Here is a 121,896-nt window from a genome sequence, read left to right as displayed (position 1 = left end):
TGTCAGTGGTGACAGCTCTTCTTATACCTCTTAAGTTACTTCTTAGGGCTTTACTATAGCAGAGAGCACAACTTTAATTAGAAGAAATTTTCCCTAAGTGTTCTACTATTTAAACCTTTTGTAAAAAGATGAGCAGGTTGATAATATGCTATTTGAGGCCATCCATCATTCCTGACTAGAGACATTTAAAAACTAACCATACACATTAACTGTAACATCATCAGAAGGAATTTTACTAAGCTTCTTTCTATGACCTAAAGACAAAGATTAAACAGCAATGGATACTCTGACATAATATCGTTATGAAGTACACTGTTTTTGGCTGTTATAACTGTAGTCCATTGGGTCTAGTGATAGAAATGGCAGTCCTGAAGCAGATCTTGGTAAATTTGCTTGACTACATTCTTTAGATAGTTGTTCTTCAGTGGCACTTTAGATAGAATTGCAGTGATTTCATCTTGGCTGGAAAGAACAAAAGGTTTATTAATTTTTCTGGGAATTTACTTATCTCCATTTCAGTGGAATTCATGTTTTTGGGTATGGGCTCTCAGCCTCTTAGGAAGCACAAATAGGCAATTCTAGAAAGTCTGTCCAAGTTGGAAATGAGATTCCAAAAACAAGACCTATGAGCAAATCTGTATAAACAGTGAAGTATCTTCACTTAGCTAAAAATCTAAACTGTTGGTGTTTGCTCATGGATTTGAGGTGGGTACATTCTAAATTCTGCAATCTTACAAACTGCTAGCAGTGTGTCTAAAAATTCACAAAATATATAGTAGGAATGAAATATTGTTATATCTGGTTAGAAAGACTAATTGAGAAAAGCATTATGACTGCACAGCTTTTTAAGTGATTAAGTGATTATCCTGTTTTTAAGGCCATAGAAGTTGTTTATATATGATCTGGGCTAAGTTTATATTCATTTTTTTCCTTCCTCATTCCTTGTTTTAGATAAGAGTATTGAAAAAGTAGAGCAAGTATAAAAGAAGAGACCAATGGTCTCCAGCATCCACTGGAGCTAGAAATAAAGGCCACTGACTTTAAAAGAATAAATTTTTCAAAATGAAGTCAGAGGGAAGCATCATTTGGCACTCACTATGGATTATCCATTAGTGGTATATCCAATAATGGTATATCCATTATTTCTGATCACTTTGAGAGATCTTTCAAATGATATGACAAAGGTAAAAAGGTAGTTAGGAGCCCTATCCTGCTGGCCCTTTACTTACCCAATGTTTCCAAGGTGCTTTTGAATGGAGAAAGGTAATGGAACAGTTGGAAAATGGACTGAGAGAGGCAAAGTTATCTCAAATTTTGCAAATGCTGCAGAGCTGGAGAATAAAAGCCTCAATCTATAAAAGACAAATCCTTAATTAAACATACAAAACAAAAACAGAATGAAACAAATACATTTTCCTTTTGTACTCATATGAAACTTAGGTGGCACATTATTTCTTGTCCTTATCAAATGGAAAGAGGGTAAAACATTTCGAACAAAGTAGTATTATGGTTGTTCATTTTCACTGTCATAAAACTCATTAAAATAAATCATTTTAATAATTTTTGAGTAATTACCTACTTTTATGAATTGAACTATGTCCCTCCCTGTCATCCACATATTCAAGCCCTAGCCTCCAGTAAGTCAGAATGTGACCTTATTTTGGAAGTAAGGTCATTGCAGACTTAATTAGTTAAGATGAGGTCCTACTGGAGTGGGATGGTACCCTAATCCAAAATGATTAGTGTCCTTACAAAAAGGGGACATTTGTATACAAACATGCACACAGGAAAAAAATCATGTGAAGATGAAAGTAGATACTGGGATTATATATTTATAAACCAAGGTATGCCAATGACTGCCAGTAAATCACTAGACATTATAACATAGGTATGGAATAAGATTCTCTTTCACAGCCCATCAGAAAGAACCAACCCTGCAAACATCTTAATCTCAGACTTTTAGCCTCTAGAGAACTGTGTGAAACAGTAAATTGCTATTGTTTAAGCCCCTGAGTCTGTAGTACTTTGTTATGGCAGCCCTGGGGAACTAATATACTTACTCAGTATTAGTCACATCTATGTTCATTAGGTTATAATTTGGTCCCCATCTCTTTAAAAACTCAATTTCCTCTCCAAGGAGTCTACAATGGCTCACTACCAATGAGATTTCTTGAAGCATCTAGGAAAAATTGGGGGGAAAAAAGAAATTATGAAAACATTTCACTTTTCAGTGGCTCTTTCATAAAGAATCCCCTAAAGTTAAATAATTTAATACATTTATAGTTTCAGGATCTAGTATTAAATATATACACTTTCAGTTATGCTTTCTGGGACAGGTAACATAACTTTCCTTCAAAATGCTTCAATCAGATTTACCTTGGGTATTTGATGCTGTGTTGTACATTTTTTCTTCCAGGATTCCTTTTCCTCAATGTACTGGAAAATAAGCTTATGAACTAAAAGGGAGGAAGGAGGAGCTTTATCCTCTGAGGAAGGAAAAAAAAAATCAAAACAGGGCATTACTTACTTTCAAATAGTTTTTATACATAAGCTAGAAATATTATATAAACTAGGAATACTTTCCAACTATTAGATGTCTAAGTATCTTCTCCATTTTTAAGCACATAAATCAACAAATATATAGTGAATATAGATATTCTTATAAAAATCCAAGCCTTTATCATACACAGAATAGAACTTGGTTAAAAGCATGGGCTTAAATATAACCTAAACCTGAGTTTAAATCCTGTCTTTCCTTACAACCTAAGTAATCCTGAATACACTTACTTTGAGTTATCCTTAATTTGTAAAAACACGTCAAACTGTTGATATAATTAATACAAAAGCCTGATATAGTATAAGTACTCAGAATAGTAGTTTTTCAATTGTAGAAATAGCTATTATTAATCTTTGCTTAAAATCTAGCAATAATCCTACCCAATATTCAGAACATTATCCAAGCAATTTTATGTCTAATACACATATTTAAGGACAAATTATTATTATTATTTATACTTAATTTCCTACGCAAAAAAGTTCTCAAGGAGCAAAATTAAATTTATAAATATTCAACAAATTTTTAGTGGATAAATGTTTGGACTTACCATCTAACCGAGATTGAAAATTCAAGTCAACAATCTTCCTACAAGCCTTGTCCAGGAAAGGGAGATCAACTAGGAAGAACCAGAATAAAAGTAGTACTTCTTTTTTTTTTTTTTATGATTTTATTTATTTGAGAGACAGAATGCAAGCGATGGGGGGAGGAGTAGAGGGAGAGGGACAAGCAAATGCCACGCTGAACACAAAGCCCAACATAAGGCTCGATCTCATGATCTGAGCTGAAATCATGCTGGGTGCTTAACCAATTGAGCCACCCAGGTGCCCCAGTAGTTCTTTTTATTATCTGATTTTAAGCCACATACAACCCTGTACTTTAGAATCCTATTCTTTCTAGGTAGCAGAGTATTTTATTTGGCAGTTAAAGATGTATCCTTGAATGGTATTTTTCTTTATGTACGTTAAAGGCTCCCCACTGAGACTATTGAACTACACTTACTGGTAAGTCTTTGAAGGCAATTTAAGGTATAGTACATTTATTATAAATATATCAAGGCCTCCTCTATTGACTCCTAACTTTTGTGCAAAGATAACTATTCTCAGGTACCATATAAAAAAAATGACTATGATCTCACACCTACATGTGAAATATATATCTATATATATCTATATATATATTTTATTCATGACAGACACAGAGAGAGGCAGAGACACAGGCAGAGGGAGAAGCAGGCTCCCTGCAGGGAAGCCCAATGGGGGACTTGATCCCAAGACCCTGGGATTATGACCTGAGCCAAAGGCAAACGCTCAACCACTAAGCCACCCAGGTGCCCCCTATCTTTTTATAAATACAGTGAAAATGATTTATGCTTTTAGCATTACAGTAATGAGCTTAAGGAAGCCAGGAGAGCTGCTTCCTCTTCCAAACTCTAGAGTTACCTTCTATCTCTTAAATTCAGATTCTTATTATTTTGTTGAATATCTTCTATGCTTCTAGTGTTAGGCACTAGGATATGATTGTGAGACAGACATGATCAATTTATATTCTCAAAAAGCTTACAGCTCAAGAAGATACACAGATTATTTACACTAATAAACATACTAAAAACTACAATCAGTGATAAGTGCTATTAAGGAAAACTTCAGGAAGCAATAAGAACATATATAATAGGAGGGTATTAGTAGAGGGAGTTGGTAAAAGGAAAGTCAGGGAAAACTTTTGTGCAAAAGTGATAACTGAGCTGAGCTCTTAAGGATTATTAACAGAAATCTATTTTAGTGAAGAGGGATGCTATGGTCTGAATGTGTCCCTCATCAAATTTATATATTGAAATCCTCATGCTCAATGTGATAGTATTAGAAGATGGACCTTTGGGAGGTATTTATTAAGGTCATGAGGGTAAAGCCCTCAAGAATGAGATTAATGCTCTTATAATAGAGACCCTAAACAGCTAGCTTGACCTTTCAGTATGTAAGTATACAATGAAAAGTCTGCAACCTGGAAGAAGGTTCTCACCTGACCATGCTGGCAGCCTGATCTTGGGACTTCCAGCTTCCGGAAATGTAAGAAATAAATTTCAGTTGTTTAATAAGCATTCTTATGGCTTTTCTTTTTTAAAGATTTATTTATTTATTCATGAGAGACACACAGAGGGAGAGAGGCAGAGACACAGGCAGAGGGAGAAGCGGGCTCCATGCAGGGAGCCTGATGCGGGACTGGATCCCAAGACTCCAGGACCATACCCCTGGGCTGAAGGCTGGAGTTAAACCACTAAGCCATCCAGGGATCCCTGGGGCTTTTCTTTTTTTTTAAAGATTTTATTTATTTACTTGAGAGAGAAAGCAAGAGACAGAGCATGAACAGAGAGGATGGGGATGAGGAAGAGGGAGAAGCAGACTCTCTGCTGAGCATGGAGCCCAATGCAGGGCTCGATCCTAGGACCCTGAGATCATGACCTATGCTGAAGCCAGACGCTTAACTGGCTGAACCACCCAGGTGCCCCAGTTTATGGTATTTTTGTTATAGCAGTCCAAATGGACAAAGATGAGGGAAAAAGGTTCTAGGCATAAAAAAAATCATTATGAAGGTCCCAAGGTAGGATGGAACATGATTGAGCATGAAAAGACCAGGATCTTTTTTTTTTTTTTTTTAAGATTTTATTTATTGAGAGAGAGAGAGAGAGAGATAGCAAGCACAAGCAGGGGACATGGCAGGCAAAGGGAGAGGGAGAAGCAGACCCTCCCCCTCCAAGGAGCAGGAACCCAAAGCAGGGTTTGATCCCAGGACTTTGGGATCATGAACTAAGCTGAAGGCAGACGTTTAACCACCTGAGCCACTCAGGCACCTCCTGACCAGGATCTTTTAAAGAAATGAAAGAGGGGGATCTGGCTGGCTCAGTTTGGAGACATGTGACTCTTGATCTCAGGGTCATGAGTTCAGGCCCCATATTAGGTGTAGAGCCTACTTAACAAAAAAAAAAAAAGAAAAAAAAAGAAAACAAATAAAAAAAAGAAAAGAAAATGGGAATGAAAGAAATCCACATGCCAAAGTGCAGAGAATAGTTTAAAATGAGGCAGGAAAAGGAAGAAAAATTCAATTCATGCAGAATGTTACAGGCCATAGCAAATGTTTTGATAATTAGTCTAAGAATATTAGGTGCATGATCAGATTTTCAACAATCACCATTGCTGCAGGAAGGAAGATGAAGTGGAGAGGAAAAGGAAAGGATCCAGAAAGGCCTGCTGGAATGTTATTGTAGTCATTTGATTAGAGATGACTATTGATAGGAAACCATGAAATGTGGATCAGTATCATGAAATTAAAATCAAGAAGTCTTATTGATAATTAGATACGCCTGGTAAGGGATAAAGAGGTAGAGAGTGATTTCTAAGTTTTCTTTTTTTCTTTTTTTCTTTTTAAGGTTTTATTTATTTATTCATGAGAGACACGGAGAGAGAGAGGCACAGACACAGGCAGAGGGAGAAAGCAGGCTCCATGCAGGGAGCCCGACGGGGACTCGATCCCAGGACTCCAGGATTGCACCCTGGGCCAAAGGCAGGCGCTAAACCGCTGAGCCACCCAGAGATCCCCTTATTATTTTTTTTTTTTTAAGATTTTTTCCATTTATTTATTTGAGAGAGAGATCTGAAACAGGAGGAGTAGCAGAGGGAGAGGTATAAGCAGACTCCATGCTGAGCACAGAGACTGATGCAGGGCTCAATCTCATGACCCCAAGATCATGACCTGAGCCAAAACCACGAGTTGAATACTCAACCAACTGAGCCACCCAAGCGCCCCAATGATATTCTATGAGAAAGGAACTTTTGGGCAGCCCTAGTGGCGCAGTGGCTTAGTGCCGCCTGCAGCCTGGGGTGTGATCCTGGAGACCCAGGATCAAGTCCCAGGTCAGGCTTCCTGCATGGAGCCTGCTTCTCCCTCTGTCTGTGTCTCTGACTCTCTCTCTCTCCTTCTCTCTCTCTTCCTGTGTCTCTATGAATAAATAAACAAAATCTTAAAAAAAAAAACAAAAAGAAAAAGGAACTTTTAAGGAGGATCATGTGTGGAGGTTGGGAGACTGTGAAGTTTGTTTGGCCATGCTGAAATTTTTTCAGAGAAAAGACCTGAAGATACTACCAGGAGATTCTCAACAAAACAGCTAGGACTCTGTCATCATACAATGATTCTACCTACTTTGATAAGCCTATCAATACATACAGAACTTCCAACTAACTTTTTAGGTTAACTTAGGTACCAAAAGAAAGTTAAATGTCACCAATCATTAGAGTAAATCCTCTATCACAAAACACAGATGGAATAAAGGAACTCAGAATAAATAGAGGCAAATAGCATGTTGATCCATTATTTGGATATATAAAATTTTTCTTTTTTTTTTTTAAGATTTTATTCATTTATTCATGAGAGACGTACACATAGAGAGGCAGAGACATAGGTAGAGGAAGAAGCAGGCTTCATGCAGGAAGCCCAATGTGAGACTTGATCCTGGGACTCCGGGATCACGCCCTGAGTCAAAGGCAGGCGTTCAACTGCTAAGCCACCCAGGCATCCCAGGACATATAAAATTTCTATCATCTTTTTTTTTTTTTTTAATTTTTATTTATTTATGATAGTCACAGAGAGAGAGAGAGAGAGAGGTAGAGACATAGGCTGAGGGAGAAGCAGGCTCCATGCACCAGGAGCCCGACGTGGGATTCGATCCCAGGTCTCCAGGATCGTGCCCTGGGCCAAAGGCAGGCGCCAAACCGCTGCGCCACCCAGGGATCCCAAAATTTCTATCATCTTAACGTAATTCAACAAAGGTCAACTTTCACTAGTTGAATTTTTTATTCTTTATCTAATAAAATTATATTATCACAAATTAAAGTGAATGCCTCTTCTAAGATTTTCAGCAGTGCTTTTGTTATGTCAATAGTTATTATTGTATTACAATAAAGATTGCATTCTTTAGTGAGTTTAGTCATACATTTTTTCTGCAAAGGAATTCTCTTTTTTTTGCTACTCACCTACTGTCTCTCCAAAGGTGATAGTAAGTTCTATTGTGTCATAAAGAAAGGTGAATACAGCTTGATCATCACTCCACTCAATGGCTTCCCACTCAGACGAGCTGGAGAGAAATAAAAAGACAAAAAAGTTTTTCTGAGGTAAAAGAGGAGAGTTAACTTCTGATAGCAGGCAAACATACCGGAAACAGTGGCTGAAGTTTCTCTACTGGCTTGGGGGACAATCAATATTTTGATTCAAATACTGTGAATGTACAAACATGTTTTTCAAAGAATTGACTCAATTTTGAATTGTGTATCAAAGAAAATCCAAGTTTAGGCAATATAAAGTGTTAAGTATTTTTAAAATTATAATTTCGTAGCTTTCCCACCTTGTATACCTTCTGCTTGATGGTACATTGACTCTTTGAGAATGTATTGTACTATAGGTTAAAATAGTGATAACAAATTACAAACACATGTCAACTGTGGTAATGGGATAAAACAAACTAATGATACCTGCTTTTCCTTACCTCAACTGATCCATTAGCTCTTCAGTTCTATCTGTTTGTTTTTGTACAAAGTCTATTTGAGCAAGGGTCTGCTCTTTCTGTACTTCCAGTTCTAAGAGATTTCTGCAAATCAAAGTAGGTAGTCATATAGAGATAATGTTGTTGTCAGAGAATTTGGACTCCATTAAAATAAAATGTTTATAACAAGAAGTCACATGATAGACATATCGTTCCCCACTGAAGTGAATGGCATCCATTTTTTTTTTTCTTAGGGTCTTTCTTTCTTTCTTTCTTTCTTTCTTTCTTTCTCTCTCTCTCTCTCTCTCTCTCTCTCTTTTGGATAAGCATTAATCAGAAATGTGGGTCTAATTAGGAAAGGCTTAAATCAATGGTCTCAAAATTAGGATCCATGAAGATTTGTATATTCTTTAAGATTATTAAAATTTACCTTTTATTTTGGTGATAAAATAAAAACATAATGTAGATCATAAGAATGCCCACCTTAAAACTGAGACATGCCATAATTTTGCTGCCAATGTTTGGTTTTGTTTAGTTTATTAGAGCTAAATAGAACTTATACCTTTTTAGTCAATTTAACTTTAGCTAAACATTATCACCTGTCAAATTAATGTCAGTTGGAATTTTATGGGTTTGTCATTATTTGTATTTGATTCCTTTTAGTCTTTTTTTTTTTTTTTTTAAGATTTTATTTATTCATTCATGAGACTGAGAGAGAGAGGCAAAAACATATGCAGAGGGAGAAGCAGGCTCGCTATGGGGAGCCCAAAGAAGGACTCAATCCCAGGACCCTAGGATCACTGCCTGAACCAAAGGCAGATACTCAACCGCTAAGCCATGCAGGTGCCCAATTCCTTTTAGTCTTATAGTTTAATAAGATCCATGACAGTAAGAAAACTATACCTCATTTTATTTTATTTATTTTTTTTTAATTTATTTTTTTATTGGTGTTCAATTTACTAACATACAGAATAAGATACCTCATTTTATACTTAGTAGAATATAAAAGTACAATATAGAAACAGCTTAATGCTAGGTTTATTTTCTTCAAAAGGATTCTACTATTCAAGCTTGAGAAATACTATCTTGGATTAATGCTTTGTAAATAGTAAGTGCTTAGAAAATTTTGTCAACTAAGATGGGTCAAATTCAAGGTGAAGCAGAAGTCCTGAGTCAGTCTCTTTTTTTTTTTTTTTCTTTTTTTTCCTGAGTCAGTCTTTTTTTTTTTTTTTTTTTTATGATAGTCACAGAGAGAGAGAGAGGCAGAGACACAGGCAGAGGGAGAAGCAGGCTCCATGCACCGGGAGCCCGATGTGGGATTCGATCCCGGGTCTCCAGGATCGCGCCCTGGGCCAAAGGCAGGCGCCAAACCGCTGCGCCACCCAGGGATCCCACTGAGTCAGTCTTAAGTCAATACTAATGTGCCAAATCGCCTCAGTTTTTGGAGGCAGGAAGTCATTTAGCCTTGTAAAGTTTAGCTTATTTTCTGAAGGCTGACCTTTGGAGCTCATCTTCTTCAGTTTTCAGCTGTTCTAGTTCTTTGGAAAAACAAAAACAAAAAAACAATTATATCAGAATGGACACATTAAAATGTTGCTACAAAAATCATCTGTTCTATTCTGTATCACTTAATCTCACCTAAATAAAGAATAGGTTGTTGATTTCCCATTTATCTCCTTAATTAATTCAGTTACCTTTCTCTGCGGCTCTCATTTCAGAATCCCATTCTTCCATAGGATTGTCTTTCTCTTCATCCAAATTCTTAGTTTCTAAGTAGGCAATATGAATTAGAATAACTCAGTCAAAAATAACCAGAGATGAGAAAAAAAGATGGACCCAAATGAAGTATTAACAATATTTCACAAACACTTATCATTCCCCACCTTTCCTCACTAATAAAGCACTAAACTCTAACTATAGTTTCATACAAAGACTTGCTTCTAGTGGCAGACAAAGTGATATGGCAATATTTGATCTCCAATAGCAACTTCTCAGGGATAACTCTGAGGTGTGAATTGTTTATATGTAATTTGCATACATCAATGTTATTGTTAGGCAATCCATGGGTAAGAAGCAGGAACACATACCCATACACAAATGCATACATGCACATTTAAAAAAATTTTTTTTGAGACCTTAAAACCTCATCCTTAAAAAAACCTCTTTCCCCTTCCACATCCAAACAAGTTTAGATTTTTACCTCAAAAACATAATTTGAGTCTACTTTTTTCTTCATCAACATAAGCCTCCCTTAATATAACCTACTGTCTTTTCTTTGTTAACCTTACCAGTCCAGTAAGTACTTAAATCATGTAAGAAAGGAAGATCTAAAAAGGACTGTAGGAAAAACTGATTGTAGAGAATGTTAAATGTCAAGCTCAGGTGTTTGGACTTTATTTTGTTCTAAATAGAAAGACAAGTTCTTCAAGGAAGTAACAATGAAAATTGTTTTTCATAATTAGTCTGGCAGCAATGTGCAGGCTGGACTGGAAGGAGACAGAATAAAGTTAGGAATGTATAAAGATTAAAGACTTGAAATAGCATGTCAGAATTGATAGCCTTAATGGGAATGGGAAAGAATACAAGAGATGCTGAAGTAGTAGATATGACAGGACTTGGTAAGAGAGACTCACAGTTTTTAGCTTTTTACAGTATATAATAATAGTGATGCCTTTCATAGAGGTAAGAAACATCATAGGGAGAGCAAGTTTTCAGATTTTATTTTGGAAATGGGAGAAAACAATAAATTCCACTTTATTCACAGAGAGTTTAAGGTACTTAAAGACATTTATTTTGCATAGTGGTTCAGCAGGAAGCTAGAAATGTTAAGTCTGGAACTCAGAGAGAGGAGGCTAAAGATGTCCTCACTCAGAATAATTATAAGCTACTCAAGGTCAAAATCTGTGTTTATAATACCTTTTTCTCTGCTGGTAAGCACAGCATCAGGCATGTAGTAGGTGTTCAACAAATGATGAATTTAAATGAATTTGGGAATCATTCATACAAAAACAAATGTTAAGGGCAGATGAAAGCATTAAGGGAGAGAATACAGAAATGAGTGGATGATAAAATCTTAATGCCTACACAGGAGGCTAGAGAGAAACCAATAGAAAGGCTAAAAGGAATAGTCAGAAAAAAGCATACGGTCATAGCAGTACAATATCACAGAGGTTTATTTTATTTATTCTTAAAAAGATTTTATTTATTTATTCACGAGAGACACAGAGAGAGAAAGGCAGAGACATAGACAGAGAGAGAAGCAGGCTCCATGTAGGGAGCCCCATGTGGGACTTGATCCCAGGACTCCAGGATCATGCCCTCGGCCGAAAAGACATTCAACTGCTGAGCCACCCAGGCATCCCTCACAGAGATTGAAATAGATGAAAGGTTCAGAAAGAAAATAATCATCTGCGTCAAATGTTGAAAGAGGTCAAGATGGCTAAGGACTAAAAGATTCCAAATTTGATAATTATGTGGAATTTTGTGTTCAAGAAAGCAGTTTCAGGACAAAAATACTAACAATTCAGGACTATGAGAGGTCAAAGGGAAAGGAGAGATAATTTTCAAAGAAAAAAATTCATCTATTTAAAAAATAAGATTATGATCTACGTTATGAAGAGCTTTCTTTTTTTTTTTTTTTATAAATTTTTATTTATTTATGATAGTCACACAGAGAGAGAGAGAGAGAGAGAGGCAGAGACACAGGCAGAGGGAGAAGCAGGCTCCATGCAGGGAGCCCGACGTGGGAGTCGATCCAGGGTCTCCAGGATCACGCCCTGGGCCAAAGGCGGGCGCCAAACCGCTGCGCCACCCGGGGATCCCAAGAGCTTTCTTTTTTTTTAAAGATTTTATTTATTTATTCATGAAAGACACAGAGAGAGAGAGAGAGAGAGAGAGAGAGAGAGAGAGAGAGGCGCAGAGATACAGGCAGAGGGAGAAGCAGGCTCCATGCTGGAAGCCTGACACAGGACTCAATCCGGGGTCTCCAGGATCAGGCTCTGGGCCAAAGGCAGGCGCCAAACCGCTGAGCCACCCAGGGATTCCGCCCACCCCCCCTTTTAAAGATATGAAGAGCTTTTTTTTTTTAATTTTTTTAATTTTTATTTATTTATTCATGAGAAAGAGAGAGGCAGAGACATAAGCAGAGGGAGAAGCAGGCTCCATGCAGAGAGCCTGACTGTGGGGCTTGATCCTGGGACTCCAGGATCACACCCTGGGCTGAAGGTGGCGCTAAACCACTGAGCCACCCGGGCCACCCCTATGAAGAGCTTTCTTTTTTTTTTTTTTTTTTTTTTCAAATTTTTTATTTATTTATGATAGTCACAGAGAGAGAGAGAGAGGCAGAGACACAGGCAGAGGGAGAAGCAGGCTCCATGCACCGGGAGCCCGACGTGGGATTCAATCCCGGGTCTCCAGGATCGCGCCCTGGGCCAAAGGCAGGCGCCAAACCGCTGCGCCACCCAGGGGTCCCCATCCCAAGAGCTTTCTAAAGAGATTTATTTATTATCTTGGGCATCTCTTGTTGATTAAGCTATGGATGACCACAGGAAAAGAGTTTTATTTTGCTCTAATTTAATGTCTCAAGTTGCTAATACCAGGCTTCAACATAAGTGATACTAGCAATCTGTACTGTAGGGAAGTATTTAGATAAATTTAAATTATCTTTTTGGAAAAGTATTCAAAATACTTTACCTATTTCAACTTCAGCGAGACAGTTCTCAATCTTCTTAAGTATGTTGTCCATCTCATCTATCCTTATCTGAAGTTTCTTCCTCTCATTCTAAACACACAATATTATATTGTCAAGTTAAACCTCTAAAACAAACTTCTAAACAAATATTTTAACATTTATAAATGGTTAAACTTGCTGACATATTGCTATATCATGAATTCACAAACCTTAAAATGAAGGTCAAAGCTTCACTCTGGGCTTAAAATGTTTTTAAAAAGCATACATAACATAAACTTATATTTTGTACTTTCTTTGATTCCAATATTTCCATGTAATATGAGATGTTAAATATATTACTGAAAACAAAATTCTATTTTTTTCCTCAAGATTTTATTTATTTAGGGATCCCTGGGTGGCGCAGTGGTTTGGCGCCTGCCTTTGGCCCAGCGCGCGATCCTGGAGACCCGGGATCAAATCCCACGTCGGGCTCCCAGTGCATGGAGCCTGCTTCTCCCTCTGCCTGTGTCTCTGCCTCTCTCTCTCTCTCTCTGTGACTATCATAAATAAATAAAAATTAAAAAAAAAAGATTTTATTTATTTATTCATGAGAGACACAGAGAAAGAGGCAGAGACATAGGCAGAGGGAGAAGCAGGCTTCATGCAGGGAGCCCGATGTGGGACTCGATCCCAAGACTCCAGGATCACCCCTGAGCTGAAGGCAGATGCTTAAACACTGAGCCACCCAGGCATCTCGAAAATTCTATTTTTTTTTAAAGATTTGGTTTTAAGTAATCTCTATACCCAACATCAGCTAAACCGCTGAGCCACCCGGACTGCCCCGAGATTTCCTACTTTTAATAAATAGAACCCCACATCTTTGTGAACCATGTTCCCTAGGAAGCACTCTTCATATTCTATAACTACTATAAAGTAATTTTAATAGATTTTTCTTTTTGTGCTTTTCACTGTCTCAAATTACCTGAGCTGACTGTACCAGCTTGGTATAGAGAGCCACTTTTCCTTGGTGAGTAAAAACTTTAGTCATCTTGGTAAAATGTGATTTTATTTTGTTCAGGTAAATTCCAAAGACCTTCAGCTGCAAGGGAAAATCAAAGGTTAGAGCATACTAAAACAAATGAGTTAGAAAAAGCAAATGGTCAAGGAAGGCTGGTTCAGCTGCTCTGTGCTAAGTTTTGCCCATGGTAGACTGATTCCTAAAGCCGGGCACTTCTCATTTGCAAATTTAATTACATTTAGTAGTTTAAGAACAGAACCAAAGATCTCAACTTTAATTCTTGCTTTTAATTCATTCATTCATATTGCAAACTAGAAAATGACAAGCTCTTAGTTAATAAAACTTTTAAAATATATTAGAGCACATATAAAATGAGTTGCTAATTATTTAACCAATTAAAGTAAATCTTTTCCCCATTTAAATCTTAGTGAAAAGTAAACAAGTAGGAGGAAATTCTAAATAAACTTCAAATATATTTCATATATTAAATTGATCATTTCAGGTTTGAAAGATTATATATTTTAAGTTACTCCCATATAATTAAATAAAATCCTTTGTAACATACTATACTTGAGAAGTTAAAGAACTCGTCACTAATTACCAAGTAACAATTACTTATTTCACAATAAACAGGTTCAAAATGTCTATACTGATTCCCATTCAGAAAATGAACTAAAAAAAAAAAAAAAAAAAAAAAAAGAAAATGAACTAAAAATACCTCTTCATCAGAGCAGTGTCTCATTTTTTCCCACAGGTTCCTATTTATGTCAGTCAACAATTTATCCTGGTTCAATGCAGAAAGCTTTAATCTAAAATATAGAAAAGTTAATAATTAGCACAGGGTTCAGAAGTCAGCTTGGATGAACCAACGGAGATTTACAGGCATACTTAATTTAATTATTCCTAGTTCTTTTGTATATTAAAAAAGGGGAATTCATTCAAGAACAGTGGTCAGCCTGATTATTTCAATACTTGTAGTACAGTTTAAGAATTTTATGCATCAAAAAAACTTCGCTCACAATCTTAATCAACTTGTTCCAGATGAAAACATGTTGCTATTAAAGAATCCTTAAGGCCTATCAATGCATAGTGATTTTGAATTTGTAACTGCTATTTTAAGTAAAAGTTCCCAATTCAGTCTTATCTCACCTTTACACAAAAGGATTTATAAAAGTAGCAAATTATATATTAGTTTCTTTTTATTAAGAAATTTCAAAAAAAAAATTTCTATCAGGGTTAGAATATACTAAATACAGAAACGTGTAAGTGTAAAATCAAACAGTAGAGCACATCTAAACAGACTGCATTGCATGTGAGATCCTACATTATTCAAAATAAAACATTCTAAAACAAATTTTGAGACACTCAACTCTTTTAAACATGAAAATAAAGAAAGTTTTCTGTCTTGTTCATGGATGAACCCCAGTACATAGTACTTAGTACTGGCACATAGTACCTGGCACATAGTAGGTGTCAATATACAGTTGAATGAAAAACCAGAATCAGACGAATCTGTAGTATTATAATTTAACAGCATCTTAAGTTTTTAGTTTTAAAACTACATAGTTCTTTAAAAATCATTTTATTTCTTTTCTGTTTGTTAGATTGGTACAAATTTAGTGGGATAGTTCTAAGTATGACATAAATATATTTTGGGTTGCAAGTCTAATTACCTGAGGAAGCTTAGATATAACTCATCTGTAAATTAGTATGCAGCATCTACATACACCAAAGCACTGAGCAATATAGTCTGAATAATACCATGTTCTTTCATACATCCAAATCAAGGGCAAATGTGATAAAATTATAAACCTAAAGGCAATCTTGATTTCAGGCACTATATTAAATTTCTAGAGGGTATTATCTTCTTTTGAAGATGTTCTTTTGTAATTAATTTATGGTATCATACCCTTATAACCATTTACTGGGGAGATATTTTTGCTATGAGTGGCATGAAAATGTTTTACACACACTATTTCTACTTCTCATTTCTACCTGCTGAGTAGGATTATTATGCCTTATTTATCGATGTTGAAATGAAAGTTAAATGATTTATATAGTTACACAGCTAGTGCTGTTGCCAGGATTGCACTTCAATCTTTTTGCCTACAAAACTGATTTTTTCCATATACCGTATCACACTGCCAACTAATGCCATGAACTTTTTCCTATGCCAGTGTTTTTCTAATTAAAACTTTACCACAAAGATTATACATCCATCCAACAAAGCACATGCAAAAATACTTTCGTACTCTTCAATCTTTTGGCAAAGAGCTTCACAATCTTCTCTATAAATCTGTATCTTGGGTCGGTAAACATACTGACTTAACATCAGGTCTTCCAGAGTAGGTGGTGTGTTTATAGTAAACTGGAAAAAAAAGAAAATCAGTTCCTCAATACTGGTAGTTTGAAGATAAAACCATGTTTAAGAGCGGTTTCAAATTTCAAAGTGCTTATTTTATAGTTCTACAAAGAAAAATGTGATTATTCTATGAAAATGATACATTGGTAAGCTACTAGTTGGAATGTGAATACAAATGTCTGACATCAAAGTCCATTTCCCACAGATGTGTAGTGGATGTTCCACTCACATGTGATTGACAGTAGTTTGAAAATGGTTATGTGTTGTTTTCAGAAAATCGGTACCTAAAAGTTCAAACTTACCAGGAACCCTTTCATTAAAAGAAAGAAAGATGCCAGTTTCCTAAGATAATTCTTTTCTATTCCCATTCTCTAGCTGATCCTTACTTCTATCCCAGTTTGAATTCAAACTTTTCTGACATATGTAAAATAAGGCAGTAAAAATTTGGTTATTTTATTTTAAAAAGATTTTATTTATTTATTCACGAGAGAGAGAGAGAGAGAGAGGCAGAGACACAGGCAGAGGGAGAAGCAGGCTCCATGCAGGGAGCCTGACGTGGGACTCAATCCAGGATCAGGCCCTGGGCTGAAGGTGGTGCTAAACCCCTGAGCCACCCGGGCTGCCCAAAAAATTTGGTTTATTTTAATTAATTAATTAATTTTAAATTTGGTTATTTTAAAAAACATTTTATACCTCTAATCCAATGACTTTTTTTTACAATTAAAAAATATTTTATTTATTTATTCATGAGAGAACCAGAGAGAGGCAGAGACACAGGCAGAGGGAGAAGCAGGTTCCTCGTGGGGAGCCTGATGTGGGACTTGATCCCAGGACTCCGGGATCACAACCTGAGCCAAAGGCAGATGCTCAATCTCTGAGCCCCACCTAGGTGCCCCCCCCCTTTTTTTTTAAAGATTTTAAGTAATCTCTACACTCAATATGGGGCTCAAACTCACAACCCCGAGACCAAGTCACATGCTCTTCTCACTGGATCAGCCAGGTGTCCAAAATCCAATGACTTTTTGATGTCCTTTATACAGTACTGAAAAAGCCAAATCAGCTCCTTATATCACATTACATATAAAAACCAAACAAAAATCGCACAACTGCCCATTATTCATAGCCAGTATGGTACAGAATAAGTCATTTTACGACTCCAAGATCTGGTCTCATCTATAAATTGGGCACGATATTGACCAGTCTTTTAAGGGTAAATTTTTTTTAGGTTACCAAGTCCAGGCCTGATAAATCTAATAAATGTTAGCTTCTTCTTACTCTCTTTTATTTAATAGATTAAAAGGAAGTAACTGAAGTTTTTTTTTTTTAAAGATTTTATTTATTCTTGAGAGAGAGAGAGAGAGAGAGGCAGAGACACAAGCAGAAGGAGGAGCAGCCTCCATGTAGGAGCCTGACGCGGGACTCGATCTTGGGTCTCCAGGATCATGCCTTGGGCCGAAGGCAGATGAGCCACCCAGACTCAAAAGTTTGAATTCAAACTTTTCTGACATATGTAAAATAAGGCAGTTAGCAGATGTGCTAATAAAGTATATAAAAGTGATAAAAACAATTATAACTGAAGTTGATTCTCTTTCTTAAAGGCATTTTAAAGGCTAGATTTGTAAGTAAAAATCAAAGCTTATTCACTGATTCAAAAAGAAATGGAAACATTAGAACTCAGATTGTGCTTTTTATTTATTTTTTCAAAGATTTTATTTATTTATTCATGAGAGACACAGAGGGAGGCAGGGACATAGGCAGAGAAAGAAGCAGGCTTGCTGTGGGGACCCTGATGTGGGACTCCATCCCAGGACCCTAGGATCACGTCCTGAATTGAAGGCAGATGCTCAACTGCTGAGCCACCCAGGAGTCCCATATTGGGGTTTTTTTTTTTTTTTAAAGATTTTATTTATTTACGCATGAGAGAGACAGAGAGAGAGAGGCAGAGACAGAGGCAGAGGGAGAAGCAGGCTCCATGCAGGGAGCCCAATGTGGGACTCGATCTCAGGACTCTGGGATCATGCCCTGAGCCAAAGGCAAATGCTCAACTGCTGAGCCACCCAGGCGTCCCCATATTGTGCTTTTAAAACATGGTTTTCTCACTCAAAGACATCAAGCCTCCTTGGGAAAATGGCTAAATGCCTTCATACGGGAGCCAAATGGTTAGCAAAGAAATATTTCTTTTTATAGAAGTATTTGGACAATAAATGAAAAATAAATGAATTAGTTTACAATTACTAATTTACAACTCCTAGTGAATGACTAGATCTAGATAATAATCATCAATGACTATCTGTGCATCATCACCAGACATTATTTCCTGATGGAAGCATGACTTAAAAAACAACCTCTGAATCTGATAAAGCCTATGCCAATCAGTAAAAAGTACAAAAGACAGAGAACAGGTTAAAATAAAATCTGGGGGGATCCCTGGGTGGCTCAGCAGTTTAGCGTCTGCCTTCAGCCCAGGTGTGATCCTGGAGTCCCAGGATCAAGTCCAACATTGGGCTCCCTGCATGAAGCCTGCTTCTCCCTCTGCCTGTGTCTCTGCCTCTCTTTCTCTCTCTCTGTTTCTCTCATGAATAAATAAGTAAAATCTTTAAAATAAATAATAAAATAACATAACATAAAATAAAATCTGGGTGTGCACAATTGACAAAATGCATATTTTGGTAAACTCTAAAGAAAAACCTGGTTTCTTCATTAAAAAGAAAAAAAAGGAGAGAGAGATGGAAGGGGACTTTACAGTTTAGAAGATGACTAAGAGATAGCAATCAATTAGAATATATTGACCTCATTTGGGTCTTAATGTAGTAAATGGGAAAATAATGCTTAAGACAATCAGGGAGGAGACCTGGATAGCTCAATAAATTGAGTGTCCAACCCTTGATTTCAATTTCAGCTCAGGTCATGATCTCAAGGGTTGTAAGATCGAGGCCTGAGTCAACTCCACACTGGCAGTGGTGCCTGCTTTAGATTCTCTCTCTCCTCTGGGGTGCCTGGGTGGCACAGTCAGTTAAGCCTCAGACTTTTGGTTTCAGCTCAGGTCTTGAACTCAGGGTCATGAGATGGGGCCCACATGGGTTTCACCTGGAGCCTGCTTAAGACTCTCTCCCCTTGTCTCCTACCCTTGCTCATGCTCTTTCTCTCTGGAAAAAAAAAAAAAAAGGAAAGACAATCTGGGAAATATAAATACTGACTGAATAGTCATTTTTTTTAAAAAAAGATTTTATTTATTTATTCATGAGAGACACAGAGAGAGAAAGAGAGAGAAAGAGAGGCAGAGGGAGAAGCAGGCACCATGCCAGGAGCTTGACGTGGGACTCGATCCTGGGGCTCTAGGACCAGGCCCTAGGCTGAAGGCAACACCAAACCTCTGAGCTACCCAGGCTGCCCTGAATAGTCATTTTAAGGTATGACTGTTATATCTGGATATGTTTTTAAAGTCAGTCTTCATCTTTTTATAGGGATACATACTGAAATGCAGATAAATTGATGATGCTTGGGATTTGCTTCAAAATAACAGGGGTGAGGAGTAGGGAAACGTAGAGATAAAACAAAAGTTGATGATGTTTGAGTTGAAAAAGAGTAGGTTCCCTCCCAGACTTTCATAACCACCAGTGAAACACAGGGCTGTGCTCCCAGAGATTCATCAGGACAGCAAGTGTCAATGAGTATCAGGCTTACATACTATGGGTACATACTGGCTGCATCCGCTTATACTGTATGCAATAGCTAGGTTAATTTGCTGAACCTTGAGCCCAGGGCGATGTACACAAGCAATCTTCCTCTCTTCACATATCTATTTTGATTAAGTACCCAATTTATGCACAATCAGTTCTTGGGTATTTCAGGCCTGGCAGGGGTACCTGCAATAAATATTTCTTTGACCTGATTGAGAAGGGTAAGAGTGTAAATTATAGTACTTCTGCCCAAGGCACTCCATGGGCATGTTGATGGTCTTGGGGTACCGCAATAACACCTTTTGCTTGTGATGCCTGCTGAGCTTCTATAACTGCAAATACATATGGGTGCTGTATATGCATCTGTAAGGGGTAGTACATACTTCTCCACTTGCCTCAAGAATACTTTCCCCAGGGGTACCTAGCTGGCTTGGTAAAACATGAGACTTTTTAACATATGACTCTTGATCTCAGGGGTTGTTGAGTTCAAGCCCAACACTGGGTAGAGAGCTTACTTAAAAAAAAAAAAAAAAAAAAAAAAAAAAAAGAATAAAAAGAATATTCTCCCCAGTTCCACCCTAAGAGACTCACAGTTATCCAAGTCCTGTATCAGATGTCCATAGCTGTGAACTTCATTTTCCATGATCCATATATAATCTATCTTTGGTCTTTCCCTACTTTAGGATCTTTAAATTTCTTTCCTAAGATAGCATAAACTATCTAGATGGGTTTGTTCCCAGATCTATTTCCCTAACACTGACCCTCCTGATCTCTGCAAGGCCTGAGAGCAAAGAAAAAGATTTAGACCCTTAAGTGTTAACTCCTGAGGTATTCTCTCCTTTTTCAACCCTCTCAGCAGCAACTCTCTGTTCCTATCTATCCCTTCTGTTTCTCCCTAGTCCCCTGGTACTTTTTCTGCTTTTCCTAAGGATGTAGACTCTGGATCCACACCTAGGCAGCTTTCCACTCCCCATATAGAGCTGAAGCAAGAAAATTCTGGTGAGAAGGGGCAATCCATGGTGATAAGAATAATGATGTTGGGGGACGCCTGGGTGGCCTAGTGGTTGGCCTAGTGCCTTTGGCTTGGGGCGTGATCCTGGGGTCCTGGGATCGAGTCCCACATTGGGCTCCCTGCATGGAGCCTGCTTCTCCTCTGCCTAGGTATCTGCCTCTCTCCCTCTCTGTGTCTCTCATGAACAAAAAAATAAAATCTTAAAAAAAAAAAAAAAAAAAGAATAATGAAGTTGGGGACCCAAAAGATGTGTCCCATTTTCCCATTTCCATCTTTGATTTACACTTCACATCTATTAATTTTTTTAAATATTTTATTTATTTATTTGAGAGAGAGAGAGAGAGAGAGAGAATGCTCACACAAGCAGTGAGACGAGCAGAGGAAGAGGGACAAGCAGATTCCCCACTAAGTGGGGAGCCTGACAAAGGGCTTGATCCTTGGACCTGAGATCATGAGCTGAAGTCTGAGATCATGAGCTGAAGTCTGAGATCATGAGCTAAGATCTGAGCTGAAGTCAGATGCTTAACCAACTGAGCCATCCAGGCTCCCCTACACTTCACATTTAGATATACAATACTCCTGGAATTGATTTTTTTCTAAACAGCCTTCTTTGAGATTTAATTCACATACCATATAATTCATCCATTTAAGTATACAATTAAATAATTTTTGAAGTATTTTCCTTTTTTAAAAAAATTTTTGAAGTATTTTCACAGGGTTGTGCAACTATCAATCACAACCTAATTTAGAGCATTTTCATCCCCTATTAAAAAACCTTGTACTCATTAGGTGTCACTCTTCATTCTCTTCTACCCCCATCCCAGCCCCAAGTAACTAGTAGTCAGTTCACCTTTTGGCTATTATGACCAGTACTCATGTACAACTTTTGTGTGCATGTATATATTCAATTCTCTTGGGAATATACTTAGAACTGCTGAATCATATAATAGCTCTATGTTTAACCTTCTGAGGAAATGCCAAACTGTTTTCCAAAGTGGGTGTGCCATTCCCACCAGTAATGTATGAAAATCCTAATTTCTTGACATCCTTGCCAACACTTTCTTTCTTTTTTTTTTTTTTTTTAAGATTTGTATTTATTTATTCATGAGAGACACAGAAAGAGAGAGGCAGGGACATAGGCAGAGGGAGAAGCAGGCTCCATGCAGGGAGCCCTATGTGGTACTCGATCCTGGAGTCGAGTACCTGAGCCAAAGGCAGATGTGCTTAACTACTGAGTCAGTCACCTAGGCGTCCCTATTTTCTGTCTTTTTTTTTTTTTTTTTTTTAAATTTATGATAGTCACAGAGAGAGAGAGAGGCAGAGACACAGGCAGAGGGAGAAGCAGGCTCCATGCACCGGGAGCCTGATGTGGGATTCGATCCCGGGTCTCCAGGATCGCGCCCTGGGCCAAAGGCAGGCGCCAAACTGCTGTGCCACCCAGGGATCCCCTATTTTCTGTCTTTTTGATTGCAGCCATTGTAGTCGGTATGAAGTAGTAATTCGTTATGGTTTTATTTATTTATTATTATTTTAAAAGATTCACTTATTTTAGAGAGAGAGAGACAGAAAAAAAGAGCACACCTGACCAGAGGGAGGGACAGAGGGAGAGGGACCAAGAGAGAATCTTAAGCAGACTCCCTGCTGAGTATGGAGCCTGACTTGGTGATCAAGCCTGAGGTCATGACCTGAGCCAAAACCAAGAGTAAGTTGTTCAATGATCTGAGCCACCCAGCTGCCCCGCACTGTGGTTTTACCTTGCATTTCCTTAATGACTAATGATGCTAAACACGTTTTCCTAGAATTACTGGCCATTTATATGTTCTTCAGAGAAATGTTTATTCAGATCCTTTTGACTATTTTAAGATTATTTTTTTTTTGACAGAGAGAGACAGAGAGAGAATGCACACAAGCCAGGGGAGGGAGAGGGAGAGGGAGAGGGAGAACCAGGCTCCCCAAGGAGCAAGGAACCCAATGTGGGGCTTGACCCCAGGACTCTGGGGTCATAACCTGAGCCAAAGGCAGATGCTCAACCAACTGAGCCACCCAAGTGCCCCCTTTGACTATTTTTTAAGTTGGGTTGTCTTTTTATTACTGAGTTGAAAAAGTTCTTTATATATTTTGGATGCAAGTCCTTTATAAAATGTATGATTTGCAAATGCTTCCTCCAATTCTGTGGGTTGTCTTTTTACTTTCTTGATGATACCATTTGTAGCACAGAAGTGTTTTGATTGTTTTTTCTGGAGAGAGTGAGTAAGCAGGGGAGAGAAAGAATAAAGAATCTTATGCAGTGGAAGCCGAACATGGGGCTTGATCTCGCAACCCTGAGACCATGAAATCAAGAATCAGATGCCCAATTGACTGAAGCACCCAGGTGCCCCATGTAACACAATTTTTAATTTTGAGGAAGACCAATTTCTGTCACTTGTGTTTTTGGTGTTCTATAAAATTGATTTTTGTGTATAATATGAAATATGAGTCAAGGGTCATTTTTTTCCTATGGATACCCAATTAATGCAACACTATTTATAGAAAAGACCACTGTTCTGCAGTGGCATCTTTGTCATAAACCAAATGCCCATATTTGTTTTTATTTTTAAAGATTTTATTTATTTATTCATGAGAGAGAGAGAGAGAGAAAGGCACAGACACAGGCAGAGGGAGAAGCAGGCTCCGTGGAGGGAGCCTGATGCAGGATGTGAACCCGGGTCTCCAGGATCACACCCCGGGCTGAAGGCAGTGCTAAACTGCTGAGCCACCAGGGCTGCCCCAAATGTCCATATTTGTGTTGGTCCCTTTCTCCCTCCCTCCCTTCTTTGTTTCTTTTCCCACTCTCCTTCCATTTTATCTCAAAGTTTTTTTTTAAGTAAGCTCTATGCTCAATGTGGGGCTTAAACTTATGATCCTGAAACCAAGTCTCATGTTCTACTGACTTAATCAGCCAGGCATCCCTGTGAAGGTCCATTCTTTAAAAATTAGATAGAACTCATTTGGGGGATGCCTGGGTGGCTCAGTGGTTGAGCGTCTGCCTTTGGCTCAGGACGTGATCCTGGGGTACTGGTCCCACATCAAGCTTCCCTGCAGGGAGCCTGCTTTTCCCTCTGCCTATGTCTCTGCCTGTCTTTCTGTGTCTCATGAATAAATAAATAAAGTCTTAAAAAAAAAAAAAAAAACTCATTTGGTTCTAGTGACAATTTTAATGGTAAATTATAAAGTTTTCAATAATAAAAGTTTTCCAGTTTTTAATTTTGGTAATTTATATTTTGCTAAAAAATAATTTAGGTCTTAAAATTTGTTGTCAGAGTTGATTAATTAAAAAAATTCTTGGGGGGCAGCCCGGGTGGTTCAGTGTTTTAGAGCCGCCTTCAGCCCAGGGTGTGATCCTGGGGACCCATGATTGAGTCCCACATTGGGCTCCCTGCATGGAGTCTGCTTCTCCCTCTGCCTGTGTCTCTGCCTCTCTCTGTCTCTCATGTATAAATAAATAAAATCTTAAGAAAAAAATTTTTTTTGGGACGCCTGGGTGGCTCAGCAGTTGAGCACCTGCCTTTGGCTCATGGCATGATCCCGTGGTCCTGGGATCGAGTTCAGTGTTGAGCTCCTTGCCGGGAGCAATAAATAAATAAAATCTTTAAAAAATTTCTTTAAAACTCTGAGCATGTCTTTCTTTCTTTCTTTCTTTCTTTCTTTCTTTCTTTCTTTCTTTCTTTCTTTCTTTTTCTCTTTTTTATAAGATTTTATTTATTCATTCATGAGAGACACAGAGAGAGAGGCAGAGACACACGCAGAGGGAGAAGCAGGCTCCCAGTGGGGAACCCGACACAGGACTCGATCCCAGGACCCCGGGATCACGACCTGAGCCGAAGACAGATGCTTAACAACAGAGCCACCCAGGTGCCCCACACGTCTTCTTTCTTAACCGTCAATATTTTAACCTTCTGTTTTTTAAATTAGGCTCTTTAAGGGTTTTCTTATTTTTTTTACATTTTATTTACCAAAAGTCTAATATTTGCTGTTATGTTCCATAAGGTTTGGTATTATATATCCTCCTTTACTTTGGTTTCTTGTTTTTTTTTTCCTAAGATTTTGTTTATTATTCATGAGAGAAACACAGAGAGAGAGTCAGAGAGAGAAGCAGGCTCCATGCAGGGAGCCCGATGTGGGACTCAATCCCAGGACTCCAGGATCACGCCCTGGGTCGAAGGCAGACAGACGTCCAACCACTGAGCCACCCAGGCATCCCGTTTACTTTGTTTTCTTAACATTCTTGATTAAGACTGTTATATGATCTCAGAGTTATCTACAAGTGTATTTCTCAATTTCCAAGAAGCTAAGAATGTTTTAGTCCTTTTATTAATTCTAATTTTATTGGATTAAGATCAGATGATATTGTCCATCAAATCTCTCATTTTTTTTCAATTAGTTAATATTTTCTTTGTGGCCAAGGGCATAACTAATTTTTGTAAATGTTCGACAGACTTAAGATATTCCTATTAAGTGACTCAAATTTTTCTATTAATCTTTTGAATTGAGTTTGTGTAATTCAAATATTATGTAATCTTATTATGATTCTGAAAAATGTTTACTAAAAACTTCTGCTGGGGTACCTGGGTATCTGCCTTCTGTTCAGGTCATGATCTGGGATAGAGCCCATATTGGGCTTCCTCCTCAGTAGGGAGTCTGCTTCTCCCTCTTCCTCTGTGTGCTCTCTCTGTCTTGCTCAAACTCTCTCTCAAATAAATAAATTGCAAGGAATGAGAAAAAAATAAAATTTCACCTTATCAAAAATCTATAATATTAAAAAAAAAAAAACATCAATTTTCTGTTTTTAAGTAGGCTCCAGGTTGAAGCCCCAACGCAAAGCTTAAACTCATAACCCTGATATCAAGAACTGAGCTGCAATTAAGAGTCATTTAGCCAACTGAGCCACTTAGGCAACCCCTCCTAAACCCAATTTTTATGCTAATCACAATGTATTTACTGTAGAAAAACTTTCTTTTCCTTTTTTAAAATTTTTTAAAGATTTATATATTTATTCATGAGAGAGACAGAGAGAGGCAGAGACACAGGCAGAGGGAGAACCAGGCTCCTTGCAGGGAGCCTGATGTGGGACTGGATCCCCAGGATCATGACCTAGGCCAAAGGCAGATGCTCAACCGATGAGCCACCCAGGCATCCTTAGAAAAACTTTCTGTAGGAAAAAATGCTTCCTTAGATTATTTTTCTATTTTTGAATAACACTTGTTTTGATACAGTTTGATAAACAAGTAAAATACATTTTAACTGAGATAACTATTTTGCCAAGAAATTGCACTTACTTTGGCTGGGAGATTGCTCTGTCGGGGTTTCTGTATCAAAATGTGGACCTGAAGAAGTATAAAGAACTCCTTTATTGTAATTTTCCCATCTTTGAGTTTCTGAGGAGAGAAAAAAGTTTGCACAATTTTCAAAGTGAGCTCATTTTACTATAACCACCCTATTTTGTTTCTAAATAGCTCATAGTATTTTGCATATATTTGTGGAAATATCCAAATATTTGTAAGCTATACACGAACAGATTTTTATCTAATATTATTTCTTAAGGTTATTCAGTAACAAAAGAATTGATAAACAACAAAACATAGATCTTCTAACTGTGATTTCTAATCCATATGATTAATTACCATGCTGGGTTCTGAACAAAAAAATCTAATTTTCTGTATAGATGAAACATATCATAATTTTAAAAAAATTTAAAAAGTGAAAACTAAAGAGGAAATATAGTTGCATTAGAAATGAGAAATAGTTTGACATACCTCCTTCAAGCTCTCTTCACAAATAGTGTCTCTGAGAAACTGTGATTCCATTTGACTATTGTGCTGTGCTAGAAGTAAGGTAAATTTAGGTAATAAACTAATCAAAAATAAACTGTAAGCTTAATTTTAATTATCATTCAGGCTTTTGTGCAGTTCATGATCTTGTAGCTAGATCTTTTTGGGAAAAGTCATTTATAGGGCAGATTATGCTACCGTTTTAAGGCCCCATTTAATATTTCTTTACTAATTATAAGCTTCTTAAGGAAATTACCCTTTATGGTCTTAAGAACATTACCCTTTATGCTCTATCATTTCTCAATTTATTAAAATAATTAAGAATTAAAAATAAATTAAAATTATTTTACTTGTCAACAATGTATAACTCCCAAAAAGCTTACATAAATTTCAAATATTTCCTGAACTGAAATACATTTATTACTAGTCAAGTAAGCAGATGACTTCTATTATTTAGCTTTCATAAAGATCTTACTGCTGAAGTCCAGAGAGGTCCCATCAGCCTTTATCGAATCCAGAGAACTGCTGCAACTAGATGGGGTTCTGCTCAGGCTGTTAGCATTTTTATCTATATCCCCTTCAGCATGGTAATCAAAAATCTGAAATAATTAAGGAACATTATCAGCCCTAAGTTACGACTCTTTATACTTAAAATAACTGTTTGTTGAACACTAACAAATACTACTTCAACATAAAATTTATCTATAATTTATATGAAACCCCTTAGTAACAAACTAGAATAGTAACAAGCAACTTATTAGGCCTTTATTTTTTATTTTTTTTAAAGATTTTATTTATTTATTCATAAGAGACAAAGAGAGAGAGGGGCAGATACATAGGCAGAGAGAGAATCAGGCTCCATGTAGGGAGCCTGATGTGGGACTTGATCCTGGGACTCCAGGATCATGCCCTGGGCCGAAGGCAGACGCTAAACTGCTGAGCCACCCAGGTATCCCAACTTATTAGGCCTTTAAAGTTTCAAATAATTTTATTTTAATTTTTTAAAAAGTTTATTTATTTTTCTTAGTAATCTCTACACCCAACCTGGAGTTCAAGCTCATAACCCTGACATTAAGGGTTACATGCTCCTGTGACAGGGCCACTCTAGGTGCCTCTAGAATTAAAAATAATTTTATTTAAGAATATATAGAAATCAGCTTGTACATTATACAATATGAGCAAATTGTTTCTCAGATGTCTAAGTTAAAGCCAGATCCTATAAGCTGACAAATGTTGACCTACTCAATTATTCAACTACTAGCCACCAGGGTCAGGGCTACCACACTGAAATAAACCAGCACAGAATATTGGCTATTCAAGGGACTTGTGATAGAACACAAAGAAACTTATTTCCAGGATTTAGTACTTCTTTCCCCAGATGACCAAGACACTTTTGGCTGATGTCAAATAAGTGATATGCTGCTTTTACCATTTTAACCATTTGACTTTACAGCCTTAAATGCCATTTTCATCTACCTATTTATGTATTTTTTTGAGGACAATATATCCCTTATCTAAATGTTAGAATGTACTCTCCTTAGAAAAGATTTTTCTATAAATTCCCACTGATGAATTCCCAGCAACTAAACAGTACACAGGACACAGGGGATATTCAATATCTACTGAACAAAAAATATTCATTTTCATAAAGTCTGTTCAGTTATAAATTTTTTTAAAAGATTTTATTTATTCATGAGAGAGACCGGCAGAGACACAGGCAAAGGAGAAATAGGTTCCATGCAGGGAGCCCGATGAAGGACTTGATCCTAGGACCCCAGGATCACACCCTGAGGCAAAGGCAGCCGCTCAAATGCTGAGTCACCCCAGTGTCCCAATTATAAATTTTTTTTTAAATCACTGATACTACTGTCTCAAAACTTCACAGATGAACCATTTCCTCAGGACCTCATCTTATAGAACTACTGAAATACTTTTCTAAGCTTACTTGTCTTAGTTTTTTTAAAATATATTTTTAAAAGATTTTATTTATTTATTCATGAGAGACACAGAGGGAGAGAGAGGCACAGACACAGGCAGAGGGAGAAGCAGGCTCCATGCAGGGAGCCCAACATGGGACTCGATCCCGAGTCTCCAGGATCAGGCTCTGGGCTGAAGGCAGGCGCTAAACCGCTGAACCACCTGGGCTGCCCTGTATTAGAGTTTAAACTTTGTTTTCTATGAACCTGATATTTTCTAATCTTCATTTCTCCACCTGAGTTACTCAGTTTTAATGACAGCTTTTATTCTCTTCAAGTTGTCCAAATGAGTGTTCTCTCAACTTTTAAAAAGATCTATGACTTCTTCCATAAATTCGAAATCTCACTTCTTCACCTTGAGATACTGGGCTTGACCCAGGCATTTTCTCATCCATTAAAGAAATAGATTCTCAGATTTTACAAATCCTCATTAGCCAAGAAAATTCAGGCAAGCTTTTCTTTATGCACTTTACATAACAAAAAGGCTTTTTTACTCTCCAGATATTTAGATTGAAGATAACTTTTCAAGCTACATATACTCTGCCTAGAGAGTCTCCTATGCAAAACTATAATGACAAATTACACAATTTCAACATTAATTTTTGTTCTATTTCCTATTTCATTTTTTGTGATGATTTGTCACTTCAAATTGTTTTTAAGTCTAGCTGTTAGTCAAGTAATTCCTTAACATTCTAAATAGGAATATTTCTCTAGACCTATAATTGGAAATGACCAATTCCTGCTCATCCAAGACTAAAATTAAAATTCAATACTCATAACTTAAAAAAAGACCCACCACATTCCTTAGTTTAAGACAGAGCTTACCTCCTGATCTTGTGTAGTATCACTACACCTAATCTCACTTTTCCTGATTTTTTTCTCATTCTGAATATCATCATCTTCTTGTACCCAGGTTCTTTTTTGGTTACTGCAGGTTTCTCTTATCTTATTTTCAGATGGTGGAATCCCTTTTTGATATGTCTCAATCAAAGCCTTTTCCTCAGTTTCTATGGTAATAGAATCTGAGGAATTAATCTCACCAGGATATATAGGAAAGTTTTCCTCATTTATATACTGAGATGGACTTAAGGTCAGTTTAGTTGCAACAAATTCAATGCTTGGCTCCTTACTGAAGACTGGCTGAATTTCTAAGTGATTTAAATCAGTTGTGTCTGCTTGAATCTGCTTCAGGTCATTAATACCAGTGACACTACAATTTCTCTTGTTTGGCAATCTGGGCAAAAATATTCCCAAAGAACATCTCTTCACTTTATCTTTTACAACTGTCATGAGTGGTACAGAGTTGGTTTCAGCTCCATTATGAGAAATTTTGCTTTCTTCATCTTTATCATCTTCAACATTGCTGGGCGCTGGGTTAATGTTCTGTATTTCTGTAGCTTGCAATATACTCATATGATTGTGTGCCTTGTTTATTAATGCAAGTATTTGCTCTGGAGAAGATGGAATATGGGGAGTTTGGAAATCTAAAAATTCTTCAGTTTTTCCATTCAAATTATTCAGATTTGATCTGACACTATTAAAACTTGTATTAGATGCAATTACAGTATCTGATGCTTCTCTAGAATTAGTATGAGTTTGAATAACTTGCTTAGTCAAGTCTGAATTACTGTGGAAATCGGTATTACATTTAGTATTTTTCCTCAGCTCATTTTTACAGACTATGGTAAATTGTTTATCATTGTTGAGCATTTTGGCCTCGTTTTCACATGTGGGTACAAAGGAATTTCCTATAACAATATTTAAATTCTTATTTCCAGAATTAGATGATATTGTTTCATCTTTATTCAAAATTATCCGTCCTTGTTGAGGTAATGGAGGTACCTGGCTTGTGAGATGAGGCTGAGAAGTAACACAAACATTATCAACAACAGTCTTCTTTAAATTATGTTCCGTGGTATCAACAAAGCCCTCCATTTGATCCTTTGGGGGTTTAAAGGATACTCGATTTGAATTAGGTTTAATCATCTCCGCCAGCTCCTGACTATCTTGTAAAGTTTGATTAGCTATTAGATTCTGGGACTCCTTAATCATATCTTGATCTTTAAGCACTGTTGTAACACAGTCTAACTGTCCATTGGTATTGGTTTGAGTCACTTTTTCTTTCTTTAACAAAGAACAAGCAGAGGGAGGCAGTCCCTCAGGTTTCAAGTAATATTCATTGGCTAAATCCTTTACATAAGAAAGATCATTTTGCACTGGGCAGTTACTGGCTTTCTTATCTTTATTACTTAAGGACATGACATTCCCCTCTAAATTATCAAAACAGGAAATAGCATTTGGTAAACAGGAATAATTATCACTGGATCCACACGTAGCAGTTGCTTGACTGTTAGTAAAGTCCATGTTTCTTCTATCTGTACTATTTAACTGACAGCTTCCAATTCTGGCTTTTTCCGGTATATAGGTCTGGTCTACTGCCAATGCTTGTTTTTCAGTGATTTCTTGAACAGAGCTACCATCATTATGAAAAGAAATACCCAAGGGTTTTCCTGTAGCTATTCCAAATTTAGGGCACTCTTGATTAATTTTCTCTGTGTTTTGACAATCAATGAAAACAGTATGGGACTCGGTGACTTCCAGATCACCATGATTATCAACAAACATTACAGTTTTATCTATGGGCCTAGTAGTGATTTTATCCGGTGAGACAGTTTTACATTCTAACGCAGTCGTATGACTTCTAGTCATCTCCATGTCATCCTGCCCACATGAATACAAAACAGTTTTAGAAGCTCCTGTCAAAGGCACCAAATGGGAATCCTCTCTATCTTCTGGGGCACTTTTATAGTTTATTTTCACTGTACAACTCTGGGTGATATCCATATCATCATCATTTTTAGAAAATGCAGCAATCTTGTCATTTTTGAGTCTAAGGCTTTTCCTTCTCTGACTTTTGTCTGATATAGTGTCATTCAGAAATTCAGGCTTTTGTACATCTTTGCCATTTTTCCAAATGGTGAATTTAGATACTTCCATGTTATCACCAGCTACTGCTTTCTCTATAGGACCATTATTAGACCATTCCCTCAGTAGTGTTAGCTTATTGACGTTTGCTGCTGAATGGTCACTTTCACCATTCTCCAGAAAGGAAACACTCTCCTCAGCAGAAGCAGGTGTCATTTTTGGCTTTTCTATGCTTTTTCTTCTTTTGGATAGTTCCGTGTCAAGTTTGTCTATACTCACAGTCCTCTCCTTTGCTTGGTAGTCAATGAAAACAGTGTGAGACTTTGTCATTTCCAGTTCATTGTAATTATCTACAAACATTACAGTTTTGTCCATAGGCCTACTGGTTATTTTATCTGGTGAGACAGTTATACATTCCAAGGCAGTTGTGTGACTTTTAGTGATCTCCACATCATCTTGCCCACATTCATACAAAACAGTTTTAGAAGTTCCTGCCAAATGGGAATCTTGTTCAAGTAATAAAGGTTTATGATTTATTTCCACTGTAAAAATCTTGGTGATATCCATATCATTCTCATCACCCTCTGAAAATACAATAGTCTTATCAACTTTTTGTCTGCCAACACTTTTTCTTCCACAAATTTTGACATCTTGCTTTTCATTCAAAAATCCAAGTTTCTGTATGCTATTGTCCTCTATCACATCTAGGTTATCCTTAGAAACAGATATTCCTGTTTTTTCTATAGGACTTTTACAACATTTTTCAACTTTTATAGCTGTCTGTCTGTTTGCTGTTGTTAGCAGACTGTTAGTATTTTCTAGATTAGTCTTACCCAATTCTTGTATTTCAGAAGGACTAAATCCAATGACAACAGTGTGACTCTTGGTTAGATCCATATTTTGTTCCTCCTCTGAACAAATAATTGTTTTGTCATGAGAATAGTCAGGTGTTGGATTGCCTACACCTTTCCTCAGTGGCTCAGGCAGTTTAGAATTCTGGCCTGGCACAGATTTCATTGTGTAACTGTTAATAGCAATATTATGATTTTTCATGTTAGACTGTCCTTCTAATGAAAATAATGACTCTGAAGTAGGAAACAAAGATTGCTCACATGGAACAGTATTTCTATTATTTCCTAGTGCTACTTGTTTCTCAAGATTTCTATCAGAGTATACTATACTATGGCTTATTGCAATGTCTTGATTAATATCAGCTGATTGAGGAGAATCTTTATCAACATAAGGTGCAATCTCTAAAACTTGAACTTTTTCTTTGCCCCAGGTGTCCACTGGGATGTTTTTAGATATTATGTCTGGCTGCTGGGATGGTTCAATACGACTTTTGGTCATTTCTTGCCATTCACCTGAAGGGCTTTTGCTGTGAGAGAGAAATTTACTGGTATTCTCAGATGTTACATTGTAAGATGTAAGTGGAGCTTGACTTCCTAAGTTAGTTGTGTGACTTTTAGTCAAATCCATATCTTCACCTGTGAAGATTTCAGTCTTTTTGTCAGTCAATGAAATAGATAAAGAGTTTGCCAGGCTCTGCTGTAATCTTCCCTTAGATATATGAGGAACTGAGCTACAATTTATATTCATTTTCCCGTCCTTTGACATGGTTATGAGATTTTGGAGCATTATTTCTTTTTCAGATATTGATGTGTCTGCTTTCTGTATATTTGTCTGATCTTGTTTAAAAATCTGATTATCTATTGCAACTGTATGACTCCTCGTAATGTCCATGCTATCCTCTCCTGAATAAATAGTTTTCTCTGTAAGAAGAGAGATGGCATCTGGATTGGGATACATTTTAGAATAATTATCATTCTTCAGCAAATTCTTCTCTTTTCTCATACCCGAGAGACACGTGGTCAGTTCCATGGCATTATTACTGCTAGAATAGAAAAATGTCTTATAATCTTGAGTAGCTGGACTGGAACATATAGATTCTGGGATTATAGTCAATGTTCTGGCATCTTGGTTAGAAGTCTGTGTGCTTGTGTGAGTTTCTGTCCCTGTAATATGACTTTTGGTAATATGTATTTCACCATTAGGGTTTAAAGGGGTTTGAAAAGGAATATTCAGTTTATTAAAGATTGTCTTCCCTCCTGGAGCTTTAACCTCCATCATGACATTCTGAGTTTGATTTTCTTTATTAGATGAATTATCTGCTGAGGGTAAATTCTGTATAGTGTGGTTAGTTGTCAAGTCCATAAAATCACTGCCATAAATTGTAATATCATCACCTTTAAATTCCCCTATGCTGGCCTTACTGGATGTGGGAACCAAAGTCTGAATACTGGCTGTATGACACTGAGTGAAATTCATCCCATCATTTTGTTCTCCGAAGATTCTAGTTGTATTACTACTATTTTCATCTACCCTAAGAGATACATGCATTTGATGTACAGAAGAGGCCTTCTTTGTTTTTATGGGATGAACAGATATTTCAAAATTTTCTTTATCAGGTCCTGTAGGAAAAGCATTAGATTTTCCTGTTTTCAATCTTTTTATGAAGTCATTAAAATGTATTTTCTTTTCTGAAGAAGTGCTTTGATCCATGGAAAAATTTAATTCTTTTTTCATTCTTGAATCCTTAGTATGGAGCTTTAAGTTAGCCAGAAATGATGCGGTATCTATCTTAATGGACTTTTCACTTTTAGTACAATCTAACAGGTCTTTGGTAATCATTACGGTGTGACTTGCTGTTAGGTCCATCTGGTTTTCATCTGAAAAGATGACTGTTTGGTCATTTGCAGGTTTCATTTCATGGTTGTGTTCTGTAATTGAAATCTACAGTGAAAGCAAAATATAGGAGATCAGATCAAATGCAAACTTTCAGAAAGGTTTTTACAAAATGTACTACATCAGAGTACTTAATATAAACAATCCTCAAAGATGGTTTCATGATACACTGGTTTGTTTGAATCAGTGTGGTATGTAGCATGTAATTTGTTATTACATTTTTTTTCAAAGTCTGTAAATGCTTTTAGTGTTTTTGGATAAATTAAAAGTTTCAAGGTTAATTATACATCAACTAGAATGACTAAAAATGAAAAAGACCGAGAATATCAAATACAACTCTAATGAAAATTCTAATTACGATAGATATTAGGTCATTCTAAGTAAAAAAAAAAAAAAAAAAAAAAAGACTCAGAGCTAAGAGCATGATGGCTAATTTATAGTACACTCTACTCTTGGAAGTTGGGTTCTCTTTGAATCTTAATGCAGTGGTTTTATTTGTAAGGAAACAGTCCAATTCCTTGCTACTCAAAGTATGGTCTGTGAAGTAATGCACTAGAGTATAGTATCATTAGGAGATTGTTGGAAGTATAGTATCTCAAGGTGTGCCCGAGATATACTGAGAAGGAATCTATATTTTAACAAAATCCTGCATATGTCCATTATAGTTTGAGAAGTCCTGACATAATCAATATATTTCCTTATTTAAACTGGCAATAATTGAACTGTCCTTAGTTAACTGAAAAGGTAGGAAGTTTTCCAGTCTATGCTGGTCAACTTTGGTAAGTAATCCCCAAACAATGCCATAACATTATTTTTTGTGTGTCTTAACTATAAGGGAGAATAAATGAAAAGGCACATGCATGAACTCCTACCTCTCTCTGTTGCATCTGAGTCTGAATAGGAGCAGAAAGCAATGTGTTCATCCCTATTGAAAAGGAGGAAAAACTACAGTCAATAACAAAAATACATATATCACCAAGAGCCTGCTTTTCTTTCTGTAGGTTCTTCATCATTTATGAGTATTTATTGAAGTTTTATCAGTTACTGAGGCCTTCATAAGGGCTTAGGTACTAAATTTCATCAAGACTTCTAATTGTGGGATCCCTGGGTGGCAGTGGTTTGGTGCCTGCCTTTGGCCCAGGGCGAGATCCTGGAGACCCGGGATCTAATCCCATGTCGGGCTCCCGGTGCATGGAGCCTGCTTTTCCCTCTGCCTATGTCTCTGCCTCTCTCTCTCTCTCTGTGTGACTATCATAAATAAAAATTAAAAAAAAAAAAGACTTCTAATTGTCCCTTGGAGCACCTAAGTGGCTCAGTTGGTTAAGTCTTCAACTCTTGATTTTAGCTCAGATCCTGATCCCAGGGTTTTGAGATTGACAGGCAGCAGTCTGCTTCTCTCCCTCACCTTCCCACATCGTGTGCTTCCCCCCACCCCGTCTCTCACTCTCTCTCTCTCTCTCAAATCAATCAATCTTTTATTTTTTTAAATATTTTATTTGAGAGAGAAAGAACACTAGGGAGGATAAGAGCAGAGGGAGAGGGAAAGAAGCAGTCTCTGCCAAACATGGAGCCCAAGATGGAGCTCGATCCCAGGACCCTGAGATCATGACCTAAGCCAAATTCAGAAACTTAATGAACTTAGCCACCCAGGCACCCCTACATAAGTCTTAAAAAATAAAAACTTATAACAGTCCCATTTTAGGGACAGAGAGATCTAGATTATTATATTCTCTATGTGACTAAAATATTTTTCAAACGTAATTTTAAAGGGGGAATTTTAAAGGTAGAAAGTTTGGACTTCTTTCCCCCTTCACTTCTTTATTTTTACTCTCTGGATAGTAGAGGTTACATGGTAAAGAGTACTAATTCACAAGACTGAAATGTCAGAGTAAGATTTTGAAGCATCTTTTATTCTATGTTAAGGAATCTAGATATTACCATGATGAGACATGCATTTTATAAAAATAACTCCAGAGAAGGAGAAAAAAGTAGATTCAAGAGAAGATAAACCAATTAGGAGCTGCTGTAATAGTGCACATACAAGCAGGTAAGAATCTCTTGGTAAGAGAAAATGAGAATGGAAATAGAAGATTAGACTCAGCACATTTTAGAATTGAAATATAAAGATTTAGGTAACTTTGGAAATAAGGAAGGATTTTGGAAATATAAAGATTTAGACTTTGGAAATAAGGAAGGGATTAAGATGCTATAATAAAACAGGAAATACATTTATAATACTTAAGTTTAAAGGCAAATCTCTAGAATATTTTTAAAATGTTTTTATTTAAATTCCAGTTAGTTAACATATAGTGTAATATTACTTTCAGGTGTACAATACAGTGATTCAACACTTCCATAAAATGCCCAATTCTCATCACAAAAATCTTTAGAACATCTAAAGAGTTTATGGCAACCTCAATTGAATATGATGAAGTAATTACAGGCTTTTTGCTAAAAATCTTACTTATATATCAAGCTTCCACACTTATTCAAAAATATTTACTCAGAATCTATTATGTGTCCCAAACTCAACTATCTACACTAAGGCACAAAGAATGGACAGAATTTCTGGACTCAGAGTTCCTACTTTAATAAACGACCCAGAAGTAAATATCTAAGATACAATGTGATAAATTCTTCAAAAAGTGAGAAATAAAGGGGTATTATGACATTACAGGACTGAGTGACCCCTTGGTTTTGTCAGAGAAGGCTCCATTTAAGCCAGTACAACTTAATGTGTGGTGCCAGTCTGTGAGCTGCTTGTTACCAATTCATGATGAAATAAGGAGCTTCCAGCCAATGTAAATCATGTGATATTTCCTTCATCAAGAAAGCTTTGCTAAGAAAAAAATGTCAGTTAGCTAAACAGTAGGTAACTGCCATAGTTGATTTACATTCTAATGCAAGTTCTTTTTCTGTCATGGATTATAACAGTTTGTGGACTAGGTACTTTGTTTTTTTTTTTTATTTTTTTATTTTTTAAATTTTCTTTTTTTTTTTTTTTAATGTTTATTTATTTATGATAGTCACACAGAGAGAGAGAGAGAGGCAGAGACACAGGCAGAGGGAGAAGCAGGCTCCATGCACCGGGAGCCCGACGTGGGATTCGATCCTGGGTCTCCAGGATCGAGCCTTGGGCCAAAGGCAGGCGCTAAACCGCTGCGCCACCCAGGGATCCCTGTTTTTTTTTTTTTTTTTAAGACTTATTTTTTAATAAGTCTTTTTTTTTTTTAATTTTATTTATGATAGTCAGAGAGAGAGAGAGAGAGAGAGAGAGAGGCAGAGACACAGGCAGAGGGAGAAGCAGGCTCCATGCAGGGAGCCCGACATGGGACTCGATCCCGGGTCACCAGGATCGCGCCCTGGGCCAAAGGCAGGCGCTAAACCGCTGCGCCACCCAGGGATCCCGGTACTTTGTTTTTGTTTTTTATTTTGTTAAGATTTTATTTTTAAGTAATCTCTACATCCAATGTGGGGCTCAAACTCACAACCCTGAGATTAAGAGTTGCATGCTCCACCAACTGAGCCAGTAAGGCACCCTGGATTTGGCTACATTGAATAGGAATGAAGTTAGGCGTAAAAAACTAAGTTAAATGAAAATGAGAAGCTGATAGGCAACTTGGAGTAAGAAGGGCACTTCAGAGAGAAAAAAACATCATTTGTAAATGGATACAGGAAGAAAAAAGTCAACATGGGGATCTGTAAATACTTCTTCATAAGCTAAAGCTTGAGCTAAAGATATAGATATCTAAATATCTAATGGGCAAGAGATAAAATGGGAGAAGAGCTTTCAAAGTCTATGCCAAAGAGTGTTTTATCCTATAAGCAAAAAAGTGCCATTGAATAATTTTAAGTTGGGAGGTAATATCAGATTTAGAAATATGTAGAATGGATTAAAGGGATAAGAAACTAAATCCAGTAGCCCATGAGAGAATAATGAATAATGAAGACACGAACTCAAACAGTGGCAGAAGGAACGGAGAGGAGGTAACAGATTTGCAAGATATTTAGGAGAAAGAATAGAGTGAAGTCTAATGGATATGCAGAATGAGGAAAAATTTTTTAAAATGACTCAATTTCTGACTTGAATGAACGAGTGGGAATCCAAAATAGAGAAAACAAGCAGGTTTAGCAGAAATAATAGCAAGTTTGTGAACTTTCATATTGAAGTTTTTTTTTTTTTTAAGATTTATTTATTTATTCATGAGAGACACAGACTGAGAGAGAGAGGCAGAGACATAGGCAAAGGGAGAAGCAGGTTCCTCGCAGGGAGCCGGATGTGGGACTCGATCCTGGATCCTGGGATCACAACCTAAGCTGAAGGCAGGCGCCCAACCACTGAGCCACCCAGGGGTCCCTTGAAAATTTTGTGTAAAGAACAGAGTTCTCTTTACATTTTTTTCCTTAGTTCTTTTACAAATTACTTTGTATGAAATTTGCATGAAGAAAAAGTTATGTGGTAAGTCAAGTATTTTGGTCATACTCACCAGTAATTTCACAGTAGGTTTCTTCTGGCTTCTTATTCCTAAAAATTAAAAAGTATTTTCAAAATCTATACCCCAGACAATTACCAAGAATCACAACACTTGAAAGAGCAGGGAAGGTGAAAAGTTTTTGTATGGTGACTGGCAGAAAAATACAAAGACATCTTTAAAAAGACTCCTCTAACTCTGGCAGAAAAAAATTACAAGGTAGTTAAAGGACCATTTTCAGAATGGTCTTAAGGTTTTGTTAATTTCAAGGATACTATAAAAATATACTTACAGGCTTTTTTTTTTTTTAAAGAACAACCTACAAAGCAACTCATTTTCTAGAGATATAGCTTTTAAAAAAAAGTAAATAAAAGGAAACCCCAAATGTCCATCAATAGGGAGCTAATTGTTGATGCAGACATACAACAAATTATGAAAGACTGAGGTACATCTATATATAAAAATATGTAAAGTGGGCAGCCCTGGTGGCACAGCAGTTTAGCGCCACCTGCAGCCCAGGGCATGATCCTGGAGTCCTGGGATCGAGTCCCACGTCAGGCTCTCTGCATGGAGCCTGCTTCTCCCTCTGCCTGTGTCTCTGCCTCTCTCTCTCTCTCTCTCTCTCTCTCTCTCTCTGCATCTCTATGAATAAATAAAATATTTTTTAAAATTAAAAAAAATAAAAATATGTAAAGTACTATAAGATATATTATAAAGTATTTTCATTTTTGTCTTTTTAAAAATAAAAATTAAAGATAAACATGCACTTGGATATACATTTAAGTTTTTGCAAAGACAACCAAAATTACTGGGGCTTCTGTGTGGCTCAGTCAATTAAGCATTTGACGCTTGATATCAGTTCAGGTTTTAATCTCAGGGTCATGAGTCAAGTCCCATGGTGGGCTCCACACTCAGCTGGTTAACTGCGAGGAGCCTAAACTTTGAGAGTTTTCTGCATTAGTATATAAAAAGAATCTTTTCTTCCAGTTCAACAGTAGTCAATTACATGGAAAAATTTTATTTATTTAACCAGTCCAGTACTGATAGATCATTAGGATCTTTTATATCCTTTGCCATGAGTAACCTTTTATGTTCATCATTTTAAACATTTACAAGTATCTTAATGAAATAAATTCCCAGACATGAGATTACCAAGTCAAAGGGCATGTGTATTTAAAATTTTGAATGATACTGCCAACTGCCTTCTTCAATTTATATCCACTAGCAATGAGCAACTTTTACTCTATATTCTTTATTTTTTTAAAGTTCTATTTTTTTTAATATATATATTTTTGTTGGAGTTCAATTTGCCAACATATAGCATAACACCCAGTGCTCATCCCACCAAGTGCCCCCCTCAGTGCCTGTCACCCCGTCACCCCAACCCCCCGTCCACCTCCCTTTCCACTATCCCTTGCTCACTTCCCAGAGTTAGGTGTCTCTCATGTTCTATTTTTTCATTTGAGAGACACAGACAGAGAAAGAGAGCACGAGCAGGAGGAAGGGCAGAGGGAGAGGGATAAACAGACTCCTTGCTGAAGAGAGGCTGACACACAACTTGATTCCAGGACCCTGAGATCATGACCTGAGCTTAATCGACTGACTCACCCAGGTGCTGCTTACCTATATCCTTAACTGATGAGATGAAAAGTTGTATCTCAATAATAATCTAACTTTGTAATAATCTAACTTCTCTTATGATGAATGAAAATAAGCATCTTTCCATTTGTTCAAGAGCAACCTGTATTTATTTTTCTATATATTAACATGATAAGAAAAACTAATGAAAAAAATCTGAATATTTGGTTTTATTGTTTTGCACTAAATGTCATACTTAAGGATTTATATGTGAAAGTAGAATTTCAACACTCTGTTAAAAGGAAAATCTGTACAAGTGTGTTAGCACACACTCATCAGATACAGCAGTATATTAAATTCGGCAAAGAATCTGTTTTCTGAATTACTCCTAAGTATTCTACAAAAGAATCACAAAAATAAAAGTAAAAAGATCATTAATTTAAAAAATACTGCATTTGATAGGAATAAACAGCTTTTCAAATATAATTTGAATCACATTTTCTCTACTTACTGTATATATAGAACATTTTCTCCTGCTTCTGTTTCTAAAAATAAAATAAAAATTAAAACTTGTTCAAGGACACACTGATAAAGCATTAGAAAAATTGCATAAGAACATTAACAACAATTAAAAAAAAATACTAACTATCCACCTTACTTTTTCTGCCCCCCATCTCTCAAGCTATACTTTTTAAGCAATAAGATAAACAGTTTTATCAATTACCTGGTTAGACAGCCACACCAAAATTTTAGAGGAAACAGATTAAGCAGGGATTGCAATAACATATTTACCTGCAATTTCTGACTTTCTTACTATTTTCATATGAGACTCTGTTTGGAATACTCTAGAAAAGAAAATACAAATTACTGAAAATCTGGAATTTTAAAAAAAATATTTTATTTATTTAATCGGGGGAGGGGTAGTGCGGAGGCAGGGGAGACCCCATGCAGCTCGAGGCCAGGCTCAATCTCAGGACCTGGAGATCATGATCGACCTGAGTTAAAACCAAGAGTTGGATGCTTAACCTACTGAGTTATCCAGGTGCCCCTGAAAGACTGCAATTTTTATTTTATTTTATTTTTTTAAAGATTTTACTTATTTATTCATGAGAAACACACAGAGAGAGAGAGAGAGGCAGAGACACCGGCAGAGGGAGAAGCAGGCTCCATGCAGGGAGCCCGATGTGGGACTCGATCCCGGGTCTCCAGGATCAGGCCCTGGGCTGAAGGCGGTGCTAAACCGCTGAGCCACCCGGGCTGCCCTTTTTTTTTTTTTTTTTTTTTAAGATTTAAGACTGCAATTTTTAATTAGAACCCTATGGTGTTAATTTAGTCTGTTTTGAGATACATAAAGAGAACCAATTTCAGATTCCTATTTGCTACGTCATCATGTACTATTAATATTTCAAGTGCCAAAATTTATTCACATCAAAATCTGTTGCTTTTTTAAAGAACTCTGACAAAAATCATTATCCTCTCAATAACCTATTTACTTTATTCAACAAAACATTTATTAAGCACTCACTATATACTTGATGCTAAATACCAGAGTCTGATACATTATCTTTGACCTCAAGGAGTTTTCTCTGTAAGCAAGAGCTGGAGCAGTGATTATGAACATTACTTCACTGACTTTTGTTATTAACAGTTCAGATAAGGTGGCATGGACTACAGAGGAAAGGATCTCTTTTCATTGGTATGATTAAGCTTCTGGAGAAGCAGCATTTGATATCAGACTTAATCTGGCTAGTTCATTTTCATTCTAATATTAAGTATCATTCATTACTGGGAAGCTATTCTTAATAAGAAAGAAAATTTAGTTTCAAATACAAAAAAAAGCAATGAACATTTTACATACATATTGTGTAACAAGCATTCTATTCTTTATATACATATATTTTTAATTATTATAACAATCATCATGTTATCTTACAGATGTAGATTTTATTTATTTATTCATGAGAGACACAGAGAGGCAGAGAAAAAGGCAGAGGGAGAGGCAGGCTCCATGCAAGGAGCCTGATGTGGGACTAGGTCCGGAACTCTGGGATCACGCTCTGAGCTGAAGGCAGACGCTCAACTGCTGAGCCCCCAGGTGTCCCTACAGATGTAGATACTGAAGGTTATAAAGTTTTTTTTTTTTTAGATTTTATTCATTTATTCATGGGAGACAGAAAAAGAGAGAGAGAGAGGCAAAGACACAGGCAGAGGGAGAAGCAGGCTCCATGCAAGAAGCCCAACGTGGGACTCAATCCCGGAACTCCAGGATCACGCCCTGGGCCGAAGGCAGGTGCGCTAAACCGCTGAGCCACCCAGGGATCCCCCATGAAGTTCATAAAGGTTCAGTAATTCCCAAGGTCATATACCTAATAAGTGGCAGAGCCAAAATGCAAACTCAAATCTGTCTGACTTCAAAACCTGAGCTTATAACTACAAAGCTATACTTGACACAACTTTTCTTCAAATGATTTGCAATAGAAGACTTTTTTATTCAGTATGAGCAGGATCAGTATAGTTGTTCAATTAATTTAAAAAATCTTTAAAATAAGGAATCATGGGGCACCTGAGTGGGTCAGTGGTTGAGCATCTGCCTTTGGCTCAGGTTGTGATCCTGGGGTTCTGGGATTGACAGAACCGGCTCCCCACATCCGGCTCCCCACAAGGAGCCTGCTTCTCCCTCTGCCTATATCTCTACCTCTCTCGTGTTTCTCATGAATAAATAAAATCCTTCAAATAAAATAAGGAATCACGAGTGATCCACACACAACTTAAATATTTAAAAAAATTAAAACACATAAGTGGGTTTTAATTTACAAATCTTTGAATGTCAATCTGATATCTTTACTTTTGAGTGGATCTACTAGTACAACTTTAGTGTATTTAATATCCCAGAGCCATTTTAAGAAAGTTAGTAAAGTAAGTAGATTATATCCAAGGAAAGGAGAGAGTGGACTAGGTTTAAAAGCATTTGGGAAGGGTTATCAGAAGCAGTAGAAAAAGCAGTAGACTAAAAATCAGGAGACCTATAATTGTGGTTCTGTCACTACCTACATAATCTTCTCACTAAAATAGAAAGAGTTTGGGGTATTTTTACTTAATTACTTATTTAGTAGGCTCCAGCTCAGCATGGAGCTCAAGGCAGGGTTTGAACTCACAAGACTGAGATCAAGACCTAAGCTGAGATCAATCAAGAGTCAAACACTTAACCGACTGAGCCACCCCAGTGTCCCATAATTTATTATTATTTTTTTAAAATAAACTCTACCTCCAACACGGGGCTTGAACTCAGGACTCTGGGATTGAGACTGAGTGACATACTCTACTGACTGAGCCAGCCAGGCGCCCCAGGGTACTTCTAATTTTTAATGTTCCATCAACCAAAACACAAATTTAAGTAGAAAATGCTGAGTTTTCTTATATACCTATTTGTATGATATGGATAAATAGGAAAATAATCCTATCCCAGTTACCCTTATTGTTTCCAAACTTCCCTGTTGACTTCTTGGAACATGTTTATTAGCCAAGTTCTTTATAAAACAAAGAAAATAAACAGGATAAACAACACATCTAAGAAAAAAAAGGAAAACAGGAAGAAGCATTGTAATAACAATCAGACAGGCTCAGAAAATATAATACAGCCTATTCCCACAAATAATTAGGGTAATGAGAGGAAGAGAAAATACCAACAATGTGAAAAACACAAGAAGTCATGATAATATAATGATTAAGAATAGTCTGGGGATCCCTGGGTGGTGCAGCGGTTTGGCGCCTGTCTTTGGCCCAGGGCATGATCCTGGAGACACGGGATCAAATCCCACATCGGGCTCCCGGTGCATGGAGCCTGCTTCTCCCTCTGCCTGTGTCCCTGCCTCTCTCTCTCTCTCTCTCTCTCTGTGACTATCATAAATAAATAAAAATTAAAAAAAAAAAAAAAAAAAGAATAGTCTGATGAGAAATAGTCCAAAGTCTGAGTCCTACCTCTTAAAAAGTATGGGAACTTAAGCAAGTTACTTAAGCTAAGCCTTAGTTTCCTTAATCATAAAATGAGATACAATTGATTCAATGAATAATGAATGCATACCGTTGCATACTTTACATGTAATATTAGCTATTAATAATAAATCAAATTTTGATACAGATAAAACCACTTTCAATGATTTGAGACAAGTGATCTTATATTAAAATGATCATTTCATGGGATCCCTGGGTGGCGCAGCGGTTTAGCGCCTGCCTTTGGCCCAGGGCGCGATCCTGGAGACCCGGGATCGAATCCCACATCAGGCTCCCGGTGCATGGAGCCTGCTTCTCCCTCTGCCTATGTCTCTGCCTCTCTCTCTCTTTCTCTGTGTGACTAACATAAATAAATAAAATAAAATAAAATGATCATTTCAGCATGATTATTGGGGGCATCTGACTGGCTCAGCTGGAAGAGCATGTGACTCTTGATCTCGGGGTCATGAGTTTGAGCCCCACAATGGGTGCAGACATCACTAAAAAATAAACTAAAAAAATATATATGATTATTGAAATGATACAGATTTTCTGGAGAAATAATTCAAAAGAAAGGCACCTTCAAGATCCTCAAGATCATCAAGTTTTTAAAATCTAAGAGGAAGGTGCTTGTGGCTCAGCTGGTTAAATGTTTGCCTTTGGCTCAGGTCATGATCTCCAGGTCTCCATCTCAGAGGGGTGGAATCTGGTGTCAGGCTCCTTGCTTACCGGGGAGTCTGCTTTTCCCTCCCTCTTTGACCTTCCCTCCCCCAGCTCGCACTCTCTTTCTCATTCTAATAAATAAATAAAATCTTTAAAAAAATTTTTTGTTTTTTAAAATCTAAGAGAAAAAGAAAAAGCTCTTAGAAATTGCCTCTAGGAAGGAGAATATTTTTAAAATAAAAAATATATGGGGCAGCCCAGGTGGCTCAGCAGTTTAGCGCCGCCTTTGGTCCAGGGCATGATCCTGGGGACCGGGGATCGAGTCCCATATCGGGCTCCCTGTGTGGAGCCTGCTTCTCCCTCTGCCTGTGTCTCTGCCTCTCTCTCTCTCTCTCTCTCTGTGTCTCTCATGGATAAATAAATAAAATCTTAAAAAAAAGAAATATGACTCTGCCCCTTCCAATTTTATGGAAAATAAGAACTTGGGTTTAAAAATAAAAACAAGGGATCCCTGGGTGGCGCAGCGGTTTAGCGCCTGCCTTTGGCCCAGAGCGTGATCCTGGAGACCCGGGATCAAATCCCACGTCAGGCTCCCGGTGCATGGAGCCTGCTTCTCCCTCTGCCTGTGTCTCTGCCTCTCTCTCTCTCTCTGTGACTATCATAAATAAATAAAAATTTAAAAAAATAATAAAAATAAAATAAAAATAAAATAAAAATTGTTCCATCTTACTTATTAACATCAAAATAAATTCTAAATAAAATATATAAAAAATGAACCTATAAAAAGACCAGAAGAAAATATAGGTGCCTTAAAAACATAGGAAGACCATATAAAAAATTAAAACTTTTAACACCAGAAAATACCCAATAAGCAAAATTAAAACAGGTTAAAGAACTTGCAATACAGATGAAAAAGGGCTTTTATCTATCTCTAACAGTTAATGACTTTAACAAGTTAAAAGAAAAAGACAAGTATTCTTAAAGACAAGTATATAAGCCTTCTTATATTTTATTTTTTTTATTTTTTTAAGATTTTATTTATTCATGAGAGACACAGAGACAGGCAGAGACATAGGCAGAGCAAAAAGCAGACTCCCTGCAGGGAGCCCAATGTGAGACTCAATCCCCAGACCCCAGGCTCATGCCCCAAGCTGAAGGCAGATGCTCAACCACTGAGCCACCCAGGCATCCTGTGAACCTTCTTATAAACCTTAATAGTTGAAACCAGAAACAGACAAGACTGCTTAACTCATGCTTTAACTAAAACCCATGTTTTCTCTTTAAAAAAAAAAATTTTATTTGAAAGCACACAAGCAAATGTGCAAGCAGGGAGACAGGCAGAGGGAGAGGGACAAGCAGGCTCCATCCTCAGCACAGAGCCTGACATGGGGCTTGATCTCACAATACTGAGATCATGACCTGAGCTGAAATCAAGAGTCAGATAGATGTTTAACCTACTGAGCCACTCAGGCACCCCCACTATTTTTTATTGCACTTTCTTGAGGCATTGATGAAGATGTTTTGCAATGAACTCAAAATCACAAGATACCAGACCAGAAAAGCCTTGATAGCAATAGAATGCCTAGAAAACAACACTCCACATGTCTCCTTCCCTGATTATGAGCATGGGCTGAACACATACTGATCCCTACTCATGATCACATGCTGCCTGCCTTCTTGCACATACACCCCTGAATCTCTCCCTATAAAACTCTAGGTGTCCATCTTGTGGGTAGAGAGGTCAGTTGTTAAGGCTTGAGCCTCTCACCTTCCCCAGCTGCCAGGACTCAAAATAAATTTCTCCCTTTCTCTTTTCCAAAACCTTGTCTCTTCAGTAATTGGCTTCTCTTGTGAAGAGTTCATCCAAGTCTACTGGGCAGCAGTGTTGGCAAAACCAGCCAGGAGCTAAACTTTCAACTTGTCCAGTCCCCTCCAGATTCCCTACGATGGAGGAATTGGCTGCCACAATGAGCCAGGGTTCACCCATTTGTTTCTTAAGTTAGCAGTTGTGATAGATCGGTAGACTGATAGATTTGGTAACAGAATGGCCTAGAAACAAAGACTAATTCAAGAATAAGAAGAACCTAAGCGTCCAGATTGTGTTTTCTAAATGTTATTTCCTACTAAAAGGAATTATACTTGCTTGTTGGAAACATGGCTAATTTCAGGTCTGATCAGACAATACATAAGATGAACATGAGTATCTTGGTATACTATAAAGCAAACCGGCTATCAAAAATTATTGGGGTTATATCAAAAGATCAGAAACTAATCTGAAGAGATTCCACTAATCAAAGAGAATAATTCAAGTATTAACAAAAATATTAACTATAACATGCTAAAACACATTAAATATGTTTTTAAGTTCATGATTTAGATATTTGGGTAAACATATTGGAAAAAAAATCCTTATCAGTCTTAGTTTGAAAGAAACTAAGAAACCAACTCATTGTCCTTAAACTAGTAAATAAAGGGATCCCTGCCCCCAAGAATTTAATATACCTTTCCTTTATGAACCATAACTCAGAATGAGATTATTATCAATTAGCAAACTCTAAGGAAATAATGGATCTAGGGTGCCCGGGTGGCTCAGTTGGTAAGTATCTGCCTTTAGCTCAGGTCATGATCACAAGGTCCTGGGATTGACCTGCATCGGGCTCCCTGCTCAGTGGGCAGTCTTCTTCTCCCTCTCCCTTCTCCCCTCCTCCTGTGTGTGCTCTCTCTCTCCCATGCTCTCTCATAAATAAATAAATAAATAAATAAATAAATAAATAAATAAATATCTAAAAAAAAAAGAATGGATCTAGGCAATGATCATCAGAGAGATAACTGGACATCAAGGGCTGTCTGATGAAAGTCCAGGAAGAATTTGACTTAAATTTGATGTTTTCAACAAGACCTGTGTTGGACTCTTGTTTTTGGCTCAGGTCATGATTTCAGGGTTGTAACATAGAATCTCACATCAGGCTCCCCACTCAGTGTGGAATAGTCTTCCCTTTCCTGTCTCCCTCTGCCCCTTTTCCCACTTGCACTCTCTTTAAAATAAATCAATAAATCTTTTAAAAGGCTCAGGTCATGATCTCAGGATCCTGAGATCAAGCCCCCAGATCAGGCAATCTGCTCAGTGGGGAGTCTGCTTCTCGTTGTTCCCCCTCTGCTGCTCCCCCTGTTTGTGCACACTATCTCTCTCAAATAAATAAATAAAATCTTTAAAAAATAGAAAATAAAAAAAAAATCAGTTAATTTAGGGAGAAGTAACAGTTTTGTGATGTTGAATCTTTTTATTCAACTTGTTACAATTTTTTAGTATTCTCCAGTAATGGTTTATCCTTTATAAGTTTTGATTATTAAATGCATAGCAACAAAATATAACACAATAGAAAAAAAGACATTTATTTTCTATCTGGTTATTATTTATATATAGGAAATATAATAATTTTCATATATTACTTTTTTACCCTGCTCTTTATTGTCTGTACAGGTATTTCAATTGATATTTTTATATTTTGCTAATATACAAGCATTTAATCTGCAAAAGGTATCAGATTTACCCCCATCTTTTCAATTTTTAGAACTCCACTTTCCCCATTTTTAATTTTTATTGGAGTTCAATTTGCCAACATATAGCGTAACACCCAGTGCTCATCCCGCCAAGTGCCCCCCTCATTGCCCATCACCCAGTCACCGCAACCCCCTGCCCACCTCCCTTTCCACTACCCCTTGTTCGTTTCCTAGAGTTAGGTGTCTCTCATGTTCTGTCATCCTCACTGATATTTTCACTCATTTTCTCTCCTTTCCCTTTATTCCCTTTCACTAATTTTTATATTCCCCAAATGAGTGAAAGCATATAATGTTTGTCCTTTTCCGATTGACTTATTTCACTTATTTCAGCATAATACCCTCCAGTTCCATCCATGTTGAAGCAAATGGTGGGTATTTGTCGTTAGCTGAGTAAAATTCCATTGTATACATATACCACATCTTCTTTATCCATTCATCTTTCAATGGACACCAAGGCTCCTTCCACAGTTTGGCTATTGTGGACATTGCTGCTATAAACATTGGGGTGCAGGTGTTCCGGTGTTTCACTACATCTATATCTTTGGTAAATCCCCAGCAGTGCAATTGCTGGGTTGTACACTTTCCCTATTTTTATTAGCACCTTCAATACAATATTAAAATAACTGTGGTAAGACATAGCTGTTTTGTTTCTAATTTTAGCAGTGATGCTTTTAATGTTTCTCAAGCATAATACTGAATAACAACCTTTTAAATAATAGTTCCTTAATGCTTATGTCATTAAAACCCAGATTATCCAAGTCAGTTAGTATCAACATACCTGGTTTGACGCACAAAAAATCATTACCTGTTACGTTTTAATTATTCCTCTTTCCAACTTACTTTATGGTATCTGCAAAGCTGACTCGACGAGAGCTTTTCTTATTTCTCAAAGCATTAGATTCCTAAGGGCAGAGAATATATGGTATGATCTTTTTTCAAGTTAGTTAACATACAGTATATTATTAGTTTCAGGGTAGAGTTTAGTGATTCATCAGTGGCATATAACACCCAGAGCTCATTACATCACATGCCCTCCTTAAGGTCTACCCAGTTACCCCATTTCCCCACCATCTCCCCTCCAGCAATACTCAATTTGTTCCCTATAATTAAGAGTATCTGGGCAGCCCGGATGGCTCAGTGGTTTAGTGATGCCTTTGGCCCAGGGTGTGATCCTGGGGACCTCGGGTCAAGTCCCGTGTCAGGCTCCCCGCGTTGGGCCTGCTTCTCCCTCTGCCTGTATCTCCGCTCCTCTCTCTGTGTGTTTCTCATGAATAAATAGATAAAATCTTAAAAAAAAAAAAAAAAAAGGGTATCTATGGTTTGCCTCTCTCATTTTTTAAAATTTTTCCTTCCCTTCCCCCATGTTCATCTGTTCTGTTTCTTAAATTCCACATGAGTGAAATCATATAGTATTTGTCTTTCGCAGACTGACTTATTTTGCTTAGCATAATACACTCTAGTTTCATCCGCACTGTTCCAAATGGCAAGATTTCATTCTTTTTGATGGCTAAGTCATATTCCAGTATGTGTACACCTGTGTGTGTGCGTGTGTGTGTGTGTGTGTGTGACATCTTTTTCCATTCAACCATTGGACATCTGGGCTCTTTCCATATTTTGGCAATTGTGGACATTGCTACTATAATCTTTGGGGTGCATGTGCCCCTTCGAATCACTGTTTTTGTATCTTTTGGATAAATACCTCACAGTGCAATTGCTGAGTTATAGAGTAGTTCTATTTTTAACTTTTTGAGGAACCTCCATACTGTTTTCAAGTAGCTGCAACAGTTTGCATTCACACTGACAGTGTAAAGGGCTCCTCTTTCTCCACATCCTTGCCAACATCTGTTGTTTCTTGAGTTGTTAATTTTAGCCATTCTGACGGGTGTGAGGTGATATCTGATTGGGGTTTTGATTTGTATTTCTCTGTTGATGAGTGATGTTGAGTATTTTTTTCATATGTTTGTTAGCCATCTGGATGTCTTCTTTAGAGAAATGTCTGTTCATGTCTCCTGCCCATTTCTTGACAGGATTTTTTCTTTTTTGGGTATTAAGTTTGATAAGTTCCTTATAGATTTTGTTTATTAGTCCTTTATCTGATGTATCATTTGCAAATATCTTCTCCCATTCCATAGGTTGCTTTTTAGTTTTGTTGATTGTTTCCTTATGTAGTATGATTCTTACTGAAACTACTGTGAATTAGGTATCCAGAATACTACAAACAGAGGTCAAGTCTTATTCTGAGTTAATGAGGTATCATTAATTTTGGTATTTATCTCTCTGAAATACGCTTAACAAACATGAATATGACTTTCCATGTAAAATGGTAATAAGCATACTAACAGAAACAACATATATTTAAGGAAGCTGATTACTGTCCCTTACCTTTTCTCTCTCCTTTTAAATGAATGATTGTTTTGCTATCAAGAAGAAGAAAGACTGGGGACAAAGCAAGTGATATGTGGCCTGTTATAGTAACCTTACCATACTATTTTTAGGATTAAAAAAAAGTTAACTGTGGTAAAATACATATAACAAAACTTACCGTCCTAATAACCACTTTCTAAAATTTAATTTTTGGGGTGCCTGGGTGGTTTAGTTGGTTAAGTGTCAAACTCTTAGTTTTGGCTTAGGTCATGACCTCAGGGTCATAGACTGAGCCCTGTATTAGTTTCTGCAGAGCTCAGCGGGAATTCTGCTTGAGATTCTCTCCTCCTTCTGTCCCTCCCTGCCTTTGAAATAAATAAATCTTTAAAATATTTTTAATTTTATTTTTTAAAGATTTATTTATTATTTATTTATTTATTCATTCATTCATTCATTGGAGACACAGAGAGAGGGGCAGATATACAGGCAGAGTGAGAAGCAGGCTCCCAGTAGGAGCCTGATGTGGGACTCAATCCCATGGATCATACCCAGGATCATGCCCTGAGCCAAAGGCAGAGGCTCAGCCTCTGAGTCACCCAGGCATCCCTTAATTTTTATTTTAAAAGTGGTCAGAACTCTTAACCTAAGATCTATTTTCTGAACAAATTTTTAACTGTATAATACAATATTGTTAACTATAGGCATGATGTTGTGTAGCAGATTTCTAGAACTTACCCTGTATCACTTAAATTTCAGAACTGTTAGCAACTTCCCATTTTGCCCTTCTCTATGACCCTGGCAACCCATGTTCTGCTCTCGGCTTCTATGAGTTTGACTATTTTAGATACTTTATATAAGTGGAATCATTCAGTATTTGTCTTTCTGTGACTAGCTAATTTCACTTAGCATAATACATCCTAACCATTTTTTTAAAGGTTTTATTTATTTATTCATGAGAAACACACAGAGAGAGAGGCAGAGACACAGGCAGAGGGAGAAGCAGGCTCCCTGCAGGGAGCCTGATGTGGGACTTGATCCCAGGACCCCGGGATCACGCCCTGGGCCAAAGGCAGGCGCTAAACCACTGAGCCACCCAGGGATCCCCATCTTAACCATTTTTAAGTGTACAGTTCAGTAGTGTTAAGTTTATAAGCGCTGTGGTGAAACCTATTTCCAGAACTCTTTTCATCCTGCGAAACTGTAACTCCATATATATTACACAAATCCTCTTTCCCTACCCAATATCCTAGCACCACCATTTTATTTTCTGTCTCTATGAATTTGATTAGTGGAATTATAAAGAATTTGTCTTGTCTTTTAGTTATATTTTTATTTACTTTCTTTTTGAGACAGAGAGAGTGCAAGTGCACACACAAGGGGAAAAGGAGAGAAATAATCTCAAGCTGATTCCATGCTTAGCATGGAGCCTGATGTAGGGCTCGATCTCACAACTCTGAGATTATGACCTGAGCCAAAACCAAGAATCAGGCCCTTAACCGACTAAGCCACCCAGGTGCCCTGTATTTGTCTTTCTGTGACTTCTTTAATTCACCTAGCATAATGTCCTCAAGGTTTATCTTTATTGTAGTGTGTGTCAGAAAATTTTTTTTTTTTTTTTTTTTTTACTTATTCATGAAAAACACAGATAGAGACAGAGGGAGGAGCAGGCTCCATCCCAATGTGGGACTCAATCCTGGGATTACACCCTGAGCCAAAGGCAGAAGCTCAACCACTGAGCCACTTAGGCATCCAAGAACTTCCTTCTTTTTAAAAGCCAAATAATATTCCATTGATACCACATTTTGTTTATCCATTCATCTGTCAATGGACACTAGTTTGCTTCTACCTTTTGGCTACTGTGAATAATGCTGCTTGACAGGGGTATATGTCTCTTCAGGACCCTGCTTTCAATTCCTTTGGGTATACACTCAGAAGTGGAATTGCTGGAGCATACAGTAACCCTATTTTAATTTTTTGAGAAACCACCATACTGTTTTCCACAGTGGCTACAACATTTTACATTTCTACCAATAGTGTACAAGCATTCTAATTATTCTACATCTTAGCCAGCACTTATTATTTCTGTGGCTTTTTTTACAGTAGCCCTTTTAATGGATATGCAGTGATATCTCAGTGTGGTTTTGATTAGCATTTCCCTAATGATTAGTAATGCTGGGCATCTTTTCATTATAATATGCTATTTTTATTTTTCCTCATCTTCTTTAACAAGAGCAAACATTTTGACTCACATAGATACCAAACACAAAAAGCAAAAGACAGAGAAACAAAATCCATAGAGACTTTTACTATGTTAATTCTTAATTAATACCTAAGCAAGTCTTACTATAAGGAATAATCATGAATGTTCATCCTCTCTGTTAACATCCTAGCCACTACAAGTGGTCTCGAGCTTAATATGACAATAATATTAACACAGTAAATGCTGAAACTAACAGAAACTAATGTCTTATTAAAAACAAAAAAAAAGGCAAGATAAAAAGAAAAAATGAAATTTGTGTGCTATATTGGAAAAAGCACTGAGCTTTAGATTACAGCTCAAATGTGAAGTCTGCTACTAACTAGCTGTGTGGGCCTAGATAAAAATTTAACCTCTTTGGACCTCATATTTCTCATCTATAAAACTAAAGAATTGGATTTAAGATTACTGGTGAGGTCCTGTTGGTTTTAAAGCTTTATGAATCTAAAAAATAAATAAATAAATAAATAAATAAATAAATAAATAAATAAATAAATCTTTATGGATCTATGAATCTGTTACTTATTCAGCATTCATTAAAATTTTAAAACACACACACACACACACACACACACACACCAGGTCCTGTGCTGAGTGATGGAAAAGTAGTGGTAAAGGAAACAAATATAGTCCCTAATCTATTGGGGATTAATGTCGACACAGACATTAAAACAAAAAACCTACAGAAATATAAAATTCAAGCTGTGGTGAGTGTTATGAAGGAAAACTATGTTAAAAAACAAAACAGGGGGACACCTGTGTGGGCTCAGTGGTTGCGTGTCTGCCTTTGGCTCAGGTCGTGGTCCTGGGGCCCCAGGATCAAATCCCACATCAGGCTCTCCGTGGGAAGCCTGCTTCTCCCTCTGCCTATGTCTCTGCCTCTCTCTGTGTCTCTCTCCATGAATAAATAAACAAAATCTTAAAAAAAAAAAAAACCCAACCACTAATCTAACCTAAGAATCAGGGAAGATTTCTTTGAGGAAGTATATCTGAAACCTGAAAGATTAGTTAAAAATTAGTCAGCTGGGTAGAGAGAAAGCAGTCTAGGCAAAATGTGTGCAGAGCCCCTAAAGCAAGAAAAAGCTTGAAGTATTTGAGAAATAAAAAGATTAGACAGACCAAAATAGAGTCAGCACTCAGAATTATATAGTCTCCAAAAATATATGCATTTCATCAATCAATAAAATGTACTGAAAGTCAACTATACCAGGCACAATGAATTGAAAAAACACATGATAAAGTTCCTACCCTCAAGGAATTCTCAATTAAAAATGGTAACTAGCAAACAATTATAAAGGAAGGAAGGTATTGAAGGATGATTTTCTAAGAGAAGTGATATCAATGTTGAGTCTTAAAGGACAAATAGGAATTACCAAATAAAGAAGGCTACAGACTTACAATAAATAAACCAAGTATGATAAAATATTAATTGTAGAATCTAAGTGATGACTATATAAGCATTCCTGCTACTTTTCAGAATGTTGTGAAAAAAATTTTTTTTTAAGATTTTTATTTATTTATTCATGAGAGAGAGAGAGAGAGGCAGAGACACAGACAGAGGGAAAAGCAGGCTCCATGCAGGGAGCCCGATTCGGAACTCGATCCCGGGACTCCAGGATCACACCCTGGGCCAAAAGCAGGCGCTAAACCACTGAGCCAACCAGGGATCCCCCTGAAAAAAACTTTTTAATAGAATTTTGGGAGAACAAAGAATGAAGGATTAATTATCTAAACAGAGAAGATATTACAAGTAAATTCTTTCAGGCTTGATAGTTTGTGTCATGTTTGCAGAATAGTAACCAATGGTGAGATATATGTGTGAGAGTGGCAAAAAAGGCTGGAAAAGTAAACTGGAATTAAAACTCAAGAGTGCAAAAAAAAAAAAAAAAAAAAAAATCAAGAGTGCCAGCTTACTCATGAGTTTCGATTTTAACCTGATAGCCATAAGATGTTTACTTGTACAGATTCAACTAGAAATAATTTATGATGTTCTCTCTTCATACAGCTAATGAAGTTCTTGACTTAAAATTATCACTGAATATAGTCATCTATAAAGCATTTGTACTAGAGACTTACCTGAACTGCTTCATTCCCACCTCTGAGGTCCTGAAGAGGACTCCTTGGGGGTTTCAAAATCTAGATGAATTAGGATTATTCAAGAAAATTGGGGATTAATATTAATAACCAGCTAAAATTACATCACAGGAGAAAAGGTAGAGATGTTAAAATTTCTGTGAAAACCTCTAAAACTCCTCAAATTTATACTGTTCAGTACTATACTTTGTGGTCAGTTTAAATATCTGGCACCTATTCCCTTCTCCCTGCCCACCTTCCACAACTATTTTGCCTATTCTCATCCCATGTGGTCTGCGTAAAGCTCTACCTCAACCCTAGGGTACAACATGTAGAGCTGGTCTAGGACAATATGCAAATGATATTCTCTCATCAATATTAGGAAGGAGGACTTGATTCATAACAAGATAGTAGAGCTAATATGATTCAATCCTGAGTCTTTTGTTTTTGTTTTATTTTGAGGAAATAGACCCTTTTTCATTTAGGACTTGAAACTGCAAGTTAAAAGAACTGGAGGTACTGTAGTACTCATGGGGAGAGAGCCCGTCTGAAAATGGAGATTACCCAGAGGAAGCAGTCAGAGTGGAAAAGTGAGAGAAAATCCTAGTATTGGTGATATTATTGGACGCCCTGGTCAGTTACATTGTGCAAAAGTCATCCCTATCTCTGGATTTTTCAGTTTCAAAACCCAATAGATTTTGTGCTTAAATCAGTTTGAGTTGAATTTTTTGTCTCACTACACTAAATATATACTTAAACTTTATTGAAGTATAAATTACATAACATACAATTCTCAAAATTGCCATGAAATTCATAAAGTACAAGTTTTAGTATATTTATAGAATTGTGTAACCAAGTACATATCTGAGTCTTTATCCAGACAGCAATAGGAGCCAGTGGGAATGGGATGGTGATGTTAGAGTTAAAATTACTGTGGCATATAGTCATCATTCAATAAAAAGTAATTATTAATTTAAGTGTTTCTTACGGAGGAATGTCGTCTTCTAACAGGTCTCTCCATATTGTCACTGAAAAAGGAAAAAAAATTTACAGACATATTGGTAAAAGACTGAATTTTCAAGACATCACCACAGCATCCTCTACATGCTTTTAAGTTGGCCATCACTTTCACTTAACACATGGCATCACCCTCACTTAGCAAAATTTATAAGACATTAAATTCAGGATTTAGAAGACTAGTGTTTTAAAATACATATTGTATACTATAAGAAGATCTCTTGAAAAACAATCATTGTAACATAATGTATCATATTTATAGAGGTACAATTATAAGATAAATGGGTCATAAACCAAGAAACTAGCTCTGGTTTTACTACTCTGTGATTTTTAAATCTGGTTTTAAAAATTCAAATGCTGGGATGCCTGGGTGGCTCAGCAGTTGAGCATCCACCTTTGGTTCAGGGCAGAGGTTCTAGGATCGAGTCACATCGGACTCCCTGCAAGGAGCCTGCTTCTCCCTCTGCCTATGTCTCTGCCTTCTCCCTATGTCTCTCATGAATAAATAAATAAAATCTTAAAAAAAAAATTCAAATGCCTATGGAGGCCAAACAGATCATCTAGTAGATGTAAGAAAAATAGGCGGTGTTGAGATGATAACAGAGAATTCCTGCTTGGTCGAACTGTCACAATCATTCAGATCAGGTTAGCTGTTGCCATAAGAATACGAGCCCAATGTTGCTACACTCAATTTTTCTTTCTCTTTCTTCTTCAAGATTTTATTTATTTATTTTAGAGAAAAATAAAGAGAGTGCAACAGAGGAAGGATCAGAGGGAAAGAGAGGATCTCAAGCAGACTCTGCACTGAGTGCAGAGTCCCACACGGGGCTGGATCTCATGACCCAGAAATCATGACCTGAGCTGAAATCTAGTGCAGGATGCTTGAGGGCGCCTAGCTAGCTCAGTCGGTTAAGCATCTGCCTTTGGCTCAGGTCCTGATATCAGGGTGCTGGGATTGAGCCCCGTATTGGGCTCCCTGCTCAGCAGGGAGTCTGCTTCTCCCTTCCCCTCTGCCATTTCCCGTTTGTACTCTCTCTGTGTGTCAAACAAATAAATCTTAAAAAAAAAAAAAAAAAAAAAAAAGGAAATATAAGCATGGAAACTTAAAGAGTCCTCAAAGAATTACAGTGCCTCGATTTTGTTTAAACAGATTCTCTTTTAAACTATAGCATAAGGGAGTCAGTGTTTTACTTTTGGACTATAATAATTTTAGGTAACACTAATATAAAAATACTAGATTTGGATGTTCAACTGACTGAGCCACCCAGGTGGCTCTACACTCAATTTTTCAAGAGAAAGTTTTAACAATTAATTCAAAAATTTAAAAACACTGTTTAAGGGGAAATAAAAGTCTGTAGGCTATAAACAGGCCACCAATTTGCGATGCCAATTTTAGATCAATCATTTCATTTCCTTGGGCCTCAATTTTCCTATCCTTAAACTGAAGGGATGAGAGGTGGTCTCTAAAGTCCCTCTTAGTTTTGACTCTAGATATATAAACACAAAGATATGGCAAAGAAAGCTATGACTTTGTAACATTTATTTCTTTTCCCTGGAACAGAATGGAAAAAGATTTCAGAAGTTATCAATAGGTCTTACTAGTAGGAAAAGTATCTTTTATCTTTCTCTGATAAAGAGTTTAACATTTTTAGCTATACTTCATGAACTTACTTCTCTTCATTAGTCTCTGAAGACATCCCATCCATTTTTGAAGAAAACCTTTTTCTGTAACAAATACACAACATTAGAACAGGTGAAAAAGAAAGAAAAGAAATTAAAAACTATGAAGAGATTAATAGCAAAGTTGTAACTTCAGGATTACTTTCTGGGGGAAGACCAGAAAAAGGGAAGAAAAAGTTATACCATGGAGCTATAAAACATGAAATGAGAAATTCTGAATTAAAAGTACTCCATTATAATTAATATTTCTGGAAAAGTCTCATATTCGATATAAAATCAGTGACTAACTCTGGGATGATTTGGGCATTAATGGTTCAAATAAAAATTCGATCTAATTTATAGGAACTTATGGATTATATAATTCAGTCCCAAAGTGAAATCAATTAGGTATCAAAAAATAGTGGATGTAAAAAAAAAAAAAAAAACAGTGGATGTGCATAACATACATGTTTGTTATGAAAATTCAACTATTAGTACTCAGCAAAAAAAACCTTCCGACCTAAGAATAACATTTTAAAATTTTTTTTTTTTTAATTTTTTTTTTATTTATTTATGATAGTCACAGAGGGAGAAAGAGAGAGAGGCAGAGACATAGGCAGAGGGAGAAGCAGGCTCCATGCACCGGAAGCCCGATGTGGGATTCGATCCCAGGTCTCCAGGATCGCGCCCTGGGCCAAAGGCAGGCGCCAAACCGCTGCGCCACCCAGGGATCCCCTAAGAATAACATTTTAAAAAATGTAGCCGATTATGTTTACAAATCTACTCAGTGAGTATTTGTCTTGGAAAGAGTATGAAATAAATAACCTGAAGTTTCCTCAATTGGTCTCACTTCCTACCTACCTGTAACTATACTAAATGTTCATTTTATGCATTAACTTTAGAACTTCGCCTCTGGGTAAGAAAATTTTCTACTGTAGAATCCAAAAAACAGAAGAACTATATATTTTGACCCAATAACATAAGCATTTCTACCACAACACTAATACTATATATGTAAACTGTTAAATCAATGTTCTTATTTTGTAAGTAAAAAAACAAAAAGCAAACCAAAGAAGAAACCAAGTACTTAAAAGGTACCTTATTTTACATGCTTTCATCACATATAACAAAAGCCAAGTTAGGAAGCAATAGGTAATAATGAATCTGAACTTCAAACTGAACTAAAAATCTGTTTTTTTCTTTTGTTTTTAAAGATTTTTTAATTTTTTAAAATAATCTCTATACCCAATGTGGGATTCGAACTCATGACCCTGAGATCCAGAGTTGTGTGTGCTTCCAATTGAGCCAGCAAGACACCCCAGAATCTGTTCGTTTTTTAGTATCAGTTTATTCAAGTAATTGTCAAAACAGATAAGATGATGGGCATCTTCTAATATTTTATTTCTCACCTTCTCCTTTCATCCTCTATTACTTTCTCAGTCTGTTTATCCATTCTTCTTGTTTCACTTACCTCTTGTTCACAGATAACACCCATATCTACTTACAATAATATTTTTAGGAATAGATTTTTCAAGATTAGTTTCTTAAAACAGTACCCCTACACTCAATATCCTTCTCAAAAACAACCACTTTTGCCATTTTAAGCCAATTATGTTGTATTAAAAAAAAAAAAAAGAAAGAAAGAAAGCTCTTACCTGCAACCACCTTTATCTCACATATAGACTTGCAGGCCCACCACACCAAGTAAATATAATACAAGAAAAGAAAGATCACATGCCAATTTTAGCACCATAAATATAAAAATCCTCAATAGATAGCAAAAAGAAGCCAACACTTTGTAAAGAGCATAATATACCTTAGTTACACTGGTTTTATTCTGGTAACACAAAACTTGTTCAACATTAAAAAATAAATTTTACAATTTACCATACTAACAGATTAAAAGGGAGAAACCGTATAATCATCTCAACAGATGAAAAAAACACCCTTTCATGTTTAAAAAAGAAAAGCCTAACCAACTAGGAAGAGAAGGTAAATCCCTTAATCTCACAAACAGTCTGTTTAAAAAACCAATTGCAGAGAGGTAGGGAGGAATATGGCAGAGGAGTAGGGGATCCTGGTTTCATCTGGTCCATGGAATTCAGCTAGATAGCTATAAAATCATTCTGAACACCTACAAATTCAACTGGAGATCTAAGACAAGAATTGCTGCAATTTTACAAATAGAAAAGTGACCACTTTTTGCAAGGTAGGAGGTGCAGACAAGTGAACAGGAGGCAATATATTGGAAGATAAACCCTGGAGGGAGGGAGTCTCCATAGGACAGCTACCAGAAAGTGATATAGAAGTGGAATGCAAAATTGGAACTTTTAGAAGTCTGCTCTGGGAGATCCCTGCCTGAAAGGTGCTCAGGTAGCAAAGCAGGAGGGGAATCCTAGGTGAGACAGCATGGTCTCAGGATCCACAGGGTCACAAAAAGAATGGAGGTGCTGAGTGCGGCAGAGCTTCCAGGCATTGGAGCAGGGAAGCCTGCTGCAAACAGCAAGCTCAAGAGTAGGCTTTCTGCTCCGTGTTGCCATAAACCACCAACCACAGCACACACTGTTGGGCAACCGCCCTCCAAGCAGGGGCCCAACAAGTGGCAGAACCATGGGGAGATCCCCACCATCTCTCTCAGAAGGAGTGGCACCAGGGTGCACCACAGGAGACTGCAGGCTTTGGAGATTCAAAGCAAGGTTATGTGCCTGATACAGAAATGCTCAGTCACAGGCTAGGTGAGCACTGGGTGTGGACAAAAACCAGGAAGACAGGAATGATTGCTTTTCTGTGAGGGCTCACTGAAGAGGGGGGTGAGAATTTTCAGGTCTGGGGCTGGAGATCCGGTTGGTATAATTTTCATTTTCATATCAATTTCCATCCCCCAAAGTAGTGTGAAAAGCCTTCAGGGAACAAACACCATAGAGCAATCTGGAGCTGCTTACACTGAGCCTGGCCCCTTGGCAAGGAGGGTACAATTCCTCCTGAAGAAAGACTCCTGAGAATCAGTGCAATAGGCCCCTCCTCCAGAAGACCAGCAGGAACAATGGCTAATATCAAGTTTACTAATCACACCTAACTGCAAAACTCCAGCGTAGGGGAAAATAAATAGTATATAGAATTAGTGGGGTTTTTTTCCCTCATGATTCTTTCAGTTAAAAATTATTCTTTTCTTTTCAACTAATTTATTATTTTATCGACTTTATTTAGGTATTTTTTTCTTTTCATTTTTATATTTATATTTTTTTTCATTTTTTACTTCCTTTCATTGTATTTAATTTTATTTTCATATATATATATATTTCGTTACAATTTTGGGATCTAGTTTCTTCTAACAGATGAAAATATACCCAGGATCTAACATATTGTTCTGTCTGTTCTGTTCATCTGTTTGATTATATTCTCTTTTTTTCCTTTTTCTTTTTGGCTTCTGGTTTCTTCTGATTTGTTTAATATATATGTTTCTGGGGTCATTTCTGCTATTTCTGCATTTTGCTCTCTCATTCATCTATTCTTCTCTGGACAGAATAATAAGACAGAAGAATTCACCCCAAAAAGAGAACAAGAGGCAGTACTAACTGTCAAGGACTTAATCAATACAGATAAGTAAGATGTCAGAACTTGAATTCAGAATAATGATTATAAAGATACTAGCTGATTTTGAAAAAAAGTATTGAAGACACTAGAGAATCCCCTTCTGGAGAAATAAAAAAACTAAAATTTAATCAGGTTGAAATAAAAAAGGCTATTACTGAGATACAATAAAAAATGGAGGCTCTAGTTCCTAGGATAATGAAGCAGAAGAGAGAATTAGTGCTATGAAAGACAAAATGATGGAGAATGAAGAAAGATAACTACCGGATCACAAGGGGAGAATTTGAGAGATAAGTGATACCATAAAGCAAAACAATCTTAGAATAATTGAGATCCCAGAAGAAGAGGAAAGGGGGGGGGGGGGGGCAGAAAGTATATTTGAGCAGATTATAGCAGAGAATTTCCCTAATCTGGGGAAGGAAATAGGCGTTCAAGTCCAGGAGAACCTCCCTCAAAAATCAATAAAAACTGGTAACACCTTGTCATATAAATAGTGAAGATTGCAAATTTCAGGGACAAAATCCTGAAAGCACTTCAGCACAAGAGGTCCTTAACCTACAAGGGTAGGAACATAAGGTTGGCAGTAGACCTATCCCTAGAGACCTAGCAGGCCAGAAAGTACTGGCATGATATATTCAAGGTGCTAAATGAGAAAAATATGCAGCCAAGGCTGTCATTCAGAATAGAAGGAGAGATGAAGAGGTTCCAGGACAAACAGAAACCAAAAGGATATGTGATCACTAAATTAGCCCTGCAAGAAATATTAAAGGGGATCCTTTACATAAATAGAGAGCCCCAAAATAACATAGACCAGAAAGGGACAGAGACAATATTCAGAAACAGTGACTCTACAGGTAATACAATAGCAATAATTTCACATATTTCAATAGTTAGTCTAAATGTAAATTGGCTAAATTCTCCAATCAAAAGACACAGGGTAGCAGACTGGATTAAAAAAAAAAAAAAAAAAAGGAGGGATCCCTGGGTGGCGCAGCGGTTTGGCGCCTGCCTTTGGCCCAGGGCGCGATCCTGGAGACCAGGGATCGAATCCCACATCGGGCTCCCTGCATGGAGCCCGCTTCTCCCTCTGCCTGTGTCTCTGCCTCTCTCTCTCTCTCTCTCTGTGACTATCATGAATAAATAAATAAAATCTTTAAAAAAAAAAAAAGCAAAAAAAAAAAGCAAGACTCATCATTATGGTATCTGCGAGAGACTCATTTTATACCTAAAGACACCTCCAAATTCAAAGTGACGGGGTGATGAACCTTCTATCATGTTAATGGACATCAAAAGAAAGCTGGGGTAGCAATCCTCATATCAGACAAATTAGATTTTAAACCAAAGACTGTAAGAAGAAATGAAGGACACTGTATCATAATTAAAGGGTCTATCCAATATGAAGATCTAACAATTATAAATATTTATGCCTCTAACATGGGAGCAGCCAATTGTATAAACCAATTAATATCAAAATTAAAGAAACATATTGATAATAATACAATAGTAAGGGACCTTAATAAGGAAACAAGGGCATTGAATGAGACATGGACCAGATGGACTTCACAGATATTATTCAGAGCATTCCATCCTAGAGCAACAGAATACACATTCTTCTCAAGTGCACATGGAACATTCTCCAGAATAGATCACATAGTGGGTCATAAATCAGGTCAACCAGTACCAAAAGACTGGGATTATTCCCTACACATTTTCAGACCACAATGCTTTAAAATCTGAACTTAAACACAAGAGGAAATTTGTTTTTTTTTTTTTAATTTTTTTAAATTTATTTATGATAGTCACACAGAGAGAGAGAGAGAGGCAGAGACACAGGCAGAGGGAGAAGCAGGCTCCATGCACCAGGAGCCCGATATGGGATTCGATCCCGGGTCTCCAGGATCGCGCCCTGGGCCAAAGGCAGGCGCTAAACCACTGCGCCACCCAGGGATCCCCACAAGAGGAAATTTGAAAGGAACACAAACACATGGAAGTTAAAGAGCATCCTACTAAAGAATGAATGGTCAACCAGGAAATTAAAAAAGGAAACAAATGAAAACACAACTATTTAAAACCTTGGGATGCAGCAAAGGCAGTCCTAAGAGGGAAGTAAATAGCAATACAAGCCTTTCTCAAGAAACAAGAAAAGTCTCAAATACATAACCTAACCTATAGAAGCTGGAGAAAGAACACCAAATAAAGCCTAAACCCGGCTGGAGAAGAAAAATAATAAATAGTAGAGCAGAAATCAATGGAATAGAAACCAAAACAACAGAACAGACCAACTAGGAGCTGGTTCTTTGAAAGAAGTAATATGACAAATAACACCCTAACCAGAATTATCAAAAAGAAAAGAGAAAGGACCCAAATAAAATCATAAATGAAAGAGGAGAGATCACAATCAACACCGAATAAATACAATTTTAAGAGCATATTATGGGCAACTATATGGCAACAAATTAGGCAGTCTGGAAGAAATGGATGCACTCCTAGAAACACATAAACTACCAAAACGAAAACAGGAAGAAATAGAAAACCTGAATAGACCCATAACCTGCAAGGAAATTGAAGCAGTCATCAAAAATCTCCCAACAAACAAGAGTCCAGGGCTGGAGAGCTACACAGGGGACTTCTACCAAAACTTAAGAGAAGTAATATCTATTCTTCTAAAGCTGTTTAAAAATAGAAATGGAAGGAAAATTTCCAAGCTCTATGAGGCCAGCATTACTTTGATTCAAAATTAGACAAAGACCCCACCAAAAAGGAGAATTACAGACCAATATCGCTAATGAACATGAATGGAAAAATTCTCACCAAGATACTAGCCAACAGGATCCAACAGTACATTAAAAGGATTATTTACCCGGACCAAATAGGATTTACTCCTGGGCTGCAAGGGTGGTTCAACATCTGCAAATCCACCAATGTGATACACACATTAATAAAAGCAAGGACAAGAATCCTAAGATCCTATCAAAAGATGCAGAAAATGCATCTGACAAAGTAAAGCATCCTTTCTTGATTAAAACTTTTCACACTTTAGGGATAAAGGGCATGTACTTCAATATCATAAAAGCCATATACAAAAAGCCCACAGCATATCATTTTCAACAGGGAAAAACTCAGAGCCTGTCCCTAAAGTCAGGAACATGATAGGGATGTCCACTCTCACCATTGTTATTCAACATAGTACTAAAAGTCCTAGCCTCAAAAAAAAAAAAAAAAAATGTTCTAGCCTCAGCAATCAGACAACCAAAAGAAATGAAAGGCACCTGAATCAGCAAAATCAAACTTTCACTCTTTACAGAATACATGATACTCCATATGGAAAACCCAGAAGACTTCATTTCAAAATTGCTAGAACTCATACAGGAATTCAGCAAAGTGGCAGAATATAAAATAAATGCACAGAAATCAATTGCATATCTACATACTAACAATGAGACAGAAAAAAGAGAAATTATGGAATCGATCCTGTTTACACCAAAACCATAAAGATACCTAGGAATAAACCTAACCAAAGAAGCAAAGGATATGTACTCTGAAAACTATAGAACATTCATGAAAGAAATTGAGGAAGACACAAAGATATGGAAAAACGTTCTACGCTCATGGATTCCAAGAACAAATACTGTTAAAATGTTTATGCTGCCCAGAGCAATCTATACATTCAATGGGATCCCTATCAAAATACCATCAACTTTTTTCACAGAACTGGAACAAATAATCCTAAAATTTGTATGGAACCAGAAAAAATCCTGAATAGCCAAAGGAAAGTTGAAAATCAAAGCTGGAGGCATCACAGTTCCAGATTTGAAGCTATATTACAAAGCTGTAATCATCAAAATAGTATGGTACTGGCAGAAAAACAGATACACAGATCGATGGAACAGAATAGAGAACCCAGAAATGGACCCTCAACTCCACAGTCAACTAATCTTTGAGAAAACAGGAAAGAATATCCATAAATTGTGTTGGGCAAATTGGATAGCTACATGCAGAAGAATGAAACGAGACCATTTTCTTACCTGATACAGAAAAATACACTTAAAATGGATGAAAGACCTAAATTTGAGACAGGAATCCATCAAAATCCTAGAGAAAAACATAGGCAGCAACCTCTTTGACCTCGGCCACAGTGACTTCTTGCTAGACACATTTCCAAAATCAAAAATGAACTATTGGGACTTCACCAATAAATCAATCATGATAAAAATAAATAAATAAAATCAGGATAAAAAGCTTTTGCATCAAAGGAAACAGTCAACAAAACCAAAAAACAACCAACAGAATGGGAGAAGATATTTGCAAAAATCTTATCAGATAAAGGGTTAGTATCCAAAATCTATAAAGAACTTATCAAACTCAACACCCAAAAACCAGATAATCCAGTCAAGAAATGGGCAGAAGATGGGACACACATGAGTGGCTCAGTGGGTTAAGCGTCTGCCTTTAGCTCAGGTCATGACCTCAGAGTCCTAGGATTCAGCCCTATGTCAGTTCCCTGCTCAGTAGGGAGTCTGCTATTCCGTCTCTCTCTCCTATTCTCCCTGCTTGTGCTCTCTGGTGTACATACTCTTTCTCTCTCTCTCTCTCTCTGTAAATAAATAAATAGAATCTTAGAGAGAGAGGCAGAAGATATGAACAGACATTTCTCCTAAGAAGACTTACAAGTGGCCAACAGACATGAAAAAATGCTCCGTATCACTTGGCATTAGGGAAATACAAATCAAAACTACAATGAAATACCACTTCACAACAGTTAGAATGGCTAATATTAATAAAACAGTAAACACCAGATGTTGGTGAGGATGTGGAGAAAGGGGAATTCTCTTACACTGCTGGTGGGAATGCAAGCTGGTACAAGCACTCTGAAAAACAGCATGGAAGTTCCTCAAAAAGTTAAAAATAGAGCTCCCCTATGACCTAGCAATTGCACTACTAGGTATTTACTCCAAAGATACAAATATAGTGACCCAAAGGGGCACCAGTACCCCAATGTTTACACCAACAATGTCCACAAGAGCCAAACTATGCAAAGTGCCCAGATGTCCAACAACAGATGAATGGATAAAGAAGATGTGTTGTATATATATAAAATGGAATATTACTCAGACATCAAAAATGTATGAAATCTTACATTTGCAAATGATGTGGATAGAACTAGAGGTATTATGCTAAGCGAAATAAGTCAATCAGAAAAATACAAATACATGATTTCACTCATACATGGAATTTAAAAAACAAAACAGAGGAGCATAAGGGAAGGGAGGGAAAAATAAAACAAAATGAAATCTCTTAGGGAGACAAACCCTAAGAGATTCTTAACCATAGGATACAAAGGTCGGAACTAAAGGTATTATGCTAAGTGAAATAAGTCAATCAGAGAAAAGACAAATATCGTATGATTTCACTCATACGTAGAATTTAAGAACCAAAACAGAGGAACATAAGGGAGGGAAAAATAAAACAAAATGAATCTTTTAGGGAGACAAACTGTAAGAGATTCTTTACCATAGGATACAAAGTGTGGGTTGCTGGAAGGGAAGAGCATTGAGGGGTGGGGTAGCTAGATGACAATCATTAAGGAGGGCATGTGATATAATGAGTACTGGGTATTATGTACAACTAATGAATCACTGAACTCTATCTCTGAACTAATAATACACTAAATGTTAGTTAACTGAATTTCAATAAAATAAAAAAAATAAAAAAATAAAATGAAAAAACCCAACATCAAACATCAACTTAATGGTAAACCTCTGAAGATGTCCCAATGAGATCAAACAAGTATGGTACCTATGTCCAATTCTGTTCATCACCAAATCTTTGTGGTTCTATTTCATATATATATCCCAAATGCATCTACTTCTCTCTTCAGTGCCTCCACCACAGTTTCAAGCTATCACTATCTCTCATGTAAACTATTGCAATATTCACCTCAATGGTCTCTCTGCTCTCACTCTTATTCTCCATAGTCCTTTCTCTCCATAGAGAGTTATCTTCTTAAACATAAGTCACATTTAAGAGACCCCTCACTACTTAAAACCTTCAATGACTTCCCATGGTACTGAGCATGAACTCTAAGATGTGGTCTCCACTTGCCTTTCAGACTACACACTTGATCTCATGCCACTGTCTTCCTCAGTATGCTAACCACACTGGCATTTCTATTCCGGTACACACAAAGCTCTTTCCTGAGCCACTGAATTTATATTTGCTATTTTCTCTTGGCAAAAAAGCCAAAAAAGCCAAAAAAGCCAAAAAAGCCAAAAAAAAAAAAAAAAAAAGCACTCTGCAGCACTATGTAGGTCTCTTTTGTAGCATTACCACAACTGAAATTTAAGTCTGTTATGGGGGCACCTGGGCAGCTCAGTCGGTTATGCATCTGCCTTCAGCTCAAGTCATGATATCAGGGTCCTAGGATCGAGCCCCATATATATTGGGCTTCCTGCTCAGCAGGGAGTGACTGGCTTCACCCTCTACCTCTGCCTCTCCTCCTGCTTGTGCTCTCACTCTCTCTCAAATAAATAAATAAAATCTTAAAAAAAAAAAAATGTTGCAAATTAATTATTCCTGGTACTTCCCCAAACTACTTGTGCCCCAATGGCAAATTCTATGAGAATAAGGCTGGTGTCTCTTAAGCTCATTGTTACATTCTGAAAAACTAGCATGTGCTTTGTATATAATAGGAGCTCAATAAAAATTTGCTGAATAAATAAGAAACAATTATTTTAAATTACTTTTACTTTATAATCACTGACTTGCAGTTTTTCTCCTTTTGGGAATATTTTCAAATTCAGTGACATAATCAAAATTGTCAGATAAAAATATTAAATACTATCAAATCAGGATCACCTAAACATCTTCACTGTTTGAAATAGTCATTGAACATCATTCCTGTCTAACCTGCAGACCAGGTGGCACTTAATTATGTGATGAGATTCAAAGCTTACTGAAGTCCTCTTTTCAAAAAAATCCTATTTATTATATAATTGTAAGTTCAACCTTCAACAGAAATAGGGTACCCCAGATCATGATGTTAAATTTCATTTGTAAAATGCTGTTATGGTTGAACTCTTGGTCACTGCCACAGTAACTAATTGACTGGTTCTAAAACCATGCACCTGGCACCCAAAGATGCTACAGCATAGTCACAGAAGTGTTCTGGGATATTTTAAATTTTGAGGGAAATGGCAATTTTTAACAGCTGTCAGGCACTGTGTGAATTACTAGCTCAAAATAGTACCTATTTGTATCATATTCATTTAGATAACATATTATTGCAAAGCTGGATTTTTGGCAAGTACTTTTTATCAATGTGGTACTGGAAATGAGGGTGGCAGTGTCCAGTATGATTCCAAGATTTGAGAAGTTGTGTAGTGTTCAACAGGCACATATAACCAATTAGTAAATAATTGTAATTATTTAAGAATAAAATAAAAATATTATCGTTTCCTTCGATTTATGCTCTTTTTTTTTTTTTCAAATGGCTACTAGGCAATTAGGACATAAATTTATTTCAACTTAACTTTTTAAGTTGTTTGGATCTAATGACTTAATAAATGGAACTGGTAGGTATTTATTTTGACCTAAGGGACAAGAAAGTTTAGGAATTACTAGTCTAAATAATCCCGAGGTCTTTACAGCTACTGGGCCAAATGGGCCCTTAAGAGTGTGTTTTGTTGTTTTTGTTTTTAAACATTTTGAATGGGTTGTAGGAAACAAAAGAACAAAAAGAAAACTAAACAAAAAACAAAGAAGAACAGTCAACAGAGACAATGCTGGTGACTATACAGACTGCAAAATCTGAAATATTTACTATCAGGCTCTTCGGCTACTTCTGCATTTACACTAACAGTTTCTAGAGTTAATGTATTCCATTGTGTCCACTGATAATAGGCTCTAGACCTGTGCTACCTGATACAGCAGCTATTTAAATTTAAATTTATTTATTGAAAATATTTTTATTTATTCAAAAACAAAAAAAAATATTTTTATTTATTCATAAGACAGACACACACACAGAGAGAGGCAGAGACATAGGCAGAGGGAGAAGCAGGCTTCTTGCAGGAAGCCTGATGTGGGGCTCAATCACCAGACTCCGGGATCATACCCTGAGCCCAAGGCAGGCGCTCAAAGGCTGAGCCAGCCAGTGGTACCAAATTTAAATTAAATGAAATAAAACTTAAAATTCAGTTCTTCAGTCACAATAGCCACATTCCAGGCATTCAGTTGTCATTTGTGACCAGTGGGTAACCATGTTGGTCAGTGCAAATATAAAACGTTACCATTAAAAAACAAAAAACAAAAAACAAAACGTTACCATTATCACTGAAGGTTTCATTGGATAGCACTGTCCTACTACCAATATCTAGGGCATCTTCCGTTATGCTCTCTTATTCAGCAAACATGTCACTGATACCATCAATCCAAACATTTTTGTATCTATTTGTCATCTTGTAAACATTTCCAGCCATTCACATAGTCAAGGAGAATTATACGGCTTTGAACCCAATCTTTCCATTAGCAAAATCTTACATTGACTCAACTCCGTAATGCATCCTTCCCTTCCAGTTCCACCTCTAGTGCCCCCTCCTCCACAAAGCCTCCTTTAGTCTCCAGGGCCCAAAGCATCAAATAAGCTCTCCCTTTCTTGGGCTCTCATGGCACCTCACAGGGTCCCATGATCTTTTACATTGTCTTGTGTTACAGTTATTTGTGAATATTGATACTTTTCTGTTCTGGACTGAAAACTCCTCTCCTCCAGATTAGGGTCTCTGAATCATTGGCTCTCGGCTCTGGCACAAGGAACCCCATCAATACTTGAGGAATTCGACGGATCCAATTCAACTGAAGTGAAAGCTTCAATCTTAATATCTAGAGTAAGCTCTGCTCCGGTTTTCTCCGTCACCTCTCTACAAAAGGATCTCTAAAACCCCAATCGGCAATATTTGGAGTTTGCTTGTTTGTTTTTTCTTCAACTCAATATGGAGGTCAGCAGCAAGAAAAAGGAGCTTTAACAAACTCCGAATTACTAACGGAGATTTTGCCAAAACTCGTTTGTGGCTTACTCACACTGACTCTGTCAACGTTACTGTAACTGCAGGAAAACCAATGACTGTTCAGTGCTGCTAGTACAGAAACTACGCCCAGCCGAGCACTTGAAACCACTCAACACTGTCACTTCAGTTACAGCTTCGAAAAGACAGAGTCGGAAATACAAACCGCCGGAGTCCCCTAGGGAAGGGGTGCGTGCCAGGCGCAGTCCCGGAGCCCTGACAGACGGCGGCGGGGCGGGGCGCCGCGGAGCCGAACCCGAGCAGGCCCGAGGCGCTCAGGTGTGGAGGGAGAAACGCCAACACAGGAGGAAGGCCCTGGTAGCTATAGGGAGTAATAAAAGCCCCGCAAACGGGCGGAAACTTCTACTCCGCGCCGCTCGCTTTCGGAGGCCGCCAGGCGGACGAAGCGTCCCAACGCCCCACCGCGGAGCCTTCAGAGCACCCAGAAAAAAACCTGAAACCCACAGCCCTGGAAGCCTGGAACGAAAGGGTCATTCTCTTTACCCACCGCAGTCCAGCTGCTTGACAAATGCTCCTCAGACTTGCTTTGGGTCCGCGCGCTCCTCAGAGAGGGCCCGCCGCCGCCCACCGGCTTCACCTCACAACACCCAGACTACCTCAGTGCAGCATTCAAATGTAACCGCCTAGCGGTTGCACATGCGCAAAGCCGCTCTACGCGTCGGCTCCGCCCCTTAGGCTCCGGCGCCACCCCGTTCCTGACACCTTTAATTAAACTTCCCAGTCTGTATATCAATTTTATTTCCTTGAAGCCTATCTCATTTTCTACCGAACTTTCCTTTGTCCCTCCCCGCTGTCGACCCCTCACATCATGGGAGCAGCCATTTTCTTTTGATTACTCGCTGTAAAAATGATCGAATCTTTGTTTCCGTACAAAATGGCGGCCTCCATAACGTTGCGTCACATCCCCCTAGTATTACTCCCTATAGTTACCAGGAAGCAGTAGGCTTCTGGGACGAGGTGGCCGAGTGGTTAAGGCGATGGACTGCTAATCCATTGTGCTCTGCACGCGTGGGTTCGAATCCCATCCTCGTCGATCGTGTCTTTTGCTTCAGATGGACGTAAATTTATTTACGAATGAAAATAGTTGATTATTCCGGTTACGATTTACTACTCAACTTACTCTGGCACCGTCAATTTCTGATTTGAGGTATTTGGAAGCCAGATTTTGGAGCATTCTAACGTTACAGATAAGCAAGAGGGAAAGAAACATCCCACAAAACGTGTGTGCTTGATTCAGTATCTTTTTATATGAAGTGGATAGCAGTGCATAGAATTCTACCATTATTGCCATCCTTATGTGTTCCAGTGCTGGTCCGCTCCATCTTAATTAACCTAGTTTCTGAGTGAGGGACCTTAGTTATTATAAACCTTCACCCAGGGTTTTTAATTCCTTGCTATGACATACCAGGTTTTGAATGCAAAAGTTACTGTAAGGCACAATGTTCAAGATTCTCTTCCAGCCCCCAGTGGGTTGCATGCGCTCAAGAAAAGTATACACTGGGAAACATATTTATCCGGTGTTTATTATCTGCAATCACCACAGTGAATCACATTACTTTAACTCATCATAACCCTATGGTCATGATAGACATTTTTATTACTCCTTTTAACAGATGAGGACACTGAAAGATAAACTTGTCCTAGGTTATACAGCTTCTTCTATACAGCAGGTTTGCCTGCTTCTTGCAGTGACGACTTCTTACAGAAAGCTGACGAGATCTGTCAATGTGTCCAGTCTGTACAAATAAAAAGTGAGTGGGTTACTCTCCTAAAGGAAAATCTTCAGCTGTAGAAATTCTGAAAATACAAAGCACCGGAAGCGTCTAGAGAAAAGCAACAACAAAAACCTTGTGAGTGGAAGCTCACTTTTCTATTCTTCAGTTCTTTACCTCCTGTAAGAACTGTGCTCACTTTTGACTTTTCCTAAGAGAATCAAAAGAATCAACATGCCAGATTATTTAAAAGCCCATAGTGGGTTCGGGGGGACCTTGGATTAGTATTGGTAAAATACATTTGAAATAAGGCAGGAAAAGAGTTAGAGGCGCCATCTACTGGACTTGGACGCGGTACTTCCACAGACTGCTACCTTTGGAAATAACCTCTATTACTCCCTGAAATTTGTCAACAAAACACAGGTAAGAGAAACCATTCTCCATCAACACCAGGGTTCTTCTTCACAAGGCCTATCCTGAACTATTGCAGGACTCAACATCTGGAAGACAACAAGAGAAAAAAATCATTGCACAGTCAAATATGCTACCAAGATATTCCGGCTTGTTCACTTCTTCAGTGCCAGGAAGTGGGTCTTCATTCTCCAAATCTAGCTTCAGGAAAACCCATTCTCTTTGGAGAATGAGGTGCTCTGGGAAGAATTGTGCGGTGTTTAATTGGTAATGGTCAGTAGTCCTTCTAGGACATAGCTATGAAGGAAGAATTTAAATCTAATGAGTTTTGTTTTGGTTTAGGGGGTTTTGTTATGTTTGGTGTGCCTCCAGTTTGTTTCTTAATTGTTGCAAGAAAAACCGAGACCTTGGGCTATAAAGCTTGCAAAGATTGGTTTTGAGGGGTGCAAATGACAGATGTGGGTTCGGTCTGTTCCTACCATTAGGAAGTATGGTCTCACTGGAGAACCATTTCTGGGAAGATAATCATGACAAAGCCTAAAGAAATTTAAGAGTGAATCCAGGTATTCTTTGCACCTGCAGCACCACCTGGAAACATTTTGTTTGCTCAGATCATTCCCTGAGCTGCATGCTATCATGTGAAAGCAACTCCTTTGCTACAGCTTCTGGGAACACCTCCCGAGTTGAAAACTAAATGTTTTCATATTGAAGATTAATAGAGCAAAAACTGAAATCCAGTTTATAGTAACCTTGCTTAGGAAAGACAACATGAATAAATGCCAATAGACTAAGGGAACTGGGGAATAACACTTGCTGTATCCCCTTGCTGTGTCTTCTGCTGAGGTAGCTATGGATAGTTAGCAAACAACAACCAGTCACCTTTCCTTCTTATCACATTCTGGAGGAACAATGCTCCACATTTCTAAATTTCAAAATTTCCATTTGAAATCTTCCAGACTCTTTATCTCAGGGTTGTGGGTTTGAGCCCCAGGTTTGTGTGTAGATATTACTTAAAAATAAAATCTTAAAGAAAAGTTGAGGGGCACCTAGGTGGGTCAGTCGGTTAAACGTCTTCCTTTGGCTCAGGTCATGATCCCTGGGTCTGGAGATTGAGCCCCATATTGGGCTGTCTGCTCCACGGGGAGTCTGCTTCTCCCTCTCCCTTTGCCAGCCACTCCCCCTGCCTGTGTTCTCTCTGTCAAATAAATGAAAGAAAGAAAGAGAGAGAGAGAAAGGGAGGGAGGGAGGAAGAAGGAAGGGAGGGAGGAAGGGAGGAAGGAAGAAAGGAAGGGAGGGAGGGAGGGAGGGAGGGAGGGAGGGAGGGAGGGAGGGAGGGAGGGAGGGAGGTAAAAGTTGAAATAAGTCCTGGACAGTGGTTTCTGTGTACTCACTGAAAAGATCACTGCAATAAATTCCCGTTTCAATGCCGCCAGCAGTCATTTTTGGTATAACCTAGCAAGTAACAGAGGTAGCCTTTATTTTAGCATCATAGGCTAAACAGAATTGTCTTGCAGTTCTGGAGACCAGAAGTCTGAGATCAAGGTGTCAACAGGGTTTGTCCTTCTGAGGGCTATGAGGGTGAATCTGTTCCACAACATTTTCCTAGTTTCTGGTGGTTTGCTGGCAATTCTTAGCATTCCTTGGCTTGTAAAATTCTTAACCTTTACAATTTTGCCTCTATTTTGATTCTGGAAAATTTAGCAATTAGGATAGGATATAAGGCTATTCTTTTTTTTCAAAAAACATTTATTTCTTTACTCATGGGAGACACACAGACAGACAGACGGAGGAGAAGCAGGTTCCACGCAAGGAGCCCAAAGTGGGACTTGATCCTCAGAATCCAGTATCAGGCCCCGAGGTAAAGGCAGATGCTTAACTGCTGAGCCACCCAGGCATCCCTAAAGCTATTCTTTTTTTTTTAAATTTTTATTTATTTATGATAGTCACACACAGAGAGAGAGAGAGGCAGAGACACAGGCAGAGGGAGAAGCAGGCTCCATGCACCGGGAGCCCGACGTGCGATTCGATCCTGGGTCTCCAGGATCGTGCCCTGGGCCAAAGGCAGGCGCTAAACCGCCGCGCCACCCAGGGATCCCTCTTTTTATAATTCTTAACCTACCTTAACTTCAACATTTAGAATGTTGTAAAGTTTATAGGAAAAAGAACCAGAAAAATTGTCATTTATTATTTACTTGAATTACTGAAGTATTTTCAAAAATCTGTCTAGAGGCTCCTGGGTGGCTCATCAGTTAAGTGCCTGACTCTTGGTTTCAGCTCAGGTCAGGATCTCAGGGATCCACATCAGGCTCCGTGCTTGTGGATTCTGCTTGAGATTCCCTCTTTCCTTCTTCCTCTGCCCCTCCTGCTCATGCTGTTTCTCTCTCTCTCTCTCTCTTTCTGTCAAATAAATAAATAAAATATTTAAAAAATAATTTGTGTCTAGATGCCATGATATTAAGTGTTAGGAAATGCAAGGCACAGAGCTCTCCATGTCTGAAAGCATCCCAAATCTAGAATACCAAAACCATAAACTGCTCTTAGATCCCTGTTCTTTTATGACAAAGAGCAGTGTTTGGATCTGCTAAGGCATATTAAAGTGGCCACTTTCACAAATTATTATATATTGCTTATCATTATATTCCCCCAAATACCAGACATATAGTGCTCTCTATCCCTGGTAAAAGCGATCCATGGGCTGAGCACTTGGAAGTGCTACCACCAGCTACAGGAGGTCTAATAGACTTTAGGTGTTATGTGGTGGGTGACTAAAAGAGAGTCACTATTTCAGAGATACAAAGGTTAAACAAAGAGAAGTCTTTTAACATTTTTATTAATTTTTATCTTAAAAGATATTATGCAATGATACAATCCATTATATATATCATGTGTACAATTTAAAGGAACAATAATAAAACCAATCCCATGTAAATGTGACCTAGTTTAAGAAACAGAACATTAAAGGCACCTTTGAAGCTTCTCATGTGGCTCTCCCTGCTGCCATCCTCCCACCAGACATAACTACTGAATTTTGTGTTGATCCTCTTTTTTTTTCTTTTAAAGTTTTTTTTTTTTTAATTTAAGGAATCTCTACACCGCATGTGGGGCTTGAACTCATGACCCTGAGATTAAGAGTTGCATGCTCCTCCAACTGAACCAGCCAGGTGCCCCCATCCTCTTGCTTTTCTTAACCAAATATGCATGTATATATCCCTAGAAATGTTTAGTCTTACCTGTTTTTGAATTTTTTATTAATGCAATCTTATACTTATTCCTCTGTGTCTTCTTTCATTCAACCCTATTTTATTGGTATAATTCATTCATTTTTACTGCTGCTTAATACACATTGTCTGAATATACAGTTGGATATCCATTCTGTTATGGATGGATATTTTGGTTGTCTCCAGCTTTTTTTTTTTTTTGTTTTTGTTTTTTTTTTTTTTTTTTGTTTTTTTTTTTTTTTTGTCTCCAGCTTTTTGCTATTACAAGAATCCTATTGTGAATCTTCCCATACATGTCTCCTGGGGTACATGTACAAGTGCTTCTCTAGTTGTACTTCTCCCTATCATTAACTGGACAGAGTGGAAGCATTAATTACGTGAATGTTCAACTTTATTCAGCAGTTCTTAACAGTTTGGTATGGTTAATGGCTGACGAAAAAATGGTGCAGATTTTTTTTAATTCATGAGAGACACAGAGAGAGGGGCAAAGACATAGGCAGAGGGAGAAGCAGGCTCCCTGTGGGGAGCCCGATGTGGGACTCAATCCCAGGATCACGACCTGAGGTGAAGGCAGACACTCATCCACTGAGCCACCCAGGTGCCCCTGTTGCAGTTTTGAAAACTTGGACAAGCTTTCAAACGGAAGGAAGAGGAGAGAGTACACAGAAGATCTGGAGGGGAAGAAAACAGTCATAATCATAGACAGTATTGCTTACCATGCACAAAGCAAGTGTTCTAAGCAAAATGAATGCCTTGGAGATGACACCTATGACTGCAGTAAACTTATCCATCTAAAACTTGGTCATGCTCTACTTCCATCTTTGGTTTTCAATCATCCTCAGTCCTGAGTACCAGTGATCCAAAGACCAAAGAGACTCAGTCCTGCTCCTCTGACTGAGCAGGCCATGAAAACCAGTGATCCAAAGACCAAAGAGACTGTGAAATGAGCCCATTTTCTCTTTGGGAGAAAAGATTGACCCATGCCAATCTAGGTCATCCATTGAGAGGTGCAGACATTCCAGGAAACCCATGGTTCCAATCCACAGTTTGAACTAAATCATGGGCAGCGGGGAGCTCAGCAGTTTGGCGCTGCCTCCAGCCCAGGGCGTGATCCTGGAGACCTGGGATTGAGTCCCATGTCCCGCTCCCTGCATGGAGCCTGCTTCTCCCTCTGCCTGTGTCTCTGCCTCTGTGTGTGTGTGTCTCTCATGAAATAAATAAATAAACAAACAAATAAATAAATAAATAAGAACTAAAGCCAACCTTGAAATGCAGAGCCAATCTGAAGATGCAGCTGCCTGACCAGCTGTTTCAGTCACTACATTCACCTGCTTCTGCCTCTCACACTACTCACTGGAAGGAATGTAAACCGTCATAATCCTTTTGGAGGGCAGTGTGGTATTACCTATCAATAAATATTTTTTTAAGATTTTTATTTATTTATTTGATAGAGAAAGAGCCAGAACAAGCAGGGGGAGAGGCCAAAGGAGAGAGAGAAGCAGGTTCCCTGCTGAGTAGGGATTCTGGGATTATGACCTGAGCCAAAGGCAGATGTTTGACTGAGCCACCCAGGCACTCCAATAATGAAGCTTTTTAAAAAAATGTCCTACAGGGGCACCTGGTTGGCTCAATCAGTTAAGTGCCTGCCTTTGGCTCAGGTCATGATCTCAGGATCCTGGAATTGAGCCCCATATCGGGCTCTCTGCTCAGCAGGAAGTCTGCTTCTCCCTCCCCCTCTCCCTTTGTTCTCTCTCTCTCTCTCTCTCAAATACATACATACATACATACATACATTCTTCAAAAAAATGTCCTACAGAAAAGCACATTGCAGCACTATTTGTATGGCATGATCCCACTTTTTTGCACGATCCCATTTTTATTTAAAAAATACACAAACATTTATGCATCTATAGATAGAAAACAGTCGGGAAGAAAACCACTTAATTATTAGTAGTGGTTACCTCCAGAGTAGGGGTAAGGAGAGTAGGGCTATAATAATTAAATTTTTTAAAAGGGTATCATTTTGCAAGGGGAAAAACTATAGGAAAGATCAACTGGGTCAACCTGAGCTGCTTTAGGGCAATACGTTTTTCAAAGGTCTTTATAAAGATTCTAGCACCTAGCTCAGCATTTGACTGACATAGAGACCAATTACTCAACTAGTATATGCAAGATGGAAGAATACATGCATGTGCGTGGACACACAAGCACAATCTCCATTTATTAAGGCTCCGTAGATTAGTGGAATCATTGTACTCAAGAACTCTTGTTTACAATAAAGGCTCTTTGAAGTAATGCTGTTCAAGAGAAACCTTGTGCAATGATGGAAACATCCTGTGTCTGTGCTACCCAATAAGGTAACCACTAGATAAATGGCTTTGAGTACTGGATATGTGGCTAGTGCAATGGAATAACTGCATACTAAGTTTTATTTAATTAGCTTAAATTTATTTTTTTAATTAGTTTAAATTTAAATAGCACAGGTGGCTAGTATTAGACAATGAAGATTTGAAGATCTGTTGAAATATATGAAAAATATACACATACACAAAATTTTGCATACCATTTCAAAGGGATCCAGGAACCCTCTCGAGCCCATTCATGTGTCCTTACATCAAAAACCCTTAAGGCTTACTAAGAGAATAAGAATAAGATCAACAGGACTAGAAAGAGAAAAAATACAGAACTAAAGAGCCGAGATGGAAAATGCTACCATTCAGAACCTTAGAAAGCAAGAGACAAGCTATAGATTTAGCCTCTGCTTCCTTTGTCCCCCCATCACGGAGAACATTTACTTAATGTATGTTAACTGTTTATTTGTCTTCCCCACACTGGGTTGTACACTGTAGACTATATACTCAGAGCAGGGCGCACATCTATTTTATTCACCATTATATACAAAGAACCCAGTATAAACTAGCACACAGTTGGTACTCAAATGTCTGCTGAATGACTTACCAGGCCTCTGATTCTTGCCTGTCCTGGGAAACCAGAGATCCTGAGTTAAGGAGGGTCTCAGTGATAAAAGGAATTAGCTGGCTCATGAGAGACAGAGATAGAGTTTTCACAAAGTTGAGTAGATACTCAAGTCCATTGAAAATCTTGTCCCCTTCCAGGCTGTTCCTATCCCTTATAGTTCAGAGACCTTGTTGATATACAAGCCATGCAAAGACTTCAGTAGTCAGTGACAGTGTATGTATGTATGCATGTATGTATGACAGTGTATGTATGTATGTATGTATGTATGTATGTATGTATGACAGTGAGCCATACATTAAAACTTTTCTCCTTGGATGTCTCCTCTATTTCTCTACCTTTGGAATTTACCTACCTTCTTTCACATTGCCCTTCTACCTGTAATCTTTCTCCTATGTCTCTGTTGGGCAAATTCTAACTTATTCTTATGTGCCTCTTCCTCTGGAAAACCTGTGCTGTACTTCCAGCTAGAATTATGATGTATTTCCACTGTTTCCTTTGTATTTGGCACATTTCATCATGTTTATCCTGGCAGGGCCTAGTTGTTTATTTTTGTATCCCAGAATTAAATGTTTGGCATATAGTAGGGGGCCAACAATCAGTATGGACCACTAAAAGAACATAAACTCAATTGTTTTTTTCCCCACTCGCACCACCACTGCTTAGTGTGCGCTGATCAAAGTCTACAGGTTAGGTATTAACAAGCCTGTCTCATTCATACTGAAGAAGCCTGAAAGTAAAAAGTCAGGGTTTATGCATACTCCAAAGAAATAGGAAATACATGACAGATATGTAATAAAAGTAACAGAAAGGAGAAAGCTTCCACCTGAACAGAAGTCAAAAGGCTAACCAGGCAGAAACGCAGGGCAAAAAAACAAGCAGTAAAAACATCCACAATATGGTAAAGGGAATTTATGAAAAGCCCACAGCTAACATCATACAATCGTGAAAGACTGAAAACTTTCCCCCTAAGCTATGAAAAGACAAAGATGCCCACTTTCACTCTGTTACTTCTATACAACACCGTAGTGGAATCACAATGAGATATCCAGAGTAACTGGACAGGAAGAGAAATAAAAAGGCACCCAATTGGAAAAGGAAGAAGTAAAATGGTCTCTAGTCTCAAATGACATGAAAAAATATACACATTCCACATGTATTTTAAGAATCCACACACAAAAAAACTATTAAGCTAATAAATTCAGCAAAATTGCAGGATAAAAAAAAATCAGTTGTAATTCTATACACTATCAATGAACAATCCAAAGACAAAATTAAGCAAACTATTCATTTTATTATTTGGGGGGTATTTTATTTTATTTTATTTTATTATTTTTAAAGATTTTATTTATTTATTCATGAGAGACACAGAGAGAAGGCAGAGACATAGGCCGAGGGAGAAGCAGGGTCCTCGCAGGGAGCCCGATGTGGGACTTGATCCCGGAACTCCGGGATCACGCCCAAGCCAAAGGCAGATGCTCAACCGCTGAGCCACCCAGGTGTCCCTGGGCATTTTAAATAGTATCAAAAAGAATAAGATACATGGGAATAAGTTTAACCAAGCAGGTATAAGACTCGTATACTATAAATAACAAAACACTGCTGGAAGAAATTAAAGATCTAAAAAAGATGGAAAAACATCCCATTTTCATGGATTGGAAGACTTAATAATGTTCATATGGTAATACTACCTAAAAATAACTTATAGATTCAATGCAATCCCTGTCAAATTCCTATCAGCCTCATAGGCAACAAAAGCAAAAACAAATGGGACTACATCAAACTTAGAAACTTTTGTGGATCAAAGGACACAATTAACAGAACAAAATGCAACCATGGAATGGGAAAAAATATTTGCAAATCATATATCTGATAAAGGGTTAACATCCAGAATATGTAAAGAACTATAATTCAACAACAAAAAAATAAAACCTGATTGAAAAATGCATAGGACTTGAACAGTTTTCTAAATGACATACAAAAAGCCAATAAGCAAAAAAAAAAAAAAAAAGCCAATAAGCAAATGAAAACATGTTCAATGTCACTAATCATCAGGGAAATGTAAACCAAAATTACAATGAAATAACACCTCATAGTTTTTTTTTCAAGAAAACTGAAAACTCCCAAAATAACAAGTGTTAGCAAAGATGTGGAGAAAATGGAACACTTGTGCATTGTTAACAGGATTGTAAACGGTGCAACTAGTATGGAAAACAGTATGGTGGTTACAAATTAAAAATAGAAGGGTGCCTGAGTGGCTCAGTCAGTTAAATGTCCAACTCTTGATTTTGGCTTAGGTTATGATCTCAGGGTCATGGGATTGAGCCCCATGTGGGGCTCTGTACTCAGCAGGGAATCTGCTTCTCTCCCTTTCTGCTCCTCCCTTTGCTCATGCACTCTCTTGTTCTTTCAAATAAATAAATCTTTAAAAAAATTAAAAATAGAAATACCATATGATTTAGCAATCCTATTTTTTTATATATACCCCTAAGAATTGAATGCAGGGTCTTAAGATAGTCACACACCCTGTTCATAGCAGCACTATTGGTGATAGCCAAGTGGTGGAAGCAGCCCAAGTGTCTATCAGCAGGTGAATGGATAAACAAAATGTGGTGTTATGCATCCTTTAAAAAAAAAAAGAGATCCCATACAAGAGATGAACCTTGAGGATGTTAAGCTAAGTGAAATGAGCCAATCATAAAAAGACAACTACTGTATGATTCCACTTATAGAAGATATTGTGATACTGTGATTTATAATATGTATTTGGTCTTCATTCCTGTTCTTGGCAGAGCTCCTAAGACCCTAGGGATTTCCTAAGTGATGAGAGTGATGAAGGTGTCTTTTGTTACTTCTAATACAATCCTTTCAACCACACCTGAGTTTGTTAATGAGGTGACTTTTGGAAAGCACTTAAGGATGGGCATTAATTGGCAAGGGGAATCAACTTTGTTAATAAGGGGTTGGAACTTTTAGCCCACTTACTAACTCAGGAGGGTTGTGACTAGGGAACTGGAGATTAAGTTTGTTGTTGTTGTTTTTAATATTTTTATGTATTTATTCACGAGAGACACACAGAGAGAGGCAGAAACACAGGCAGAGGGAAAAACAGACTTCCTATGGTTAGCCTGATGCGGGATTCAATCCCAAGGCCCTAGGATCACTACTTGAGCCACCCAGACACCTCCTGGAGATTAATTTAATAGCCAGTGGCCAATGGATTAATCAATCATGCCTAAGTAATGAACGACCCATAAAAATCCCAAATGGCTAGATTGGGAGTTTCTGGGTTGGTGAACAAAAAGGCATTCACATGCCAGGGCATGGCATACCCCAAACTCTACAGGGTCAGAGGCTCCTGTGCTCAGGACCCTTCAAGACTTTGCCCTATGTGTCTCTACATCTGGCTATTCATTCACTTCCTTTAATATTCTTTGTAATAAACCAATAATCTAGTAAGTAAACTGTTCTTAAATTCTGTGAGCCATTCCAGTAAATAACTGAACCCAAGGAAGGGGTTTTGGGAACCTCTGATTTATGGTTGGTCAGAAGTACAGGTGACAACTTAGACCTGTAATTGGCATTTGAAATGGGGCAGTCTTGTGGGACTGAGCCCTTAACCTGTGGGATCTGAGGCTAACTCTAGATAGATAGTGTCAGAATTGAGTTAAATTGTAGGACACTCAGCTGATGTTAGAATTGCTTGGTGTGGGGAAACTCCCCATACATTTAAGTACAGAGTATTCTGTGAAAAGTAAGTAAAGGAAAACAAAAAAAATTTTTTTCAGGTATTTAAAACAGTCAAACACATAGAAGCAAAGAGTAGGGGGCAGAGGGAAATAGGAAATTGCTATTTAATGGGTATAAAGTTTTAGTTACATGAGATGATGAAGTTCTAGAGATCTGCTGTATAACATTGTGTCTATAGTTAACTATACGGTACTGTACACATAAAAATTTGTTAAGGGGTAGATAACATGTTAAGTGCTCTTACTGCAATTAAAAAAAGAAATTAAAACTTGTGAATCAAAGGACACTATAAACAAAATATATAGACAACTTACAAAATGTGAGAAAATAGGGGTGCCTGTGTGGTTCAGCCAGTTAAGCGTCTGCCTTCAACTCAGATCATGATCACAGGGTCCTGGGATGAAGCCCTGCATTGGACTCCGTGCTCAGAGGGGAGTCGGCTTCTCCCGTTCCCTCTGCCCTTCCCCCCCTTATTATTTTATAAATAAATAAAATCTTCAAAAAATCCCAAAAAAGAAAATGGGAGAAAATATTTGCAAACATGTATCTGATAACATGTCTTATATCTAGAACATATGAAGAATTCTTATAATTCAACAACAAAAGACAAACAGCCCAATTTAAAAATTGGCAAAAGACTTGAATAGACATTTTTCCAAAGATATATAAATGGCCAGGAAGCACATGCAAAGATGCTCGAAGATACTCAATAGGGAAATGCAAACCAAAACCACAATGCAAGAACACTTCATTCCTACTAGGTTGGTTATAATCAAAACAACGGAAAGTAACAAGTATTGGTGAGGATATGGAGATACTGAAACCCTTGTGCATTGCCAGGGGGAATGTAAAATGGCTCAGCCACTGTGAAAACAATTTGGTGATTCCTCAAAAAGTTAAACATAGAATTACCATATGACCCAGCAGTTCCACTCCTTAGTATATACTTGGAAGAACTGAAAACGTGTATTCAAATATAAACTTATACACGAATGTTCATAACAGCACTCTTCACAATAGCAAAAAGTGGAAACAACCCAAATGCCCATCCAATGATGAATGGATAAACAAATGTAGTATACCCATATGGAATATCATTCAGTCATAAAAAGGAATGAAGTACTGGGGTGCCTGGGTGGCTCAGTGGCTCAGTCAGTTGGGTATCTCCCTTCGGCTCAGGTCATGATGCCAGGGTCCTGGGACAGAGCCCCACATCGGGCTCCCTGCTCAGTGGGGAGTTTGGTTCTCCCTCTGCCCCTCCTCCCACTTGTGTTCTCTTGTGCGTGTGTGCATAGTCTCTCTCAAATAAAAATCTTAAGAAAGAAAAAAAAAAGAAAAAGGAATGAAGTACTGATATATGCTTAAAAATATGCTAAGCAAAAGAAGATAGACATAAAAGGTCACATATCGGGATGTGTGGGTGGCTCAGCGGTTAAGCTTCTGTCTTCAGCTCAGGGCGTGATCCTGGAGTCCGGGATCGAGTCCCACATTGAGCTCCTTGCATGGAGCCTGCTTTTCCCTCTGCCTGTATCTCTGCCTCTCTCTCGGTCTCTCATGAATAAATAATTTTTTTTTAAAAAGTCACATATCATATGATTCCATTTACATGAAAAGTCCAGAACAGGCAAATCCATGCAGACAGAAAGTAGATTAATGGTCACCAGAGCTGGGAGGATGGGGAAATGGGAAGTAACTATTTAATAGGTATGAGTTCCCTTTGGATGATGGAAATGTTTTGAAACTAGATAAGAGGCGATGCTTGCACAATTTTGTGAATACAATAGATGTCACTAAACTGTGTATCTTCATTGTACATTATATGAATTTTACCTCAATTTTTTTTAAAAAAGGTAAGAAAACCAGATACACAAGGTGTCAGAAAAAAGATATATTTACAAACCAATATGTTCCCTAACTCTAGCTAGAGGGAGAGGAAAGAAGGAGGTAGCAAGTATAAGCAGATCCTTTAAGAACCTCACTCCTATAGAAACCCTGAGTACTAGCCCACAAGGTCAGATCCTACTCCATGGCCCATTCCTTTTCCACTTCAAGAAGCAATTGCTCCATTGGCCATAGTCCTCAGTCTTCTTGCCAATCATCCTGTGCCCAGGCAGGCATGGGTGAAAAGTACTCAAACCCTGGCCCTTTATAGCACAGAGCATGCAGGAACATCACAAGGTCCTGGGGCAAGGGGTCTTGTCGCACCAACCGGCACTCTGCACAGAGGGGGTCTATCTCTTGATTCACAACATCTGTTTCAGCTGCCTTCCCTGGTGCCAAGGTCATTGTGTCCAGATCCTGAGGGGTTGCCTCAACTGCTCCATCCATCTTCTGGGCAGATGCAGCCAACTCTTCTATGTGGTCCTTGCCCACCTCTGAGGAGGGAGCTGTAGAGTCTATGAGTCCTGGGGGCAGATCGCCCTCACAGAGATCTAGCACATCCAGACTCTGTTTGGCTTGGTGCTCTGCCACAAGGTCCCGAAGCAGTTCCTCATCTGTCTTGGGAATGTGGCCACCTCGTCCCCGGGAGGGGCCCCAGGCAACTGAGTTGTAGATGGGGTCATTGAGGATGGGGTGGCCCAGAAACTGGAGGTGAACTCGGATCTGGTGAGTGCGGCCCGTGAGAGGCCGGCATCTCACCACACTGGAGTGGCCATTGTAGCTTAGTCTCTGGAACACTGTCTCACAGGGCTTGCCCCGAGTATCTACACGGCACACTCCTACCTTGTAAGATACCACCAAGATGGGCTCCTTGCAGGTCACTTCCTCCGTGGGGAACTCCCCCTCAACCCGGCACACATACTCCTTCTCCAGCTACAAAGGAGAGTAAAGGGAGGAAGTCAGCACAAAGCCTAAACTCATTATCCAATATAATGATAAGAAATGCATCAGTATCAGATGGAAGAGGATTCGGGACACCTGAGTGGCTCAGTGGTTGAGCGTCTGCCTTCGGCTCAGGGCGTGATCCTGGAATCCCAGGATCAAGTCCCACATCAGGGTCCCTGCATGGAGCCTGCTTCTCCCTCTGCCTGGGTCTCTGCCAATCTCTCTCTCTCTCTGTGTCTCTCATGAATAAGTAAATAAAATCTTTAAAAAAAAAAAAAAGATGGAAGAGGATTCAAACCCTAGCTCCACCATTTGCCAATTTCATGATTCTGGGTACAATACTAAGCCTCTTTAAATTCCATTAACTTGTCTAGCAAATGTTAAAATTAGAAAAGCGTTTACTTCACAGGACTATTATAAGGATTCCATAAGTTAGACTCTAATGTACTTGGTACTGAGCCTGGCAGAAAGTAAACACTCACTAAATGTATCACAATCAGATCCAGAATTACAAGTGTCAAGACGATAGTACTACCATTTAACCTTCTACCCAAGCCTCTTCCAACTTCATCCAGAATCTTTCTACTAAGTAGTCTGTCCCCATAAACTTAAAAAACTTGGTCATAAAAAAAACAAACAAAACCAAAAAACACCTTGGTCAGCCTGTCAGCACTTTATTATTATTATTTTTTTAAGATTGTATTTATTTTATCATAAGGGGCACAGGCAGAGGGAGAAGCATGCTCCCCACCCACAGGGAACCCGATGTGGGACTCAATCCCCAGCTCCCAGGATCATACCCTGAGCCAAAGGCAGACCCTCAATCGCTGAGCTACCCAGGGGTTCCAGCCTGTCAGCACATAAAACTTCAAAACAGCAAACTACCAAGAGAGGCAGTGTAAAGGCCATCTCTAAAGATCTTTCGAAGCATAAGAGAAAATAACCTGTCCTTGGTGTTTTCAGTGTTGACCTTCCTGAGGATAGGAAGCTTGGCCAGATAACATGAAGGCCCACTTCAACAGAACTCAGTGACACACTTTTGATATAAAGCATTTGTGAGCCCAGGAATTGCCATGCAGGAGACAAAAGCCCAGCTCACCTGCCGGTCCCGAACTTGCTCATGAATTCTCTCTGAGACAGCCGCTGTCTTGGCAAACATGAGTACCCCCGAGGTAAGGCGGTCAAGCCGATGCAATGGGTGTAGCTCCTTGAGTTGGTGCTCCTTGCCCAGGATGAAGATGACAGTGTTGTGTCGGAAGCGGCCACAAGGATGGACAGGAATGGAAGAAGGCTTGTCTACAACCACCACATCCTCATTCTCAGCTAGCAGGCGGACAGGCTCTGCTGTGACTGGTGGCTCATGCCTGTGCACTCTGTTCCGCAAGAAGTCATTGTCCTGCAAATGACATAGGCAACTCATCAGCCCGGAGGCCAGCAACCTGTAATTAACTTCATACAACTTCCTGTTCCTTATTGATACAGAATGGTCATAGTACATCTTTAAGCAGAAAATGCAGTGTCCATATTATATTCATATTTTATAAAAATATTCATATTTTGGGATCCCTGGGTGGCGCAGCGGTTTAGCGCCTGCCTCTGGCCCGGGGCGCGATCCTGGAGACCCGGGATCGAATCCCACGTCGGGCTCCCGGTGCATGGAGCCTGCTTCTCCCTCTGCCTCTCTCTCTGTCTATCATAAATAAATAAAAATTTAAAAAAAATTAAAAAAAAATATTCATATTTTATAAAAATAGACACACAGGCAAAGAGCAGGTATTGAAAAAGTACTAGGAGGATATACACAAAAATGTTTTGGTGATATTTCTGGGTGGTGGGATTATGGATGTTTTTTGGTTTTATTTGTATTTTCTCTACAATAAAGTTATATTTTAAGGGTAAAGTTTTGGGCATCTGGGTAGCACAGTTGGTTAACCATAAGCCTTCAGCTCGGGTTGTGATCCCAGGGTCCTGGGATTGAGCCACATTGGGCTCCCTGCTCAGCAAGAATCTCCTTCTCCCTCTCCTTGTTCATGCTAAAATGGACAGGAAAAACCTCCATAAAATCATCACTTATTGTGACCTTGAACAAACAATACCAAGCTGTAAGACAGACAGCTGGTCTCTAGATTTGGATACAGGCTCACTGTATGCCACTTAACTTCTCTGAGCCTCAGCTTCCTCTTCTGTAAAACATGTGGATTAGGCCAGACCTGTACTTCTCAAAACAGGGATGTTAGAGGGAATTCAAACCACTCATTTGCCAAATGCTGAAATCATCTTGTCTCCCGTCACAACAAAGTATTAGTCTGTCACAGTTAGTAACTCTTAACTGTGACAGAATTTTAAAGGGTCAAAGCATTGTGCTAGACAATTCTAGTTTCTATACCTAACATTTCACAATTCTATCATATCAGGCTCTGTGATAAATAAAGTATTAGTTACAAGAACACAGGCTTTGGAGGTGACATCATTGCCTTACTTCTCTTAAGTTTACCTTAGTTTTGTTTCCTCACAGGTAAAATGAGGTGGCAATACTTACCCCACAAGGCTGTCATTAGAATTTAATGTTAAGTACATAAAATGCTTACCTTTGTGCCAGCACACAGCAAGGAGACATAAATGACAAGCTCTATTATTCCTATTTGTACAGAGACCTACAATGCAACATAGCGATCAGTGCCAGTGCCACAAGGCAGTGCACAAAAGGAGCCTTAAGAATTCCAACTTCTGGGCAGCCCTGGTAGCTCAGCGGTTTAGCGCCGCCTTCAGCCCGGGGCCTGATTCTGGAGACCCGGGATCCAGTCCCATGTCGGGCTCCCTGCATGGAGCCTGCTTCTCCCTCTGCCTGTGTCTCTGCCGCTCTATTTTTCATTAATAAATAAATAAAATCTTAAAAAAAAAAAGAATTCCAACTTCTGTCCCCTGGAAACAAGGAAGCCGCCTGGATGAAGCGGATGCGTGGGTTGAGTTTTGAAGCAGACACTACTTTTGCGGGGATGGGATAAGAGGAGTGGGCTAAAGTAAAAGCGAAAATGCTTCAGAATCACCTTGATTTTACTTCAGTACCTATGCCCTGTTAACTGTGAAAAGACCCCTGCCCCCTTTCCGCTTTGGGAAGGCCCCATTTACCTTGAGCATAATGCTGAGGTCCTGTACCGGCTCCTCGTTGAGGTGCAGGCGCCCCGCCCGGACTGCAGCCTCATAGTAGGACAGGGGCTGGGCTCGGAATTCGGTGCTGAAGACGTGCAGCAAGCTGTGCCCCACCCAGCGGCCTTTGCAGTAGGTCTGGAAGTCAAAGTAATAAGGCCGCACTTTGCGCAGGCCGCCCTCGAAGTAGTAGCTGGTCTCTGCAAAGTGCTCATCGCCGAAGCTCACCCCTGCCCGCCGCTTCTTCGGGGGTGGCACGACGCGCTCCCTGGTGGCGTCCCGTCGCTTCTTACGCTTGCCTGGGCCCGAAGCTGCAACCGAGGCCTGTTCCTCGCTCAGTGGGGTCTGCTTCCCGTCTTCCCGGGCCGGCTCCACTCCCCAGCCCACAGGCTTCCGGCTCCCGGCGGGTCGCTCGCCCCTCGCGTCGCCACTAGCGTCTCCGTTTTGTTGAGCCGGAGCCTTCAGCTCAGTCGCTGCCTCGGCCCCAGTCGAGAATGTTTCCGCCATCTGACCCCTACAACCACCCCAAGTCCTGGCAGGGCCGAGGCGACGGAGGGTGAGGCTCCCCTGCAGAAGAACTGGGAACCACCGGTGGCGGCCCAGCCACATGACAGCCGGGCCGCAGGTCCCGGGTCGCGATCTGAAGACGTCACCGGGCACCAGCCAATCAGCGAGCCCCAGAGGCAGGGACCGAGGGGAGGAGTGACGGAGGGAGTTGAATGAGTGGAGTTGAACGTGTTGAATTGTCAGTTGAGAGGCTGTGAGAGTAAGGCAGTGAGTTGAATTGAGAGACTGTGAGAATGACTTATCAAAAGTGTAGATTCCAATTTATTATTTAAAAAATAAAATAAAATAAAATTACAAGTCTAAAAAAAAAAGTGTAGATTCCAGGGACTCCTGGGTGGCTCAGTGGTTGAGCGTCTGCCTTCGGCTCAGGTCTTGATCCTGGTGTCCTGGAATCGAGTCCCGCATCTGGCTCCCTGCATGAAGCCTCCTTCTCTCTCTACTTATGCCTCTCTCTCTTTCTGTGTCTCTCCTGAGTAAATAAATAAAATCTTTAAAAAAAAAAGTGTAGATTCCGTGCAGGTATGCTGAAAGTCCCTTGGGTCTGGTAAAACAAAGGAGTTTTATTCAAAACAAATCATAATGAGGCTTGCTAAACTCTGACTATACTAAAAAAACATCTTGTATACATTAAAGGGGGAATATCCTATTCATTTATTTTTAAGATTTTGTTTACTCTTGAGAGACAGAGAGAGGCAGAGACACAGGCAGAAGGAGAAACAGGCTCCATGCCTGCAGGGAGCCAGATGTAGGACTTGAACCCTGGGACTCCAGGATCACACCTGGGCCAAAGGCAGACACTGAAATCACTGAGCCACCCAGGCATCCCTAAAGGGGCAATATCATAGTATGTAACTTATAACTCAATGAAGCTGTTATATTTGTATCTAAACATACACACATACCCCAGAAACAATGTCTTCACACCTATCATTCCTGAGGATTAGAAAGCTCCCATTTGCCTTCCTTATGCTCCTGTCCCCTTAAAAAGGGAAGTAGACCAGAAGATGTATTTGTCAGATCTCTTAAATGCAAAATACAAAACCAACTCTGATTAACTTCATCGGAGAGGCAATTATTGAAAGGATATCAATGCTTCATAGAATACATAAGAAAGCTGGAGAACAGGCTCAGAAACAGAGCCAAATCAAGAGAAGATAAGGCCTCAGAACCAGACACATGACAAAATATGAACTTTATTTTATGATTTTGTTTATTTATTCATGAGAGACACATAAAGAGGGAAAGACATAGGCAGAGGGAGAAGCAGGTTCCCTGCAGGGAGCCCGATGCAGGACTCATTCCCAGACCCAGACCCGGACCTGGGATCACACCCTGAGTCTAAGACAGATGCTCAATGGCTGAGTCACCCAGGTGTCCTGACAAAGGATAAATTTTAAAAGAATGTTTTCCTAATGTGTCTGAAGCACAGACAAGGAATGATTTAACAGAATGTTCTAGAGAGGAAGTCCTTGTGGGATTGTATAAAGCTTTGCTACTCAAAATGCAGTTTCTGGATTAGCAACATGGAAAACACCTGGCAACTTCTTGGAACTAGAATCTTCTGCCTTCTTCCCTCTTGACCTACCGAATGAGAATCTGTTTTTAAACAATATCCCCAGATGATATGTCTGCATATTAACATTTGAGAAGCACTGGTATAGACCATGTAGACAGTTGTACTTTTTTGAATATCCAGCATCTTCTCAACACTCTTCTTTTGTGTGAGGAATTTCCCACATTATAAGACGTTGAAACCAGAAACTGGCCTTCCCAGATTCCGTTGCAGCTTGGGCATTCATCACTTGGGCTCCATTGATCAATCAGGGCCTTCAGTTCAGAGGCACACAGCAGAGGAAGCAGGTACAATGTAGAACCCATGTGTGACAACACAGCATTGGAAACATCTGATTTGGAGGGCTAACAGGAGGGGCAATTCTTGTGTCTAGTGGCCAGTCAGCAATGCCAGCTGCAGTATCTATGTTTAAAGGCATTGGGGTAGGGCAGCCCCAGTGGCTCAGCAGGTTAGCGCCGCCTTCAGCCCAGGATGTGATCCTGGAGACCTGGGATCGAGTTTCATGTCAAGCTCCTTGCATGGAGCCTGTTTCTCCCTCTGCCTGTGTCTCTGCCTCTCTCTCCCTCTGTATCTCTCATGAATAAATAAATATAATCTTTAAAAAAAAGGCATTGGGGTATGAGCCTGGGTGGCTCAGCAGTCCTGAGCAGTCCCTCCGTGAGGTTTAGATACTGTTCCTGGCTATATAGACCCAGACTCTGGCCCATCTTAAGATTCTGTTAACTACTTAATATCCTTTAATCCTGTGCTGTACAATAGAGTAACCATTTGTCACATGTGGCTATTTAAAATAAATTAAGTAAAATTAAAGAAAAATTAGGGCAGCCCAGGTGGCTCGGCGGTTTAGCACTGTCTTCAGCCCAGGGCGTGATCCTGGAGACCCGGGATCAAGTCCCACATCGGGTTCCCTGCATGGAGCCTGCTTCTCCCTCTGCCTGTGTCTCTGCCTCTCTCTCTCCCCTCTCTGTGTTTCTCATGAATAAATAAATAAAATCTTTAAAAACAAAAATTAAAGAAAAATTAAAAGTAGTTCTTCAGTTGCACCAAACTGCATTTCAAGTGCTCAACAGCCACATGAAATTAGTGGCTCCTTATTGGACGCTCAGGTACAGAAAATTTCTATCACCACAGAAAGTTCTATTGGACAGAGTGGCTTTCATCAATTTCTTTTACTGCTTAAACTGGTTATATGAATTCTATTGTTTGAACTTAGAACTCCAACTAACTTCTTGTGATAAGGATTTAAGTCTTTATTGTAAGAGGAATGGGAAATCATCAGACTTTGTGTGTGTGTGTGTGTGTGTGTGTGTGATCTGATCTCCACTTGCAAAAGATCACCTTTGTTGCAACATGAAGGAACTGAGGAAGGAATCGCAAGTTCTAGTTCCCATTCAGTGTGGTTTGACCATGATAGTTCTAATTCAAACATTCACATACCAAACGAATTTTGAACATTTGCCAGACATCATTTGGCTCTGGAGACAAAGAGGTAAGAAAGACATGGTTCCTGATCTTTTTTTTTTTTTTTTTTTAAGATTTTATTTATTTGGGCAGCCTGGGTGGCTCAGCAGTTTAGCACCACCTTCAGCCCAGGCTGTGATCCTAGAGACAGGGGATCGAGTCCCACATGGGGCTCCCTGCATGGAGCCCGCTTCTCCCTCTGCCTGTGTCTCTGAGAGACACACACACAGAGAGAGAGGCAGAGAGCCTTAATGAAGGCCTATTCTGGTCAAGCATACAAATAAAAAACATGTTTGTGCTAGGTTACACTGTGATTAAAGCAGAGTTTGAAATAGATGGATACTGCTGCCCTCATGTGGCTTCCCTATATGAACAATCCTTGGAGAGTAGATCACCATAGCTTTGCAAGTCCAGCATCTGGTTTTTCTTTTTCTCTCTCTTTTTTTTTTTAAGATTTTATTTATTTATTCATGAGAGACACACAGAGGCAGAGACACAGGCAGAGGGAGGAGCAGGCCCCATGCAGGGAGCCTGATAGGGGACTTGATCTTGGATCCTGGGATCAGGCCCTGAGCCAAAGGCGTAGATGCTCAACCGCTGAGCCACTCAGGCATCCCAGGATCTGGTTTCAATTTATTCAGCACACACACTAATTAAACTCAGAGGACATTGGTAAATCTGTAAGAGTGCAATTTGATAATTTACAACTGTAACTTGAAGTCAGAAAATTTATTCCATTTTATATCAGCAAATACTTGTACCTACTGTTAAAGAACCCTCATCCTTGTTCAAGATATTTGAGAGGCCACATTTGAAATCAAGACTTTCTTTGGGGAGCAGATGAGAGAAAAGGGTGTAAGTGAATTGAAAGGTCATGAAGTAGCTTGATGAAGCACCCTTAACCCCATGACAATGACCTTTTCTATGAATCAGATGCTGCAAGATTCATGTCTCTAGTTCTGGTGGCAGAACTGTAGACTTGACCTCCAGCCCCCTACTTATTCTCTATGAATAAGCACTGAAAAAATCGTGGCTGTTATTTGCTCCTTTGCTTTCTAATCTTCTTGCTTTCCACTTCCTTCTGCTTGCATATGCTCTCTAAGGATGGTTAAGGACGGTTATAAATATGAACAGTGGAGTTCTTCATAGTTCCCTTTTACACAGTGGTAGTTAATACCATCAGAGCCACGGTAATTGGCTTTGGACACATCCAACGGCTACAGCCTCAGTCAAGTTATGTCTACTGATGGTTGGCTAATGTCTTTAGTTACATGTTTCTTTGGGAGAGAGTAACCGCCCCTGGAAATTGGGGGTGGAGTGTGGGGGAGGAAGGATTGCATCATAGAGATACCACAAGCCCCGAAAGATATCAAAAGTAACCATATTTTTTTTTAAGTGGGCTCCATGTGCAGTGTGCAGCCCAACGCAGGGCTCAAACTCACAACCCTGAGATCAAGATCTGAGCTGAGATCAAGAGTTATACTGACAGGATCACCGAGGCGCCCCAAAAGTAATTTCCTTAAAAAAAAAAAAAAAAAGTCTGACACACTTCCTTTCCACCCTCTCCTTTATGTGCACTGGCCACACTTGTCATATCTTCTATAACTCTTTGCTATTATTGTAAAATTGTCTGCCCTATGGCGCACCCTCCGTTTAGCTGTAAAGAGCTCTGGGACCCATACCAACTCTTACCTGTCTTGAATTCCTGCTTAACACAACGCCTAGAACACAGCAGGAGGGGCTCTTGCTTATTGACTAAGAGAAAGCTCATGACTTGGCTAATGGAACCTGGGTCTCCGGTAAGAGTAGCAAGAGTAGTCTCCTCCATCTGAGCCGCCGGAGTGCTCTAATTTGGGTAGCAAAGGGGTGAAATTTTCAGACAAAACACCAACCTAGGGGATAGTCAAGCAGGTGAATTTTCTCAGGGAAAAAAGAAAATTCAAAGGCCTTAGCAACTGGGCTTCCCTCTCGGAGAAGGTGAGGGGCGGAGGACGCTGTGCGCTAGTGGAATCCACCTGTCCCAGGGAAGGAGGGGGCCCAGGGCACGTGACTCCACTGTCTCCCCCCCCCCGCGCCCACCCCCGCGACAAGTCCCGCCTACCTCTCTCGCTCACTCAGCTCCTCACTTCCTTACCGGGCCGGGCTCCTGTCAACCAATCCACGCACAGAACATCGCCAGGTTGGGCGGTGGTTGGAGGACTCCGGGATCCGTCACTCGGAGACTCCGCCCCTCCAGCTTCCCAGCCTTCAGCGACGGAACTGAGCCGAGCGCTGGTGAGCAGCTGGACAGGCGGTTGCGGTAGGTGAGGAGGGGCAGGGCTGCCCAACGACTTAGATCCCCGGCCCGGGTTCCATCCCGGGATACCACAGAGGGGCCTCGGGGCCTCACTCATCCCGTCCAGCCAGTCCTTGAGGCCAGAGTGACTGAGGCCCGGGTCTGGACACCGGGGTTCCCTGCGCTCTTTGGACTTCCTAGGGAGAAGCGGGGGAGGCCCGGGGCTTCGGGCGAGCAAAGTTGTGCTTTGGGGGGGTTCAAACGACTTCGGAAAGGGGCTGGAGGGTCGTTGTGGATCCTGGCATCAATTCATTCAGGGCCACTGTGACATATCTGTCCCTTTTTACTTCTGGGCCCTTGCGCTGTCTGGGCTCTCACTCCTAGAATTATTCAGACCTTACCCCAGGCAGCCTTCATAATCTCAAAGGTCTCTCCTGAAAGAAGGTGTCAACCCATCCTGTAAGAGTATATGAAAGCCTCAGGCAGTGTAGTATTGAATAAGAACTTGCATTTTGGAGTGGCTCAGGTCTGGTTTCCAGTTAAGGAATCACCATATATCAGCCAAGTACCCTTGACTTGTTACCCTTCTGATCCTCAGTTCCTTCATCTGTAAACTGATGGAAATATCTCTTTCGGTGTTTCTAACTCTTAAAATAAGAACTTATAAAATAGGGACGCCTGGGTGGCACAGTGGTTGAGCATCTGCCATCCACTCGGTTGTCATCCAGGGGTCTTGGGATCGAGTTCCGCATCAGACTCCCCACCAGGAGCCTGCTTCTCCCTCTGCCTATGTCTCTGCCTCTTTCTCTGTGTCTCTCATGAGTAAAGAAAATCTTAAAAAAAAAAAAAGAATTTATAAAATAAGAATAAGGTATAAAGCCCAGCTTCTACATGTAATGAGCACATGGGCTTTACATATGACATTACTTTCTCACAGTTTTCACCAAGAAGCAGTTTTATTATCCTCCTGTATTTGGAACTCTGCAAGGCCTTTAAGTCTATGTCTTATTGAAGACAGATTTTAATTGGCTTGGACAGAATCGTTGCATTTTGGAGATCTTTGGAGAAAAGTGCAGAATTGTTGTCTCCATTGGAAATGTCTTAAAAATTGTGTATGTTAAAACATACTTAAGATTGGCCATTTAACCAGTTTTATTTTTTTTAAGATTTTATTTATTCATGAGAAACACAGAGAGGAGAGAGAGAGAGAGGCAGAGACACAGGCAGAGGGAGAAGCAGGCTCCATGCGGGGAGCCTGACGTGGGACTCAATCCCAGGTCTCCAGGATCACGCCCTGGGCTGAAGGCGGCGCTAAACCGCTGCGCCCCCCCCCCCTCCCCCCCCCCGGGCTGCCCTTAACCAGTTTTAAATGTGCAGTTCAGTGACACTCATATGGTTGTGAGACCATCAGGATCATCCATCTCTAGAACTTCCCAAACTGAAACTCCGTACTCATTAAACGATAACTCCCATTCTCTCCTCTGCCAAACCCCTGGCAACAACCATTCTAGTTTCCGACTCTATGAATTTGACTGCAGTAGGTACTTCATATAAGTGGAATCATTCGATATTTGTCGTTTTGTGTCTTGCTTGTAGATATTTCATTTTTAAAAGAACTTTATTATGAAAACAATTTGAGTGCAGAGCCAGAAGAGGAATACAACTATGCTTTTATAATCTTTATATCTGTAACACAGGACTCTAATAAAAGACATTTTAAATTTAGAGAAACTTCTTGAAAGCCTGTTACCTTCCTTCATTGGGTAAACAAATATCTGAGTACTGTATACTAATACTATATCCTTAAAGCCAGTCCTTACATTTCTGTTTTTCAGCTCAGATTCCAAATGAAAATGTTTGAGAGCATTGACTCTACAACCACAAGATCTGGCCCTGATCTTTGGGCTGAAATCTGCTCCTGTTTACCAAAACCTGACCAAGAAGATGGTGCCAATAATGCCTTCTCAGACTCCTTTATGGATTCATACCCTGCGGGTACAGGCCACAGGGAAGCCCCAGATTTTGCTGTTCAGCCAGCTACAAAGCCTTGGGCTCCCTTGCAGGATTCAGAAGTGTATTTAGCATCTCTAGGTAAGTTATATGGCTTTTCTTTTTATTGAATCAGAAGTTGGTGGCTTTAAGGAAACATGCTGAAGTTCTGTTACATCAGCTGGTTTCTATTCTTAATTATTACTGTTTTTTTTGTCTTCACCATATTTATTGTTGGATCTACTAGGTGGGTATTTCAGGTTGATTGTTGGGAAGGAGCACCCTTTTCTTTTTCTTTAAGATTTTATTTTATTTTTTTTTTAAGATTTTATTTATTTATTCATGAGAGACACACAGAGAGAGGCAGAGACACAGGCAGAGGGAGAAGCAGGCACCATGCAGGGAGCCCAATGTGGGACTCGATCCTGGGACTCCAGGATCATGCCCTGAGCCAAAGGCAGACGCTCAACCGCTGAGCCACCCAGGCGTCCCAGGATTTTACTTTGTAATCTCTACACCCATCGTGGGGCTTGAACTCACAACCCCGAGATCAAGAGTTGCATGGTCTACTGACTGAGCTAGCCAGGTGCCCCAGGAGCACCCTTTTCCTTGTATTTTCCTTAAAACTGTCTTTGTTACCTCCTGCCTTTACTGTTTCATCTGAATTCTGCTTCATTTCTTGGCATTCTGTAGAAGCCTCCTGCCTACTATTGATAGCGCATATATTCAGAGAACCCCAAAGTGTCAGACATTATGTCATCTGAAAGAAAAGGTCATGGCCCCCGAGCTGCACATGGAATTCTGATAAAACCTTTGTATTGAAAAACTACTGTACTAAAAAACTTATATTAAATAGATTGATTGTTGGACTAGGAACTTTTTTTTTTTAAGATTATTTATTCATGAGAGACACAGAGAGGCAGAGACATAGGTAGAGGGAGAAGCAGACTCCTAGTAGGGAGCCCAATGTGGGACTCGATCCCAGGACCCCAGGATCACACTCTGAGCCAGAGGCAGATGCTCAACCGCTGAGCCACCCAGGTGTCCCAGAATGGGAGCATGTTGACATAAAATTCATTCTACCTCGTTAGTCATTCCGCTGCGCCACCCAGGGATCCCTAGTCATTTAATTTTTTTTTAGTCATTTAACTTTTAAAATATTTCCTCAAAACATCTGTCCTGTGCCCTTAAGTGTCAGTATTTAGAGAGACTCCAAATACAGGAAAAAGATTCAGATTGTCCCATGCAAAGGGAAAGAAAAATATCAGTCTAGGGCAGTGATTGCTTTAGAATTGTGGTATCCTTTTACTAAACATCCATGAGACCCATCTATGTGTCATAAAACAAAACCTGGGAATAATTATTTGAGGAAGAAAAGAATAGAATAGAGTTTTCATGATCGCTAACTAATACCTTGGAAGAACAAAGGGAATTTTGTTAATGATATACTGGAGGAAAAAGATATGAGAAAAACACAAGTGGAATGATGGGTAACAAGAAACTTACAGGTGTAATGTGAAATTTGTCAAGAAGCCCCCAAAGTTAGGATAGTAATACTTGCAGCCATGGCCAAGGAGGTTGACAATTCAGTTCTGTGGCAGTCAGAACATCTGCTTAATGATGATAAGAAGAAGACACAACAACAATCTGAGAAAACTGGAGAACCAGATCCTACGCTTGTTGGGTACCCTGTGCCCAGGGGTTGTTAGAAACTTTAATGGATTTGGTGGTGATTTGATTGGTGAAGATTGGTTCAGAAAGTTAAAACTCCACTGATCTTTTCTAAAATCAGCTAAGAAGATGTTTAAGGGGCACCTGGCTGGCTCAGTCAGAGCATGCAATTCTTGATCTCGGGGTTGCAAGCTTGAATCCTATGCTAAGTATAGAGATTACTTAAAATCTTTAAAATTAAAAAAAATTATGCTTAAAATTTCATTTCTAAGGAATGAATAAGAGCCATTTCTTTTTTTTTTTAATTTTTATTTATTTATGATGGTCACACAGAGAGAGAGAGAGAGAGAGAGAGAGAGAAGGGCAGAGACATAGGCAGAGGGAGAAGCAGGCTCCATGCACCGGGAGCCCGATGTGGGATTCGTTCCCAGGTCTCTAGGATCGCGCCCTGGGCCAAAGGCAAGCGCCAAACTGCTGCGCCACCCAGGGATCCCGAATAAGAGCCATTTCTGTGGCTGTGGCAGAGCCTGGGAGGCAATGGCAGGCAGATTTGGAGTATGCAAATTTTCTTTTTCTTTTTTTTTAAAGATTTATTCATGAGAGACATAGAGAGAGGCAGAGACACAGGCAGAGAGGGAGACAGGCTCTCCGTGGGGAGCCCAACTCGGACCGATCCCAGGACCCCGGGATCACTACCCAAGCCAAAGGCAGATGCTCAACCACTGAGCCACGCAGGTGTCCCTGGAGTATGCAAATTTTCTGTTGCCTGTTTCTGCCTGCCCAACTTAGATCACACCCAGTTAAGTACTGAGCACACAGAAAAAGGAAGACTTTTTCCAGCCCAAAAGAGTGCCTTCCACCTTTAGAACCAAGGCCAGTGTAAAGATTGTTTTTATTGCCAGATAGACCTGTATCAAAAAGGGGTGGCTTAATTGGTTGAGCATCTAACTCTTGATTTTGGCTCAGGTCGTGATCGCAAGGTCATAAGACTGAGCCCCTGGTTGGGCTCTGCACTTGGTGGGGGAGTCTGCTTCAGGTTCTCTCTCTCTTTCCTTCAGCCCCCCCCCCCCCAATGCACACACATGCTCTCTAATAAATAATTTTTTTAAAGTTTTTTTTTAAGGTTTTTTAAAAAATATTTTATTTATTTATTCATAGACACATAGAGAGAGAGGCAAAGACACAGACAGAGGGAGAAGGAGGCTCCATGCAGGGAGCCCGATGTGGGACTTGATCCCGGGTCTCCAGGATCACACCCCAGGCTGCAGGCGGTGCCAAACCGCTATGCCACCGGGGCTGCCTTAATAAATAATCTTTTAAAAAAAAGTATCCACTACAAGCAACAATTAAAAACTTAGCCAGCACAATATGAATCCACATAATTCTCTTCATATCCTCAAGGAGGTAAAAACTCCTCAAATATTTAACACTTATCAACTACAGGCTTTTTGCATGGGTGAACTGATGATAACTTGCAGCAACAAAAGGTAGTAGTTATTTTGATATATGAGTACAAGCTGATGTGGCTTCTTTAGAAATGAAAGCAGGATTGCAAATCATAAAGTTTCAATTGGGTCTGGGCTTGATATTCACCCCTCTCCAAAAGGCCATTCTTTACCCATTTACTATCATTGAAGGCAAGGCTACATTAAAGCAGAAGGCAAATGGTGATACCCTTCCTTCTCTTCTTCAGTTGTTCCACACTTACACTTAAATGTAAAGAAGAGTAATTAAACATCTATCATCAGTAAGCCATGTGCACCATTCTCACTGGGATTAGAAGATGTTTGTTTTTTAAAGTTTTTTTAAAAGATTTATTTATTCATGAGAGAGAGAGAGAGAGAGAAAGAGAGGCAGAGACACAGGCAGAGGGAGAAAGAGGCCCCTCTCAGGGAGCCCGACATGGGACTCGACCTCAGATCCCAGGATCACACCCCGAGCTTCCAAAGGCAGACGCTCAACCGCTGAGCCACTCAGGCGTCCCAAAGATTTTATTTATTTATTCATGAGAGACATGGAGAGAGATAGAGAGGCAGAGACATATGCAGAGGGAGAAGCAGGCTCCATGCAGGGAACCCGATATAGGACTCGATCCCAGGACCGTGGGATCACGCCCTGAGCCAAAGGCAGATGCTCAACTGCTGAGCCACCCAGACGTCCCAAGATGTTGGTTTTTATTAGGTTCCAACATCCAGGCCACAAGTTGAGTAACTTTAAAAAATGTTGGGAGATTGCTTTTCTTTAATCAAGAATTTAGGGGATCCCTGGGTGGCTCAGCAGTTTAGCGCCTGCCTTTGGCTCAGGGCGTGATCCAGAGGTCCCGGGATCGAGTCCCACGTCGGGCTCCTGGCATGGAGCCTGCTTCTCCCTCCGCCTGTGTCTCTGCCTCTCTCTCTATCATGAATAAATAAATAAAATCTTAAAAAATAAAAAGAATTTAATTACACATAGAGATCTTAAAGGTCTCTTATTATTGAGTTCTCATTAAGCCAATTTTAATGTCTAATGAACCATTAGATCTTTCATCATTTTCTCTAATTCTTTCTCATGAGATTTGGAAACTACTTCATGTCACTGTAACAAAAAGAAAAACCATTTACTCCTCAGAGAGACTATTTTCAAAGAGGTGACACGTGTGTCAAGCCAGGGAAAACAAGTTATGCCTTTGAGAGATACCTGCTGGCTTCTGCGATTTCAAAGAAAATGTGCCATTGATTTATTTATGAGAGCCTATGGCTTTTCCCCTTTCTGGGGTTAAACATGTATTTGATACAATACAGAGTTAAGACTGGGGAAGGTAAAAGAAAAATGTATGTTCCCTCTACCTGTCCTTAAATAAAAAAAATGAGCTCTTTTGCAGGGAGTGTGGATGTACTCATCAGTGAGAGAATTTTTAAGTTGTCATCTTGCATTTTAGATTTAGTTTCATATCATACTCACTTTCCTTGTTAAGCTTCTTCTCTTCTCTTTAGAGAAGAAACTGAGAAGAATCAAAGGTTTAAATCAGGAAGTGACTTCCAAGGACATGCTTCGAACCTTGGCCCAAGCCAAGAAGGAATGCTGGGATCGGTTCCTCCAGGAGAAGTTAGCATCAGAGTTCTTTGTGGATGGACTTGATTCTGATGAGAGGTAATTGGTTCTCAATCCAGACAGCATTTCTCTTTCTCAAAGGAATTCGGGGAGAGTGACATTTGAGTCCAGAAATTGGTCAATATTAACATCAGCTTATCTGAGCTCAAAATAATCGTTTTTAATAAGGTTGCTCTACTTCATCTTGGTGCAGTAGATTTTGATAATTATTATTTTTGCAAAAAAGCAAATACTCAAAAAAAAAAAAAAAAGCAAATACTCGATCAATATCTTGATCACAGATTGAACAGAACTGAGGAGAAAGCACTGTCTTCATTTCTAAGTATACAGTGTGTTTGGGAAAGTAGTAGCCAATCAGCAACTAGAAGTGTGTCTTACCTGTGACTCGCCAGTGCCTTACAGAATTTCTGCCATACTGTAGGTATTCAAATCTGTATAGACTAAATGAATGAATTTCTTAAGCATCTACTGTGTGAAGACCCTGCCCATGATATAATGAGGCTGGGGTGCTGGGAAGATGTAAGGAAGTTTTAGGCCCCTTCCCCGCCCTTTTTTTTGTCCCCACAACTATCTGAGGAAAGATGACAAATATATATAAGGACACACCTAACAAAAGAAAGCAGTATAAGAAAAAATCTGGGTGAGTGGAAGTGATAAAACATGCTTTGGGAGTTGAGGGACCATTGAACTCTCTGTGGGCTCTGGTGTTTGTGTCAAAGAAGGCAGGACTCGAACCGTATGTGTAGGTGGGATGGATACAGAGAGGAAGAGGAGAGGAGAGGGGGAGAGGGCCTTCTGCCACAAGAGCGGGATGGTGCTTGACACCTGGGAAAGTGACTCTGCCGCTTACTGGTTGTTCTTGAGGAAGTAACCTGGGTGTGCTTCAGTTCCCTCCTCTGTAAAGCAGGAATAGGAGCTCTTCCCTCTTTGGGTTGTTGTGAGGGTTAAATAAGTTACTGTGTGTGAAGAGCTTAGAACAGACCTGGCACCTGGTAAGTACTATGTAACTGTTAGCCATTCATATTAGTCCTAAGGGAATTTTAAAGTTCAGTAAGAAATCATTCAAAATAAAAACATTAGTGAGGGAAGTAAAAGCCTGAATTCTAACTAAAGGTCTTAGGGAAACATCACCTAAGTTTGCAACATATCATTAACATTGATTTTAGGAGTCCCATGATGTAAAATAAAGATATGGCTGCTGAAATCAGGGACAGTAGGTGAATAAAGCTTAATAGTTACATTTTACTTCTTAATTTGCAAAGCATTTTCACTTACATTAGCTTAAATATTGCATCAGCATGTCCCCTAGATTCTTCAGAAATCCGTGTGGCATCTAAGGGCAGGCTAACTGCCTACCCTCTGAGGCCTCAGCAAATAATACACTGTTTTCTCTTTTTCTGTCTCTAAAGACGCAGCCCAGTTGAACCTTAAATCACCCCAAACACAAAAGACTTGAAGATGCCCACCTTCCCAACCCACCAGTAATTTGGTATTCTCTTCTCTCTCCTGTTGAATGTTTGCCTCCTTTCCAATACTGTGAAGAAAAGACAACATTTTGTCCTGCATAATTCTCAAGTAGGAATTCTTTTTCTTTTGAAACCAGATCAGCACCAAGGCACGAGTTAATGTTTCTGTGTGTTTATCAATACCTAAAATGATGTGAGGTTTCCTTTTCTATAGAAGCAAGCTGAAACAATTCTATGAAAAGTGTGCTAGATGAAGATGAAATGCACCTGGAGTACCTTAGGCCTCTGAGCTGTGCACACTTGTTCCCCTGAGCTGCCATCTGTGGGAACGCTTCTATAAGCATCATTACAAGTACACCAGAAACAGTAGATATGCATTTATTTGCAGATTCCAAAGTTTCTGTTTTAAACAGAAGCCATTTTATAGTGGAATTGTGTGATTCTTCATGTATGTGAAGGCCAGGTGGGTGACCCTCCTCCTGGCATGCTTTTGGAAGAGGAGTAATGGGCTGAGAAATCCTACTGTCTACAACACAATTCCCCCAGTTTTGGGTGTCTAAAATCTGCTGGTGACGACTACGGTTTAAGACTTTGGGCTATTGAAAAGCACAGAGTAAGGTTTACATTACTTGTTGTCATTTATAGTTTACTATGAACATCTCATAAGCTTTAGAGTGGTAGGTCTTGGGTACTTAAGGAAGATAGGAGGGGGCACTTTCCCCCACCACACAGATCCAAACCAAAAAAGAGCCCTCTGGCATAGTGACTATTTCTTTGTGGGAGAAATTGCTGTGCAGATGTTTCCATCTTGGGAGACTTGCTATAGGATGAAGTAATCAAACAAAAAACCCCCCAAAAAATGATGCTTAGTGTAACTAAGTGTTGTAAGTATAATCTAGTCTCAGATTGCCTCAGGTATAGGAGATTTCAAGATGCTCACTAATAATTTGCTATATTAAAAATAAATAATAATAATAATAATTTGCTATATATTTGAATGTTTCCTCCCTCGGACAATTTCCTCTCTAGTTTTGAGGGGAAAAAAAAGACAGAACTGAGGCATAAGCTCTTCAGTTATTCTCACCAAGCCTTCAGAGGCTGTGCATTTGAAGGGGGCCTGGTGCTGCTTATAGCCAGAGTGCCCACTAGGGGGTAAATTATGCTGCTGAGCTGCCAGGATGCACAGCTGTCCGAGGAGTATCGTCATTCTCCCCCGTTAGCAGTGAAAAACAATTGTAGGAAGAAACTGGTGGTGGGCGGGAAGGCAGCATTTGAGTAACTGAGATAATCATTAAGTAATTAATCAGCCGGGTCTGATGCAGCCACCCTTTCCTCCTGTTCTCTCCTAGCACCTTGGAACATTTCAAGAGGTGGCTCCAGCCAGATAAAGTAGCCATCAGTACAGAGGAGGTCCAGTATCTGATTCCTCCAGAATCCCAGGTTGAAAAGCCAGCAGCCGGGGACAAGCCAGCGGCAACGGAACAATAAATTACACACACACACACACACACACACACACACACAGACACACACACGCTGAGCAGCTGTCTTGGGTCCAGAGGGAACAGCGGAGAGCTCGTCAGAGCAACAAGGAGAAATCTAGGGAGGAGGGGAAGCCCACCCTCCCACTCAACAAAGCAAACAGCTGTGGGCCCCCTGAGGACTTGCTTGGGGCTGGCATGTGTGACTGTTGTGGATAAAGTGACTGACCCAGTGCATGCTGGATCAAGATACTGCTTTCCTCTGCATCTCACAGCTTGCCTGAGCTCTGTTGCTGCAGGTGAGAAGTCCGCAAAGAATCTTGTGAAGCAGCAAGTACAAAAGTATTTGCAGAAACTGTGGGTACCCTTGTGTATAATATATAAGCTAAGTGAGCCATATTTTTTCTTGCCTCTTCTGGATGTTCCTGCCTGTGTTCCCTGCATTCCCTTGGTTAATTGTCAGGGGTGAGTGGGCCCAAGGAAAAGAGAATCAAATCTGCCTCCTTGGATCCACACCCCATGTGGGGCTTCTCTAAGTTTGTAATAAATATAGGGCCTTTAGGGAAAGAGGCTGCACTTTTCCTTTGTCTGATTTGTTCCTCATGGAGAAAATGGACAAAAGTATGAAAACTTGGGTGTTTGTGTATATATATATATTTTTGGCTTCATGCATGGCTTCTCCCCTAACTTCCTCTTGCACTTAAAAAGAGCCAGGCTTCAAATTAGACTTGTAAATACAGTGTTGCTATCTGACACCACTCCTGAATAGTTCCAAGCTTGCTTGTGGCAGCTTTCCTGGCGGAGCCTGTGCTTCCCTCCTTTATCATGTTCTTGTTCAGTAAATGTTGTTCATATAAAACTTGTCTCATCATAATAGCAGTGCGTGTTGTGCTCTTGGCCTGCTTTCCCCCTCAGAGAGATGCTCCCAGGCACTATAGAGGTAAAGACATGTGCGTGACAATGTAGGAGAGCTGATACCTTTGCCTGCCTTCTATTTTTAACATGCACGCTGTGACAAGCCAGGCCTCAGTGCTCTTAGGGTAGGATTCTGTGGCTGTGGCTCTATGGAGCTTCTTGCTGGGTAATAGGTTTCAAATCCCTAATGATGAGCAGGGTGACCATAAAAATCTGCAGAGAACATGTGCTCCTATCTAAATCAAGTATTTGCCTTGTCTGAAAGGATAGGAATCAACCAGATAATTCTATATACTTGCTAAATTATACAAAGGGGAGTTGGCAGGGAGATAATTTCCAGACATACTTTCCTTTTTTAAAATTGATTAATGGTGTTAGCTTTATTCCTCCTGCTTTTTAACAGTAAGGTAGCTTTGACAGAGAGTGACCCTCTGTGTTCCCTAAACACTTTGAGGAAGCCAGACACTGACAATCATCTGGGCCTGGACTGAGCTTGCTAGTTGCCATCCCTGCCTAGGTTCAGGTGCTAGACCACACTCTTCCTACAAGGTCCTCTGATGGCTTTCAGGTGGATGGATAGTTGTTTTTTGTTTTTTTTTTTTAAGACTGAGTTTTCTTCTTGCTGCATGATAAACAAAAATGATTCTCAGTAACAACTTAAGAAATAAAGCAGTAAGGTCCCAAACACTCTCCTAAAGAGCAGCTGATCATCCGACAGAGAATGTATCCATACCAGAAAAGTGATTGTAATTCAGGCAAGATTCTAGCTTTGCCTATTCCCTACCTTCCATTTTCTACCTAAGAAACAGAAATTTTAGTGTGAGGAGGTGGCAAATTGAGTTAGCGGAACCAAAAAGGAACTTTTGGACTGGAAGGCTTTTAGCCTCATGTGAAAACCTGGGTAAAGTATGGGACAAAGATCCTGGATTTTCGGCTGCCTGCTCACGTAACTCTTTAATAGAGGCAGATTGCAAGAAGTGAGTCCAGTGAGTTGCAATTTTGATTCCTGAATTGGTTTAGAGATGACAACCTAAGTGATGGCCCCCTTTTTTTTTTTTTTTTTTTTTGAGTAGGCTCCATGCCCAGCATGGGGCTTGAACTCATGGCCCTGAGATCAAGACCTGAGCTGAAATAAAGAGTTGGATGCTTAACGAACTGAGCCACCTAGGTGCCCCAGTGATGGCTCTTAAAAAAAGGTGAAGCACCATTTACCAAAAACAAATTTGATATTAGCTCCCAAAGCTAACTTATTAATATAGACTGAACTTAGCTATTGAAATGGTACTATATTTGAATCTAAGAGTGTTGGGTGCTATCTTTATCTATCTTGTGGCTTATTGTGTGATCACAAATAAATCAAATGACCTCTTTGTGTTCCAGTTCCCTTTTAGAAATTCGACTAACCAGAGGAAAAATTGTATTGGCCAGAAATGCTGATTTATTTCCTTTGACCCTGGAAATTCCCAAGGAACTCCAGTTAGCACTTCCTCAAATCAGTAAAATGTGAGTTGAGAGGGCACTTTTTGTTACCCCAAGTGAAACAGAAAGAGCAAATGGAGCAATATTTAATGCTAACCCTTAGAGCCAAGTAAGGACAATTACCAATAGGGCAAAGCAGAAATGATTTGGCATACCCAAAGAAGGTTGGGTTAGAGCCAGGGAGATAAGTGAAGTGACTGTGACCACCACTGTTCTCTCCTGGCACATGGTGCTCATCACCCAGGGCTTGGTAAGATCAATGCTGGAATGGCACAGGCTTGTGTCCAGTACCTGTTCCAGAAATAGGCTCTGGATGTAGGCACAGAAAGTAAACAAACATCCCACCAGCTGTTGCTGAGATGTATCCCTCCCAGGCAGGCCTACCCACCAGGACTATTGCTGGAAGAGGGAAACCACCCTGGAGCCACTCCCTGGCCCTGCCTTGGGGTGACTCCCCAAGGTTGAGACAAGCTCCAGGCACATGAAGAAAGACTATTTTCCTGAACATTCCAAACCAGCCCAACCAGCTTTGGCCGTACTTGAGTTACAAGATTCAAGACAGGACGCTGCCATAGCAATCTTAGATTTGCGGGAGAGCTGTTTACTTGAACCCAGAAATGGGTTGTTTAAGGCACAGATTCATTCACCTTGCCAATATTTATTGAGCCCCTGCATGGTGCATGGTGGTGAATAAAGCAAAACCACATCTTCCCACATGGACTGATGGAGGGAGAGATAGGGCCTAGCTAATTAGTGCTGTAATCCCTAGTGCTGCAGAGTCAAGGCATTACAAAGGGTGCTTTACAGCATATGGGGAGGAGCTATGAGAGCCCTAGGCCAGTCAGGGTGGGAGGTAGGAGAAAGGTTCTGTTAGGGAAGCTGGATCCAGGAAAAATGAGTAGCAGTCAGACTGAGAATAGAGGGAGAAAAACATGGGGGCATAGCAAAGTCCCAGAAGAGGAAAACAGCACATACACAGGCCTAAACGCAAAAGAAAGTTTGGAGACAGGAAAGTAGTTCAGTGTAGTTGGAGCATAAAGAACAGAGGAGGAAGCATCAAAGGGTGAGGTTGAAAATGAATAAACCAAGGTCAGGTATAAAGGGCTTTGTAAGCCATGTTAAGGAGGTTGGATTTTATTTTAGGGTCAAGAGGGAGCTAATGGGTCATCTGTTTTTAAAGATGTTATTTATTTATTTATTTATTTATTTATTTATTTATTTATTTATTTATTTATTTATTTAAGGGATTAGGGGAAGCAGAGGGAGAGAGACAGGCAGACTCCACACCAAGCTCAGAGCCCAACATGGGGCTCGATTCCATGACCCTAAAATCACAACCTGAGTGGAAATCAAGAGTGGGACACTTGGGATCCCTGGGTGGCACAGCGGTTTAGCGCCTGCCTTTGGCCCAGGGCGCGATCCTGGAGACCCGGGATCGAATCCCACGTCGGGCTCCCAGTGCATGGAGCCTGCTTCTCCCTCTGCCCTGCCTCTCTCTCTCTCTCTCTCTCTGTGTGTGACTATCATAAATAAATAAAAATTAAAAAAAAAAAAAAAGGAGTGGGACACTCAACTCACTGAGCCACCCAGGGGCTCCACTAATGGGTCATTTTAAGAGGGGCAGTGACAGGATCAGAGTTGCATCTAGAAAGATGGTTAGGGCTGCCATGGGTAACACATGATTAAATTGATTAGGGAAGCACAAATTCACACTTGGCAAGGATAGTTCTGTACGAATTATGCAATTAGGTGGTTTGTGGTTTTCCCTTATTTATATTTTCTAGCCTAATTTCTTTGAAGTTATTGTTTCACTGTTACAGAATAAGTAGAATTATGTTTGGTAGCTTGCAAAGATGGACATATCAATACATCACACCCCCTCTTTCATCTTACAGTATGATGGGGCCACTCCTCTACTGGGATGTTAGGTCAGTACTCCCTCCCCTTAAACCTGGGTAGACCTATGTAATTGCCTTGCTAATAGAGTACAGGACAAATAATGTGACTTCTGAAGCTAGGGTATAAAAACATCCCACCCTCCCCCTCCCCCACTCCAACATGTTCCTTGGTTATTGTAAGCCAACATGTAGTATGTCTGGCTACCCTGAAGCCATCATACTATAGAAGCACCATGGGAAACAGGTGCTCCCAGCAGCTTAGCCCCCAGCTGTGTGAGTCTTCACACCCCAGGCATAAGACATAGAAGAGATTTGAATGATTTCAGGCCCCAGCCTTCAAGCCACCCCAGCTGACACCAAGTGGAACAGAGACAAGCTGTCCCTGCAAAGCCCTGCAGATTTTATGAACAAAATAAATGTCATGGCTTAAGCCACTGAGTTTTGGACTCGTTTGTTACTCAACAACAAATAACTGGCACGCCATGACCTGGGTTTCAGGTTTTATGTAGCTAATTTCAAGTATTTTATTTTTCAGTCCCTTCTAGTTTCTAATGGTTACAGAATTTTAATACTTATACTGAATTGCCGTATGGAGAGGAGCAAAATTGGATGCAGGGACCAGCTGTGAGGTGGTTGCAATTGTCTAAGGAAGAGATGACAGTGACTTGAGGACTTCTGTTTCCACTTAGGATATGGAATATGCTGCAAGAAAATGTCACTCCCACCCTAGCAATGAGAAATAGCCAGATAATCTACAAAACCATAGCTTTTCTTGAGTTCTCAGGAAGCTGAGGTCACGAGGCAATGAAATAAAACCTCTTCATTTTTTTAAAGATTTTATTTATTTATTCATGAGAGACACAGAGAGAGGCAGAGACATAGGTGGAGGGAGAAGCAGGCTCCCTGCAGGGAGCCCAATGCAGGACTCAATCCCAGGACTGCGGGATCATGCCCTGAGCCAAAGGCAGATGCTCAACCACTTGAGCCACCCAGGCGTCCTGAAATAAAGCCTCTTCAAGGAGAGAGAGGGACACACATGAACAGTTTCAACTTTAACAGAGCATGGAAGAAGGAGGTGACTGTCCTACAAGTGAGTAAGAGGAAACCAACAAAAATTTTAACAGAGCCTAAAAGGATACACATGCGCTAGCGTGTCAATTTAGAATAGCTTGGAGACTACTCCAGACACAGGAGAGTTTCTACTCACAGGTAAGCTTTCTTCCAGAGGCCTCTCCTGTAGTTCTGAGGAAAAGTGGGAGCAGGGCAGGACATGGGAGGCAGCTTTCCTCCTAAGTGGTGCGAGCATGCGGAGTAGATAAGGCAGCTGCTGGGGAGAAGACAAAAGGCCTCAGCTGCTTCCACAATCCTCTCTTCTTAGCAAAAGCCTTAAGCCACTGAGGAAGGGGCAACAGAGTCTTGCTTGGGGGGGAGGGGGAGTGATAAAAGCCAAACTCACCTGCTTCTGGGTAAGGAGTAAAAACGTTCTTGCCTTTTCTTTAATACTGGCAAAGATCCATTCAGTGAGGAAGAATGGAAGCAAAATCCCTCTATCCCAAAGGGAAAGCAGGAAACCATCACAGGCTGAAGATTCAAGCAAGGGTCTGTTCTGCTCCGGGGAGAGGGCAAGAAACTCTGGCCACCCCAAACCAACCACAGATATAAGGCAGAATTTGGCTTTCAGAGGGAGTAGGGGCAGAAATAATGAAAAAGCCCCACTCTTGACCTTGGGGTGTGTCTAAGACTAAAGGCGAACCAGGAAAACAGACACACACATCCTCAACCCACTGTGTCCTGCCCCTCCAGGAGCCTAGCACCACACGGCAAGCAACAGCAGGCTACTGCTGGTGGAGGGGCAGGCATGCAGGGATGGTTGAAAAGCTGAAGGTGGAGCAGGAACCCAGAGAAACCCTGACACCCCAGTCCCTAGTCTAAGCAGCTCACCACTAGAGGAATTCAAAGCCTATTTTGCACTGAAGTAATGGTGGTAAAAACAAGACCCAAACCCAACCTGATCCCTAACTAAACTGATTCAGCCCCTCAGACCAACAGAAGAGGAATGCCCACTTCTGGCCATAAATACCATATAGTTCAGGCTCTATTATTTACACAGGATGGGCATTCAGTACAAATTTATGAAACATACGAAAAAGCGAGAAAGAAAAAAAAAAACCCAATCCATCATCAAAAGATAAAGAAATCAACAGAACCAGACTCACAGATGACACAGATAGGAACTTTAAAATAATGACTAATATGTTAATGGGTCTAGTGAGAAAGGATGGGCAACCTGCATGAACATATGGGGAGTCTCAGCAGATGCAAGGAAACTATAAGAAAGTCAAATGGAAATGCTAGAAGTAAAAGACTTGATATCAGAGATGAATTCCTTCAACAAGCTATTTCATAGACAAGTACAGCTGAGGGGAAAAAAACAATGAACTTGGGAAAGGTCAATAGAACTCATCCAAGCTGAAACACAAAGAGAAAAAGGAGTAGGAGTAAGAAAATGAAAACCAGGCTTCTGAGATCTGTGGGGAAACAGCAAACAGTCTAATATATGTGTAATTTGAGTCCCAGAAAGTGAAGAAAGAACGAATGGGGCAGAAGCAATATTTGGGGAGATGACTGTTAACACAAACGAAGACATGGCACTGAGCCTAGAGAGAGATGGATGTGGGAAGCATGGAGGGGGAAGAACCATGGGAACTTGGTATCTGAGTGGAATGAGAGTGGAGTGAGAGAAAAGGAAGAGAGAAGCATGGCACCTGGGTTTCTGCATGAGGTAGTAGTGGGTGGTTAGCAAGTGGTGCCGGGATTGCCAGCCTGGCTTAGGTCTGCAGAGCCCATGTTCCATGGGTCACCACCCTGCCTCCTACAGGCTAGACTGGAGTGACAGTGGGTGGGCCTCTGCTCCTTGATGCCCCAGCAGGAGGCTATACTAAGCAGCAGTTTGCTGGCCCCCATGAGTCAATGTGTGGCTAAGAGGCGTATACATCTCCTGTCATTCTCCCCACCTCCCTTTCCCAAGGTCTACACATCACAGGCTGTTCTGAAGGAAAGGTTTTCTCTTTTCTCTTCATGCTGACCTGATCCACTTTTTAAAAATGAGTTCTTTTGCAGATAAGCAGGGAGGGATGAAGCAGAGGTGGGTGAAAGGAATGATGTCTGTGTGTGCATGTGTGCACAAGAAAGGAGATGAGTTACTGAGAGTTTATGAGTATTGTATTTTTCCCTTTTTTTTTAAAGTAGGCTCCACACTCCACATGAGGCTTGAACTCACAACCCTGAGATCAAGAGTTGCATGCTCTACCTACTGAGCCAGCCACGTACCCTGGGTTTTTGAGCATTTTATAGAATAGTACCACTTTGGGTTTTTTATCTTATGTCCATTTTGGATGAGATTATCCACTGGTAACTCAGCAGATGCCAAGGTGCAGCATGGTCTTCAGCAGAGTGTCTGATCAAATAAATCATTAGATATGGGAGACAGGATGAAGGATGTAGGCTGGATAAAAGCATAGTAGTATAAATTCACAGTTGTTTGAACAACCATCTAGAAAGTAAGCCATTGATAAACTGACAGGATGCTGGTTTCTTTTTTCTTCTTCTCTCCTCCTCCCCCTCACCTTTCCCCTTCTTCCTCTCCTCCTTCTCTTCTTTTCTCATTATTCCTCCTTTTTCTTTTTTCTGCTCAGCTCAACATTAAAAAAAAAAAGATTTATTTATTTAAGAGAGAAAGAGAGAGAGCAAATGGGAGAGGGGAGAGTGAGAGAGAGAATCCCGAAGCAGACTCCCCACTGAACATGGAGCCCTATCTGGGGTTTGATTCCAGGACCCTGAGATCATGACCTGAGTCAAAATCAAGAGTCGGACCCTAAACTGACTGAGCCACCCAGGCACCCCCAGCTCAACATTTTTATTAATGATTTGGCTAAGTGCATAGAAGGCATCTTTACCAAAAGTGAGAGGATAGGTAACTGATTGGCCAACAGAATCAGACTGTAAAAATTTTTATAGACTGGAATGATGGGACAAAGTATGAAATCGAACAGGGATAATATGAAGCCCTTCATTTAGGATAATAATAAATTAACTCTACAAATAGAAGACAAAAAAGAACTGTGTATTAGTTTATTCTAGTGACAGAAGCCAGACTCAATCTAGATTAAGCCATAAAGGGACATTGATTGAGAAGGACAAAAGTAGAGCTGGCCTCAAGGTCAGCTGGATCCAAGGACTCAAACAGGATATTCAATCTCCTCTTTCTTCCACTCTTAGCTTTTCTCTATTTCTTTCTGTGTAGGTATAGCAGGTAGACAACTGGAAGTTTTGCACATCATCCCAGTTCTGCACATCAATCCAGCCCTTCAACGCCATATATGAAAGGACTTTGATTGGCCTGGCCTGGGTTACATGCCCATTGTTGAACCAATTGCTGTGACCAGGGACAGGATACTTTTACTGGCTGAGCCTAGGTCACGGGCCCAAACCTATGGCTAGAGACACAGGGTACCATGGTTGGCAATCCCACCAGAACCATTTGAGAACGGGAAGTAGGGGAGAGTTGCTGTTACCTGCAGAAACACAAAAAGGATGCTGAGAAACCAAAACAACAGATGTTTGGTGTCCTTACGGTTCAATTGAGTCAGTAGTGTGTACCTGCCAACATTTATAATTCTAGGAATCAATAGTGGAAATGTACTTAGGGCTATAATAGTGTAAAAATACATTCTGCACTGCTCATATGACTCTGAAGCATCATCTAGGCACTATGAAAGAGGAACATTAACAAACTCACAGTGCTCGCTGGAGGAGGGGTCCAGAGTGAGGAGGCTCAGAAGATCATCTCATTTGAAGAAAGATCAAGGCAATACAAATTGACCTGGAAAGAGAAGATATGATAGACATAGTTGGCCTTAAAATATATGGAGGGGGCAGCCCAGGTGGCTCCAGTGGTTTAGCGCCGCCTTCAGCCCAGGGTGTGATCCTGGAGACCCGGGATCGAGTCCCGCTTCGGGCTCCCTGCATGGAGCCTGCTTCTCCCTCTGCCTGTTTCTCTCTCTCTCTGTGTCTCTCATGAATAAATAAATAAAATCTTTAAAAAATATGTATGGAGGAATCTTGAGTAGAAAAATGAAACACTGACATACAATGGACAAACTAGGACCAGTGGGAGGAAGTTTCAGGGAGATTGGTTACCATTCCTTACAAGGTAAACTTTCTTTTTTTTTTTTTTTAAGATTTTATTTATTTATTCATGAGAGACACACAGAGAGAGAGGCAGAGACACAGGCAGAGGGAGAAGCAGGCTCCATGCAAGGAGCCTGATGTGGGACTCGATCCGGGTCTCCAGGGTCACACCCTGGGCTGCAGGCGGCGCTAAACCGCTGAGCCACCGGGGTTGCCCCAAGGTAAACTTTCTAATAGCTGTCCAAGAATAGACAAGGCTGCCTTGTAAAAGGTAGGGGATCCCTGGGTGGCGCAGCGGTTTGGCGCCTGCCTTTGGCCCAGGGCGCGATCCTGGAGACCCGGGATCGAATCCCACGTCGGGCTCCCGGTGCATGGAGCCTGCTTCTCCCTCTGCCTGTGTCTCTGCCTCTCTCTCTCTCTCTCTGTGACTATCATAAATAAATAAAAATTAAAAAAAAATTAAATAACAGGTAGTGTGTCTGGGCAACCTGGGTGGCTCAGGGGCTTAGTGCCTGCCTTTGGCCCAGGGCCTGATCCTGGAGACCCAGGATTGAGTCCCACGTTAGGCCCCCTGCATGGAGTGTGCTTCTCCCTCTGCCTGTGTCTCTGCCTGTCTCTCTCAATCTCTCTCTCTCTCTCTCTCTCTGTCTCTCATGAATAAATAAATAAAATCTTAAAAAAAAAAAAAGTAGTGAGTCCCCTGTCACTGGAGGTGTTCAATCAGGCATCAGATGTAAAGGGGATTCCTGTATCTGACAAAAAGTTGGATCAGGTGCCCTCTAAGGTCCTTTCCAGTTATGAAAATCTATGGTTGTCCATTGGAGACCTACAGGCACTTCCTGCTAGTAAGTCCATCCCTGGACTCCCCAGAATCTGGGAAGGAGAGCTGGTGAGCTCTTTTCCCTTCCTAGATGATAATGATCTCTTCCAATGAACACTAGATCACTTACCAACAATCAGAGGGAAGTTCTCCTACGCACACCACCAAGCAATTCTCATACACCAGCAGGAGGTCCAAGAATCCAGCCCAATTCTATCACTATCTACCCAGAGATTGTATCAGATTCTGCAGGGTAAAGGTTCAGTCTTACAAGACTGTCCCCTAACTGCCACTTCAGATGCCCACTGCAAGCCCCGGGCTGTTACCTGTGCTTCTGACCAACTGGCTACAGATTGGAGGTTCCAACCACCTCCTCCTTAAGTTCAGTTAATCTGCTAGAGCAGCGCACAGAACTCAGGGAAACACAACATTTATCAGTTTATTAAAGGACGTGTTAAAGGACAGAAATCAACAGTCGGATGAAGGGATACATAGGTGAGCTTCCATGCCCTCTCCAGGCACACCACTCTCCACAAACTCTGTGTGTTCACCAACTCCAAAGCTCTCCCAACCTAGTCATTTTGGGTTATTATGGAGGCTTTATTGCATAGTCATGACTGAGTCACTGGCCATGGGCTGGTTCAGCCTATAGCTCTTCCCCCATCCCTGGAGGTTCCCAGCCTCTACTCACATAAGTTGTTCCTTCTGGCGACCAGCACCTGCCTTTTTTTGGGGGGGTCCATAAGTCACCTTCAGTAATAACAAGACATCTATTTCACCTTTCTGGCTCTGAAGTGTTTTCATAAACTGTGGATGAACACCAAATATATCTGAGAAATATATTTGGTCATCTAAATGACCAAGTATGCATTTCTTATAAATCATTTTAACATAGATGGGAGGCTGTGAGCAGGCACAGGAACTGTCCATCACAGCTGCAGCCAGACAAAGAGGTGGGCCAAAGGGGTGTGGGGCAAGGCATCAACAGCATCTGCCATGGTCCCTTTCCCACTTGGTCCAGGACCTATCTTCCAGAGACAGCATGGGACCTTTGATTTTCATGTTCTAGCCTCTGTGACCCAGTGAAATCTCCAGGTCAGCTAATTCTGCATAATCTTTTCTGAAGTCCACCCACAGCTCTTTTGGGTTGAAGTCTCCCTTCTGGGCTGAGCAACCTCAAGGGCTGTCTGGGCTGAGGTGCATGGGCACTGGACTCTCCAAGCTGCCACCTGTTCTGTTCTACACCCACATGTGAGCTTGGTACATGATGACATTAGGGCCACTGGCTGCATTGTTCACTCTACTATAATCAAGGCCAGAAATGGTTGAAGGCTGGATGGGCTCCAAGTTTCCTCTGCTGATGGCCTATTATTTCTTAAGAAGAAAAGGCTAAGAAAGACTGAGAACTCAAAGACCCTGAGAGACCTCAGTCAAAGCCTTGGAGACACTTTGGAAGATGGGAAATCAATGCACTAACATTAGAGGCAGGATTCCCCGTCCAAGTTGGTGTGCCACTCCAGTTACCACTCCTCTGGCCTTGTTCAGAGCTCTGAAACCCTTCTCTCTCGCTCCTGTTCCTCTCTCTCTCTTACCTTGCATTCCTGAGTCATACTCACTGTCTTTCCAGCCGTCCCTTCTGTCTTCCTTCATGTTAGTTACCTCCTGCTATGAGGCTACATTACCTCTGATGGTCACACGACTCCCTGATTTTGCCTCACTTCTTACCATCCCTGCTCAGTGCTCTGATACCCATCTCATCACCTGGGAGAAAGGGAGGCGGAGCTGCCAGTATTTATGGTGAGTCTGGGGTGAGATGGGCCTCCCTATGGGAAAGAGGGGGTGTGTGCTGGGGTGTGTTGGCGTGGAGTTCAGTTTTACCATTGTTAGATTAGGGCAAGGCAAATGGATGGCAGATGTTATCCAGCCAGTGGAAGAGCCTGGTCAGCAAATCAACTGAAACCCACCTAAGGTCTCAGGTGAGAGATGAGACAAAATACTGGATCCCACCTCAGCTCAAGACAAGGCACTTTACTGAGATGGGAGCGGGGCAGTGCGGGCTGACTCCTCTCCCACCTGTCCCCTCTTCCCTCTCTTCCTCCCTCAGGCTCCCTCCATCGCTCTTGCTCTTCAGTCGGGGCTTCTCTCCCCCTGTGCTGTCATGAGTTCCCTACGTCTCTCTTTGTCTCTTTTATCTTCTTTCTGTCTCAGACTCTGCTGTGCTTTGTTCATCATCCCCCAGTCCCCCGTCACTGAGACCCTGTCACCATCTCACTTTTTTGCCTCTTCACATTCTCTCGGTCCCTAAATATGCTTAGTTTCTCTTGGTCACCGTCAAAGGGACTGGCGTATGCCTCTGACTTGATCTGTTTTTCTGTGTCCGTCTGTCCATATTCCCAAAAGCCCTTTAACTCCAGAACGTCTGGCTGGAGTGGCTTTTCTGAGAACAGAGCCTGGGACAGCCACCCAACGTGTGTGTATGTGCGCGCACGCGGAGTCGGAGTCGAGGTGGCTGAGAACATTTCCAGCCCAGCGGTCGTCATGGTAACAGCCTGGGCGGGCCAGGCAGGGGACACGGCGAACCACGTGGGCTTGACCTTTCTGTGGGTGTCACGTTTGAGCGGGAGCTGGGGAAAAACAGCAACAACTGCTTCCCTCTGGCTTCCAGGCCACGCTGAAAGGAGAGAGGCAGAGAGGAGGAGAGAAGCGGGACAGCTGGCAGCAGAGGGAGAGGAGAGACGTTAGCCAGAGCCATCTCGAGACCGGGCGGGGGAGAGGGGCGCGAGCACAGGCCCGCACACACGCACACACCGCTTGGGGTCGGCACCGGGACTCCCACCACGAGCTGACCTGTGGAGGGCACCAGACATCGTTCCTGGAGGTTCAGCCCGCGCTTCAGCCGCCAGCCGCCAGCCGCTGGCCGCAGCTCCGGGTAGGTGGTTACTAAAAGGTCAGTTCCCCACACTCAGAGCTCCCCTCCAGACTCCTTCGGATCAAATGTCACTTTTTCCATATTGCAGAAGCCTCTATTGCTCTAAGGAAAATCTGCTAAGAGAAAAAAAGAGCCAAATGATTCTTGCAAAAATAGAAATATTATAAATGCAAAAGTCCAAAGAAAGACACTCAAAAGGCATTCTAATCCTCCTTCCCCTTTTCCCAGCTCTGAAGGTCACTCCACAGTTGCTTCTCATGCCCCCCGGGTCAGTGGGGAGAGATGAGGCTGGGTCCCGGGTCCACTTCTCTGGCAAGGGCACAAGAAGGGCCTCCAGATCTTTTGTTGCCCGTGTGTGATGGGGGCTTGGACTCACAGCTTTCCTCCTTGCCTGTAACATACCCATTCTGCTCCTTATCTTTCTCCTATGCAGCAGACATACAGGTGCCAGGACGAGGTGTCCACCGGTGTCCTGTTAATCCCGTGACCTCTTAAGGAGATGTGAAGGGTACAGGGTAGCCTCAGGTCAGCTCCGTAGAGAACACAACTCACCTGTGGATCTCAATTCTAGACTTTCTTTAAAAAAATTTTTTTTTAAAGATTTTATTTATTTATTCACGAGAGACGCAGAGAGAGAGAGGCAGAGACACAGGCAGAAGGAGAAACAGGCTCCACAGAGGGAGCCCGACGTGGGACTCGATCCCAGGTCTCCAGGATCAGGCTCTGGACCGAAGGTGGCGCCAAACCGCTGAGCCACCCGGGCTGCCCAATTCTAGACTTTCAAGTCATGGCCATGCAAGAAATCTCAAACCTTCTGGGAAACACGACTATGGAAAACAAGACCACCAACTCAGGGTGAAAAGTAAGGTCTTGCAGTGTACTGACAATCTACATGCAGGAAAGACATGAAGTGGACACTCACCAGCCAAGAGGTGGGTGACTTAACACACCAGCATTCCAGCCTTTTATTCAACAGTCAGCCCAAGATCCCCTTGGAGAACTGCCATTGTGCCACTCAGATAAAGGAAGGGGAAGTCTTGTGATTCTTGGCAGGAGAGGGGATGGCAGACCAAGTGGTCATGAGTTAGCATGCCTCCCAAAGGCTATTTGAAATGAGTCCTGATTTTGTATATTTGCAAGTGCTTACAGTGTTTCCAAAAATCCAGCAGTTTTGAAGCTAACCTCTCTTTCTCTGACTCAGGTTTAGGTGTTGTGGGCCTCTGTTTGCAAGTTGATTTACATAACCTTTTAGTTCTTTCTCTACAGAATCACTGACTCCTCCTGTCCCTTCCCTGGGGACAGAGGAGGTTCTGGGAACCTTTGAGTACCTGTGACTCCAGAACAGTAGGCAGAGGACAGGAGGGAAATTTGGGTGCCCTGCCGTCCCACACGAGACCCAGGCTGCAGCCTAGCACACAGGCCCTGCACCATCACTCTGCCTTGGCTGCAGCTATGTCCCTGTGTGAGCACAGGGCCTTTCTCTTCTGACCAAGCCCCTTCCCCCTAGATCTGCCTTTTTTCCATCAGCTCCTCAATTCACCCCTGATGCCCCTCCTGCTCAGCACCTGGGGCTGGGACAGCTCCCCAGGGATTTTTTTTTTTTTTTTTTTTTAAATAGTCTTGAAGCATCTGCGTACCTGAAGTGATGTAAACTGGGGAATGTGGGTCAGACTGGTGATTGTTCCCACCAGATCTGTGGCTCCTAGAATCCATCTGATCTCTTTCCACTCATGCTCTGGGCCAGGCCTGCCTCATCTTCTGGATCTGGATGTTCATGCACTAGAGCAGGCCATCCACTATTTCATGCCGATGCCTTTACTCACTCTATTCTCTTTGCTAAAAATCTCTTTTCTTGGGAATCCATGTTCTGCTTCAAGACTCAATTCGAATGCTACCATACAAGTAGAGCTCCCCTCAATCCACTTCAGGCTACTCTGCTTCCCTTAGAATTTGTTCTTACCACTCTCATAGTAGTCATGTTTCTGTTTCCACATCTGCCTCCCCACTGGAGGGTGTGCTGTCTGGAACACACTGGTCATATTGATCTGTGGATCCCAGAACTTGGCTCAATATTGCTCACTGAGTATTTGTTAATGCTGTTGGTCCTCACCCAGAGTAGACCCTTGGTGGAAGGTGTGAGCCAGAAAGGTCTCACACTCCTCAGAAGCAATGGTATATCTGCATGCCAATGAGTCGTGAGTGGCATATGTCATGCTGCCCTTTCCTTGCCAGACAACAGTCCCATCCTGACAAGGTCCCATGGTGCCAGGCTGATTGCAAGACAGGGTACCTCTCACCTCTAACAAAACCACAGCTTTGGCCTGTTGGCACCCCATGTGATAGAGATGCAACACCTGGCTGCCATCTGCATCCTTCCTCCCTAGCCTTGGACAGCTGAATCCTGTAGTTATGCCCTCATCCTTTGGCTCTACTGAGTCCTTTTGCTGCACTAAACAGAGCCCTTGAGAGTGGTTTTGAGTGGGAAGAGAGGGCTGGAGGCATCCTTCCTGTCCTCCTCCCTCTCCCTCCTCCTGGCTGGCTGCAGCTGTGCTGTGCGATGGGGAAGTGAGCACAGTCTTAATTACTGCTCAGCCCTGCTCATTAGTGCCTCTGGAAGCCAGAGAAGCCCCGAGTTAGGATGTCTCGATCACAGTGGAGGCCAGGGCCCCAGGTTTCCTGGCTGATCGCTACTCCCATTTCTCAGGGATTGAGTCTGTGTGACTGTGGATCCCTTTTTGGGCCTCCTGAGGGAAATGTCCTTCCCCAGGACGGGAAAAGCGCTAGAGCTGGAGAGAAGAGAGGGAAGAATGGGCCCCCTCGTGGGCTCTCACTCGTGTGTACAGAGCATCACGGGGACAACATATGGTGGAACATGTGAAACTCCAGTGCAATCAGAGAAAAATGAACAAATGATTAAATAAACCACATGTGCTTAAATCCAGCACATTGATGACTACCTTTGGAGGGACTTAGGCAAGCGACTGGTGCATTGTTCAGCCACTATTTTTTTTTTTTTTTTTGGTAGTGAAATGGAAAAAAAAGAACTGTAAGTTGCTGAATACTGAACAAAAGAAAGCCGAGTGAAGTGGGAGGGGGGAGAGGGGGAGGGCTGGAAATTGTAAATGAATAGGCCCGGTACAAAGTCCTTCACAATACCAACTTGTAAACACCCTAGAAGATCATATGAGATAATACACATGAAAGCACTTTTTGAACTGTAAAAGGCTTTGGAAATATACGGTATTATTAGGTAATATTTCTGCTCAGCGCAGACTATAGAACAGATGCTACGAGGAGGCTGGAGATTTATGATAATGACTCATCACCCACAAGGTACTCACACAGTTTAGGCTGGTTTATTTAATTAGTCATTGCCTCTCACATACACTACTGTGCAAGCCTTCTAAGGAGCCTACCCACCTCCACCTTCTCGCTGTTCCATTCATCCTTTATGCCACCACCAGATTAATTTTCCTGATGTGGAGCTCTCATCAGATACTTACAATGATTCTCTTGCCCACTTCATAGAGCTTGGAGACCTGGGTTTAGCAATCCAGATCATACTCTGCTCCGACACGACTCTCCCAACCTGATTTCCCTCCTTCCACACTGTAGACGTAGACTCGGGGAGATCTAGTCATTTATCCAACACCACACAGACACAAAGTGGCAGGTCCCCTAATCAAACCAACAAACCCCAGACACCTGACTCTAAAACCACTGCTCTTTGTAGCCCCTCTCTTTTTCCCTTTGATAGATAAGACACAATGAAGATCTTCCCACAAAGAGCTTTTTCTCTTCTTTGGAAAAAATTTCCTCAGGACAAACTCCCAAGAGTGGGATTACCAATTCAAAACACATTAATATTTTTATGGCTACATGAATTGACATATACTCGGCCAAAGGGCTGAGCTGATTTATATTTTAGCCGGTGATAAATACACACAGCTTTCACCAGACCCTCCCTGCCACTGGGGGGTAATCTTTGAATAAATTGCTTATTAAATAAGTTATTTCTTTGTTTGAGTTTCTTTGACTACTGAGGTGGAATATTTTTCATGATTCTGTTTACTATTTGTACTTTATCTTGTGTAGATTATGTGTTCATATCTGTGGCTCATATAATTATTAAAGTCTCCCATGTTTCAGATGTTGCAGCTAGAAAAAAGGAAAAGAAAGGGCTATCTTTAAGAGCAGATATGGTGGGCTCTGTGAGATCAGAGCAGAGGTCCCTATCTGACAAAGGCATGTAAATAAGCTGTACCTTTTTTTTTTTTTTTTAATAAGCTGTACCTTGAGTAAATCTGTAGGGCAAAATTTAGGTCAACTGATTTAAAATACAGTCTGCAATTAAAGAGAAAACTTTGGAGGAGGCATTCCCTAGACTCAGTCAATACTTTTCCTCACCCTGTCAGTGTGTCATAACACTAACATCCACTACTTCATTTCCAAGTCATTTTGGTGACTAC

The 121,896-nt window shown here is 40.0% G+C and overlaps 3 protein-coding genes, 2 long non-coding RNA genes and 1 other non-coding gene across 14 annotated transcripts; 3 read left to right on the top strand and 3 right to left on the bottom strand.

Moving 5' to 3' along the window:
* Nucleotides 1-212: 212 nt before the first annotated feature.
* KNL1 (kinetochore scaffold 1) lies at nt 213-71,401 on the bottom strand. Of its 2 annotated transcripts, XM_049104377.1 has the most exons (27): nt 71,071-71,401; nt 57,925-57,978; nt 56,225-56,264; nt 55,240-55,299; nt 49,383-49,444; nt 41,121-41,173; nt 40,840-40,873; nt 38,766-38,803; nt 35,151-35,203; nt 29,434-34,326; nt 27,108-27,231; nt 26,618-26,685; nt 26,141-26,239; nt 16,024-16,139; nt 14,490-14,580; nt 13,736-13,852; nt 12,777-12,864; nt 9,779-9,853; nt 9,583-9,622; nt 8,088-8,189; nt 7,579-7,679; nt 4,574-4,609; nt 3,105-3,173; nt 2,377-2,486; nt 2,061-2,179; nt 1,230-1,352; nt 213-462 (listed from the first exon to the last, which is right to left on the bottom strand). In XM_049104377.1, the coding sequence occupies exons 2-27, from the start codon at nt 57,957-57,959 to the stop codon at nt 348-350; spliced, it is 6,861 nt and encodes a 2,286-aa protein (XP_048960334.1). In that variant the 5' UTR covers nt 57,960-57,978; nt 71,071-71,401; the 3' UTR covers nt 213-347. The 2 variants fall into 2 exon arrangements, with proteins under 2 accessions (XP_048960334.1, XP_025328958.1); XM_025473173.3 differs by lacking the exon at nt 4,574-4,609 and having other exon boundaries at nt 71,071-71,400.
* Nucleotides 71,402-71,534: 133 nt separating this feature from the next.
* On the top strand, nt 71,535-71,616 carry TRNAS-GCU (transfer RNA serine (anticodon GCU)). Its single transcript has one exon. It is a non-coding gene; the product is annotated as a tRNA-Ser (tRNA).
* Nucleotides 71,617-84,523: 12,907 nt separating this feature from the next.
* On the bottom strand, nt 84,524-89,275 carry RPUSD2 (RNA pseudouridine synthase domain containing 2). Its single transcript, XM_025473175.3, has 3 exons — nt 88,606-89,275; nt 86,576-86,872; nt 84,524-85,464 (listed from the first exon to the last, which is right to left on the bottom strand). Exons 1-3 carry the CDS (start codon nt 89,230-89,232, stop codon nt 84,730-84,732), a joined length of 1,659 nt encoding a protein of 552 aa, XP_025328960.1. The 5' UTR covers nt 89,233-89,275; the 3' UTR covers nt 84,524-84,729.
* Nucleotides 89,276-94,373: 5,098 nt separating this feature from the next.
* CCDC32 (coiled-coil domain containing 32) lies at nt 94,374-105,070 on the top strand. 6 transcript variants are annotated; one of them, XM_025473181.3, is made up of 4 exons: nt 94,374-94,523; nt 96,340-96,590; nt 101,132-101,288; nt 104,065-105,070. In XM_025473181.3, exons 2-4 carry the CDS (start codon nt 96,347-96,349, stop codon nt 104,201-104,203), a joined length of 540 nt encoding a protein of 179 aa, XP_025328966.1. In that variant the 5' UTR covers nt 94,374-94,523; nt 96,340-96,346; the 3' UTR covers nt 104,204-105,070. The 6 variants fall into 6 exon arrangements, with proteins under 6 accessions (XP_025328966.1, XP_025328963.1, XP_025328961.1 ...); XM_025473178.3 differs by having other exon boundaries at nt 94,384-94,498; nt 96,335-96,590; XM_025473176.3 differs by having other exon boundaries at nt 94,391-94,523; nt 96,335-96,590.
* Nucleotides 105,071-109,344: 4,274 nt separating this feature from the next.
* On the bottom strand, nt 109,345-117,897 carry LOC112676116 (uncharacterized). Of its 3 annotated transcripts, none has more exons than XR_004810767.2 (4): nt 117,346-117,897; nt 115,190-115,305; nt 113,287-113,370; nt 109,345-113,062 (listed from the first exon to the last, which is right to left on the bottom strand). It is a non-coding gene; the product is annotated as an uncharacterized LOC112676116 (long non-coding RNA). The 3 variants fall into 3 exon arrangements; XR_007407443.1 differs by lacking the exon at nt 117,346-117,897 and having other exon boundaries at nt 109,345-109,572; nt 109,696-113,062; XR_007407442.1 differs by lacking the exon at nt 115,190-115,305.
* Nucleotides 115,385-120,447, top strand: LOC118352874 (uncharacterized). The gene is made up of 3 exons (XR_007407444.1): nt 115,385-116,295; nt 116,391-117,427; nt 117,861-120,447. It is a non-coding gene; the product is annotated as an uncharacterized LOC118352874 (long non-coding RNA).
* The last annotated feature ends 1,449 nt before the right edge of the window (nt 120,448-121,896 follow it).

This window comes from Canis lupus, chromosome 30, assembly GCF_003254725.2.
Source record: "Canis lupus dingo isolate Sandy chromosome 30, ASM325472v2, whole genome shotgun sequence".
In the NCBI taxonomy this organism is placed as follows: Eukaryota; Metazoa; Chordata; class Mammalia; order Carnivora; family Canidae; genus Canis; species Canis lupus.
The sequence above is the reverse complement of the archived record's forward strand: the minus strand, read 5'-3'. Positions and strand labels throughout refer to the sequence as shown.

Bases quoted from the DNA above. Each gene is read 5' to 3' on its own strand.
- KNL1 (XM_049104377.1), bottom strand. From the start codon at position 57,959: ATGGATGGGATGTCTTCAGAGACTAATGAAGAGAA. The intron at 26,686-27,107 runs GTAAGATCTTTA...CCTTACTTCTAG, and splicing joins GACCTCTCTGGACTTCAGCA to CACAGCACAATAGTCAAATG. The intron at 7,680-8,087 runs GTAAGGAAAAGC...ATTTCTCTCCAG, and splicing joins GAGCTAATGGATCAGTTGAG to CTCGTCTGAGTGGGAAGCCA.
- RPUSD2 (XM_025473175.3), bottom strand. From the start codon at position 89,232: ATGTGGCTGGGCCGCCACCGGTGGTTCCCAGTTCTTCTGCAGGGGAGC. The intron at 86,873-88,605 runs GTAAATGGGGCC...TGTCATTTGCAG, and splicing joins ACCTCAGCATTATGCTCAAG to GACAATGACTTCTTGCGGAA. The intron at 85,465-86,575 runs GTGAGCTGGGCT...TCTCCTTTGTAG, and splicing joins AGCAAGTTCGGGACCGGCAG to CTGGAGAAGGAGTATGTGTG.
- CCDC32 (XM_025473181.3), top strand. From the start codon at position 96,347: ATGAAAATGTTTGAGAGCATTGACTCTACAACCACAAGATCTGGCCCT. The intron at 96,591-101,131 runs GTAAGTTATATG...TCTTCTCTTTAG, and splicing joins AGTGTATTTAGCATCTCTAG to AGAAGAAACTGAGAAGAATC. The intron at 101,289-104,064 runs GTAATTGGTTCT...GTTCTCTCCTAG, and splicing joins GGACTTGATTCTGATGAGAG to CACCTTGGAACATTTCAAGA.